General features: G+C 33.2%; 5 protein-coding genes and 1 long non-coding RNA gene across 8 annotated transcripts; 1 reads left to right on the forward strand and 5 right to left on the reverse strand.

The window, feature by feature from the left end:
- Positions 1-16938: 16938 nt before the first annotated feature.
- LOC135193624 (uncharacterized) lies at positions 16939-23321 on the reverse strand. The gene is made up of 3 exons (XR_010309339.1): positions 23136-23321; positions 20377-20481; positions 16939-20011 (listed from the first exon to the last, which is right to left on the reverse strand). It is a non-coding gene; the product is annotated as an uncharacterized LOC135193624 (long non-coding RNA).
- Positions 23322-28853: 5532 nt separating this feature from the next.
- LOC113402196 (cytochrome P450 6B5-like) lies at positions 28854-49376 on the reverse strand. The gene is made up of 9 exons (XM_026642382.2): positions 49013-49376; positions 46174-46372; positions 44511-44825; positions 43846-43964; positions 39868-39966; positions 37039-37254; positions 35123-35262; positions 34244-34364; positions 28854-29086 (listed from the first exon to the last, which is right to left on the reverse strand). Exons 1-9 carry the CDS (start codon positions 49302-49304, stop codon positions 28890-28892), a joined length of 1698 nt encoding a protein of 565 aa, XP_026498167.2. The 5' UTR covers positions 49305-49376; the 3' UTR covers positions 28854-28889.
- Positions 49377-55085: 5709 nt separating this feature from the next.
- On the reverse strand, positions 55086-63735 carry LOC113402197 (trypsin delta-like). The gene is made up of 8 exons (XM_064216902.1): positions 63626-63735; positions 61480-61501; positions 60985-61132; positions 60606-60763; positions 58796-58882; positions 58197-58291; positions 57494-57569; positions 55086-55221 (listed from the first exon to the last, which is right to left on the reverse strand). Exons 1-8 carry the CDS (start codon positions 63677-63679, stop codon positions 55163-55165), a joined length of 699 nt encoding a protein of 232 aa, XP_064072972.1. The 5' UTR covers positions 63680-63735; the 3' UTR covers positions 55086-55162.
- A 9103-nt stretch (positions 63736-72838) lies between these two features.
- Xe7 lies at positions 72839-81690 on the reverse strand. 2 transcript variants are annotated; one of them, XM_026642379.2, is made up of 9 exons: positions 81533-81690; positions 80415-81229; positions 80022-80229; positions 78934-79087; positions 78409-78561; positions 77480-77557; positions 75306-75426; positions 73803-74027; positions 72839-73097 (listed from the first exon to the last, which is right to left on the reverse strand). In XM_026642379.2, exons 2-9 carry the CDS (start codon positions 81179-81181, stop codon positions 72863-72865), a joined length of 1941 nt encoding a protein of 646 aa, XP_026498164.2. In that variant the 5' UTR covers positions 81182-81229; positions 81533-81690; the 3' UTR covers positions 72839-72862. The 2 variants fall into 2 exon arrangements, with proteins under 2 accessions (XP_026498164.2, XP_026498162.2); XM_026642377.2 differs by having other exon boundaries at positions 80415-81688.
- Positions 81691-83922: 2232 nt separating this feature from the next.
- Positions 83923-102565, reverse strand: LOC113402184 (uncharacterized protein). The gene is made up of 7 exons (XM_026642365.2): positions 100834-102565; positions 89050-89327; positions 88738-88845; positions 88069-88154; positions 86793-86913; positions 86254-86432; positions 83923-86104 (listed from the first exon to the last, which is right to left on the reverse strand). The coding sequence occupies exons 1-7, from the start codon at positions 101792-101794 to the stop codon at positions 85888-85890; spliced, it is 1950 nt and encodes a 649-aa protein (XP_026498150.1). The 5' UTR covers positions 101795-102565; the 3' UTR covers positions 83923-85887.
- Positions 102566-111883: 9318 nt separating this feature from the next.
- Positions 111884-121194, forward strand: LOC113402188 (zinc finger protein 184-like). 2 transcript variants are annotated; one of them, XM_064217023.1, is made up of 13 exons: positions 111884-112311; positions 112412-112543; positions 112901-113266; positions 115724-115921; positions 116586-116723; positions 116976-117103; positions 117499-117573; positions 117972-118104; positions 118488-118621; positions 119076-119220; positions 119560-119679; positions 120076-120273; positions 120439-121194. In XM_064217023.1, exons 1-13 carry the CDS (start codon positions 112204-112206, stop codon positions 120625-120627), a joined length of 2064 nt encoding a protein of 687 aa, XP_064073093.1. In that variant the 5' UTR covers positions 111884-112203; the 3' UTR covers positions 120628-121194. The 2 variants fall into 2 exon arrangements, with proteins under 2 accessions (XP_064073093.1, XP_064073094.1); XM_064217024.1 differs by having other exon boundaries at positions 117972-118101; positions 120439-121193.
- Positions 121195-121896: the final 702 nt, after the last annotated feature.

Below are 121896 nucleotides of genomic sequence, written 5' to 3' on the forward strand. Positions count from 1 at the left end.
TATCGTTGTAGAACGCGTGTACGCGTTATACGAGTATATGATCGCGGCCGCAACTGCTCAAAAGATACCGACACCCGCGGTATCGGGCGGGGTTGGTCGGCGGCGCGATTGATGAGTGCCGCGGTGTTCCCCGTCGGCGAGGACAGACGGCATCGCACCGTTGCGGGACGGAACCGACAGAAGGACCGCATCGGCTTGTCGGCATTTGGCTGTGAATAAAACGGTGTTTGAATTTCGCCGACACTAAGAAGTGCGGTGCTTTGAGGTACCACCACATATATAACCCTCGAAGCAAAGGAATATGTAGTCTACGCGCCACTCACACACAAGGTTATAGAGAGCGGCGGTAAAGAAGGGGCCTAACCGCATAAGAGATCGCCATGTCGTCTATCGCTACGGCATACGAGGCGATTTTATATCCAAGACACGCCAATATATATTTCATATTAAAAATATTAAAAATTAGTTTAAGGTAACAAATAAATCGTAAAATAAACCTGGACCCAAAGATATTTGCTCATGTATCAATTTTCGCTTATTCGGGCAAACCAGTTTGCACAGTTAAGTGCTTTGAAGTTTACTTTGAAATGGTGGCTCGTTTACTCAAGATAGTTCACGTAATGCAATCACTACAATGCTAACGAAGCAGTCCTATTTAAAATTTGCCCAATTATTTGAGTACAAGTTACCACCAGAGCTTCACCCACGCCTGAGTGCCAATTTTTTCTACCAGGAATCAATAACTTCGGTTTGAAGGGCAAAACGAGGAGAGTCACTAAAAAGTATAAAAGAAAAAACAAAAATTACAATACCATATAAAAAATATTCAAATTTATATATGTTTAAAGCTTGAAAATACATGTAGATGTTATTGACATCATAATAGTAAAATAAACTTTTGAAATCTAGTTGAACGAACTCAGGACGGTACACAAAACCTGAATTGAAAGTATTGAAATAAAATCTATAACGGACATTACTTTACTATTCATTTCAATAATGGAATATGCTCTTCTAAATAACATAGCAATTTCTGTCATAAGTCATTTTGGCTACGTATAAATAGAAAAATTGTTGAATCTAGACATCGCTTTATCGATCTTTCAACGACCATATTACTTCGAGCTACTTCTGAGTAATATTCCAATTATCTATATGCATATATATGTTACTGTAAACGCTCGAACTAAGGTACATCTTAAGATTTTCCAGTAAAACCTAAGATTTATCGTCATGAGTTGGTAAATGTAAGTATTTATTATAAAGGGACGACTTTTTCGGACTTTTACCATTCCAACCCAACCTAACTTAACATGTAAATCCTAAGATTTACCAAGTGAATGATGGTAAAAGTTCAAATCCCAAAGTTTTATGGACATTTACCATTCATAATCGGCAAATCTTTACTTTCTAGGTTAATCTTTCTAGGATTTACTGGAAATCTTAAGATTTACCGTAGTTCGAGCTTTTACAGTAACATATATATTGTTTTGATGTTTGAGTAAATTACTTTACTTACAAATTCATTTATATTTTTTTAACATACTTACAGAACCTGTTCCTGCACTTCCAAAGGTCAGTAGATAGGTTTAGATTATTAGAAAATGATTTTAACATTGAAGCTGCATACTAGTATATTTTTTATTTTGAAATAAATAGTTTATTAATTAATAATCTAAGGTTTTTTAAAGCGTATTTAATTCTAATGTTTCTCTATTTTGTCGACCTGAACTATCAAGTCCAATAACTTATATTAATTTTACTAGTTTAATTTTCAGTCTTCATCCTGTATAGAGTATAACTACACCTTTTCTTAATCTGTAAAGTTTCCCTTCCTAAGGTAGTACAAAGAGATACTGATCAACCACGCATCATTTAAAAACTCAATTTCCAAACATAAATCCATAACATTACACGACTACTTTCGAAACTTGCTGGTTTTTGATTAAAAGTCATATTTATTAAACTACTGAGCAACGCGAAAAGTTTGGCAATCTCTGGTCGAGATAATCAAAGGATTATCCCCCAAAATCTAGACTACCCACTTACCAAATAATTGTGTAATAGAACACTTTGCGTGTCCTCTACTTAAATATACATAATGTACGCAAATTCAGTGATGCGTATTGATCGTACAGCACTAAGTAGTGGCACGGTATCGGCTTTAATTAGCTGATTTCGACTAATGATCGCCAAGTGTGGAGCCATTCGTTGCGTCAGGCCATGCGTTAAGGAGCATACTTACAGTTGACAATAGCTTCGAGTTTAATTGTATAGCACAATGATTGACAAATCAAAATTAATTATAATATCTAATATTGTAAAATTAGTTTATTAACATAAGAATTAATAACATTAAGTGCTTAAATATATACAAATATGAATTAAAAATAGTTACTGTATAAATCTTGACCGCGTGGAATGGTGGCAAGAATGCTAGCAGCACTTCCCCGTTGAAACGCAATTCCGATCCTCTGGGCTCAAAACGAATTAGCCTTCCTGTCACATAAAATTATATGATAATTATATAATATATTATTGTTATATTGTAAAATTATATGATATTTTTTTCTTATTTTTTTTAAATGGTTTAAATACCAGACATAGCTTTAAACATGTTAATTTATAACCTAGAGATTGCGAGTATAAACGTGGGTACAATTGAAGTTTTATGTGCCTAATTTGTGTTTATACGAGTAGCTCATCTATGGTGGTGAAAAACATATGCAAATATGTGCCCTCCATACCACATTCTAGAAGCAAAGTTGGTTTGGCTCTAAAGCCTTCGACCTGTCCCCAAGTGATTGAAGACATAACGTAATTATTTTGGTTATTATAATAACTCAAAAAAAACTTGATTTGCAATTAGTATTATAATAAAACAACTCACATTACCTTAACTTTCATTATATTAAAACCACTCGATACATATATTACTTATAACTTTAAAAGCAAAGTCAGCAAATATCCGTCCTTCCTAGTTTGTCCTCCATCTTTTTTTTTCCCAGTCAAAAATCCCGCGCTTCTCCGTGCCAGGCAGTACCAGCTTGCCTTACCGCGCCACGAGACGGAATCTGAGCCGGGAGTGCCACAACACGTGGTCGATAACCGTATCAATAATCATGCTTCATACATGTTATTTCAATTTAAAAAAAACGTATTTGAAAGTCAAAGCAGTACTAAATATTATTATTTCAATTAAAATTATATAAGTATATTTAAAAAATCATGACAGTATAGTTTTAGTTATATTTCATAAATTGAATAATATACATAATATACTGTAACAAACACTATTTTTATACAAATATATACTTTCAATAAATATATAAAGTAACTATGTTTCTGTTTCTGCCTTTGAATGTATTACTATAAATAAAATAGTATTCAATGTTATTTCTATCCATGTAACTCAACTTAAGTAACGTAGTAGTTTATTTCTGTAGAGCTTTTCCGTATGAACAAACTCGAAAAATATCGGTGAATTCGAAATCGAAATATCAGAATTCGACTTATGTTCGTACACTTTATCGATGTTTGAAATCGTTGCTTTCATTTTGCCTTCGACCTTCGAATTTCGAAAATGTATTTTTTTAAGAATACTGTTTTCATATCGTAAGTTTTAAAAAAGTTATTAATGTATACATCCAAGGCATACCAAATAGGTTTTATAAATAATACGACCTATTTCTTAGATGCATAACAAGTTATAAAAGTTTTGGCAGCATCGATATATTTATGTATCAATGCTTGGCAACCATTAAATCAAAGAGAGAGATTCATCGGCCATTTCGAAGTTTTAGCGGGAAATTCGTATCTTCAAGCCTCCGGCGAATTGGAGATTGTCCAAATAGTTTTTAAAAGTTTACTAAGTAATACGGACCTTTTTTATTAGATACAGATATAAAATAATAAAATTTACGTATAATTTTTAAGACTTAATTTAAAAACTATGTATATATCAGAATTTATAGCACATACATATATATAACATCACTTACATCAGCTCTGATATTATAAAATATCTTTATTTTTATATAATAACTGGATTAGTTGTATAGCATATAAAACTTATATTACAAGTAAGAAAGCACACGTGAACAGTCCAATACAGTTTGCCTACATTGAACAGTGCATTTTTAAACAATAAGATTGTAATTATTAAAACGAGAAATTTTAAATTCATAAATGATAGAAACAGGAACGATCTTTCACGGAATCAGTTTTCTGATAGATTTTACGGAACCCTAAAACGCGAATAAAGTTATACATTAATCAAGCAAGACAATAAAAGGAAGGAATAAATACACAACGAAATTTAACTGCGTTTCTTGGCAGCGATTCAAATCTTTTTTTTGCATTCCGCTAAATTGGTTTGCGGTAAGAGGCGAGATGTTCCAGTGGTTACAGGTGAATATTATAATTAGCCTAAGATTGTAGGTTCAAATGTAGGCTCTGAATTTTCATGTACTTAATTTGTGTTTACAATTCATCTTGTGTTCGTAAACGAAGTCATTGGGAGGAAATGTGTGTGCGTCAGATAAAAATCTGACATTCTTGTGTTCGGTAATTCTTTATTGGAACATTCTAGAGAATTAGCTTTAATAAAACTAAAATATTTTAAAGTCCATTATTGTTGAAGCCTAAAATACGGAAATACCGTCTTGAAATCTATGCTTACAGATAACTAATTTCTCGCTTCAGGCAAATGATTAATATAGGGGTAAGCAAAACAGGTTAACAATAACAAACTTTTTATTAGGTTGGAAGTTTCTTGACATTATATCGATGAGAAATCCCATCGGGTTTTCTTCCGTTTTCTTTCGCTTGAATATTACATACAAGCGATACCAATGCGTGCCGTACTAAGTTTTCTATTAAAAAACCAATAAATTAAAATTGCATTTCCAAGGTATCGACCTTCGCCATTCGACAAGATAGAAATCGATCGATGTAAATGACTGTGTTGTAATTTATAAAATGTAACAAATTATTGGCATAATTTATGTTTATTCGTTTGCTAGTTAGGACAACGTTACCTCGAGTTTTGTCAGAAATATGTAATATATGTTTATCCTGATCACCTCATTCCAACTTTAAGTCTACAGATCCCGTACCCCTAAGTTCAATCTCAGTTGGAGCCAGTAAAAAATATTAGTTTTTACTAGGTGAGTTATTGGGTTGTCAAATTTCTGTCGGAGCACGAAAAGCCGTTGGTACAAAATCTAAACTCTATTAGGTCGTATCGTGTATCAGGCGTACATTAAGAGAATGAGTATTGGTGCACTATAATAGTACCTGCAAAGCCAGCTTTGCATCTTAGTTAATCTGTCAATACGTTAAGTATCAATTTTTGCATCATATAATATACTTAGACATTTCTTATTTTAATGTTTTACCAAATGTTAGATAGTTATCTAATTAATATTATAAATTTAAAAGTTAAGATGGATGGATGTTTGTTACTCAAGCATGCAAGAACGGTTGAACGGACCTGAATGGAATTTGACACAGAGATAGACTTTATCTGGAATAGTCTGGAATAGTACATAGGTTATTTTATTCCGGAAAATATACCTGACACCTACACAACCGATGCAACTGCTCCCTTGGAGCTGTCAAAAGGTCATTTATGTCGTATTCAAAACCTATACGATACTTTCCGTTGACCAAGAATCATGAAATTTGACAAAAACAATATGTGTCTGGTGGTATACAAGCCTCAGTGCGCAAGTCCAAATCGAACTTGATTTTAATGCTTAAAAACTACTTAAACATATAAAAATATACCAGGAGACACAGCGCGTATCGTAAAAGGTTTTAGTATATTCGTATAATATTAGACATTGTATTAATAGCTGTGCTTCGCAATTTCCCCGCTGTAAACTGGCACTACGGCCTTAAATGTAACTTGATACCCAATAAAATTTAACACAATTTAGTGCTACCAAATGTTTTTCATCGAAACATGATCGAAGTTAGGCTTCTCGATAGTAATTCTCGATAGTAAACTCGATATTTAATTAAATTAATCGTTGCGGTTACTGGCGAGTCTGATCGATTTTGGAAGTTTGTTTAGTTTCAAACTTCGACCTACTTCGATTATTTGATAGCGAAGTTGAATTCGATTATCACTGTTTCATTAGTTGATGGCCCCTTGAGCGTCAACAACGAAGTATATTAATGCAAGCTGTTCATGTGACTCTGGTCGTATTCAATATATTTATTAGAGAAAAAATCTTCCATGTATAGAGTACTTGGTTTAGGTAGTTGCCACTTACTTTACAAATATTTTACCGCCAATCAGCTGCACTCGGTATTCACGTGTACCGGTTTGAAGGACATATCATATCTTCATTCATCTTATTTCCCAACGTTGATGGCGCATTGGGAAATTAAGGAATGGTTAATATTTCTTACAGAACTATTATCAACGGGCTGTGGTGACCACTTACCATCGGGTACAAATTTGCTCATCCACCAATATTATAAAAGAGCCAAGTGTATTGTTGTATTTTTATTATCACGATATTTTTAAAGTGCTTATAAAATTATATGCTTCAAAACCAGTTTCAATACGTAGTAAACTTCATTTTTAAGTATACATTTTCGCATTATCCACATTGCAGATAAGTGGGTACTTCATTTTTATGTTAATTTTTGCCGTACGAGCCTGCAAAATTTTATTTAAAGCCAGTTAAGTCACTAAAGAGCCGAGATAGCTCAGTAGTTATAACAATCTATCAATAATGGCGGGTTCAAACCTAGACAAGCACCACTGGATTTTTATATGTTTAATTTGTGTTTATATTTAATCTCGAGCTCGGCGATGAAGTCATCGTGAGTAAACCTTGTTGTGTTCAATGATAATCTGTCCCATTTATATCCACCAATCTACATTGGTGCAGAGTGGTGGAAGAAACTCCTAATCTTTTCCTCAACAGCGCCTTAGGCCCTCGCCCAACAGTTAGAAGTTTACGTAATATTACTTAAAGTCACATAATCGACAGAGTTCAATATTAGAAATAATATCCAAGGAATAGTGACATTATAACTCTTTTATATTATAGTATTCCTGACTATCTGATGGTAAATGGTCACAACTGCCACTAGACATCGATACTGCAAACTATTAATCATTCCATATAACCAATTCGCCAACAAATTTTGGAACTAAGATAGTATTGTGCCTTGAGCCTGTGAGCCACTGGCTCAACTATTCTTGAGCTTAGTATTCTAAGCACTGCTGCTTGGTTGTACAATATAGCAGCATTTCCAAGTTGAATCGAAATTGCTATCACAAGTGAAAACAATAATATGAAGTGCTATAAACTATTACTACGAGATACAGATGTCTCAACTGCAACCAATTACATACACAGCATCACGAGTATTGTTTAAAGTACTTTGTCTAAATAACATCAAAACATTTTGATTAATTTTAATAATTACGAACGCGAAGCGTTCAATCGTAATTTGATCATCAACTTCTAATTTCCTCTTCAGAATACCATTTCTTAATCAGATTAATAATTTCACGAGATTACGTTGAAACTGAGACGAACAATCCTTAATAATGCAGGAAATGAGAAAATCTTAAATGGGGCTCAAATTTATTACCATTTTTTTTTGTAGTATCCGAATACAAGATAATATTTAATTGAATAATTAGAGTAATTGAATTGGAAATACGACCACTCAAGAGCTGATGGCAAAGTTGCACACTTGTACAGTTGAATTTATAAATAATCTGTTGAAGGAAAATATCTTGAGAAAACTCGAATCAAATTCTGTCACATGTATATCCATTAAACTCCTCGAATAAAGTAATGAAAAAACAAGAGGGACCTTGCCCAAAGTTGAATATTTTCCTTCCATTACTTTACTTTTCATTTGACCTACAAACGGGTTATAATAATAGAAATACAGCTTATTGGTACTTGACGTTTAAGTTAAGGACTTATATTTGATTATTTTTTTTAACATCAAATTCGTTCAAATTTGAACACGCACCACTCAGCTTAATAATAACGTAAGTGACGTTATATGTTTTCGTTTAATTGGTGTTTGATTTTTAAATATTTAGTCCCTAAATGTAATAGATAGCGTGGTTCACTTTGATACTTTTTTCTGAATCACGCTATTTCTTGTCAAAGGAAACGATATTAGATTTGTAATATACTAAATAAACTAATAAAATCTGTCCTAAAAAACCTTAATTTGTCCCTTTACGACTTATGCGATCCCTGTAATTGCTCACAGTAACTTAAGCCCAAATAAATCGATTACAGACGAAACAGAACCTTTGTCTGCGTATCGCCGTGATACGTTCGTAACGTCGCGTCGTCCTGCACAAAGCCTTTGACATCGATTCGATCGCCAACTACCTCAAACTACTCTCTAAGGATTTCTAAGTATTTTGACAGAGCCAAAATACATACTCATCCGTTAATAGGATAAGCATGCACCTACACCAACTTCAGAAGATTTTTTCCAGACAGACTCAGGCGTCCTACGTATGTTCTGAAGAACAAAGACGATAGTATTACTACTGCAAACGCTCCATTCGTAAGAAAAACAATACCCACCAGACAACTACATCGTTTTGCCGGCGGAAACGACATAGTGAATCTAGTCTTAGTAATTGAATTTCTTCTCAATACGTCTTCCCAAACAAAATATGTATTTATTCAATGAACTAAAAGCTCTTGGAAAAGATTAAAACAGAGTTTTTAAAATATATAAACACAGTCCGAACATAATATTACAAGATAATATATCCGACAAGCGCTTCGGTTGGTATGATTAAAATCAAATTAAATAAGTAAATGAAATTCAAATTAAAACATTTAAGTAATTTAATAATGAGATACATTCGTTATTAATTTAAAATAGTAGTTTGTATTTAAAATATCAGATTATACAACTCTTACGTAAATACGATATAATTGTTGAATATGATTGCAGCCATGCAATAAATAATATGTTATGTTATTAATGAAATCAATAATAAAAATGTAACATATATATAAAAATATCTATTTACTCATATAATATAAAAATGTCAGTGACTACAGGGAACGAGAGAGAGCTGAGATGACCTAGTGTAGTATATATATATAGACATGTGAACCTTAATCAAAGATTGCGGATTCAAACCCGGGCAAGTACCACTGAAATGTCAGGTGCTTAATTGGTATTTAAAAGAAAACAAATACTTGGATAGGTACCACCCACTCATAATATATTCTACCGGCAAGCACCTTACTAAGCTCCGATTGCAAGGGTGAGTAAGCTAGTATAACTACAGCCACAGGGGACATAATCTTAGCGCACAAGGTGTGCTTTGGCGATGTAAGGAATGGTTAATGTTTCTTGCAGTACTAATGTCTATGGGTGGTGGTGACCACTTACCATCATAAATCATAAAATCCATATCCACTGATCCGCATTTGGGAAATGTGTTGGGATAAGTTCCAATCATTCTACTTAAATAAATTGCTTTAGCCCAGCAATGAGATATCACAGGCTTACTGATATGTGCAAATTCTGTTGAGAAAGAAATGAATATAAATAAAAAAATACTTTTTCTAAAAGATTTAATTATTTAACAGATAGCAACCCTAAGGTTCGGGTTTCATTCACGAAGTGAATCATTAAAAGAAAATACTTCAGCAAAGTGACCTACATTGCAGGAATTGAGAGTATAGTTTGATCGAACATATTAATATTATAGTTGGCTTCGAAAGCGCTTTACGAATCGCTATTGGTAAAAGTAATGTGTTTGAGTGATGTGAATTAAATTGTATGTTTTTCAATTTATATTTCCCGCCATAAAAAATACATATTTTAATTACTAACTTACTATATTTTCAAACGCTTATTCTGAGCTCATTTTAGGAGCTCCAATTGCAGTATTTGGAGTAACCGAATTTCAAACATGATTGCCGATTTTGAAGGCAATCCATTTGCACAGGAACGATATCTATTCTTTATATATTTTACATACACACTGCTTACTTTTACCATACCGTTCAACATATTTTGATGCGGTTTTTACTAAGAGCTCGAAAGATTGGAGCCGAGGTTGGATTGGAGCAGTGGTTAGAACGCGTGTATAATATATATTAATAGCTAATTACTAAGCAAGCACCACTAATTTTTCATGAGCTTAATTTGTGTTTATAATTCATCTCGTGATTCGTGAGGAAACTCGTTGTGCTGAATGATAATAAAGTCTAATTTCAATGAAATCCTGCTACATGTGTATCCTCCAAACCGCATTGAAGCAGCGTTGTGAAATAAGTTCCCAAATCTTCTCGCAAAGGGAAAGACTTCATACCAGCAGTGGAATATTTACAGGCCGATACTTTACATTAGAAAGAGCGATAAACGAGGAAGATATGTCTATATATTTTTTTCATATTGTTCTTTATACAAAAAAAAACAATGTACTAAAAAAATTAGTTCCTAAAAATGTGTACAGAAAATTCCGCGATAAGGTTATGTCAATGTTCTAAGGTACTCACATAATAACAATGTTTTTCTTTTACGAATTAGTAAAAAAATTAAGGTTATTTACGATGTCATTATTTGCAACTGGTTATTTATTGATTTTATTTTATTTTCGGGAAACATACAGCATAGTACAAGCATTTGATACTAAAATAAGTTTTACATAAATCTTAAGATTTTCCAGCAAAACCTAAGATTTACCAACATGAGTTGGTAAATGTAAGTATTTATTATAAAGGAACGACTTCTTCGGACTTTTACCATCCTAACCTAACCTAACCTAACATGTAAATACTAAGAATTAAAAAGTTAAAAGTTCGAATCACAAAGTTTTATGGACATTTACCATTCATAATCGGTAAATCTTAGGTTTTACGATCTTAGGTTGTTCGAGCTTTTACAGTAACATGTACATTAAAAAATAAATATACCTTTAATTGCTAAACCTACTTTTCACTTTCTTTAATAATAAATTGCAAACCTGTGAAGACAGGGTGAGTCGCTAGTATAGTAATGCATGTGCACTCTATTCATTCACTCATAGTCCATGTGACTGTTGGATGCGAATGGAGGAGAGATGGTGCGAGAATAATGACTTCATGTGATTTTATTTTATGGTTTGTGATTTCGGTACATGAAAGGGTAACTCTGTTAGCATCCCAATTCTACTACTGAAACTTCTTAACCAAAAATATAAGAAATTTGATTAGTTTAACCTGTGATTTGAACCCAAGATTATGAGAAGCCGTCTAAGCAAGCCACCTGCCGAGACCACCAAACCAACCAACCACCAGCACCCCACTACCACCTAAGCTTCAAATCTGATTTTAAACTTCTTCTTAAATTTAAAATTCTTTGTAACTAACTGTATCTCTCAAAATCAAAATCCCAGAAACGTATTAATAAATAACTCGTTCCGTATTTCAGCGTCTTAAAATGTTAAAGTAACATCAATATGTAGCACGCCCACATCACCGGCAAGGCGAAATAAGGCAGGCTGAAAACTAAGCTAGAATTTAATATAAAATTTATGAGGAGACGAATTGCCAGGAATTCATATTCGTGATATTGCTTCAGGCTTCTGTGCGACATGCCTACAACGTCGCACGATGTTTTGAGCTTATTTCAAGTAATATTCGGACCAAACTAGTAACAGGGGCCTTTTGGCGTGTTTATACGGCTTTCCAGCACAAGAGGAATGTTAAACGCCAGGCGATAAGCGTTTTGGAAGCAAATAATTGTTTCGTTCCACATTAAAACGAAGTTGATTGACCATGGAGCGAGCTGAGTATTTATTAATCTCAACTGAAAAGCGCAAAATTTTCAATGACCTCAATTCGTGTGTTACAAATCATTATCTCTCTTCAACGAAGTAATACAGTGTAAGAAAGCATGCGTGTTTAGTGAAATTCTCCCACCTGTGTATATAAGACTCTGTGCCTTAGCCCAACAGTGGGACATTTACAGTACATCATTAATGCGTTAGAGCAGTTATAAAACTAATGACATAAAAAAATATCAAATACATTAAATTCAAATTATAACAAAACTATAAAAACGCCACAGCAAAATGTGAAAAATTACCAGACTTTTTGGTGTCGCTGAGAAATTAGAACAGTACTGGTCCAACAGCTTCATTTTGTATCGCTGTGTTCCGTTTGTAGGGCGAGTGAGCCAATGAGTTATTAGAGTTATAACCACTGAGGATACGAATATAATGACTTTCTCCTGATGTTAGAAATGTTAAGTGATGTTTTAAGAACCTTCTATATTCATTACTCCTCGTTGTACTTATTGCATTCTAGAAATAAGCATCTATATTAAAATTATTTCTATATCGTTTACCTACTACATAGAATCATAAAATACAATAACATTATTAAAAAAGCATTCATTCCTTTCAATCGATCATTACGTAAAATTAAAAATATTGTACACGACGCCATATTTATCGTAATTTGTCGTGACCTATTACTGACTGAGCCGAGATGGCCCAGTGATTAGAACGCGTGCATCTTAACCGATAATTTCGGGTTCAAACCCAGGCAGGTACCACTTAAGATTCGTGTGCTTAATTTGTGTTTATAATTCATCTCGTGCTCGGCGGTGAAAAAAAACATCGTGAAGAAACCTGCATGTGTCTAATTTCAACGAAATTCTGCCACATGTGTATTCCACCAACCCGCATTGGAGAAGCGTGGTAGAATATGCTGCAAAACCTTCTCCTCAAAGGGAGAGGAGGCCTTAGCCCAGCAGTATGAAATTTACAGGCTGCTAATGTATGAAAGTGTATTACTGAATGGCGTTGTTTGTTGATTGATCTGTTATTGATTTTTGTTACCTTTTAGCCAAAATTGTTGATAAATGTTTTGTTATTCTAATGTATTTATCTGCACGTGACGTTAAGCTTAGTGGAGTATTGATGTCTCATATAAAGTCATGATCAAATATTTTGGTACGAAGTTCTTTTACACGACTTAGGTACTTAGTGAAACGAACTAGCAGAAATCGTCACGTAAGAAAAAGACGTAATGCTCCCCCAAGATTCCTTTCCCTCTCTTTCGATTTTTCTGTCTCTTTCTCCTATATATGATTTAATATTATGTTATTTTAAATTATAATGGTCATTGTTTTAATTCACACGAAATTTATCATCTTATTTCATATTTTTCATTTTATTTTTTGTCATTAATTTATTGTCAGTCTTTGTTTACTTATAACAATGTATCAGTTATTTGATGCATAATATAACATAGCGACATATAATAATTATGTTCCGCCGGATTTTTCGTACTACAAATGTAGGGTTTCTTACGATATTTTTTATCTCTAACGAGAATGGAATTAGAAGTATAAAATAAACGAATTCCACACACGCGGAAACTCCTTGTACTAAGCAAGAACATAACAATTAGTAACCAAGCAATTATAAATTGCGTGATAGCTCACTAACAGTAACTGGTAGAGCGCAGTGCGACAATCTCAGAACTGCTGTTGCAATGGAATACATTATCTCGAACACACGTGAGTTTGCATATCTCTTTGGTATATAATCTCTAGAGACTAGACAAGCTTCAGTTCGTATCTTTGCTTAATATCTATGTCTTAGTATAAATTGAAGATCACTAAATACTCAGCCTTGAGCAAGTCTCTAAATAAGATTATAAGCTTGTAGAATTGAATACAGCCAATATTCGTGTGACACGATAATCTCAAAAAATAATATTGGCATTTAAATCACCAATAGAAAGACAGTTTCTAAAAGAAGGTTTTAATATATATTTTAAGAGTATTTATAATAAATTTGTTAATGTTGTGATTATAATAATGAATACTCTTCTCAATCGGAATTTGTACAGCTAAGAGCTTTGCTGCGCGATATAATTTTAACAGTTACACACAAATGTGTTGTGGAATTGTTCCTCCAGAAACTTCTAAAGATCCAAACCGCCATATGCATGTCTATATACTTAGTATCATCCCTGCGATAGCGGGACAGATAATTAGATCTATATGTATAAGGCATTGTTCTAACTTACACTTAGTTTAACAACATTTGAGTAATGAAGTAAAAACATATGGTAAAAGTAATGGACAACTATTCTAAACTGGAGACCGGAGATCAGAAAACGCAGTGTGCCCTACACTGTACTACAGCCAGTGAACCAGAAGCGTGTAACGGGACCCAATTGCATGCGGAAGGTGGACCGGCAGCTCTAACTACATTGGGCGATGATGAATAAAATTATACTTACGTCTTGTATTGTTAGATGAAATACACACTGCTATGAAAAGCAAAAATGTATTGACGGAATAGTCTCACAGTCATTTTGGCATAGCTTTCCAATAATCACGTACTATTACGAAAAACGTAATTCGCCAAAGAAAGCAACACAACATACATAATGGTACTACGTTACATTGCCATGCAGTGCTGCCCGTCGTGCGTGCCTGTGCTGCGTACGCGTTTGACGTCATTACACGTGTTCAGTATTTTAGTTGGTCTTTAGAACGCACGGAATCAGCCCGCTTAAATTAAGCATATATATTGCTTAATAGCTCTTTTAGTAACGTCATGCACATTCTAAAATATTTTGTATAATTTATTAATAGTTTAGTCATAAATTAATATGCAAATTTAATCCATGTAATAATCAGAAAAGTGTGTCAATAATATAATATATACAGAGATAGATAGACTGAAATATTAGAACAAGTATATAAGAATATATCTAATCTCTAGATTAAAATCTTTAATATGTTGTTGATTTGGACGAAGGAAGTAAACGATTTCGTTCGTCCGTTCGTTCATTATTAATGGTAATAATTAGTTTTGTAAAAGGCTTTCAAATATTTATCAGCTTGTATATAAATTGATTTAAAATATTAATACAGTATCAGAAAACCGCTTGTAACCGTAAAATAATTGATAGATCCATTTTTTTTTATTTCTACAAATTATGCAAAGACAAAGACAAGTACCGTTTAAAAAAAGTGCGTCAAATGGCAGTAAAAAGTGACAGATCAACTTTAAAATACTGCCAGTATATGTTTAGTACTACCTAATACCTTTGTTTAAATATATAATTCTTATTGAAAACAAAAAAGAAATGCCTGTCATTTTGACATGAAAATGAACGGTATAATTTTCGCACAAGAGTGGTCCCCTTGTATTGTACTGTACAATTCTCTTTACATAATCATTTACCTATTTGGTAACTGAACATAAAGTTTTACTAAATTAAAAGGCAAAGAATAAATATTTTATCGGCAAAATCAAATGTTACCCAATTTCTTACCCAATATTGTAACGCGTTTTTTATTATTATCTTGCATAGAAACTTCTAACGCCTTTTGCTAAGGGTACCGACGCCACCTCTCCAATCTTCTCCTACACGGCAGGTCAGCGGCGACACTCTCTTCGCCCTCCCACTCCACGTGCTCTTTCCTCGACCTTACTCTCGCAGAAGGAGACCATCTCCATCCAGAACCTCTTACTACCGAGATCAAAGCCGTACTCGGCACCTCTGTTTATTAATCTTTATAAATGATTTCCCATCTAATGGGGCATTTTTTATTTCGACCACCGTAATAGAAGTTCCGAAAAAGAAAAATTTGCTCTCCGTTGGAATTATTACTGATTAATCTTTTGTCAATCTTACTAACACATATAATCATATTTAATACCATATCGATTTGACCAAATTGCAAAAAAACCTTAAACTGTACTACTAGAAATATAAATATCGTAAATCGTCCGAACTTTTGTTTATTCGGGTCCGATTTTAAGCAAAATTCTTAGGTTACATCTGAATGCAACCTAAGAATTTAGGTACATACAGACAAATCGGGTATTTTTTCTTACACTGTCTATAATGATGACCACTTACCACCGGATCGGCCATTTACCAGAATACCTACCTATATTAACCTCTGACCTCAGGAACGATGATGACTTAGAACGAGAACGAAGGGCGCTGGCAGTAAGGGCTAATATGATAGCCCGCAAGTTAGCACGATGCTCAAAAAATTTTAAAAGTTACTAACAAAATGGACATATAGTCTGAAATAAATGATTTAATATTATTACTGTTATAATAAAATAAGCCTTTTTTGTGTACATTCTGAGATTGGCCCGTTCAAACTTACTCAAAACTACTCAGATTTAATAACTGTGTAAATCCTCTTCCCTTGTGTTTTATATATTTTTTTTGCACACAATTAGATACGACAATCGTACATAAAAGCCAGGCATTATATTTATGGCGCAGATACATGTTTATGCGTGGAAGCCATCTGCGATGTGGCCGGCATAAATCTTAACGTCGCTTGACGTCTGAGATAAATCTTCGGGATTATCAGGGCCCGATTTTCGTTTAAGAAATGACTCGCCTTTATCAATTTCATGAATAAAATATTTTTGTAATGTTACTCATAATAGTTCAGCTCTATAGACTAACGCGCGGAATTCAAATTGTACAGTACTTATTTCATTATTGTATTCGTATTATTTCTTTAAACTTGCTTTACAAACGTTATTTATATTTCAGACTGAAATACTATCTAACAGACACAACCTATATTAGTAACTGGATATAAAGTTCTCTATTGGTCTCGGTGGAGACGATGTTGGCGTAGTCTCTTTCCAGCTTGTAAATGACCACTGATAGGCTAAAACATCCTATTCTTTGAGGAGACCTTAGATCCTATTCTATCATGCTTAATAATCCATCTGTTTTTCTACCCTTAAAATAAAATAAAAAAACATTTTTGAATTAAACATTTTAATAATTTTAAGTGAACAATCAACAAAAATCGATCTACCATGCACTATCAAATATAGGCAATAGGTACTGTACATAAATCAACCGGCGACAAAGCTCTAATAACATAAAAAAATATATATAATATGTATATATATAAATATATAATATGTCATAATAGTTTCGAATATTGAGTTAACAACGCATGCGCTAAACTTTTTCATGTAAAATTACATAATATTAAGGCATACTTATAAATGACTGTCCTTATTGTGTCATAAATCTATTTGACGTTAACAGAAATAAACTTACAATTGCTTATAAAAATACAATAAATAATAACTAAATAAACAAAACAGTCAGTCCATAAACCATTATCGATCTTAAAGTCCTAAGACCTAATACTAAAACTGAACAAAATCGCTATTTAACTTTGAATAGTAACCGTTACTCTAAAAATTATAATTATTTGAAAACCGATTAAGCATTAAGTTCATATTAAGCGTTTTTTGGAACAAAATTACATAAGCGAAATATAATTTCCAGTTTTCGACGCCTAACAATAGAGAATCGTTTATATTGCTATATCTTTTTTTTTCTTTATTCTTACTGTGTTTATATACGGTTGAACGTTAAATATTTTGGGCACTATAACCCTAGAAAGCCATTATCAAATAGAAGTCGAAAAGAAAAAATGCAACACAAAACTTGATAATGTTACCTTCTTGCACTTTCGTCAGACATGCGTTTTTTGTAATCATCTAGGGTAATATTTCGTGATACTTTTTGTACATCGTTTATTTTTCTTTTGTGCGCAGTTTTCTCTAAAATATTAAAATTTTCTGATGATGGGATACCATTATCAGATAAATCAGGTTGAATGAATCCTCTATCATAATCATATAGTCTAATCTTGGCTAATATTTCAAACGTTTTTTGGTAAGATGGTATCGGCAATATTGGCGGCGAATAACCTTTATTCGACATTTTATCTAAATTTCTACTTGCTATATTATTTACACTTGTTTGCTTCTCCCTGTTCATCTTGGTAGGATTATTTATTAGGAAAGGTGGACGTTCCAAACACTGTTTTAAATGTGGATATTTCTGAACTTCCCTCTCAGTAGTATGCGTTGCATTTTCAACTGCACTATTAGCTTTTTGATTCACATCAGAATCTTTCGCAATTACCGTAGCTATTATTGCTTTTCTGTTGACGTTTAAATTTCTTTGACTACTCAGTATTTTTGTTTGTCTCTCAACATTTTCGGTACGTATAGTATTTTCATAATTATTAATATGATGATGTTGGAATTTTGTACTTGAAATTCGACTGTTGTCATTTTGATATTCAGGTAATAGATTAATTGGAGTTGAAGGAATCGTATAAAACGAAGCAGATAAAGGATTGTCTTCATAAACAGTTACAGTTTTCGTACCATTCGTTATATTATTTAAGGATTGTTCTAAATCGTATGAATCATTATGATGATTACTTCGATGGCAGAGATTTTGATAAGGATGATCATTTGCAAGTAATATATTACTTGTTTGAAAAATTAAATCATTAGTATAAGAATTACATCGATTGGATACAACTCTTTGAATTGGAAACTTTGGCGTAATATTATGTTGCACATGCTTCGATTGCCGATCTAACAAAATAGGAATACTGTTACTTACAGACTTTGGCCTATTTTTATTTCCTTGTGTTGCATCTAGCGATGAAATTGTATGACATCTCATATTGTCTAAGTTTCTTGAGTCTCCCTCATTAAGGTTGCATCCAGTTTGATTTGGACTTAAGCCCACTTGAGCATAACACTGCTTGTTGCATAAAGACATCACATGATTTAGTGAAGCCATATGGTCAGCTTTAGATGTCGTATGATTATTATGAGTAATATTATTCATTTTATTTAAATCAGTGTCAGCAAATTTGATGCGTTTATTTTGATTACATTCTTTTGATAGACCTCGTTTTTTATTATTTACTTCACAAGTTACACGGTCAATATTTTTTTGTAAAAATCCAGTTTTATTATTTGATTTTTTAGAAATTTTTGGTTGAGAATTAAATGGTTTACATATTTGTGTAGCATACATTGATTCATAATGATAATGAGGAATCACTCGCTTTGCGCTAAATAACTGATTCTTGCAAACATTTTTCTTAATTTTATGTTTGGTATTTGATGGAAATGGCGTATCTGATATTTTTATCCTATTCATTTGGTCATTCCTTTTTGTCTTTGATGGACAAGGTAGTAGAGGTGAACTTGAGTCATTACTATTTTCTATGATAGTTTCTAATATTTCCATTTCTTGAATAAAAACATTATTTTCTTTATATTTTTCTGAAGTCTGATTTTTATCGTTTGAAAACGTTTTAGATTTTAACAAATCGTATTTGTTATTGCAAATGATTCCATCTGCTTTATTTTGAACATCTTTATCCAAATGACTACAGTTTATTTTTGTGTAATCATCTAAGCGATTAGTCTTACTCTTATTGGATGTATTTTCAGTTTTAATTTCTTTATAAGGCTTTTCGATATCTCTTGTCAATTTTTTATACGCTTTATCAATAATGGATGCGAAAGTATTCATTTTATCAACATCGAGTTCTTTATAGTTATGTTGATTTTCGGAAATGAATTTTGTTTTGTTAGCGGATTTTGTCTCAATTTCAATATTTTCCTGTGGGTCTTCAAGATTAGTTATTCCTTTTCCTATTTTAAGGTCTTTAACTTTACTATTTTGATATCTATTGATTACATCTTTACTAAACATTCTTCTTGTTAGGTGCCTTTCTGAAATCGTGTCATTTTTACTTACAAAACTTACTTTGGATAATTTTTTATTATCATTAGTATTCAGACTGTCTTTTGAAGTAATCTGCTTATAAACTGTATCGTCATCGCCATTTGTGTCTGAAGCTAAAATTTCTATACAATCTGCTTCTTGTAAATCACTTTTATTCAAATTCAAATTAGAACAATCTACAACTTTCTTTTTCAAATTATGATACCAAGGAAACCTATTATAGTCAACGAGTTTTATACTAAGTGGACGACATCGGTTTAAAAGTTCCACATTGCTCTCTATGTCAAAGAATGTAACCGGTAATATAGAAGAATTATTTTTATACGAATTTACTGTTTCTTCATAATTTAAACGATACTCTTTAAGTCGTATATTGCCTTCATACGAAGCATCTTCGACATCGTGTGCTAAAAAAAATCAATAGTGAAATTATTAAAAACCCCATTTTTTGAATTGGCAAGCAGACTGGCAAATGGGCAACCCAATGTTTAGTCATCCTCAGCGCACAGAGACTTTGATGCAGTAAGAAATTCCATCGTCAATGGCCCCCAACCTTGGAAACTGAGATATTATGTTCCTTGCGCCTGTAGTTACACTAGCTCTCTCAACCTTCAACCCGGAACACAACATTACAAGGTAGTATTGTTTGGCAGTAAAATATTTGATGAGGGAGTGGATGACTCTGACAGAAGTACTGGGTCTTCGCCCTGCCCCCAAAGAAATATGCCATTTTTGACTATTTGAAATTTGTGTAATAAATATTTTACCTTACCTTTGCTTACTGGACAACAAAGTACTCGGATCTGTTCACAATCAAACAATCTTATCGGATCGTCTATATATTCTTCATCGATTTCTTCTTCAATCATTTTTGCGTCTAAAAAGAAGATAATGACTCCAGTACAGTCGGAAATACCTTTTTTTTAGTTTTAGTGACATATTAAATATCTATTAAATTATTATTTTGAGTTATTTGGTTACCAATCTAAACAATTATTTCCATACACAATTATATAATGTAAATAGCTAAGTAATTAATAAGTCATTTCAAATCTCAAATCAGAAACTACGTCATAAAATTAATATACAATTTCTATAAGGCGTGGAGGAAATTATTTTATACACCTCTGTCTATAAAATAAAGGAATATGTTGTAACCTCTAAAGTTACGCATCACTGCAATATAGCATGTCCATAATAAATTAAATTTAAAAATTACGTACATTTAAAAAGTAAAAAACACGTTTAACTTGTTTTATATTAATATTTAAAATAAAATTAAAATTCAAAAAATATCATATATATAACTCAGGTTATTTTGAGTAAAATAAACAAACTTTTCATTAAACAATAGTTAGTCGAAATATAAAACCTCTTTTATACGTACCAATATGTTGAAATCACTTTAATTCAATATTTTTACTAAGATAATTTTTTGAATTCCAATATTTTCTATAAAAAGATATGCACTTTTCATGTTTCAGACTGTTATTGACGTAAAATAATTATTTTATACAGTTTTTTGACACTGCTGACATTCGAATTTCAAAACACACTTTTTTAAAACGCTGAACGTTCGTAAATTCTATTACATTATCATTTTGTAAATTTATTCTTTTGACGTCTGTTAATTTATTCTCTATTGACATTTATTAGTGAATATGCATATAAAATACTAGGTTTTATTTCCAATTTACCCTCCGAATATATAAATAAAAACTGGTATCATGTAAATTCAACTATTAACACGACTGCCGTAAAAAGGCGGGTAATATTTTTATGGTTCGTGTATGTGACTTTCTTTACTCCAGCTTAACTTTTAAATGAACGAACAGGTTTGAATATGTGGTGTTGCTGGAATCCTTACATCAACCGGAGTTACACTAGCTAAATTAATTCATTCATTCATTCGGGGTAGTCTTGTTTTTTTATATATATAACAATAACATGGCTGTTAAAGAAATATACAAGTTTTCTTACCTTAATAATAAATAGTTAATTTTGTCTTTTTTATATAAACGTATCTACATATATGTATATACGTATATTATATCATATTGTATCGGGTATGAGACCGACCAATCATATGACGCAGTCCCCCTTTATCATATAACAACCTGCGAAGCGAGTGTTTAATAGTTAGTTACTAGATATAGACATATGTAGTATGTAAGGAAATATATTTTTTTTATGTATTATTGGTCGGTGGACGGGCAAAATAACCTGATAGTAAATGGTCACCACCGCAATTAGACATTGCCGCTGTTAGAAATATTACCCGTTCATACCGATTCACGATAATACTAAGTATTGCTCTTAGGTCTACCTGGTGGTAGTTTTCAGGTCAACACGCACAAAACCCTCCCATGCAGTAGATAGAAAACATTTCAATATTTTAAACGTTATTTATGTTATATCATGTAGGTAAAGTTTATATTTAATGGCAATATATTTTAAATGTGTCGCATTTTAGAAGTTAAATCACAACAATTGCTGATTATTTTGTTGATAACCATTCGAAATTTAATATATCATTTAAACATTACAAACAAATTACGATTTCATATAAATTAAAGTTTGACATATTTATGTAATTAAGTGTCTAAACTCATTTTGCATCTAAAATTATGTTCCCAAAATTTAAAGTTAAACATTGCTTTATTTAAATCAACGATAATATTAATGATATTACAATAGAATAATACCGGCATTGAAATTAATTTAATCTCTATTTATATTATAAATAGGTAAAATTTGTTTGTTTGTATGTAGGGAGTAACCTCCGCAACTATTGATCCAATACAAAAAAAAATTGCTGTTAGATTGCTCCATCAGTCCTGAGTGCCATATATATTATATGAGAGTATAAATAATATTTATATCATAATATTTCGTTATACATTGATTGCACCACGTAATTGAGCCGAGCCACTCAAACACACACAAATAAAATATCGAATCAGTGTGTGTATATATACAGGGTTATTGGTAATTCGACGTATTTTAACCCCCATATGCATGGTCTGAAAGTGAATCATTTATGAGTTATCACGTTATTTAGCTTTTTTTTAAAAAAAGTCAAAAATGCAACTTAACAAAATTATTTAAAAAACTATCAATTGAAATCTATTTTTTTCTTTTATCTTCCAAATATATGGGCGTGATATATATAAATGTCTTCGTTGTCATTCCCTTCAATTGTACTCCTCTCAATCGGTTGCACCAATTTCAAAATAAAGTGTGTATTTGAGTAGATCTCTAAATAGTTAAGGTGACGCTGTGATCGGGAAATAAATAATACTTATTAAACTTAAAGGAATTTGAGACGATCAGCTTGTTAAGTATATATAGCTGCGCTTAGCAGTTTCACTCGCTTTGAATTTAGACTAATATCATAACAGAAGTGAATTTTATGTTCTATTTTTTCATAATTTGTAAATCTCTAAACCATTTTTAATTGAGAATATAAAATGACTGTTGCTATCAAAAGCCTTCTAAGTAAAAAAAAAAGTATTACAAAGTAATAAATACCTGGGTGTAATCATTTGATCAGGTCAGTCGTATAAACACTGAAAATACATTTTATTTTTAAGTCACTGAAAGACTACGCATATTTTTTTAAATATAATATCGAACCTTTTCAATATTTTTTTTCAAAGTTCACTGTTTGCCGAACAGCTAGGTAAAATAAAAAAGTTACGTTAGGTTGTTGACAAAAGCCACGAACCTCGCCCACGTTAATGACGATTGTTTTAAATGAGAACACAGAAATATGTTTATAAAACGTATAAATAATACGACTGAAATTGAAATTTTGCAATCGCTTAACATAAATAAAACGCTTAGTTGACAAGAGGCGGAGTTTGTACTTATACACAAGTATCAGATTTCATTTAATTCCATTAAGCAAAAAACAATCAGTAATTCGATCGCTTCACATATAATATGATGCTTACTACTATCAACTTCTAAACTGGGCTTCTATTGATATTTCTTTGAATGAGGCTTTGAGACCAGGACCTCAAGAATTCCAGCGTAATAGCTAACCACAAGACCCACGAGGCAGTTTAATATTACGTATAAATTAATAACTATATTTACAATTCAGCTGTAAATTACTTTATGAATGAAAGGCTTTTGCTAATGTAAATTGGATTAAATTTCATTCATGCTTTTTAAAATTAAAGCCCTAAAGCGCACTACTGCAAAAATTAAGAACATCGTACATTAGCTAAAGAGTACAAGTTTCTAACTTCCTCTTTTCCTCAGTGTTGCAGTGAAACTACACGAACTAAAAACTACGCAAGCAAAATCTTTAGAAATGTAACGATTACACAAACCGCGCCTTTAATTTTATGCGAGCTTTACGAACCACGGGCACGCGCTTAACTGCGCAAACTGACTGTACGAGTTTGCACGAAATGGCTCTCTAACGGTAAACCGAGCTTTAACGTACAGACAAACGCGATCAGGATGCATCGAAGGGACGATTTAAAATATAAAAATTTCATCGACCTACATATGTATAAGGCTGTACACATACCTTACAAGACATTAAAGGATGGTCCACAATGGCTAAACGAGACACACTTTTATCGCGTCTTTCATGGCGTCAGATCGTAATTACGATAGGATACTGTTGGTAACTGACATGAAAGGAATGGGGAAACCTACTTTTGAAATGTCCCCATTCGGAATTACGACGGAGGCTTTTTAAACGGACTCAAAGAAACCTGCCTCTGACGTTTGTTTTTGAGCAGCGGAGCCACGCTACCACTCACTTAGGTACTTGCACTGAACAGATTTTTAACTTGAGTTCTATTAAGTTTTTTTTTCTAAAAGTAGGCTAAGTTCGTTGTAGTCTTGAGTTGGAAATGACGAATGTTCAACTGGAATGGATTTTGTAATTTGTAAGCGCTCTCCTTCAATGACCAATTGATACAAACTGTCACTTCTCTGCCTCTGACCTAAAATCACTAATTCTAGATGTCAAGAGTATTTCCGTTATACCTTAGAGGTTCACTCTTAAAATCAGCATACATAAGGGATAAATGGGAAAATATGTGCTATTTAAGGACAAAATAAAACGTTTTTATGTTTTGATTTAATGATTGGCGAGTGTTCATCGACTTCGTATTGAAGACTCTAATTAAGAGCAGAACTATACAGATTGGAGTGCATTTTATCATTAAAAAATATATTTCTCCTTTTTTAAATTGTATTCAGCAATATAAATTTACTATTAAAAATATTTTTTCTTCAATATAGTATAGAATATTAATTGATTGTTCAATAAAACAAATAATAATCTCAGAAAATATATTTATGGACAGTTTACTGATCTATTTTTATATTACCGATTTAAGCCAACTTTATCTTGGTGTGCGTGTACTTAGTGACCATTATCGATGGGTTCTCAGATTTGACAGTCTATCTAGACATATAAATATTCAAAAGTACTTACCATAGGGCAGAATTATTCAAATTGCCCATAAATAAAAAAACTGGAAAAACACCAGACGTTCGCGTAAATTGAAAATATTTACAAAAAGTATGAGAACTCTAATTAATCATAAAAATCACAAAAATCTGATATTGTAACAGTGAAGATGCGAACATGTGGCGTCGACTTAATTGTAGTGACGATCGCAGGAACGGACAGAATGGCCTCTCCGGAGCACGGAGGGTGTGAAATTGGGAGATTCCAGTAAAGCCGAAATCGGTTTATATTATGCAAAGATACGTAGGATAGTCTTATCCGGTGGAACGTGCGCCGGAAAATCTCTAGACGATACCGCGATTTGATTTAAAAAACTTCGTGCGCTTGCATTCCTGGCGCTAAAATATTACATAAAATTTATGCTAAATAAATATTTAAATAAGCTTCAGATATTATTATGTATTATAAAATATAAATGCGTTCTTATAACTTCTAGTATTAAATTATAAATTTTATGATTAAAAAACGGCTTCGCCATAAATTTTGCTCTTTTAAACAATATTTAATTTTTAATTTAAAAAAAAGAAAAAAAAACTATTCAAATTGCAATTTACATAAGTTTGCAATGTTTCCCTAGACTAATTGTGCTCCAAAGATACTGTTTGTACGTGACTAAAATAGCATTTATCGACATTTATAAATAATTTCTTAATCGGCAGTTAGTATGCGAATATGTTAAAAATTGTTATAAATATTTTTATAGTATCTATAAAGCATATTTAATTAGGTCTTTCGTCATATGTAATGAAAATGTTTTCTTAAAAAAATATTGAAATTATTTACTAAGAACAAATGACTTTGTCAAATCTCTTGTTGATGGCTCATTGCTGAGAATAACTTACTACTAATGCTGAGTCTGTGAAATGTTATAGTTCTTGATTATCATATTACAAATTTGCAAGTGTGCTCAGTGCTACTCTGAATTTATATATCAACTAGCTGTTGCCCGCGGCTTTGCTCGCGTGGAAGTTGAATATATTTACAGATTAATTTAAAATATTAAGTTAATTTGTGGCCTCTTTTTGTAACCTCTTTTTGTAGTATAAATTTGTGTGTATTTCACTCCTTATGGCAACGTCCAGAAACGCTTAAATACGTATCTACTGATTTTTAATGAGTATCCCAAAAATAAAGTATCATACGTCTAACTTAAAAAATTACGGATTTCCATGCAAACCCTCAACCCCTTTTTTTTTTTTTCTCGCTGGAAAACCGCGTTACGCGCTTCCCCCACGTGATGGAAGGTGGGGGGGGGACTCCCCGGAGCCCTGGACACTGAGTGCGCCCAGGTACGCCAGGTTTACCCACTAAAAAACCAGCGGTACCCTCTCCGTCTTTCGGTGGGCGCCACAGGATCGCTTGCGCATGCTACCGTGACGCCCTGACGAAACCCTCAACCCCTAATTGCACCCCTTAATGCTAAAATTTCTTCCTTAGTGGGTGTCTTCTCAATAAAACGACCCTAGTCACCAAATTTCATGACCCCAACTTTAATAGTCTACGCTCGGCGATGATGAATCAGTCCGTCAGTCAGAACATGTTATTTCATAAGTTTAGACTAAACATGAATTCAAAAGTTATAATTTATATGATTTTATTTTATATAAATTTTAAACCATAAGTTTCATATATACATAAAGTCGTCGGAGCGTGTTAGATAACGAACATCTAAACACACATACTTTCATAAGGTAATCTTAAATAATAATATTATATGCAAATATTTACACTCGAAACAAAAAAAGCAAAGAATTTTAACCAATATTTTTTAAAGCAGTTTGAACCTTGTAACTTTTATGTTTTAAAACCATTCAATCATCAGTAAAAAAGGTAACCGTGAGGTAGCTTGAACAAGTCGAAATGTATTCGTAAACTATATATCTGTCGTGACAGTAGAACACACCGTGACGGATTAAACTGCGGACACTTCTCCACAATAGGATACCTTTACCTTATATTAAGAATACTATTTCTTGAAAAAAATATATGATACAGCCACAGGGCGCCGGGAAGCTAACAAACATTGGAAATTGCTCAAAAGAATCTTACTAAACTCAAACTCAAATTCCTTTATTCAATATAGAAGCATTACACTTACTTATTGATGGTCAAATTAAACACTACCACCGGTTCGGAAAAGGAAACACCCTGAGAAGAACCGACGAAAGAAACTCAGCGGGTCTTTTTTTTGATATCCGGGAGGCGAACGTTTCATTCCCAAGGAGTGTTATCAATCATAAACTCACTAATTGTATATTTTTTTCGCGCACAAGCGTTCCTTAACATTTTTTTTTTGCCATATTTGGCAACAGAAGCATTTTGAAAGCTTTCTGGGATCCTGTTGTAGAACCGTATACATTGCCCCGCAAAAGAGTTACTGACTTATCCCGGAAAAATGTACCAAGCACCTGCATCACGCGGGCGGGAACTTGTTGTTAATCAAATATAAAATTTACTTAATAACATTTCAAAAATATTGACTGCCTGACATACAATGCACACCCTAAATCGTTGAGTGTATCATAATGAAATTTCGCCCACGAAAGTTAGTTCTTTATGAATCATCTTTGGACGTGAACCTGAGGTTAAAAGATCATCCAAGAGGATGAAATCGGGTATGAAGATTTGTATGGAAGTTCACCTTTTTCGATGTTATAAATATGTTCCGATGAGATATCCCATCAGGTACACTAACTATTCAACAAAAGAATATGAAGTAAAATAAATAAACACAAAGTTTCCTTAATAAATATAATATATCTTCTTATCTTACATATAATAATATTACATATATATATATATTATACACGGTACAAAAACAAATTTTTTTCAACTTTTGTCTGTCTGTTTGTTCCGGCTAATCTCTGGAACGGCTGGACCGATTTTGACGGGACTTTCACTGGCAGATAGCTGATGTAATAAGGAGTAACTTAGTCTACAACAACAACTTTTTGTTAAATTCAAACGCGCACGAAGTCGCGAGCACGGCTAGTTTTATTATAATAATATTGTATAGCAACGAAGTATCAGGTATAGTACTCCCACAAGGGAGTAAAATGCGGCGGAGATGAAGGCACCCTGTCGTTTGCCGTCACGGCAGCCGTCAGTCTCATCCCCACGCGCGCCAAAGGTTTCACAATAGAAATAATTAAACAATGAAAAGTTTTCAAGTCCTTTATTTCAAAATTACATGCATGGCTTATCTATAACAATCACAACCCCCACGATACGCAAATACATTGCATGCCTAAACTTGGCTTCCATTGAAGAATACATTACGTTATCATATAATACAAATGAGCTCCAAGAAATGGATATTTGCATCCTTATTAAAATTCTAGAATCGAAACTAATTCTGTTTTCAGATTAGAATTTTTTATCCCCGATCCAAGACTGCGGAGCTATTCTATAATAAGTATCTCGAACTACGGAAAAGTTGATTGCAAAATGCCATTGAGTGACATTGACGCGTATCAACGTAAATTTGTCATTAATATTTCACGAGTGAGATATGACGTGAGTTCTCACAGAATAGTGCTATGACGTCGGTAATTAAGGGGTTCCCACGAGAAAATTGGCATATTTTGGGTAAATTCCTGAAGTTAGACATATGTATGTCATTATATTAACCATTAACCATAGCCGTTAAATCCTTCAACAGGTTTCGATGTGACGCGTACTGTTAGAATCACTCAAAGTGACATTGGCTCAATTTTTTACAACAACATATATATTAATAAGGTACCGACTATCTTATTTTATGTACAAATTCTTAACATGTGACGTCATAACAAGCTAAGTGTTACTCTAGAATCAGCGGGATGTAACGTCATCGGCGTTCGGATGTCAACATCGAAAGGTTTCGTTCGCGGTTCGACGAACGTTCGACCGCGCTCGTCGACTTTGATCGCGGGCGTTATACGCACGTGTGTCAGCAGCTTTACGAGACAGCATTTCATTTGGTTCAGTGCGAATCTTTTACCTGAAAAAAAAAACAATACTCGTTGATTACGTACGTAGAATTGAAATGTATACACAACTAGCGACCCGCCGCGGCTCCGCACGGGTGCAATACTGATACTAAATATACTACAGAATGTCATACATACAAAGTTCATAGCTTTTAGTCATTAGACAATACAAACCGCAATGTCCCTGCATTTTAAATCTATAATATCTTCGAAAATATTAATTTAAATTACACGCTGTAAAGAGCCATATTGATCTATAATAAATGCACAGTGTATTTAAGGTACTTAATTGTATAAGGATTAATGCTGTAATGCTTAAAATCTCGTTAAAAGTAAAGGATAAAAAAATGTTATTGTGGGCTATCCCTGAGAGATAGACATACATCATTGCGAACTTTTTTGTAGACCTTTTTAAGTTGTACAATACTGTTGTATCTATCTCATTGGGTTCATCACAACATCACATCAGAAACCTCTAAAATTATCAGTGTTTCTCAACTATATTGTGCAAGTATTACACATATAAACCTTCCTCTTAAATTAATCTATCTATTAAAAAAAACCCATAAATATTCGTTGCGTAATTTTAAAGATCTAAGCATACACAGGGACAAAAGACAGCGGTAAGCGACTTTGTTTATATATTATGTAATGATTATATTTATATATAAATAAACTATTTACGTATAGTCAGTAGTATATACTAAATTAATCAAATACCGTCACGTTCAATGTTGTAATTGGGTTAATACTGACTTGAAAGTCAAATATACTTATTTTTTTATCTACATTCCGAACCGGTGGTAGCTTTACTTTAAATAGTTTGTTAAATGACGATTCAAAAGTACTTGAATAAAATATATTTTGATTCGATTTCAACCACGAGGCGTTTCAACATATAAACAATAAATGACCAAAAACTTCCGACTTGGTAAACCATCGCTTGAATGTGGGAATGTCTTAGTTGCGATATGCGTTAACAGGAACATAGACCGTAACGGCAATAACGCACGTTACCTGGCCCCAGCGCCGTGATACAGCTTAATTGTAGATTTAACATACAATAGAAATGTTAACGCAGGAATTTTTGAATTTAATAAAAAAGCGTGACTTTATTGTTATTTTACATATAATTCTAAAATAAAAGTGAAAGTCAGTGAAAGTCCCGTCAAAATCGGTCCAGCCGTTCCAGAGATTAGCCGGTACAAACAGACAGACAGACAGACAAAAATTGTAAAAAATGTTATTTAGGTATATGTCCCGTGTAGACATACATATGCATTTAGTAAAACGCGGTTATTTTAATATTACAAACAGACACTCCAATTTTATTATACGTATAGATAAATCACTTTTGTCTCAGATCTGCTTGTTAACACACGAATGAATATTTTTGTGAAATAAATAATTAATAAAATATTTTTTTAAAAAAGCATTTTTCTGATCGTCCGAACATAAGTCGCATCGAGACCATTTTTATAAACGAGACAGTGTAATTACTGGATATTATCGTAGATTCAAGGTTGTCACATTTATGGTATAAGATCATATGTATGACCGCTTACTATCAGATGGGACATTCGCTCTTCGTCTTAATTAAAAAAAAAACTAATTAATATTAAACTCAATAAACACGAGTTATTATTTCCAATATTCGAATAACTAGAGTAAGCAGTATAATCTCTCTTTCCTAGTATTACTAGTGATATTTCAATTCGCTTCAATTTACAAACGAAAAACGATCTTGTCTGTATCAGCAATAGGGGCTATATTCGCGCATAATAAAATTATAGGTTCATATTTCTGTTAAAGAACGCCTGAGACCGTATCAAAAGTGCTTACAAAGAATCCCTTGTAACGGAAACTTTACCACTAATAAGGAAAAATTGTACGAACGGGCGTTATAGTGAAAAGGCAGAATTCAACTGCAACTAGATTTGTATGGCGGAAAAATGTTATGCAAGCTCTTATAAGCATCGTATGGAATTTTTTTCAGAAGATTACGTACAGAGAGACAGTTCTATTAATTTATAACGGCTACGATACAGACCGAACAGCAACCGAAATAATTACGTTTCGATGCGAAACTAAAAACTAGTAGAATTAAGTTAAGAATGTAGATTCGCTGCTAATTGGTCATTATTGCGTCATTAGCCACTACTGATCCATGACCAATGAGATTAGCGAAAATTATTTAATATCAACAGACAACTACTGAGTTCATTCAATCGTGGAAATCTTTATGGAGACTTTCGATCAGCAGTGGATGTCTTCCGGCTGATGGTGACGATGATGACAAAATTTATAACTAAATGAACGTTATCCATACTATGCAGTTAAGATCGATTAAAGCCCAACATTCGCGTTCAGAAATAATACGAGAAAAAAGATAAAAGGCTTTGGAAACTATATAGGTAGGCGAACGTGCATACGACTCACCTGATGGTACGTCACTAGCACTACGGCCCGTAGCATTCGCGCTGGAAGAAATACTGACCATGCCTTACATCGCCCATACGCCAACAATCTCGGGAACTAATTGCATTGACGGTAAAATGTCTGAGGATTAAATGGCTGTGGGTGGTGGCCAAACGGGCATGCAACAAACAGCCGAAGAATCAGCCGCACTGATGCTAACTTATATTAAAAAAATAATAAAAGAGGCAATGATAACATTTTATAACGAACAAAGACGCGGGCTATTAAAAGTTATTACTAGGTTACTCGTTCAGCGTCCACGAAGCGTAGATAATAGTTAAATTATATAGCTAAGTTCAAAACCAGCGATAACCTTATTCTATTTTAGTGAAACTTAGGCAATTTGAATCAAATTACCGAACTCAAGTCAAGCGTTTGAGTTGTACGTGTGTCTGATATTAAATCCTGGCTAATATTATCGATGCGGAAGTTTGTTTGTCTGTTACGCTTTCGTGTTTTAAGTACTCAAGAGTTCATAATGCAAATTTTACACGCTGTATATACATAGTACCCAACACTTGACTGAAAACACACACACACACTCAACACTTTCTTTATGATAACTTACATATTTGGTATGAGCTTTCATCAGGTGGTCCATTTGCCAGGGTGGCAATTTTATAAAAAAAACTACATTAATTTAGCGGGCGAATTCACGGGCGGAAATTAGTTATATTAGGGAAAACTCTTCAGGACTAGATTTTGAAAATATTTTACTGTACAAATATATCGGTGTTCTGATATAATATGCCAGTGCAGTTCAAACAGGCCACACACGAACTGTTGTAAGAACTGATCTGACCCGTGAGGAGCCGCAACGCGTAATATTCGCACCAAACATACTATGCGGACAATCCAAATGTCAAAGTTCCATTCGAGATTAGAAAAAAAAAGGAAAATAATTTTATGATATTACTCCTTCATTAATTTTAAAATTCATCTCGTAATTTCCCGTAACGGAAAACATTGCGAGTTATAAATTCTAAGTCCAAGCCACAGTGGAGCGACGCTCGAATAAGTATCGAATGACTCGTTTGATAATTCCAGTGATGCTTTTAGTAGTTGCTTAGTATTTTTTTTTAATTAATTTAAAAGGTCAGTTACAAGTTGGCTGAATATATAGTCACCATTGCTTGGTATATTGAGTGACTGTATGAAACATTAACTATTAAAACGCTGCAAGTAGTTCTATTTATGGTGTTACAGAGGTATTCTGTAAGAAGAAACCCGAACCTCACCGCAGAATCCGAGTGTGGAATGTCAGAATGTGATATACGATATTGACTTCAATAGTTATAGGATTTATAGGATACACGTATCAATATGGAGTATCACCGTAAGTCTGTTGTGAAAATCGAAATAAAATTAGCACTTTTTAATCGTTATGTAACAGTGTTGAATTAAATTTAAAGATACCATCGGTTCCGTGGACACCATTTCACGAGTGAGATACGAAGGTAATTCCTACAGAATCGGACTGTCGGTACGCATGTGTGAATATAAATATTGAAGACAAATGATTAGTACACACTAATGTATAGATCTCGTCACTCACATCATTTAATCTTATTTGTATTTTTTTGCTGACTTTACTCTCAATCGTCTCACGCACACCAAGACATCTCGTGAGCACGAGAGTCCCTCACACTGACGCCCGGCGACAGCTCAGCGCGGCGGGCGCGTCGCCGTGAGTTCTTTATTTGAATATTTGTGTTCGATATCCGTCGCGTATACTAATATATTTATATGTATGTGTACAAATATTTTGTTCATATGTTTCACGTAAACACACAAACACGTTTAAAAATAGAACATTAATATTCCTATTTGAAGTTTAAATTTCTTTTTTGCAACTTGATTTCATATAAACCCAAAATATTTGATTGCTAAGCTGTCTTAAGTTTACAGGGTCGAGATTTTTTTGTTGAAAATTTAATACGATTGGATCCACAGAACGTGACTTTTTGATACACATTTATGAACCCACTCAATATTTGAGTAAGAAAAACAAGGAATCGAAAAGCAAAGCAAATTAATTTATGAATTAATTTAACCCTTCGCGTAGTTAGTAAGATAAATATTATTCGCTTACAGTTAGAGGGTAAATATAAATTAAACATTTACTGTCCCGTAAGTTATATATGGAAACGACTCATGATACTGACAATATAATTTTATCAATATAATCACGTGTAATCAGTTTAGTTTAAATTAATTTTGTTTTTTTTTTATTTTTTTAAATTAAGTACGAAGGTTCAAAAAATAAAAAATTACTTAAATTAATTTATTTAAAACTAATTAATTCAAAAATGTATGTGACTTTCAGTCGATGCAAGAACCGATAGTGACAATTTAAAGTACATTTTTTACTGAATTTAAATTGATACAGAATTACCAAAACTTCATCAATGTTATTGTCAATTTCACTGAACACGTTACATCACTTGAATCCCACCACTGCACATAACTCAGTCAGCAGAACCCACGACGCGTGGGAATGTAACAAGCTTGGCATATCATTTAACTTTGATATGTTTAGTATGTGTTTACTTATAAGTAATCACTACATTGAGCCATTTTAATGAACAAGGCTTTTCCTTTATGATTAGTTTTGAGTGCGTGTTAGGATACCGAATATATAAATACAATGAAATGGCAACACCAACTAGGACCGAGATCAGGGAACTCACCGACGCAGTAGCGCGGCCCGTCCCCGAAGGGCGCGTACACGCCCGCCCCCGCGCCCGCGCCCGCGTCCGCCCCCGCTGCCCGCCAGCGTGACGGACGGAACGATTCCGCATCGGGAAAGTACTGAAAAATAATATTGTATACGTTTATTAATATTTTATTACTGTTACTGTACTGTAACTATTGAAAATAATCAAACAGGTTGGTAATCAGTAGTAGAAACTTCAATTAAATCAAAATTACAAAATGTAACTACACCTAAAATATCCTTAATTGTATTCAAAATTATTCGTATAAAGTACTTCCTGCCTCTAACCTCTTAACGAAAGTTAAAATATTTGCAATTATTAGGATAACATTTTAGATTAATTTACTTATCAATGACCATGCATAAAAAATATTATTTGACATATATAATAATACTTATATATAAATAAAAAAATATGTTACTCGGCTAAATAGATATAAACATAAAATATATCTGCAAAAGTTGCTAAATGATCTAAGCTGTAAACAAACAGAAAACAATTCTTGTACACGACAAACACACGCACGCACGGTACACACACACAAACATACAGAAACACAAATATGAATGCATATATTATACACAATAATACATAAAATTCCTTACCACATTAGCTCGACATATTTTTGTAATTTTTTCTCTTAATATGTTTAATCAAATATAAAATTTAAACTTTGTAACAGGTCTAACAAAATATGTAATCACTGATTGGGAAGTCACTGGCCCCTGAAATGCGGGGTCTCCTAGTTTAGGGGGACAGGGCTTCCTTAATGTAAGTAAATGTATACTAATAAAAAAATCATTACAATACAATATAAGAAAACTAAGTTATGCTTGATAAAGATATAATTACCTGATCATCTCTATGTAGGCCCAGCGTGGGGAACACCACGATGGTGCCCTTCGCCAGCACCACGTCGGTGCCCGGGATGTGGTAGTCCTTCGTGCACATGCGCTGAATGGTGGGGAATGGTGGATACAAGCGCAATATCTCTGGAATATAAATTTCGTTAATAAATAATAAGTGCATATATATAACTGATCTCGTTAATACAAGTCAACTGTTAAAATTTGTTATAAACACGTTTGCTTATAATATTAGACATGACGTACTAAGTAATATAATTTGTTTTACAAAAAAACACCTTCGTATTATTTCATGAAATTTAAATGGGACCAAACGAAAAGGGCCGAGATGGCCCAGTGGTTAGAACGCGTGCATCTTACCGATGATTTCGGGTTCAAACCCAGGCAGGCACCACTGAATATTCACGTGCTTAATTTGTGTTTATAATTCATCTCTTGCTCGGCGGTGAAGGAAAACACCGTGAGGAAACCTGCATGTGTCTAATTTCTACGAAATTCTGCCACATGTGTATTCCACCAACCCGCATTGGAGCAGCGTGGTGGAATATGCTCCAAACCTTCTCCTCAAACGGAGTGGAGGCCTTAGCCCAGCAGTGAGAAATTTACAGGCTTTTCATGTAATGTAAAGGAAAATACCCTCACAACCAAAAAAAAATTCCAAATCCGTTCATAAATGACGGAATTTTGAGGTATGAAAAAAATACAACCAAATTGACAATCTCCCATTTTTTATAGTTAGTTAAAAATATAGTATATTCAAGCACCATACATACAAAATACGTTCACCACATATTATAAAACAAAGTCCCCCCACTGTGTCTGTGTGTCTGAACGCAATGTCTGATAAACTCAAAAAGTGCCGAACGGGTTTACATACAATTTCAACTAGTAGACGGAGTGATTCGCGAGGAAGTTGAAGATGGTATTCATTAATATTTTATGTAAATTGACTGAAATATGATGAAATTGCATCATGGCAAACACCGCGTAAACCAACAGAATTGTATTACGATATTTTTTACCCTTCCTGGAAGGAAGGAAGAATTGTAAGGAATCGAAGCTACTGCCATTGGAATAGGCTCTTTTCAGCCTATTCCAATGGCGGTAGAAATACTTTAATTTTACTTCCAAAATTTCGATAACAATTTCGTCGACGTTCAAAACGCAATTTTTTCGCAAATCCACAGTAAATATCATAGATTACCATATTAACCAATGATATCGCGTCAATTTGCTGTCAAATGTTGTTTATTTGACTCTTTTCCTGTTATGGTTGGAACGGAGTATAATTATATAAAAATATTTTAAATAACTCGCCGTACTTTGTCTTCTCTTTGCTGTGTCGCGGTATATCTCATATTTAAATATAAAATTTCCATATCGCTCGGCGTTCCGATACTTTAAGATGGAGATACTTTAAAATGAAAATATAAGGGGATTTTACGTTTATGTGTAACATTGGACTGTGTGACGAACGATAATTTGTATTGAGATAAAATATTATAACATTTAATTGTCTGTTACACGCGTTACTAAAGGTTATTGTATACATAACACCAAAATACATAATACACTTGACACTGTATTGATGGTAGGGCTTTGTGCGAGCCTATCTGGATAGGTACCGCCCCCTCATCACATGTTCTACCGCCAACCAGCAATACTTCGTATTATTGTGATCCGGTTTGATAGAAAAGTGAGCCAGTGTAACAGACGCAACGGACGTAACATCGTAATTCCCAAGAATGTTGGCGCGTCGATGTCTCTTAGATCGTCACCGCCCACGTGGCTAATATTCCTTGCAATACCAATATTTATGGGCGGTGATGACCACTTACCATATGTAGTTAACTGCCAATATAATTTAAACATAAAAAAAACATGATATTAAGAAATACATACCCTGTATAACCATATCCATGTAGGTTAAGTCCTGCAACATTTCAGAACTCATTTTACCGCCGTGTTTCTTGTACGCTTCCCTTATCTCGTCTCTCACCGTCTCTTGGATTTCTTGATGAGCCGCCAGTTCCAGGAACATGAAGGCCAGCGTTGAGGAAGTTGTTTCGTAACCGCCGAGAAAGATTATGAAGGCATTTGCTGCTATCACCATGTCCGCTGTAATCATTATTCAAACGTTCAACACTCGACTTGAACTCACTTTGACTGACCATTGCAAACCAGTCGTGTAATAAATAAAGCTATATCTAAAACAGTTGAATGCTAGAATTAATAAAGGAACCATAAGTAAACTCTTGACTCATTCCCCAATATTAATCTCATAGGCCGACTGGAAGCAGCCCTTAGCTTTCGTGCTATCAGAATCATGGAGGTAAGTGGCCAACTTCTTAACTCCTAGATGTTGTATGTTGAACAAAGTTTTTTTGTGTTTCAATATGAGCTCAAATACTTTTGTTTGATCTTATTTGGGCATAGTATCCGAGACCTTGGGTCTGCAGCCCAAAACGTAATTTTTTTTCTCTTTTGTAACTAGCTTTTAATCGCTTGTTCGACCGCAATAAGAGCGCACAGTTAATGAAGAATACATTTATCACTATTAGGAACTGATTTAAAGAAGATCTTATCTTATATTCTAGTGCTCTTTTAGATTTCAAGCTAGACCATTATCTGCATATTTTTTTATATTAAAATCATTTCAACAGTTTGTAGCTGATTAAGTATTACGTACGGCCCAACTGTGATGGGGGATGGTGTGAGGCAAGAGGGGTCTGAATGGTGATTACGTTAGCAATATTTATTAGTTTACATATCTTTTACAAAATAACTAAAATTCAGCCTCCGTAATATTTGAACAGCCACTTTATTAAAACGTTATGGAGTTACTTTATATAATATTAGCATCGATAAAATCAATTTCGTTATAATCTGTTTCAATTATTTTCAATCGTGAGATTACACGGAAAATACTATAAGAACTAAATGAAAACTGAAATAAACACTTTCCTCTATCTAAATAGAACTGTCGGAATCGTTTCCGCTGTGAAAATTCTAGAGTATGGAGCCATTAAGCAAATAATTGAATTGAATGAGAGTGTAGGATATTGAAACAGTATTAGTCCAGAGTTTATTGATCTGGATAGATAGAAAGATAGAGAGATAGATATAGAATTACGACTTCAATTTATTTTAAGTTCTTGATGGAATCTGTATCAGTAAATAGGGTGAGATATTAGAACGCGTTAATCTGCCCTTAAACCACAGAAAGCACGCTTAATTCAATAAACATTGTAATTCTTCAATTTCGATTGTGATGTTGCATGCTATGAAAAACACGTGAAAAAAATGTTGTCTTAGAAATTTAAAAAAGATTTTTTTTTTTATTTTGTCTACGATCACGTGACAAAAAACTCCATACTTATAACGGATTTACCGTTATAAGTATGGAGATTTCTATGTATCGATTGGTACGTGTTTAATATAAACTTAAATTTAGAATTGAAGCTATAAAAATTATATCGGCCGATAAACTACAGACGTTGTATACACGTGCGTTACTCTGATAATAGACAATTGTAATTTATATTAACAAATCAATTAATTCAAATGTAAACACCTCGACAGATAAACAAACATGGCGCCTATCAGATTTGAATACTGGTGACGTCAGTTTGACTATCAAATTGAATACTAGTAATTGAATTAATCAATATGAATAATACCAATGTATATAGGTTTCTTGGGTGCTTGTTACGTTCAATCATATTGTTAATTATATAAGTTGGCCGAAGAATAAATGGGCCACCTGATGGTAAGTGGTCACCAGTGCCCTAGGACAATAGCGCTGTAAGAAATATTAACCATTCCTTATATTGCCAACGCGTCACCAAACTAAAGAACAAATATGGCTCACTCACCCTTCAAATCGGAACACAACAATACTGAGTACAGCTGTTTGGCGGTAGAATATCTCATCAGGTACCGTACCCAGGTGGGCTTGCACAAAGTAAATTGGATTTTTTTTTATTTAGTGGTAGGACTTTTGCAGGGTCCTCTGTACAATCACAATATATTCCATATTATTTATACTCTACTGCAAACATAATATTGTTATTTCCGATTTAAATGGTGAATAAATCAAAGTTGGTGGCACAATTACGCTGCAAGATATGGTTAATATTTCCACATCTTGCATTCCTATTTACACAGTACCAATGCCTTCGTTAGTCATTAACGATCAGGTGACAAATCACCCATGTGGCTACAGATTTCAAATTGTCATATAAAAGCACAATTGTCATATACAACAAAAACGATCTTAATCAAAACGGTGCGTAGTTTTGATCGTACATAATTTGATTTTACCGTACCCCATACGTCTAATATAACTGAATTTCTCGAAATTATCCTTTCTAAAACGTATAAATCTAACTCAACCAATCTTAATCTTCAACGCCCCAATGTGTTACATATCTACAATGTCGAAGTGACTGTCATTACGTGCCACGTTGGTCTCGTAACTAAGTTAAGGACTTCAGATATCGACGATCCAAATTGCAATTCAAATGGAATTGTTATATTTTCATGCTTTAAAAAACACTTAAATCGATTTGGTTTTAACATCTCAAATTGCATAAAAGATTAAATATGTAAAAAATTTAGGCACTTTTGTTTTGAGATTGATATTGATTGTAGAAAGAATTATTGAGTTACTTATTCTTCTGTGATAATTTCCGAAACAGAAAGAAACAGAAGAACTAGATTTATACTCACTGATCTTAACTTCGTTTTCCTTCTCTGCAGGATCAGTTCTGTCTTCATTCCTCAAAGTCATCATCATGTCAATGAAGTCACCACGTTTTTCTTGTACTCCTGAAATATTAATCAAATTTAAATTTGTTTGTGTTCAACTAGTACATATTTTTTACTATAGTCAAGCATTATAGTAAAATGGACCACCTTGTGTAATCACTATAGATATTTATGGCAGTGTGATATGCCCTGCCTGGTGGGCTACTTTTAAACGTGTAAGCTAACTTTCAGGTTTCAGGTTGGTAAAAGATTAGAAAATGCACAAAGAATAAAACAGATTATAAAAAACAAAAACGAAAGCAAAGACTAAAAAGTGAAGAATAAATCGATGACTTTTTTCAGAAAAAGAATAAATATAGAATAATTATACATGTACTACAAAAGTAACTGATTTTGGTTTATTTTCTTTAAAATATATGTTCATGTGAAAAGTCATTAAACAAATAACGCCCATCAATTACAAATATGCTCTAAGAAAACAACATTTCATTATCAGCCAAGGGAAGAGGTCGCTAATTCTTTTTACAAATTTTTGAGTCTCTTTTTTCTTAATTTTTGCGTGCAATGTCTTATATATTTATAGCGTAAGCCGATTTTAATCCCAATGATTTTGGGACGATAGCTGCACATAAAATCGGTTATGGTCTCATTTTGAAGAACTCCAACCGTAGGTGTGCAGAAAATTAAAGAAGAATCTTGATTGCAATTTACTAAATTGTTACAATTTAACAAAAAAATTATTTTAGAGAGTGGATAAAAGTTCCTGGCCAGTTAGAGAGCGTTACTAGAGCTGTATAAGAAAAAAAAATGAAAAACGTAAACAAGTAAAGTTTTCGTTAAAGTAAATTATTATTTACAAGCTCTAATAGAACGAATATATGCTATTTGAAACAACAAAAAAAAAAAAACATTTAAAAAAGGTTTCATAATTTGGGCGCTAAATGTAGATGAGTGACATGCAGTTAAAAATTAAATGAAATCAAAACAAAACCTGTCATAGGTTTCGAAATTCCTAAAAAATATTTTGTATAAACACGAAGTTTCGCGGGAGACACACTAGTGTTTTAAACTATAACTAATAATAATAATATAGTAATAATAATAAGACTTTTTAAACCATAATATAGGTAATGAATCATCTGCTAAGAAGTAAGAAATAAATGCATATCATTACGACTACAAACTTTAAGCGATATCAATTCAAGAATGAAGATGAATTAGTAGATTATAAGTCGTGCTGTTGGATCTTAATTGAAGTTTAACAGTTTTAGAGAAATTAATTTGTATTCACAAGTCTCTTTACTTGGAAGTCAAACTTCGTAAAATCTACCGGCAATAAGTGGAGTAGCCAGTCGTCGAAGTAGTAAATATTCGAAGCACTTGAGGTTTTTATCACCTGAAAATAATCAAGGTCCAGGTCTTTTTTTTAATCGTTTTCAAAGCAACTTACTTACAACAGAAATTGTCATTAACCATTTGTTTCTCGTGTTCTTTTTTACAGCAGTTCTTGTGGGGCAGCGTCTTTGGAACAAGTTCCAAACCTTCTTTACAAGAAGAGAGGACACTTTTGCCCGGCAATGGGACTTTCATAGGTTAAAGTTACTTTTTAATTTTAGATATTTTTTTTATTACACTCGTGCCCGATGACTTTCGGCTTTGTAATTTTTTTTTTCCACAAAATACACGAATGACTTTACGACGTAAAAAAGGGAACGGAAATAAGCCTATACTAAGTAAACCCACAGTATTACCAGAAAAACCAAAGTATGCCACAGCATTTTTAACGATTAGGCAAACGTTGCCACTTTAGTATACGTACGTCATATATCTTACAACATCAGTCGTAGTAACTCTTACTAATAATAATACAATTATAGCATATAAAATAGTACCACTTTCCAATTAACAAAAATATTCCCAATTTTTGAATTATTGTACCAAAGACATTATATTCTAGATAGCTGCTTAAACAGACATTTCCGTTAACGACAACTCGACTGTATAAAAAGGTTAGTATTGATCATTCCAAACGTCAGACACAGCATCGACCTCAATCAGTATCCCCAATGCTGGTCTATTTGTATTGGTAATATATATCTTTATATGTTGTTCGAATCGCGTGTAAAATTATTGACAAAGATTTATTTGACCCACGTACAATACACACAGCCTTAAAAGATCCTTTAGACTAGTTCTAAGAAATATGTTGTTATAGAATACGTTCTTTTGGGTTTACGATACCGGAAATGTACTACGGTAATATTTTGATGTTGTTTTTTTTATGACATGGGTAGGACGAAGAGCAAATGAGCCACCTGATGGTGAATCCATCCCTAACATCGCCAATGCACCACCAATCTTGGGAAATAAGATGTTATGTCCTTTGTAAAACTGGCTCTTTGCAGTTGCACTCTTAAAACCAGAACACAACAATAGTAAACTACCTATCCATAGGTACCTATCCAAACGGACTTGTACAAAGCCGAGGTAGGTACCGTCCGAGATGATTCTATGAACATATGAATTTTAACCGAAGATAACTGATTCTAATATAAGCACCGATCCCATTTCGTGTGTTTAAGTTGTGTTTATAATACACACACGGAGATTTCACCGACCCTCATAAAAACAGCGTAGTGAAATGAGCTTCAAATTTTCTTCTCAAAAGGAGAGTCAGCCTTAGGCTATGATATTAGGATATGATAGCTATGGTACATTTGCATACTATTATTTTCTGAGTTAGATTTTCAAATATATAACAGGAAGATTAACGCAATTATCCCTTTCGTATATATTATACGGGTGGTTGGACTGGGCGTAGACTCGCCTGGATGAGTTTCAGCCGGTATTCTACTACGATCTGAATGAGTGATCCAGTGTAATTTCACGCTCAAGAGAAATAACACCCAAAATCCCGTGGTTTGCGATTCAATGGGATTGTAGAGAATGGTTTATATTACTTTGCCAGTATATGATAGCAAATTTGATCGTTAGTTGTACTATAAGTAACTAATCCAATTTTGTCCCGGCATTCAAAATAGTGTACACGTTCATTAAATAAAAACTTGAATACTATTGTGCTGTAATATAGATTGGAAACTGAATAAAAAGTGAATTGTTTCAGAGACAACGGCGGCACTAACTTAATGGCACAATTCAATATACTTCGCAATCAAGAGACCGCTTTGTTACATTTATCCCTTATATGTTTCCTAGTAAATATTCGTTTTTAAACAAACCAGTTGAGATTATAAAATGACAGGACATCTAGATCTAGAATATTTTAGTCAAAAAATATTTTTTACTATGATTTTTTTTTTATTTATTTAAGAGGGCTGATAATTGGACCACATCATGGTAAGTGGTAATACACATCTACGTATAATATATTTATCATTTCTTTTAACGCCAATACGACAACTTTGGGAAATACGAAGATGAAAAGCCGCATTGTTCAGTAATTATAAAATTTAAAAATGATTAATAGAAGTTTTAAGTATAACTTTCACGCCCAATTTACTCAATAATACTTCGAACACAGCACCGTTAAAATTTTTGAGAATAACTCGAAAATAATTGACAAAGTTTTAATGATGGCGGAAAAAATCTCCGCTATTTTTATTTGTCATGTTAAAACATGAGAAAAACTAAAAACAAGCCGAAATAACTTTATCGTATCAAACAATTCGTACGTTACTTTATCATGATATTCTTCTCCTTTTCCTTTTAGCAACATAAAATTTAATTGCCAGACAGTTTTGCGACGGACAGTTATGACTTTTTAAATAACCTAACCTAACCTAACTCTTCTAAGTCACCTATGCCGCCACCTTAAGTACATTACTCACCGGACTATTATCATTTCCGACTATCTTCTATACCTATGCTTTATAAAAACAATACAGAAGCAAAACATCGTAAAACTTTTCACATTCCTACCATTTTTCCTATCTTTGATGACGTTGGTTACGATGTTGTAGAAGAAATCATGTGTTTTCTTTGGTATGGTTTTCATTTTGAAAAACAACACGAAAGCCGGCCACAGATGTCGCATCATTCTGCAATGTGTAAACATTTCAGTTACAGTAGAACATTATCACTTTAATAAAATAAATAAACTAAAACAAAACATATACACCATTCCATATAAGTGTTGTTAAGCGACTTCTCACATTCTGATAACACATTCGACTAAATGAGACAATAATATTTGACTAATCACTCATAATCCTGACAAACTCATCAAGTAAGAGAACGTGCAGCAATTATGCTGCAAAATACTTTGTCATAACAAAAATCAAGTCATTTTATTTTCTAGAAGACTAGATAATCGAAAAGGTCCATAGACAGCAAGCTGGTTGTCTATACTTATTCTAACTTTTAAGATATTTTGGTGCACAGTTAAACTAGTAATCTACTGATGTCTAACGGAAAAACAATACAATTATAAGGCGCTTAATGAAGTCTGAGTTAGATTGTACAAAAGTATGATAAGCATACACGTTGTCAAAACAAGATATAGAGACCTTAATATCGCTCACATACAGGCGAAACCTCGGACGGAAACTTGTATTCAATAAATTAGTTATAAAAAATGCATATACTTCTCAAAGATGTTGAAGAATGATAATTCATAAAATGCTCCAAGTGCCACCGCAAATGGATCGTTAGCGTTGTCCATCACGTGACTTTTGACACCAAAAGCACACGGTACTATCGCGTCAGCTGTGTAGCCGCCCACTAGTTCATCCGAATTCACCACTGCAGACTTATTGTCGTTATTATTGCACTCTTTTTCAATCGCATTAGATTCTTTTGATTTTTCGTTGTTTGCTTCAGTTAGAAGTTTTTGTATTCGTAGAACAAACTCGTTTGCTGTATTCTCTATTATTGGTAGCATTCCTTTTAGTTTTATTGGTCTGAAAAAAATTCGAATAACTATAAAATTAAAAAATATTATTAATACAAATTAAAATTTATATAGTTTGACAATAAATGGCACTTAATTGTGATGCGATCTATTAAAAAGCCCTAATAATTGTCATGTTTAATAATAATGATTTATTTTTATTTCTGTCAAAAGTCATAAATTAGGGTTATATTAAATATGAACAACATTGCAAAATGTGTCAAATTTAAGTCAACAATGTGGGATACTTCCGCCTGTACGTATGATAAGTTTAATGATAACATGGTGTCCTGCTGACATAACACAAATAAATCAATGTCGAAAGATAGATTGTTAATTTTTTCAATACTATTATGACATATAACTTAATAAGTTCTATAAAATTTTTTTTGAACTGAAGCTTTTAATCTTTATATGCTTCCTTGATTAATTTCCATCATAAATTTCTTATATTTTGATAATTTTTAATATCGTGTTTTCTGTCGTTCAGATATTTTAAGCTATTTTACTTCTTCGAAGAATCTCATATTATATAAATTCTAATTTTTCCAAAGTATTTGGATAAATCTTTGGAGATGATTTGACGAGGCAGGCAAAATATAAAAAGGTTAAAAGTTATTTACACAGAATCTGTCAAAGCCTGATGAGAAGTCTCGATCGAGATGGATAAATAATTAACTATATGAGAGTTTAGAGAAGGTGTTTATATTTTTTTATTATTAAACTCGAAATCCAATAAACTACGACACATTTTTCAGTAAGCCCAAAAACCGTATCTGCAGTTTCGAACTCATTAGGTTCATATATTTTCTTCGAGAATTGTCAAGACAGGAGAACATCATCTTAAGGATACGTATCTTAAAATATATTCCTTGTACAATACACATACACTTTACGCGAAAACACTAAAATATAATTGCAAATCAGATATAATTTATTCCAATAGGAAATATATTCATGAAATAGTAATATTATATTTCGATTATCCTTCAATCGTTATGTGAATGCAGAAATAGTATTTTTACTTCCTTGAAACATCAGCTCATTTATGGAGTACAGATTGCAGAGAAAGTACATAACATGTTAGATTATTTAATTGGACCAAAAAACTATGAAAGGACGACTCTCAACAGAAAAGATAGATATTTAACTTAAATATTAATCTTCTACTACTACCTGCTACTTCTTCCAACTTACCATTGTAATATGTGTAGGAATTTGTTAAGAAGTTCTAAATTCATGTGAAGCTACATTAACACTGCCTTCCTTAAAGCTATTTCGTTTCATGTTTTTTTTTTTTATTTGTGGTAAAATTGTACATAACGGGGTACGTGAAATATTGAAATCGAAATACTCACGAGAATATCGGAGATATCTTGGCCCGTAACTTCTTCCACTCATTTCCTCGCAAGTACAAAACGGACCCAGCAAGAGGATCCAACTCCTTATCGAAGAAGAATCCTCTATCCGTGAAGTACATGAAGTCGTTGACACATACTCGCTTGATGAGCTCAGGGTCGCAGATGACGAGAGTTCGCCGAAAAAATTGGTGAATGCCTGAAATTTTTGGAATAAATAAATCAATAACGGCTTTCTTTCTAATTAAAGTCGATCGACTGAAAACCGAAGACCACTTGAGGTAATGAAAGCGAAGCCTTCAATGCCAATGTTCGTCGTTCCAATTACAGGCGTTTTATACAGGGTTATTGGTAATTCGGCGTATTCCCGTTAGGAGGTGATAGGGGTGACTATTTGCGATAATTTTAACCCCCATATGCATGATGCAAAAGTGAACCATTTTTGAGTTATCACGTTTTTTAGATTTTTTCAAAATAAGTCAAAATTGCAACTTCAAAAAATTATTAAAAAAAAGTTTCGGTTATTTGTCGGTATTTTTTTCCCTCAAATATGCCTGAAAAACAAAAAAAATAATTATGAAACTTGTTCTGCAGATTATTTAAAAAAAATAATCGTTTAATTAGCTTTCCGAAAATGTATAAAATCTAATAATTTATTTTAAAGCAACCGAAATAAAATGATCAAAAAGGACGCTGGTGGAAATTCGTATTCGAAAATGACCGAATTCGTACTAAAGGTCGCTCTTTAAAATTCCCACAAAATTGATTTAAAATAATAACCAATGTAAAAAACCTTACTTATTTACTTAACTTACTTAATTAATATAAATTTAAAATAAAATTTAGATACAAATAATAAAAATATATAAAATAAACAGTTCAGTAGCTAAGTTAATTGTATTAAGATATTTTGTAATTTAGCCTAGTTCTTGCTCGAAGTGACTTCCCCTATTGCGAACGCAAAGTCGCATTCAAGTCGCATATGATAGATTGAATGATTAATTTTATTTTGTTAACATTTAATTTATCATTAATAAAAAAACAGTCAGTTTTTATATCCATTTACGTATTAGGTAATACCACTTACTGGTTAGTTTCGCATTTATAATATTAGTATAGAATTTAATTTATATAATTGATTAGTTTTATTAAAGCAAATTTTATAAAGGTTAAGACATAACATTTTGATATTAACAATTTGAGTTAGAATGCTTATTTATTAAAAACAGTTAAAAACTGAGAATTTTTAGAGCTTAATTTGTGTATTAACATATTGTGTTCAGCGGTGAAGTAAAACACCGTGATGAAACATGCACGTAAATAAATTAAATAAATAAATATTGGACAACATTACATACATTACTCTGATCCCAATGTAAGTAGCTAAAGCACTTGTGTTATGGAAAATCAGAAGTAACGACGGTACCACATACACCCAGACCCAAGACAACATAGAAAACTAATGAATTTTTTCTACATCGACTCGGCCGGGAATCATCGAATTTTTCAAAAGTGTAACCACCAACCCGAGCGTGATGGAATTAGCTCCAAAGTCTCTCCTCAAAGGGAAAGCAGGTCCTAAATCATCAGTGGAACCTTAATAGACTATTACTTTACGTTTATTTAACTATTTCTAGAAAATACTACATTAATATTTCATTCAAATGCTTTTAGTGAAGTCATCAAACTGTAAGGTGAGTATTAAAAGAAGATATAATTAAATATTCTCTATATAAGTTTATTCTTAGAAGCTTTTAAATTGTCATAAATGAGTGAAATTAATGCTATGTGCAATGTTCGTAGTATTAAGTTCTTATTAGAAGTAATAATCTTAAACATAAATTAATAAATACACGAAGGGTTCCGTACTATTATCTATAAAAACGGGGAAAAAAGCATGTATTTTGTATAGGATTGAATTATTTATTTTTAAAGTGAATAAATAAATATTCTGCGAATATTTCAAGCCAAGTCTACTTGTTGCCGTTATCAAAATTGAGCAAAAACAAGCATAAAAAATCACGTTTGTTGTATGGAAACCCCCTTAAATATTGATTTTATTCTGTTTTTCAGTACTTGCTGTTATAGCGGCAACAAAAATACACATATGTGAAAATTTCAACTGTCCAACTGTCATAGTTCATGAGATACAGCCTGGTGACAGACGGACAGACAGTCGTACGAACGAACGCACAGCAGAGTCTTAATGAATAGAGTCCGTATTACTCTTTGGGTATGGAACCCTAAAAAGTTACATGTTTTCTGTTTTTCAACCTAAGAAGCTTATTAAGTAGTTCCTCTTTTAAATGCAAATAAAATCTATAGTCAGTTGTAAAGCTCGTTTAAAATTCACTTAATATCGCACTCATGAACACACACTTATAACTTCCAGATTCTGCGCTGTATGAAAACATAATCAGCCTGTAAATTTCCCACTGCTGGGCTAAGGCCTCCTCTCCCGTTGAGGAGAAGGTATGGAGCATATTCCACCACGCTGCTCCAATGCGGGTTGGTGCAATACACATGTGGCAGAATTTCGTTTTCGACAGAAAAACCCTATAGTATTTATCAACCCGGTCTGAAGTTTGAACCCAGAACTTCTGGATTTGTCGCCTTATATAAAGCCACAAGTCGGTTCCTTAATTAATATTATAAATATTAAAGTAAGTTTGTTTATTTGTTTGCTTGTTACGTTTTTAAGCCTTAAGTATTCAACCGATTATCGGGAAATTGCGCACACATTGTCAATACAGGACATATAGTTCCTAACATCACACACACATGCGTAAACTAGCCACCTGTATATATGGTATTATAACAATGTATCCCTTAAACATACCTAAAATCTTTTTGTCCTTATATCTGTCATAGATTTTCTTAAAGCAAATTCCTCCTTGTTCTTTCCCCGCGACCACAGGCCCGATATGTCCCACCACAGGCAAAGCCGGGGGAGAAAACACACCCCGGTTTACCCAATAATCGTAATCGTACATAAGCACACATAATACCAGGTTAGCGTATATTAAATATGTGCATATATGCCACAAGATTTCACTTCCAAATGTATAATTTTGTGAAATCCACACTAAGAAAATCACTGATTGAAACAAAATATTTTTAAACCCGAACATGTTCACGATTTGTGATCACATTATCGTTCTAAATTTAAAATTTTTATTTTTATTTTAAACACTATTCACGTATCGATAACCGGCACCAAAATTTTCATTTTTTTAAGATTACACTTTTAAAATTAAATATTAAACACAATTAAAATGATTTTAAAATGGAGAATCAACAATTATTACAAACAAGATCGATTCTAAGTCGAAACTGCTAAAAATATTAAACTTCAAATTAAAATTTGGCGCGCAACAACACAACAGCTCGCGCATGCGCAGTAGCCGAATGTGTTAACAAAACATGCGCAACTCGATGCTGTAACAGTGAAAGTTCGTTTAAAGATTGTCAGACGGCAGAGCGATACGATTTTTGGTGAACTAGTTTTTAAACTCGTTTCACGTCACTGACTCGACCATTCATCCGTTTGTATTTAAATAAGCCACATAAATTAAACTTTCCTATTTCTCGCCCATTTAAAAAAAAAACACCTGTCATCAATTAAATTGAATTAAAGGCATAACAAATATAATCAGAAGATTTTAAATAAATTTAAATATTTTCCATTATAAGAATAATTGAAAAGGATTGCGTTAAGAGAATTAATTATTATAAAAAATACTTTTTTTTTTGTTACTAGTAAATTGATTTGATGAGTTTCTATAATGATGTTCACGGTGTAATATTATTATATTCCTATTATATATTTTTTTAATCTGTATTCTTTATTTAAAATATTAAGCCGTTACGTCCACATAACATAATATAAACGCTGGGTCAACTAGCATTGTTGGCATACTAATATAATATATTTTAGAAAACAGTTTTCTTATTATACAACCATATTTCCTTACGAAACTTGTTTTACAATCAGATGTTGTGTGATATTATTTTATCGAACATCATATTTTATGTTTTACTTTTAGGAATCTAATTCGATACTTTAAAAATTGTTTGTGTTTAAAATAACCAAAATTTAATTTTAAAAATAAAAAATAAAACTGATTTTTAAAGTGTAGATGCTTATACATAAAAATCCACTTAATTCGGAATCCTTTTTCTTTATTGAAATAAAGGCAAGACATAAGGAAAGTGACAAAGAATATCCAATTGCAAGGCGTTCTCGGCCTTTTCCTCTTGATTACGAGGATTCGATTCCAAACCTATTTCACCTTACTTCCACGCAACATATCTCTTATTTGGACAAGTCCATCTTAACAAACATTTTTTTCTGTTTTGAGTTTACTTGTGGTATGATCGTTTCATCAAAAAAACAAAATAATGCGACTTCAAGCTTGTTAAGATTTACTTGGTTTCTCCACAAGGCCTTATGAGTATGAGCTTCCAAATCTAGTAATAGGATTAAGGCATTTGTGTTACAAGCACAAAAGGACATTACAACTTAGATTACTTGTTAGATTAATGTAATCATTAGCTCGACCTCCGTGGTCGAGTAGTGTGTACACCGGTTTTCATGGGTTCGATTCCCGGCCGAGTCGATGTAGAAAAAGTTCATTGGTTTTCTATGTTGCCTCGGGTCTGGGTGTTTGTGGTACCGTCGTTACTTCTGATTTTCCATAACACGAGTGCTTTAGCTACTTACATTGGGATCAGAGTAATGTATGTGATGTTGTCCAATATTTATTTATTATTTATCATCCAGGGATTCCGAGATACATAGTCAGAAATATAACTAAATATTAAATATTAATCATTTCACGTTAACAGCCTCTAAAATTCCCACTGCTATGATATAACAATATACATGAACTTAAAAAAGAAATAGAAATATTAGCTTATGCGTAAGAGTCGAGGTGGCCCAATGGCTATAACGTATTCGAGTGGATTGTGGATTCAAAACCGATAAAGCATCACTAAGATTTCATTTGCTTAATTTGTATAAATAATTGAATTCTGCCGAATTTGTGTCTAACCTATATTGGAGCAGCGTTATGAAATTAGAAACCTTCTCAAAAGTAGATATCTTTGACCAGTAGTGAGAAATTACAAAGTAACACTTTTTTTTAATGCTTCTTACATATAGAAATGTGTGCAATGTTGTATGTACATGTCGGAGATATTGACGGGTCTCCTGGCACAGATTCCATCACAGTGAAACATAATCAATTTAGAGGAGCTTTATTTATTATATTAACAGTTTATTGTTTTAAAAAAGTGTCAATGCGTTACGTTACTTTATACATTTTTTAAAGTTTTTTAGACATTTATCTAATAAAATATAATTATATAAACGATGACTTAAAACATAAACATAATCATTTGACAACCATTACCGCCATATATACTACTGAAAAAACATAATTTAATGTTAGACAAAAAAAATATTTGAATCCCTTTTTTTAACCTTGCAATACTTATTGAAACACAAGTTTATCTATTATGCTCATATTGTGCAGTTATTTTTTGCCTTTGTGTGCTATTACAACATCCACATAAGCAAGGATGAAGTATTTGTAAAACCGTCAAAACTACGTATATTGCAATGCCGATGAACTCTCAAATAGCGAGGCCATATCTAGAATTATTAAGTGTACGTAAACATTCATACATTTTGCAAGAGTGAAGCAAAATGCGTCGAGTCTCGTTAATCGTGTAAGCTTAAATGTTAACATCCTAGTACACTTGGACGTCTTACAACATCATCCGTAGAATAAAACGTTGCCGCGTCCTTTACGTTGGAACATAATTTAAAAAAAAAACAGAAATGAAATTATCGACAGTTAGTAAATAATTCAAAATTTCATTCAATTGAATATATGATGTTTGGAACGTTAATTGCTATTAAAATTTTATCAATTGCAGAACTGATGATACTACAATAGTTACTATATTTTAAAATTAAAATTATTCATAATTAAAAATAGTCCCTCTTATAAATATAGATAAATTTCAGCGTCTTTACTGAAACAAAAATGAAACACGTCCGCGCATTCGTGGAATGACTAGTAAAAGTACAGCAATCAGCAGCAATTCTTCAGAAACATCGGTCAATGGTGCTAAATATTAACCTTATACATGAGAAAGATTAAATTAATATTCAAAGAATTTTTTTTTTTTAATTTTTCGAGTAAAATTTAAAATTAGCACCTCATCTGAGGTTTTCGAAATGACAATGACCTCAATCGATAAGTCTCCATTAGGTCTGTAAAGGTATCTTGTTCTTTTTCAAATACTTTTTTTATTATTATTATTGATAGGTTAGTATTGGTCCATAATTTTTTTCATGATAGAATTTTTTAGATAGCTGACAACGTAATTAATAATATTACAAAACCTTGTCCATAAAATAATAAATAGATGTGTCAACCTTAATGATGATAGGTCACGGTGTTGAAATTTATTAATTTCAGTCAGATATACAAACCTATATAATAAAATTATAAAGGGATAGCCAATGCGTGTCGGTAGTTCACATATAGATAAAGTATATTCTATAAAGTCTTTGGTCTAAAAAGTGCTATTTTCATTCTTGAATTTATAACTACTTTAGTTCCTATTACTACGGTCAGCGTATCATTGACGCTGACCGCGTGACAGTCACGTGACAGTCGTCAGTAGGTCACCACTTTCAAGTTTATATTTATATTTTAATTACCCACCAATAGAACAGATACACCTACTGTGTTTTTTCTCTTCGAATTATCGTATATCGTATATAAGAGTTGTGTCCGAACCTTTAGGGTAACAGCCTGATAATGTCCCATTGTTGGCAAGGGCTCTCTATTAAGCTTACTTCACCACGATGACCCAATGAGGGTTGGTAGATACACTAGTCTGCCTAGTTTTTTTAAATATTAAATTTAATAAATTAACTTTCACATTTAAATTTATTAATTAAGTGTTCGTAGCCTTCTCTCACTGTCCCACATGCATAGAGTATGTAGTCGAGTTCTTGCGAACGACAGAACTGTTTAACATAAATTAGTGATTAGAAATGGAAGTTATGCTCAACTGAGAAATGTCTAACGCTTAAGCAATAACTTTATCCGCACCAAGTATTTGCGAAGTAAACCGATGACCGATTGGCCCACAAAAGTGTTAGGGCTGTCACATCGTAGAATTGAATATCATGTCATATTAAATATAATATATTAGACTGTAAAATATCGTAATCGTATTTAGATTATCTATTACTTAACGTAAAGCTAAAAGAAAATAGTTGTTTTTTAATTCGTCATGTGTTTTTGGTAATTTTAAAAATATATCTCTGGCAACCCTACACGACCAACAAATGTTTATTCTGCCCCACGTTAAGAAATACTTACAAAATCATTATACAAACGAATTAACATAAATTACATTACACTGCAGATAGTTCGTAAATGAAATAACAAAAGTTCAAGAATCAAATAGATATAAAGAATAAGAATAAAAAAATATATTTGTGTCCATTATTACTACATAAATATTTTTTTATTTATTTATACTATTTAGATAGACTGACAAATAATGGTAAGTGATCACCACCGACCATAGACATTGGCTCTGTAAGAAATATTATTCATCCCTTACGTCATCAATAAGCCATGAACCTTGAGTACTAAGATGTTATATCTTGTTGCCTACGTTGGTCCACTCACCTGTCAAACCGCGACACAAGAAATATAAACATTCGAGGGTTGGGCAAGGGAAATTTATTCTATTGAGGTAGGGCCAAACCTAGGTAATAACCTAAATTTTATACACACACCAGGCTAGCCACTCGCTTACTTAATAATACTCATATGCCTTAATATAGCCAAGATTCCCTGAAGAACATTTTTGGCTCCTATTTCTTTGCGGGTTAGTGAAAACACGTATCGCAAAATTTCATACGACCCATGTACATACCCTAATCGCCGAGTACGAAATAAATTATTATAAACAGAAATTAAGCTAGTGAAAATTCAGTGGTGCTTAGCGGGTTTGAACTCGCAATCTTCAGTGAGATTCACTTGACCCTGTCGGCTCTCATGGATACATCATTATAATATCGTCAAGTATAGTTAAAATGATGACGAAAATGTTATTTTTCCTTGCATTCATATTTCTTGCTATAATTTTTCAATGTCATGAACGCTAGCTTTTCTTTGAATCATCATGACTAGATTGTCTACGCGCTACATGACGTCAATAAAGAATACAAATATAGCTGGTATACACACCACATACTCTGGAAGATTATATATATATTGTTGCCACCTAATGCAGTAACACCTTAGAGCGTAATACATTAAAAAAGTGCGTTATCACGTGTCACAAACTTGGGTTAAGTTTGGGTTAACTATTGGCGCGAAATTTGGGTGCTTCGACCGTATTTCTGAGTCACAGAAATTGTTCGTTTGTGTCGGTTTTTGTTATTGATTATTATTTATTTAAAGTAATTAATGTTATTATTGATTATCATTTGTAAAAAGATTTAAAAAGTTATTAGTTAATTAATTAGTCTCTTATGTCTATAGTTCAAATAAAAATAGAAGATTATAATTCGTAAATATCATTAAATATTATAATATATACTTCTGTAAAGCCACGGTGGTTACAAGATGAGATTCTTAACAACGATAATTCTGAGTTCGAACCCGAGGCAAGCACCACTGAATTCATGTGCATTGCGTTGAAGAATAATCTCGTGCAGAAACATGACATCGGTGAATCAGAATCTGCCACGCATTGGAGCAACCTTCGCTTATTTCTTCTCTAATGAAACTGCAATCCCTCAACGCTTAAACTGTATAATTATTCAACTAATTATATAAATAATAGATAAGAAATAGATACAACAATATCCTTTATATTTCATTTATTCCTTAATATTACATTACACGCACTTCTGTTATTAACGCGTGTATTTAATAGCTGAAGTATGTTATTGCGGGACGGTAACTTCAGAGATCCAGTCGTTGTATTTAGCGACGTTCAGGAATACTGAAATGAATACACAAAAAAATGATTAAATCAGCAAGCTTGGCTTAATACCTAATGTTTATACTGTAATGTAATCACTGAAAATCTATACATATAATAAAATTGGAGTGCCTTTTTGTAATATTTAAATAGCCGCTTTTTAATAAATGTATATGTATGTGTACACGGTACATATAAAAAAATAAAATTTTTGACAATTTTTGTATGTCTGTCTGTTTGTTCGGGCTAATCTCTGGAATGGCTGGACCAATTTTGATGGGACTTTCACTGGAAGATAGTTTATGTAATAAGGAGTAACTTAGGCTACAACAATAACTTTTTGTTAAATTCACACGCGCATGAACTCGCGGGCACAGCCAGTTACAAAATAAAGTCACGGTGACTGTCTGTTTGTCTAAACGCCATAAACTACAGAACGGATTTTCATACGCCAATGAACGGAGTTATACATGATGAAGGTTTCGGTGTGTAAATATATTTTTATTTATTTGCAAATTGGCTGATATTTGACGATGATAGATGATGATCTTTATATATAAATATTCTGTATGTAACAGAACCCTACCTAAACGGTTGTGGTGATTTCGATGATTTTTTTTTGTATGTTTCCGATTGCGCTGCGATCGGAAATCAAATAAAAATCTTAATCATTTTTATTTCGAAGTCGAGGCGGGCAATTAATTATATAAAGAATCTTAGGATGGTTTATAATTATTCAATAATCCATACTACCGATACCTCTATGAAAAAAAATTTATTACACTTTGTTTTTTTTTTAATTGTTAAAATTATTAGACCATTGAATAGTTTTTGATGTCATTGTTTTTTTTTTCTTTTTGTGTGGTGTGCGACGTTTTCGATATTCAAACTAAATATTATTTTCAACAAGAATATGTTAATAAATTTTAATAATAATATATAATAATAAATAAAATAATATATAATTTCAAAAATGTAAACCTTTAAGTATTGCTGTTAATACATATTGATATAAATATATTTTTATTTATTAACATGCAAATGTATAAAGTATGACTGCCGAAACACCTTACCTTTACGACTTACACTACAGTTTGCGTCTGAGAAAATACAAAACTGGTGACGTCACATGCCGTCATTCGAGACTATTCTAAAGGTTTTTTTATTAAATTCTGCTTAGTACCTTATAGATACTTATAGATACTTATAGATACTTTACTGGAGCACATAAATATTCCAATATTGTTATAAAATGTTTTAATATAATCTTAACTACTAGCTATTCGATATGCAATAAGTACCCTATAATCTTAAGAATATTTCCATTAATAAATCTAAACCTTTGCTATGAAATAAGTAAACGAATATTGACTTTTTTTATTGTTAAATATACCAGTTATAATGATGTCTACGTTTAAACATGCTTTAAATATACACAATACATTCGCAATATTTCTCGCCTGATAATTATTGTGGTTCACAAAATGCTGTTACATTATCTAACCGATCGACTATTGGCGAGGTGAGTCAGCAATTTATCATAATAAATGTGATAAAGGGGCCCGTAATTGACTAATTTTGACCCTCATTCATTGCTTTTCCCTGTTACTTTTCATTGTATGAGATATATTATCTGTGTCGAATACAGAATAAATAAGATCAGGTACTTGTTAATTATAGACTTAACGCAGATATAGACTATATTATGAGCATTAACCATGACGTCGATACCTCTATAAAAAAAAATTATTACGCTTTGTTTTTTTTATAATTGTTAAAGTTATTAGAGCATTGAATAGTTTTTGATGTCATTGCTTTTTTTTCTTTTTGTGTGGTGTGCGACGTATTCGACATTCAAACTAAATATTATTTTAAACAAGAGATTGTTAATAAATTTAAAATTTAGAATCATTAAATGTTTCATGGTGTAACACAGATTAACATGATTTTAATGTTCGCTTTCAAAAATTAAAATGAGATTTCCATTTTATAAAAACGTAAAAAAATTAGTATTATATTGAGTATCCACTTTTTATAGTTTATAGTATAGTTTTCGCCCGTAAGGTGCGCTGGTAGGTTTTAAGTATAAAAAGTAGCCTATGGGGTTCAAACTAGCTTAATCAAATTCAGTTCAGTGGTTTAACCGTAAAAGCTTAACAGACGGACGGACAGAGTAACTTTCGCATTATTATATTCGTAGACATTATATTTTGTAACTCTGTCAATGCATTTATATAATATATAAAATGGAAATAATCAGAGGAAGATAATCTTGTAATAAAAGTGTCCTCACCTGCGCTGCCCTCCGCGACGCTGGTGAGCACGCCGACTTGCTTGTCGTCACTCACAAGAGGAGCTCCCAAGTCGAACTGTAAAGAAAAATATTATCTGTGGCATTTCGTTTCTAACAAACAAGATCTCTTAACTATAGTATATGTTAAACTTATCTTGTTTTTAATCGTTTGAAATCATTGAATTAAATTAATTTTATAGATTTATATTTTTAGTGAAACGAGATTTTTTTTTTAAATAATGCTCTTTTAGTTTATCTGTGAACCATAACAGTTTGTTTTCTTTTAATCTTAAAAGAATACAGCAGAACTGCATTGCCTTGTGACATTTCTGCTTAACATTGATTTTCCATAAGCGCATACATAACAGAGTCAGCTATACGCTCTTTGAATTGTAAACGACAAAGTTTAACGCACGCTGTTAGCCACAGAAGTGGAGCAAGAACAATACGCCGATGTCTTTGAAAACAATCTTGATATTTGTAATAAAATGCTTTTTTACATTTTCTCATTATTATCTAACTCTGCTATCTTATTTACGCAATACGTTTATTTTATCTAACAAGATCCATAGTTAAGGTAATTCATCTCGTACTCGGCGAACACATCACATGATATTCTGCCACGTGAATCAGCGTGGAATAAGTTCCAAAACTTGTCCCTTGGTCCACCAATGGCACATAAACGAACTGTTATTATGATTACCTCGGTGGCTTCACCGTCTTCACTGCTGCCAATAAAGCTGCCATCTTCATTAGCTTCCAAGGCAACGTTGAAGCAGTTCAGCTTTTCTCCGGGAACTGAATAACACGTAACAATACACATTGTCTTTAAATACCTTAGTATAATAATAATCTCTCACTCATAAACGGTATTCGTTTTATTAAATTTAATAATTTAAATAAAATGTTACCTGTGTGGTTTGAAAGTTAAGATTTATCAATAATAATGCAGATTAATTATTACTTCGAATCCGAACATCAAAACATGTCACATAGACTGTTATTGGTCAATACCAATTTCCAAATTATTCAATAATAATAATAATTAAAATCGCAATTTCGACCACAGTTGCCATACTCCACACTCCCTCTCCACAAGAGTTCCTAAGCACGGTAGAGGAAAACTGACATAGTGTAACAATGCCAGTTTACAAATTCTACACATTTCATAATAAAAATCTGCATAAATTGTTATCGATACAAATTTCAATTTTAGGGACTACGTAGCAATGACTCTTGATCGTCGTCAGCCTTGATATTTGCAATTATATTATGTAATTACTTATAGGAAATGAAACTCACCGCCTTCAACAGCGCCGTAGCCGCAAAGTTTGCCAGAGGTAGATACTCCAGTGCTACTATCGGCCAGATCAATGGAACTGATGTTTTCTACGAAACAATATAAAATCTATTAAACGATAAACCACAGATAAAATATTTTTATTGTTTAATAAATAGTTTTTCAAATTATAACAAACATTAGGACACCGGTAAGTGTATATCATGTATGTCCCATGTATAAACTTTAGTAAGAAAATAAAAAGTGATTTCAAAATGTTGCACAAATGCATTTAACCATAGAAATATAAAGTTAATAATTATAATTGCAGTACAGCCATGCTTCAGTTGTGTGTGATATGGAGTAGCTGGTTTTAATAGTACATTTTTTTTTATGATTTCGATAGGCGGACGAGCAAATGGGCCACCTGATGGCAAGTGGCCACCACCGCCATAGACAATGGCGTTGTAAGAAATATTAACCATTCCTTACATCACCAATGCGCCACCAACCTTGGGAATATTAAAATGTTACGTCCCTTGTGCTTGTAGTTACACTGGCTCACTCACCTTTCAAACCAGAACACAACAATACTAAGTACTGGTGTTTGGCGGTAGAATATCTGATGAGTGGGTGGTACCTACCCAGACGGGCTTGCACAAAGCCCTACCACCAAGTATATGTAATTGTAACTAAACACCCGATTAGCAACATTAATAAACGAAGGCACTACTTATTCAGGTATTTTTTTTAAACTTATTTAAGTCAACACAAACAGGATAATTAAAAAAAAATGAGTGTAATCAACGCGCCGAAAGGCCCAAATGCTTTCGAGACAATCCTATTAGTTAAATAAGAAACATCAGAAGCGTCCAAACGAAATTAAACGAAATTGGTTATCCGAAACTCTAAGAAGTTTGCACCAACTTCCAACAACCGTTTAATTAATAGATCGTTCGTTAGCGTCGTATTTTAATTGTGTCGACCTGCCTTGTGCTGGGGAGTCAATTATTTTCTTATTTTTTTTATATTTAAGAGTTTTATTCTCTAAACATCTTAAGCAATAAAGTTTCTTATATAACACATTTATTAATGTACTTGTATTTAAAAGTTTTAAACAATGATACTATGTCCGCTACTAGAACTACATACTTGAAATTCTTTAGTCTAGCCTTAATAATTTTATCGATATACTTCATGTTAACATAAATGTCACAGTTTTATAATATGTTACTTTTAACGTAGAATATTCACTTCGTTTAATTAGCCCTTTTTACAAAAACTTTTGGCAGTTTTTAGGTTATCTTAGACACTACAAAATTAATTTAAACTTTAAACACGGTGACACGGATTCTGATTGGTTTAAAAGACGATCCTATCTTAGGATACCATTATTATATTTTAATGCAAAGCCAGACAGACGCGTAACCCAAATATAAGAAATGTTGTGTTGAAGAAGATTATTATTTCATTCTAAATGATTCAGTTCTGAATTTTAGACAACGGTTGCCATTCTCAAGAGGATTAGTCTATTGCACAAGACATGTTATAGTGTTATAGGCGTTTGTGCAAATACAAGTGCACTCACTTTGTCCTCATTCTCATTGTCCAATAGGATGGCAGACCCAACACGATCGAAAACAATTAAGGCACGGTATCAGCCTCTTGACGTGCTTTTTGAGGCACGTGAGTGTCAACTTCCAGACTTTCTCGACAGACAAACCTATTAACACTGTAATGGACTTTGTGAATTTATAACTAGCCACTACGCCGACGAGGCACTTTTTTAAAGTTATAAACCATCAAGCCATATTAACCTTAGTGCTAACTTACCAGTATATAGCAAAACTCGGTTGAGGTTAATAAGAGCTACATCGTTAACACCGGTTTCTTCGTCGTAGTCGGGGTTGATGCGGACTGTGGTGCTCTCTGTCACCAATTCAGGACGGATCACATCAGTAGCGCCATAACGAACCCAGATGAAGCGGGCGCTAGTTATAACACAAAGATAGAGGTTATAATATGAATATATCATTTTCAAAATATTAGTAACAAAATTTATAGTAAAGGACCGCGCAAATACAGACCAAGCGGTAGCTAGGATAACGTCATTCCATTTGCCTTCACGGAATAGGAATCTGTCTCACCCCCAGGTGCGCCAAAATTTTTTTCATATCAAAAATAAGTTAATATACTATAATGGTACACTTACTTCCTAAGACAGCTAGCCGAGGTGAGGACCCAGGATACATCGACGATTGAGCCAACGCATGTTCTGAGGAGACCTTGACCGTCGCTGGTGGCGACACGCAAGTGTACTACCCACGGGTTGTCACTAATTTGCGCGGAAGTAGACAGAGCTGTCGATAGAATTAATGTTCATTATTTATTTAACAATTATGAGACTATCTGACCTAGTAACGACAAATTACCTTTTCACAAATTAAGAACTTGTTTTTTTTTTAAATTGAAATTGAACTGATTTATTTTAATGAACAAAAATAAGAATAAAATGGATAAATTATATAAATAGAGCTAATATTATCAGGTATTTAATGCTAAACAAAGTTGCTACCCAGTTTCGTATCAGTCCTCTCGGTAGAATCTACATTCGAAATGGGTAGCTTTATTAATTTGTACTTTCAAAAATATTTGTATAAAGTAATTTGATTTTGATTAAATTACAAATAAAAAAAAATAAACTTACAGCCTGCACCAGTGCTGCGACCCTGAAAAAATAAAAATATATGTCATATAAGAATCCCGATTTACAAATAGTAAAAAATAAAAAAGTGCCCTAATTATATGAATAACAATAATTTTGACTAAAAAGTTTTTATCATACACAAGTTAAACTTTACCTATTAGTAATACCATTATCAAAAAAAAAAGATTAATATAGATAATACTAAAGATTTTGATTTCCAATCATACATACGTATAAATTTACTTATCTTTATAAGTACCTGATTTAATTACAGATTGAATAAAATAATAGGCCTTGAGTTGTATTTTTACATAAATATTCGATTATTTTAAATTATTAATTTTGAGTATCTTGAAGATTTTAATAACGAGTATAATTTCACAGCTATGAATGGATCTACTTTTTTTTTTAGTTTGAGATTAATTTGAGTGGATTAGGTCGTAAGTCAAGTACCTTTTTTTAAAATCTTTTTTAATATATACAAGCAGCCATGCATATGCTATTTACTATAGATGGAATTCTACGGTTTTTCTATACACATGTCTTAAGAAAATATTTTAAACGTTGGATATTTAATGGTATATAAACAAGGGTCATTGAACTCGTACTTGCGTGTTACACCCACTATGCGTGTGTTACTTAAAAACTTGGGAACTAGGTAAGCGCTTACGAAAGCTATGCCGATTATTTGTGAAAAAACTTAATGGTTTTACGCAGAATCGCTGGGAATATATTTCTAAGACATTTATATTTCTTTGGAATTTCGAAGACCTATTACTATTTATAAACTCTACCTAAGTAAATAATGGATAACATTCGTTCTTTTTTTGTAACAGTTTTCTAAAACTTGTTATTCTGCCTAAAAAGTTTTTATATATTATAAATTCCGTATTCAGATTCTTAGATGCTATAACACTTTCTAATTTATGATAATCGATAATAGTTAAAATTATAATTAAATTTAAAATACAGTGTTATATAATTAGAGCAATAACTAAAAACAATCTATACCTTGGAAAAAAATAGGAAATAGATAAAATGTCGAAAAAACCAAAGCAAGGTTCAAATAATATGCTGTTGATTGAATTGGAATATGTTTTTACCTAGGTTCGTATGATTTCACGTTTTTCCTTTTGACTTTTGCATTTTTGCATTTATAAATAATCAAAATATTTTTGCCTTTTTGAATACTATTATTATAGATTATTAAGAAACGTGATACTTGGTGTACAGACATGAAAAAAAAAAACCTTTTTTTTATAATTTTGTCCGACGTCATAAACATTTATAATCGCGGTTAAAACCCAACTATATTTTACATGAATAACATACATCGGAAAAATTCAAGCGGCCTATGCCAATTTTAAGTTCGTATGGCAGAGTGTGTTAAAAAGTCTAGTCCTGCGAGCGAGCCTTTAAGCGTTCAGCAAAGGCATAAAACTGTAATACATTTGCGTGTTAATATTCTTGAATCACCATATTATATTGAAATGGTGTTCTATACAGACAAAAAAAAATCTCCCAGTCATTGACACAAGTAATCCATGCAAATTGTATAAGGAATACCGCAATAATTGGATTTCTACATATTTCATTTAATTAAATTCCAAAACGGATGAGTTTATTTTCTTTTTTTCTTGTTCATGGCTTTAAGTACTGCGCTTTCAGCCTACAAAAATTTGTTTGTTTGATTCTAACCTTACTTCTAAAAAAGGCTCAAAATGGCGGAACATTAAGCCCCAAAGGTCGATGACAAATACAACAAATTATTTGAAGGAAATTTTAAGCAACTTATTATAATATATTTTACACGTTTTTTCATATAAATATTTTTTAATTAATTAAGGCCAAAATTAATAAATCTAAAATTTAATATAAATATAATTGAAAGATTAATTCAAACCTTCGTAGAATTTTATAATTTTGTTTATGTAAATTTGTTATTTTATATCGAAGCGCCTATCATTGAGAGATTTTTCAGAAACGACTGATTAAAATTTGTAAGCTAATATTTGTATCGAATATATTTATATATATTATCGAATATATGAACATGAATAAGTATTTTTTCTAAATGAAACAAAACTTATATTGGGCAAAACTTATATAGAAGCAATAAAAATAACTATGAAATAATCTGTGTTACCTGCACTGCGGCGAACACACACAATAAAGCGAATCCAAAAGCCTTCATCTTCATCAGCGTACAATGAACCACTAAAAATTTTCTGCTAATTGTTTTATACTAATTACATATTTATCGAAGATTACCGCCCACGTCAGCGATTACTATTATTAACAATTACTTTTTATCGAGCTTAAAATGTATAATCCAATGATAACGTAATAAAAATATATTTAATAATTTTAATGAATCGTAAAATATAAAGACATCAGTAAGTCCGGAAATTATTATTATTATGCTTTTTAGATTTTAATTGATATTTTTTCCTACGGAACTATATTTTCTTATTGTAGGTCAAGGGACCTAGGTCCTAGGTTAGCGGTTATACCCTACTTAACACGAGATGAATTATAAACACAAATTAAGCACATAAAAATTTAGTGATACCTGTCGGGATCTTAACCCCCAATCTACAGTTCAGGTTTACATCTCGGCTAGATTTTTTTGTAAGTAAATGACTTATTTATAGATAAAGAAAATGAAAGGTGTTCCGTATCAATTAATTACAAATTAGCGTATAAATATACGACACTTCATAACTAATTAAGTATAAAATATAAGTATCGCAATAAAACATAGTAACCCGAGGTATCGATCTATGAGTAAGTAAGTGTAATGTTACCCCTGTTACTCGACTGCAGAGTCAGTAACTCTTTTGTGGGGCAATGTATACGCTTCTACAACAGGATCCCAGAAAGCGTTCAAAATGCTTCTGTAGCCAAATTTAAAAAAATTGTTAAGGAACGCTTGTGTGCTAAAGGTTACTATACAATTAGTGAGTTTATGTTTGATAGCACACCTTGGGAATGAAACGATCGCCTCCTGGCTGTTTCTATTAATATACAATTATGTATGTAATTAATTTAACAAAAAAAAAAAAAGAACCGCTGAGTTTCTTTCGCCGGTTTTTCTCAGGTCAGGGTGTTCCTTTTTCCGAACCGGTGATAGTGTTTAATTTGACCATCAATAAGAAAGTGTAATGCTTCTATGTTGAATAAAGGAATTTGAGTTTGAGTTTGAATGCTTCTATATTGAATAAAGGAATTTGAGTTTGAGTTTGAATGCTTCTATATTGAATAAAGGAATTTCAGTTTGAGTTTGGGTTTAAGTTACACTCGCTTAACACACCAATACATCACATTAACGTTTTTTCTTTTTCTAGCGATTAATTTTATTAATATATATATGTCGGTGATCCGCCGCAAAGATCGAACCGGAAGCGTTGTAGTGTTAAATTAGGGCAAATTAGGTCGAACTTTACTGTTTCGAGCCATTCATTTACAAATTATTACTCGCTAGAGGGCGCTGTATGGGATTCGTAAGTAGGCGCTAAGCTGTCAGTTTCGTACCGACCACCCGACGGGAAAGACGTCTGGGGGACGTCCTGAGGCAGGAGTCCGCGCGAGACAGACACAGACTTAATAACCGCAGGTGAATTGGATCATTTGTAATGCATGCCGCATATTAAAATATTTTAATACTTTGCTAAAAACGCAGCTTATAGATACTTCGCATGCATGATAACACTTTTCAGCTACTATATCGCTGGTCTCTTTTATTATCCACTGGAAGATTAAGCTATTTAAATAAACACTTACTTATGTAAGTAGCCTGAGTAGGATTTTAAAAGTGGATGTGGCGAGCAAGAATCGCTTAAAGGATTTGTATATTTACTGTAAGAAAGTAGGACTTGATTGGGGAATTAAATTTAAGCGTTATGGAACATATACCTAATATACTAACGACCCGCTCCGGCTTCGCACGGCTGCAATGCTAATACTAAATATAATACAGAATGTCTTACAACGTTCACAGTTTTTCAGTCGTTAGACAATACAAACCGCTATCTGTCTGCCTTTTAAATCTGTAATATCTTTAAAAATATTCATTTAAATTACATGTAAATGTAATGTAAAGTGCCATATTGATCTATATTAAATGCACAATGTATTTGAGGATGCTGTATTGCTTAAAATCGCTTAGAAAATTTATCGTATAAAGTAACGGATTACAAATGGTTGTTGTGAGTTATCCCTAAGAGATTGACATATACCATCGCGGACTTTTTTGAAGAAGGTCTTAAGGTGTACGATACTTTATTACATTAATTTGATCTATCTCGTAGGGTTCAGCCAGCGTTTTCAATGTAAGCACAAAAAAAAGTGTATTTATCTAAAATTATCAGTGTTTCTCTACTTTATTTTGCATGTAAACCTTCCTCTTGAATCAATCTATTTATAAAAAAAACCGCATCAAAATCCGTTGTGTAATTTTAAAGATCTAAGCATACATAGGGACAGACAGCGGTAAGCGACTTTGTTTTATACTATGTGATGATAATGAAGAAGCAATAAGTATACGTAGAGCACGTCAATACGTACGGAAGTATACGGTATTACGTTAGTATCAACAAAGTTGGTCAATGATTGGTTAATTTGGCTTTAATCTAAAAGCTCATTGGTCGTCTATCACGTCATCGGGTGCCACCGACCAATGACCATTTTAATAATTCTATTAGCCTTATATTAACGAGTATTCATCGTCGTTTCATTTAATGTAATGACGTCGTCTCCACTCATAATGTAATTAAATGTCAAAATATGTAAGAGCGAATTTATAGGGTACTGGTTGTCGCCCGCGGCTTCGCTCGTGTTTTAGGGGTTAGTATCCTTCCTTGGAGTTCAAGTTTGCTTCATATCAACTTTCATCAAATTCGATTCATTAGTTTGGTAGTGAAAGAGCGACAGACAGACAGACAGAGTTACTTTCACATTGATAATATTATTGTAGATTAGTCTATGCGTAGAATTTTTTTAAATGTCATTTAACTTAAATAATGTTAAGGTAACGAAAATAAATTATTTATTTTTATTAATTAATAAATATACACTAATTTGTCGAAATCCAATAATAATTCATATTGGTCTTCGATAATAATAATAATCAGATAATTCGTTTATTTTTATTAAATTTATGAAATTTAAGTCACTATTGCACGAAGTTTATTACATTACCAAATCCATTAGCCCGTTCAATTACATTTTGATATGTCGAGCAAAAGCAATATTCCATTTCCGAGAAATTGTCTTATTTACATTATTTAATATTTAAAAATAAACATTGATACTCAATTTGCATTACTTATATTCTGAACTTCCTCATTAGTGTCACTAATAATGATTATAGTAATTTTACTACTTGACAATTTATTTTCAAGTGTTTAGTAGAAATTTTACCGTAACTTTTACTTAATTACATTTTATAATGACTCACTGGTGTACAACGGACAGAGTAAATAACAGTAACTAACTCGTAATTGAACGTTAGTTACTTTTGTTCGTTTACTTGATGGTAGGGCTTTGTGCAAGCCCGTCAGGGTAGGTACCACCCACTCATCAGATATTCTGCCGCCAAACAGCAATGCTTGGTATTGTTGTGTTCCGGTTTAGCCAGTGTAACTACAGGTACAAGGGACGTAACATCTTAGTTCCCAAGGTTGTTGGCGCGTTGGTGAAGTAAGGGGTGGTTAATATTTCTAACAGCGCCAATGTCTATGGGCGGTGGTGACCATTTAACAAAAGGTGACCCATTTGCCGGTCCGCTTATTACATAAAAAAAAGAAAAATAAAATTAAGTTATAATTAATTAGGATTTTTCGAAAATAGTATTTGTTTCTGTTAATAAATCAATGAATGTTACAGTTTTAGGATGAGGTGTGTATAGATAATCATAATTTTTTAAAGTTGATTAAAACTCATCACGTGAGAGGGTAAAAGTTGGGGATGAAAATTTGTATAGAACTTCACCATAATTCAACATATTTTAAATATGTGCCATCGGTTTTTTGGCTTCGATTCATGAGTTTAGGACACACTGTATATTATTTTTGAAAATTCATCCTTTATAAGGCTGTAATTGAGGTTGAAATTTATTTTCTTTATTTATGAAGTTAAAATATAGAAATCGGTATTAAATAAAATAATAAAATAAAATAGCCTGCAGCTTCTTCTTACAATTAATTGATACATGCATAATTGTTAAAAACTAAATATATATTCTAATTCTAATTTGTATTAAAGTGATCGGCAACTGGTTGCTTTAGTTGAACAGCTTGTCTGTCGACAAAGGCCTCCTCTAAAGATTTCCACGTATTCCTGTCTCTTGCTAATCGGCTCCAAATTGGGCCAGATATTTTCCGCAAGTCAACTTCCCATCTTTTGTTTTGTCTGTCTCTACTTCTTTTTCCATCCCTTGGATACCATTCTGTTACTAACCTACTCCATTTTTCTATATTTTCTCTCGACATATGCCCCGTCCAACGCCATTTGAGCTGTCTGTAGGCTGTGTGTGCATTTTTAAATTTGGTCTTTTTCTTAATTATTTGTAGTTTTACTCTATCCCTCCTTTTTATACCCAAGATGCTTCTTTCCATCGAATTTTGGCAGACTTTTAATTTATTTTCTTGTAAATCTGTTAACGCCCATGTCTGGCACCCGTATAGTAAGCATGGCATAATACATATTTCGTAAACTTTCTTCTTTGGTGTCATTGACATATCTTTATCCTTAAATATTTCCTTAAGAGACCAAATTTTTCCAAGTATTAGTTATTCTTCGTTCTATTTATTTATTCATGCTGCCATCAATAGATATAAGTTGACCGAAGTATATATATTCATTTACATATTCTATTTTTTCGCTATTTACTAAAATCAGTTCGTTGGGTACTGCCTGTTGGGAATTCGTCATAATTTTGGTTTTCGTTAGGTTCATTGTCAGGCCGCCCTTGCGTTTTCGTCGGATAATTGCCGTAACATTATTACCAGAGTTCTTGCGTCCTCTGAAAATAAAATCAAATCGTCTGCGAAGCGCAGGTGGCTGAGAAAATATTAGTCATCGCAGCCATTTATTTTGAGGCCATTTTTAGTCCAGTTCAGATTTCTGAAAATCATTTCCAGCACCGCTGACAATATTTTAGGTGATATCGGATCTCCTTGGCGTACACCTCTTTTAATAGGAAATTCACTACCCGCAGATTCAAGTTTAACTTTTGCTGTACTCGCTGTGTATACATTTTTAATTATCCGTATGTATTTTTCTTGAACCCCTTGCCTGTTCAGAGCGTCCCATATATAGTTGTGTTCCAATGTATCGAACGCTTTGTTGAAGTCTACAAACCATATGTAATATGTTTTATTGTATTCAGTATATTTTTGTAGAATTTGTCTGAGAGTGTGTATGTGATCTATAGTAGACAATTTACTTCGGAAACCAGCTTGTTGCTTAGGTTGGTTTTCATCCAATGTATTGGTGATTCTGTTTAGTATGATTTTTGAAAATATTTTATAAATATTGGACTTAACGTCCACGACTTAACGTCAAATATTGGACTGATCGGCCTATAGTTTCCTATATCACCCTTGTCTCCCTTCTTATGCAGCAGTATGATTGTTGATTTGGTCCAACCTTCCGGGATGGTTTCCGTTTCGAGAATTTCATTGAAGAAATCTGTAAGTCTAGGGGCCATCACTGGTAAAGTAATTTTTAGTAGTTCGTTTGTGATTAAATCTGATCCAGGTGCCTTATCTAGTTTTTGGGATTCGATAGATTTTATTGTTTCTTTCTTTAGAATTGGCTCAATTTCCTCTTTATTTGTTGAATTATATTCCTCTATAACTTGTTCACCTTTACGACTTTGGTATAGTATTTTGTATTAGTCGGTTGCAATTCCTAATATTTCTGTTCTTTTACTGGTCTTTCACCTGTCTTTATTTTTCATATTTGGAATCCAGTCCTTTTTGTAGTTTAATTATTTTATTGCCTTCTTTATTCCTCCTGTTTTTTCTATATATTTTCTTAATGTTGTTTAAACTTAATGTTGAAATCGGTATTAGACTTTTATAAATAAAAATTACCAGCCAGAAAATTAAAAAGGGAGAATATGGGATGTTTGTATGATATTGATATTGTGCACGAGTGTGTACTCAAACGAAGGAGTCCTCTATATTCCTCACTATAATTATCCAACGACAATCCGACACGACCAGAGAGATCAGGAACAGAAACAAAAGCTTCACGTTATTTCTGTTATACAGAATTATGACACTTCCAACTTCCTAGGTCCAGATTACTTCCGAGAATATGTTTGACAGAAAATGCCAGAAATTGTGGAAATGCGGAAAATTAAACTGACCTTGGTATTTTTTTTTCATTGTATATTGTAAAGTTGTAACTTTGATAATTAACAATATATCTAAGTAAAAATATGTTTTCGCTAATTGTTACCAATATCTAGTGATTTTATTATCGATGATGATAAAATTGCTTTTTATTCTACCTCCGAGTGACATAAATACATTAAAATAATATTATTGTCTTGTTACGAAACTCGTAGCTTTTATTTTACCCGTAATTTCTTAAACTAAGCAATTTTATTTTTTAGGATTTTATGGAAATGTAATTTTGAACATAGTGAAGACCCAGCTTCAAGTAAATAGGAACGTCAAATAATTAACAATATTTAATATAGTTTACAATATTTATTTTTCTAGTTTTTGTTACAATCATCCATTATCTTCCGCTTTTCAAACCAGATTAACGATTCCCATGTCAAATTCAAAAATATTCTTCCTCTACTTTTATTATAAAAATGTCAAACCAAAAAGTATTCATCACATTTATATAATTCTGTGATTGAATATAACTTAATAGCTAAAAGCTATACAACCTTAAATGATTATTTATAAATATTTTATATAAAATAATTTATAGCCTTACAATAGGTAAGTAATTCTTATCCAATAAGAACTGAATTTTACGAGACATAGATGTATGCATGACCATAGTCATCAATAACCGTAAAATATCAATTGTAATTCTGCCTTGAAAATAGAACAATATAGAACAGGATAACGTAAACGTCAATGTCACTATGATATTATTGACCAAAATTTTTTTTTTTTATTAAGGTGTAGATACAAGTGTACACTTAATGTATATTTAATTATATAACAGAGATCTATAAACACGATAACATAGAAAGTTAATAGGGCGTTAAAATCGAAAAAGTATAAACCGATATATTTCTAAATCAGAATAAATTTAAATTAGCCATTAAATCCGGATGTAGATTAGTAATCACCGAGCGTCCAGCGATAAGTTATCTTGTTATAAGAAACAGATTAATGGAAAGATATGATCTTTCTGCTTTTACGGTTAATCTAAATGATACCATCATTTTTAAATACTTGTTTTTATTAAGATTTATGTCATGTTTTCGTGTTCAAATATTGATTATAATGTAACTGCGAATTCATCGCTTTTAGTATTGAATACATCGAGGGAAGCGATCGCGATTCGTGACCATACTTCTGCTTACGGGTGAGGTGTCTTTTTACCGTCTATTCGACCCCTAGGCGAACGACGATGGATGCCTACGTCATTCCTCCGTCATTCCTCCGTCCCGACGACGACAGAGGCACCCTTAGGACGCGCGTACTCTGAGCCCTTAAGTGGATTCTCAACATCCAGGCTTGAGTATTTTAACTCATCCCCCCGCCCGGTGACGCAGAAGAGGCCAATATGACCAACAGCAAATGCATTTCGAAAAAAAATATCTTAAATAGAGACAACATGGACCTTACAGCTTGTGTCTGTCTCAGAAAGTAGATGTGGTCGATTCTTATAGAGATAAGTTAAAGTGCACGCAGTGTGGTACTAGTGAAAGCTCTTTAATTAATTAACGAATTAAAACCGCCTTTATTATATCAACGCTGCGTTGATATAACTTCCAGTGAGCAGAATGACTGGCCAACCCGCCAACCTGGTCAGGTAATTGACCTGGGGAGAAAAATACCACTTTGCCTTGTGAAACCGGTCCTCGGTATTCTGACAAAAAAACGAACGGCACCCTCTGTGTCTCTAGGCTAAAATATAATTATCATTGTATATAATAATGGTTAAAAAATATATATATATATATATATCCCGCTGAGTTTCTTTCGCCGGTTCTTCTCAGGTCCGAGGTGCTAAATTCCGAACCGGTGGTAGATTTTTGACAATCAATAAGCAAGTTTAGACACTTCTATATTGAATAAAGATTTTTGATTTGATTTGATTTGATTTGATTTAGGACACCACAGGATTGCTTGCACATACAACCGTGACAGAGTAAACATTACTCTTTCTGGTATTCTTCGCTCGTGACGAATCAGCGTACGCTCACGAGTCATTTGTCCTATATATTTTGCATCCTATATTATTGTTTCCTAGCGACCGAAACGGGCCTATATTATCAACATGACAACTTCTACTGTTTTATCTATAATTTAATATGTTTAAAATGATATACAATCAATTATAACACGTCACCGGATGTTTTTCACAACATTTTTTATAATGAGTAAAAAGCAGCCAATTCTGTGTACAATCGAAATTATTAATTTTTATGTGTTTTGTCTGGCATAGAAGAAAATGTCTTACGGTTTAGAGTAATTCGAATTCATCAGCAAAGTAAAGCTAAGTATCAAAGAACACAATGGTATAATATTGAATATACCACATCATTTGAACTAAATTCACGAATGATAAATTAATTCAATGAAATTATGTAAATTTTAATAATCATTACTTTCATTTGTACACATTTTTTATTATTTATTTATTTATATACAAGTTTCCTAATGTTACCTTTATTATATACAAACTGTGGTTTCCTATAATTGTAAGAACTCAAATTGTAATCATACTTTCGCGCCATTTTTGCTACATGCTGTGTACTTTTGTTGGAAATACAAATAAATAAATATACCGAGAGCGGTTATACCGGACTGAAACTGACTGTTTCACCTCTTACTTAAACGCTATCGAACCTATTTTTCAAATTTGTACCTTTCATGACGTCCCTCGAAATATATATATTTTTATACTATAAGTGGCAAACGAGCAGGAAGCTCACCCGATGGAAAGTGATGCTCTTTTCTTGAAGGTTCCCAAGTTGTATCGGTTCGGAAAAGTGCCAGCGAATATTTTCATGAGAATATATAATAAGATGTAATTAATTAATAATAATTATTATTACTCTGTAATAAATCTTGCGGTAGTGTACGTCGACCGAGTTAACTTGCATTTTTTAAGAAAATATAGAATCTTCTATCAATATATAAAAACGACAGAATTCATTAAATAAATTATTTATTATCTATTTCTTAGGACTCTTCGACCACGACTTGCTCCCCTCTGCCTGCTTGGGCAGCGACCAGCTCCTCGACCTGTGTCTCCGCTCGGGGGGCCCGCGACTGTCCGCACGAGGCTGTGTGTCCGTCTGTTTGGGGCTTGGCGTTCGACATCTCGACTTAGAGCGGGATTTTGTCTTGGAACGACGGCTTCGGGATTTCGACCGCCGTCGTGATCTTGAATTTGAACGGCTGTGAGATCTGAAAAATTTTTTTTCGCATTAGTATGCCCCAAAGTCTAGAAGTGATTTTTTTTGTAAACAAAAATCACTCAAACCACATTACAACCATTTCCTTTATAGCATTATAAACAAAATATAGTACACTTAATAAAGTCTCCAAAGAGACTTGAAGAAATCTACAACAAACAAGTACTCATAGTCATTGTTACATGTTACTATTTCTTACAGTAGGCGCAATCTACAACAAAAATTATAAATATGGCGGCTAGCTGGTAAACCTTAGTAACTTTTTTTTGTGTCTCCGTGAGTTGGAGACACAAATAAAAACATTTGTGCACAACATGGACTACCTTTTTTATGACATAGGTGGGCGGACGTGCAAGTAGGCCACCTGATTTTAAGTGGTTACCGTCGCCCATAGACAATAGCGCTATAAGAAATATTAACCATTCCTTACTACGAACTAATGTTATATCCCTTGTGCCTGTTGTTACACAGACTCACATACCCTTCAAACCGAACACAACAATACTGTGTACTGCTTTTTAGCGGTAGAATATCTGATGAGTAGGTAGTATCTACCCAGATGGGCTAGCACAAAGCCCTACCATCAAGTAAATCAACCAACCTGATCATATAGTACAGTGGTAGTGTTTTAGTTTCACGTGAATTTCACATTCAATCATACAATAAACTTTGATGTAATTTAATAACAAATGTCTACCTTGACCTCCGGCTCCTCGACCTCGAACGTCGCGTCCTACTCCTGGATCTTCTACTTCTGGATCTTCTGCTTCTCGAGCGCGAGCGCGAGTATGAGCGGCGGCGGGAGCGGGAGCGTGAACGGGAGTATGACCGGCGCCGCGAGTGCGAGCGGGAACGGGATCGCGAGCGAGAGCGATTATCGTGCTCATTGCGGTGCCCCGCTTCGGTTAACTTCTTGAAATATCTGAAAAACAATATCAATAACGTATGTTGTAATGAAAATAATAATTTAAAAGCAATTAAGCTCTTGCCAAAGGCTGTGCATGTTTTCTTTCACCAGATAAAAGAGACCTTAACCTTAATTCCATATAATTTGTCTTTAATGCTAAAGGAAATCATTCCACAGGTAAATAATTTTTATATGAAGTAGACTTGCACATGCAATGATCATACGCACTGTATTGTTAAACTTGTTCGCAAACGGGTTTGGAGCCCTAGAATTCATATTTAGTTTTTCCAATCAATGCACAAGATCATTCTTTTCAAGGAAAATCCAAACGAATAACACCTACCCGGATCATTCTGTAGGTAGGTAACGGTAGGTTTTATTCGTTTTAATGTACTTTCCCAAAGCAACAAATTTTAGAAATATACGAGGCTGAATCAAACCGTTCTTGGAATCCATATAAAAATATGAAAAAAAATCTATCATGTTATTATTCTACACGATCTCTTCTTAATTCATTAATTTGGTGTGACGTACTTCTGACCTTCTTATTCATTTCTGAAACCTATCTATGGCACAAAAGGACAATTGTGACACTTGCAAAATTCAGTTACAAGAGTACGTTTTTCTAAGCGCTGATGATTACGTGGAGCGAAAGACTGAGAGTAGAAAAAACACACCTAAATACTTTGGATGTAAATCTACATAATGTTCAGTAATCGTCTGTTTTTTGAAGTTATCAAAGAAAAATCGCGAAAATAGTGAAGGAATCTCTACCATCCCACAACTCAATATAACTTTGCCAGCTGTAAGGGCAACTGCAATTCACGAAAAGAATCCGTCGTATCGAGACAGTCTCTTTTTCTCAGAATATATCAGATTCACACTGGAACATCAAAACGCTTTGAAAAATAAGCAAACGTCGCATATCGATTTCGTCGATAAATATTTGCGATCTCAGCTAAACGATTATTTTTATGTTCCTTCAATTTCCAAATCCAATTTCTCAACTTTTCACACCGGCGGTCGAGGGCCGCTCGAATCGCTCTCATCTTTACCGCTCGATCTATCTCCTATTTAAATCCGGCAACCCAGAAAACGACCGTAGAATACGGCAAAACGGTATCCCGCTGAACGCTCCAAAAGTCCTCGTTCCACGATTCGGCACGACACAATCGATCGCCTGCGAAGTATACGACGATGATATAAATCTTCCGAAAACTTTTTGATTCGACCCCGCTACTTTTTAAAGCTACAACATTTGGGCCTCCGAGCATAAGAGCGGGAGGGGCGTACTGGTAGTACTGGTGCGTGGCGTCGGGCCCGTCGAAGTGCGGCAGGCGGCCGCGCCCGCGCGCGCGCCCGCGGCCCCGCGCGCGCCGCGCCTCCGCGAAGTACGCGCCGCGCGGGAAGTACGCTGCACACACGCACACCGTCACCTCTCTACTCGACTCGTGGCCTACTGCACGGGCCGCGTGCGGTCTTAAATCTATTCACTCTTTTATATACAACTTACTATACAAGTACTTACAGAATAAATATTTTACTAAATGTACAGAATATCTCTAGCAGATATTCTCTTAAGCTGCTGACCTGCGCCATCTTTAAATAGAATAACAATCGCGGGAACGTCTCAGCATAACGTTTTCCAGTAGTAATGTAAGAATTCGCTCAATGCGTGCAAGTATTATCTGTATTATATGTCTGTGTGTGTGTGTGTGTGTGTGTGTGTATTTATCTAGTAAATTATACATGTATTATACTTTTAAACCTTCCTCTTGAATCATTCTATCTAATATAGAAAACCGTATCAAAATCCATTTCGTAGTTTTAAACACATAAGCATACACAGGGACAGACAGCGGGAAGCGACTATCTTTTATAGTATGTAGTGAAAAGTGTTTAATTTTACAGAAAAAGTAAATTAAGTATTTCTAATACCCAAGAGGACAATATAATCAAATATAATATATACATATATATTGCTACTGTAAAATTTATACGATACAATACCATATATAATCTCTGCGAAACGAAGCTCTTTTTTGTTAATGCGTCAAAAGTGCTGTCACTTTAATAGGGTATTCTACTATGTTTGAAAAAGTACTTCAAAATGATGATTTTCCTAATAAAAAGCCACAAAAAATATATTACAATAAAATAAACACGCTTTTTGTTATGACAATTAAATGAAATTTTAAACCTTTTTTATTCCCGCAAAAACGCTGTCAGTAATTTTGATGACGTCATATTGTTAAAAACAACAGTCGTGTATGTACGACCGGTAGTCATTCAAAGTTAACAGCTATAAATATTTGGTATTATTTAGAAAAATTATGAATTACAATCGCTATCGTTGGAGTGTAATGTGCCAATACTAGCATTAAAACTCCAGAAATTATCAAAGTGCCAGATGATACTGAAATTACAGTTTTTGCCTATGTGACGCCACACTACGGAGGCTCGTGTTTTAGGTCACGTGATATACAGACTAAAAATGACGACTTTTAATTTTATTTTAATATAATAAATTAATAATGCGCTTTTATGATTCAATATCAAAATATTTAAGTATATTTCTACATATATTTAAATTTTTATCAAATTTCATGATTTATTTTTCACTACCGAAAATACCCTATTGCTAATTATTGACGTACTAACACCGGGCCGATAAAAAATATTAGGTTTTTCCATCGAAAAATTCAAAGTAACAGTCTGGAAGTCTGGGAAGAGTTCCAGGACCTGAACTCATCCTGATCGTGTCGGATTTGCAGTCCCATCGGAACTTGAGAGAATAGAACGGGTGCCTGTGTTTGCTCACACACTTGTGCACTATGATATGTCCTGGGCAGTTGGCTGATATCCCTTAAGGTTGGCCGCCGTGACCGATAAGGTCAAAACATCATTATTATATCATTGTTTTACAAATAATTACACCCAAACCAGAGAGCCGAGAGAGAGTTGTTAGAACGCGTGCATCTTAACCGATGATTACGGGTTCAAGCCCAAAGAAGCACCACTAAATTTTCATGTGCTTAATTTGCGTTTATAATTCATCTCGTGTTCGGCGGTGAAGGAAAACATCTTGAGGAAACCTGCATGTGTCTAATTTCAACGAAATTCTGCCACGTGTGTATCTACCAACCCGAATTGGAGCAACTTGATGGAATATTCTAGAAACCTTCTCCTCAAAGGGAGAGGAGGCCTTAACCCAACAGTTGAAAATGTACAGGCTGTAATGTTGTTTAAAAATAAAGTATACATATGCACATATGAACGTTCGTTTGATTCAAATGTGCTTTCGTGTTAATCTCACTTGCGTGAAGAATTCTACCATGGTACCATCAACATGCAAAAGTTAGCGCGCGAGTCGTGTCAGAGATTTGGTACCCAAATAATAAATTTACCGAACAAAAGTAAACAGAAAAATAATCAGTTACTCATAAAAAATAGATCAATACTCATACTTTGCGGGTAAGCATACTGCGGTGGAACGGCTGGGAAGGGGTAGCCGAAGCCGTATGGCCCTGGATACCCGTACATTCCTGGAACAACACGATTTATCTTTAAAATAAAATCTACCGCCATGCGTGTGGCCAATATAACGATCATACGATATGGACGATATAAAAAATATTAAAACTCCATAAATTTGGTTGTTATTTTTTACAACTATCATTTGCCCAATTTGAAGCAAATTAACAATTATGGCTTTACTATTTCAGACTGTCTAAGAGACTCATTAATGGACTCGAAATTTCTAGAATGAATATGTTTGCACATCAAAAACACACCATACCTATTCAAAACACCCGGTCGAACAAAGTTTGAATGTTGACATGTTTATACGCGTGCGGTAAAGGTGTGGCAGGGCTTTGTGCGAGCCCGTCTAGGTATTCCAATTGCAATTTATTGTGCAATACTAAAAGTTTACGATTAATATAACTTTATTTATAATACAACACCATTGAACTTAACTACTTATTTCCACTTTAATTTTACTTCCAAAATTCCGATAACAGTTTCGTCGATGTTCAAAACGCCATTTTTTCGCAAAACCACAGTGAATATCATAAATTAATCGAGCTCTGCACCAATGGTATCGCTTCAATTTGCTGTAAAATGTTGTTTATTTGGCTTAGTTCCCAAGGTCAATATTGGTGGCGCATTGGCAATGTAAGGAATGGGTAATATTTCTTACGACTCCAATATGTATGGGCGGTGGTGACCCCTTAACACCAAGTGGCCCATTTGCCAGTCCGCCTACCTATACCACACCAGTCTTGGATTGAATAACAAGTCAATGAGTGTGATGGATTCAAATCATTATCATAATGTCATCACGCTCGTTGCTAATAATAGTATCATGCAGTCTGTATTTTAGTAATTGTCCCACCAGCAGTCTTGTTGTAGATGACCTCTCTCTCGGGAGTGGTCAGCTTCTCGGTCTTGACGCGCTTACGATCGCGTTCGTCTTCCGATATTGAGCTGATCGAAGACTCCCGCTTGGGTTTCTTTGTCTCCAGGGCTGACCGGATTATTATACGTCCTGGAAATTAAAGAAAACAATTTATTTGTCACATGAACCACACACCTATTGAAATGTGTTCTACGTAGACCGTCTGCTAAATTACAATGTAAACAATAGTTGTATAAGTTTCGTTCTGGCAACCCGGGGACTAACGACCCGAGTTGGACATGCCACTGGCGCCCTTTTATATTCGACGAGTCGGTGGACTGGTTCCAGAGCAGTCTTTGACAGTAGAAATCATGGACCAATTGAGATGCAGGAGAGCGAGGAGACTCCAGACCTTGGCGCCCTAATGTCGGCACCGACGGCGACAGTTAAAAGTCCCGCTGAACGTTCATAGACTGTTACTAATCTTACTTTGAAATATACTCTAAAAATATTCCTTCATACCATCTAGTGCATGTCTGAGCCGTTCCCTCTGTTCTTCAAGAGCTTTTTCTTGTTGTTGTTTATAATTGTCGACTATTCTTTGCCGAGCAAAACAATCACTTGCATTATAATAGCGTGCTGTTCTTTTGCTACTCTGGTGGAGCTCTGGACGAAGCTGTAAATTAATTTACAATACATTACAATTGTTCATTGACTGTTTCCAAATCATACTAGTCTCCTCCTAATCAATTTTGGTTGAAAAGTAATTAAAGTGGAATCATATACACTCCATATATGGAAAGGACATTAGATTTAAATATTCCTTGTAATGTATTTGCTATATTATTGCACTACAAGAATTCTTGAATTTTTACATATTTTTTTTTACATTAACAGCCTGTAACCACTACTGGGCTAAGGCCTCCTGTCCGTTTGAGGAGAAGATTTGGAGCATATTCCACCACGCTGCTCCAATGCGAGTTGGTGGAATACACATGTGGCAGAATTTCGTTGAAATTAGACACATGCAGGTTTCCTCATGTTGTTTTCCTTCACCGCCGAGCACGAGATGAATTATAAACACAAATTAAGCACATGAAAATTCAGTGGTGCTTGCCTGGGTTTGAACCTGAAATCATCTGTTAAGATGCACATGATCTAATCACTGGGCCATCTCGGCTCTTCTCGATTCTTGAATAATATATATTAATCAATGCTACCATTTAACTACAACATTTATGCTATTTAATTTTACGTTCAGTTATAATAACATAATGGGTCTTTAATGAATACCATTGAATAATAAACATCCAGACCAGGATATGGCATCAATTAAATATCAAAGTTATTTAATTATCTTTACTCCTCCTGTAGTTCCAGAATGTATATTAGACAAGTACACACAATCACATGTACACTCTTGATTCTGTCCTTTTCATAATCATAGCGACAATACAAGACTCAGATCAGAATTGTATATCCCAACCAATAATATCAAGACAGTTCAACGTTGAATTGTCTATATGTCTTAAATTTAAGTGCTGTTGAAACAGCGATGCTAAATTGAACAATATGTTGAAAATTTAACAATTATTTCTACTAAAACATACCTCGATTCTCTTAAACAGCTCATCAATCAATCTTAAAGCTTGTAATCTTTTCTGAGTTTTCAGTAACTTCTTCTGCTCCTCTGCCACTCTTTTATTGAGATCCACATTATCCTTCGCCATCAATTTAGCAAGCTGTTTCTTTTTTCTCCTTTCTTCTCTCTCTCTCATCTTTTCGAGTTTTTCTTTTTCATGGTGATCAATTTTTTGCCTAAAACATAAATAAGTATATGAAAGTTTCTTTTTTTTTTTTTTAAACTTACACATTGCCAATAATCAATTGATTGGAGGAGACATACTCAACATAATTGTCTGTATTTATATTTATAGGATAATAAAAGTGTATGTACAATTTTTTTGCTTAAAATTATTTAATTTAAATAAGGGATAAGCTACCTTTCCTTGGCTTCTCGCTTTGCCATTTTCTCTTTTTCCCGTTTTTCTTCTTCCTCCTTCGCCCTCTGCCTGGCTGACAGCCTCTCTCGAACTATAGACCTCCTTTTAACAGCAGCATCTGTCATATGTTTTGTCTTATCGAAGTCCACTTGTATGCTGCACCATTCGGCAATGTCTTTATTTTTCCGCAACAACTTACAACCCCTTAAAGAATCCATGCACCTTACAAAACCAGCATATTCACTGAACTGCACATATCCTTCAAAATATAATGAGGCATCTTGAGCAGGTATTGTAATACCTCTCATAGGAGCTTTCATTTGCATACGAAAAGGATCAGCAGCTGGTATATCCACCTGTCTCACTATGCCATATCTTTCGAATACTTTCTTGAATATACTCTCAGAAGGAGGGGCATCATCATCTACGTCGCGGTCATGAACAAACCATCTGATAGGTAAATTCTTTATGTGAATTGTGTCAGGTCTCTCGCCGGGCTTCATTTCGTCCATGTCTGTCGCATCTCGAAAGAACGAATCCCAGGCGTGGCGACTCGGGAAATCAGACTTCACTTCCGCAACTTTAACTTTCAAGGGTTCTGGGTAATCTGTTAACTGTATTATTCTGTCTTCGAGGCGTGCCAGGACACGATCTAGTTTCTGGCGATTTTCCAGTTCAGCGTCGAACCTAATCACTTCAGAACTGTGCTTTGACACTTTCAAAATAGAGAAGTTATCAGGTTGGATCATTTTCCGTAACTTCTCCATCAATTCCCAATTGGACAATGACTTGCCGTGTACCTTTTGCGCGGGGAGCTGGACAGAAATGTTTAGCTTTGCAAACGATTTAAGATACAAACGCTGTGGCAAATACAACACCACAACGTCTGATGAATCTCTACAAACTTGAATACTCATCTTGACTTATTTATTTTATATATTATTCGATTGAAAGTAATGCTTATTTTTATAATTTTAATATTACAATAATTACATCCTAAGTTATATCCTAAAAATGCTAAGTAAATTAAATACTTAAAATAATTAATATAAAAATGCTAGTTTTATGTCTATGTAATATTTATATAAAATAATAAAGAGAAGGTTCAATGAAATGACCAAAGAGTAATCCTAATTTAGCTCCCATCGTTTGCGCCACTTTAACAATTACTGAATATTTTAAGTAAAACTTGTAATAGTTCAATCACGATAAAGATATTCTAAGTTTTTATTTAATTTATTATAATGTTAGTCAGTTGTCACAGAATACAGATATACAAAGATTAAAAATCATTTTTTGACAGATCTTGATAATCTTTTTTAAAGATGTTATACATAAAGCCAAAGCACTCCACCATACAACCTATGACAACATTTTATTATTAATTTGTAGGTATTTTTAGGTTTCACAAAACTGCTTATATGATTAATGTGGAACTTTCCCATTATTTTAGTTTATAATTTTAAATTGAGTATAGACTATAATGTATTTAGGTAGACGACACATGAAACTTTTCAGTACTCCATGGATTCACCGTGCGGGTAACCGTGTGGTAGAGAGGGAAATTTCGAGCAGTTCCCGGGTATTGCGACCCAGGAGTAGGTTTTAGGTAGTCCCCTAAGCAATGCGCATCAACTCTTACCTTCAATGTCGCCATCCCTGTTTAGTCAAATTTGGTAGTAACATGCTAGCGCAGCTTTGGTTATTCGTTATATCAAAGAACTAACTGGTTATCTCCACAGGACAAGGTCTTTTAGAAAATAGATTTTGCTGATATACCTCTCGCTCCCACATCCACCGCATATAAATTATCCACATAGCCATTTATGGTGAACTCTAGGTTTATTACTTAGTTCGTATTATTTATTAATTTTTATCGCTTATTACCGCACAATGGAAAATATGAAATATCGGTATATTTACGAGTACGAGTTCTACCGTGGCACCAGTGCTGCAGAAACAGCTCGAAGGATTAATGATGTGTACGGCGCTGGTGTCGCAAAAGAAAACACGGTACGTTTTTGGATCCAACGTTTTCGTTCTGGGAATTTCGAAAATGAAGAATTAAAGGCTATTGTGGAAGCGGATCCATCACAAAGCACTTCATACATAGCTGCAAGCTTTGGGGTACCTCATGAATTGAGTGAATCGAACTTGCAAACACGCGTCGATTGCTGTACTTTGGTCAACCGACACAATAATGAAGGGATTTTAAATTGAATCTCTACTTGTTATGAAAAGTGGATACTGTACGATAATCGGAAGCGCTTGTCGCAATGGCTGAACCCTGGAGACCCAGCCAAATCCTACCCTAAACGAAAATTGACTCAGAAAAAGTTACTTGTGAATGTTTGGTGGACTAGCGCCGGTGTCGTTCACTACAGCTTTCTAAAATTTGGCCAAACTATTACGGCAAATATCTATTGACAGCAACTGCAAACCATTTTCATGGTTTGCAACTGATAGATAGCAATAGCAAAGAAGAACTAGCTGCTAAGAGATTGGTCAATCACTTTAGGCGACTGCTGCTTCACGACAACGCAAAACCACGCAGTGCACAACAAATAGCCACAAAGTTAGATGAGCTACAATTGGAATCTCTGCGACATCCACCATACTCTCATGACGCTGCTCCAACAGATTACCAATTTTTCCGGAATTTGGACAACTTCTTACAAGGAAAAAAATTCAACTCCGATGCGGCAGTACAAACCACCTTCAAAGAGTTTATTGATTTTCGCCCCCATGGTTTTTTTAGTAAACACCTATGAGATGATGCAAAAGTGCATAGATATCAACGGTGCATACTTTGATTAATTAAATAAATTTTACAACAAAAAAATGTACTTTATATTCCTGCCGTACAAAACGCCAATTTCATATGTAAGGACCAAATATATTTCATAGATAAAAAAGCACGCATTTGCAAACATTTAATAAGAGGAAAAAAATGACAGCAGCTGTAGTTCAGTTTCATTGTTACCTCATCAGAAACAGGACACCAAATTAATATTTTAACGTTTTATCTCGATAAATATCGTCTTTAACGTGCACTTGGACTATAATAGTCGAAAAACTAGTCCGATTTTCGAATGTTTAATATGTGATAATTAGTTAATAATATTCAGTCTTAGACTTTATAATCTTCAATGATATTTATTGATTAGTCAGCACGTCTTAGATCATTCAAGGAAGAAAATAGCCGAACGCAAATTGCAATCTTGTTTTTGTTTCTCGTTCGAGATAAGTAATAAATATAAGAAAAAAAAACAACTATAATTTATATGACTATTAAAAATATTTGAGTTATGGTGTTAGATGATGCTTCATCATCATCATCATCATCATCTCAGCCGTAGGACGTCCACTGCTGGACATAGGCCTTCCCCAAAGATCGCCACAACGACCAGTCTTGTGCCAGCCTATCAGGTTAATCATTTTCCGCTTATAACACATGCATTTTACTAAATGTAATTTTGGGTTTTCAATTTCTATAAATAAAAAATAATTATTTAATAAAGAATCCTTTTATTTTGTAATACAGAGTCAAAGACTCTACAAACGACAATGCAATCTGGAGAGCTATTGCGTTTTAAATGTGATAACATATCAAATACTGTTACTTAAATCTACACCATAAATAATTTAGCAATTTACACAGCTCTGCATTAGCATAAGGTAATTTATATCAAGTTTGAAGGCTCCATAACATGAAGCAATCTTATAAGTCTAGACTAACTTACACCAAAATAAATAAAAATTGTGAAGTTACCGAACCTATTTCAGACATTGCCTGAACTTACCGACAAGTCAAAGCTTCATTATATCTGTAATTTTCATTTTATAATATTCAGTAATTGGTCAATGTTGGCATTATTTTTTATCTTTTCCTAGATATAGTTCATTTAATTCCAATTTCAAATTTCAACATTAAAATCTCAAATTCACTTAAAAAATGTTTTCTTTTACATTTACACACATCATTTTAAAAAGTGGGTTTATACAACCATCATTTAAATGTTTGGTATTATAATGAAGTCCTGACATAGCCAATATTTGTTAACTATAGGAACCTGTTCTAAATTTACCTAAAAATGTGAGCTTACATTAATATAACTATTAAATACTTTGTCACTGGTGCGATCAGGAATTTTAAGACATTAGTAACCCTAACAGCAAACAATCATTACATTATTATAATGTAATATATTAAAATGCACTTTTCATTGCGTTTCATTCATATTAGTAATATACAGAAAAATTGTTTGCTCTTTTATTCCTGATCCAATACAAAAATATTAACTAAGATTTTTAAAAGCATTGCATGTGCATCGTTAGTGGTTAACAACGCGACAATTAATTACGGCCACGAAAATAAAATACTTATTAATGTAAATATTATGATAATTCATATAACAATAAAATTTTAAAATAAGACAGGGTTTTTATTCTCAGGTTAAACATAGACATTTAGTACCAATCACTGTCTCTACTTTCAATCTCATTGAACATGTGACATTTTTTTGTGAATTTATTTTCAATTGTGATGATAATTTAAAGCGTAATTACTATAATTAAATTCAATAACCATACAATTGTATAAACATGTCTATTTAGTGTTGGAACACTAAATATGACAAATCTTCATTATTTACTACAAGTAACGCTAAAGTGCTTCAAAACATAGTAAATATTTACACAATATATGGTACATAAAACATTAACTTGCTCGTAACATAAAACCAACTAAAACTCTATACTTTTACAACATCAATAGCTTTCGATCTATGAAATAATTATAAAATAAAATTCTCAGTCTTCTATTAAATAGTTATTATAGATCATTATTTAATTAGATCTTGGGAGTAACATTGTATCATACATTTTGTACAACATAGAAATTGACCTGACCTAGATTAGTATCTAAGTAATATTATTTATATATATTTTACTGTTTTATAGTAAATGTTTGTGATATAAGCAATTTCAAACTTGACTCCTTACTTTTGTCATATAATACACAGCAGTTATAATGTCTCAACACCGATGGAAGCCCCATCAACACCGTACACTGGTAAGCCATATCGTACCGTTATTTTGCGCGTTTTCACCTTTATATTACACAACGGCAGTTTTATTAGCCATTAACACGAATGTTTCTTTCTTTTATTCTTCGAGTTCTGGTTGAATCACTAACGTTATTCGGAGGCATTTCCCACACAGTTTTTACATCGAATATAATATGCTTAATATGAGTCACAATATCTCAGCATATAAACCGTTCTGTAAGTAGTGAGAAATTTCAAGGCCTTCAGTGGTTATGCACAAATTTCACTTGCGAAAAATTATTCGAAAAAACTTATCCACTGTTATTTTTGCAAAATCAGTGTTGCTCTGTATAATGTGATGCATTCGACTATTTTAGTTCTAAGCTTTCTCATCTAAAGTGAACGTCGACTTTTCGTTCGAGCGTTCAGTTGGCGCGGGCGCGCTTGGCGTGCGAGGAGGGCGGCGCGTGCGCGGGGCGCGGCGGCTGGTGCGGCGGCTCGTCGGCCAGGCCCGACCTCATCATGTACTTGAACTGCAACATGTGCTGCATCACATCACGAATTTGAACCAATGCCATGCCATTCTCGCCCGCCGCTGCGGATTTACACTTGCCCGAGTTGCGTAGTACTTGAAGTTGAGTTCTGTAAAGAGAAATTCGTTCTTTAGTATTTTTTTATATTCAGAAACACGGGGCACTTCGTTTTTTTAATCATTATATGCTAGGCCGATAGCTTGGTGAGTTTGGTAGTTTATTGAGTGTTTTCAGTGTTTCTCGATATGGGCGACTCACGTGTTAGGCCTGAAGAGAGTGAGGCCGAGCGCGTCGAGCATGGCGCGGCACGTGGTGAGCGACACGCGCGGGAAGAAGTGGCTGGCGAGGTCGGGCAGCGTCATCAGCAGCTCGGAGTACTGGTACGGCTTGGCGTTGATGCAGGGGACCATCGTGTTTTCTACGACTGCTTTTTGTACCTGCGATAATTGTTTATTGTTAAGAAACATGATCATGATTTCCTCCGGACCGATTTCGGCCATGAAGGCTATTCTCAAGAGACTAGAAAACGGTGCAGATTTTATGAAGCTCAAGTTTGTACGCAACCACAGGTGCACTCTCTATTCCCTCCTTATAATCCGATGGACGGCAAATCCAATCCTATACGATCGTAAAGAGTAAGGCACGGGATCAACCGCTATTTCGATAGGAAGCCCAATAACTTTTACTTGTTCGAACTCCGGGGGTCTACGGTCGTATAAGTAAATGAGTAGTTAGGGACAAAAAGAACATTTATATTTTCAGAACTAGAGTGGTCTGTTTACATGAGAATGTTTTACCTTATACGGCGTATGGTTGCCACTTATACTGATGTCTGGTATCGGCGTAAGCCTTTTGCGAGTGTCGATGGAGTGAGAGGTTGAGTGGCCATTCATTGTCCCAGTTACTTGTGGTGGAACACTGTTAACGACAAACAATATTAACATTTATGATAATTAAAATTAATTATGAAACGAATGTATCAACAAATCTAATGATTTATCTTTTAAAATGGAATTTTTAAATAAAATTTAATTTTTCGAAACAAAAAAGAAATGAAATAAAATATGAAAATCAGTGACAAGACAATGGCGAATGGAAATTAGTTAAAGCAGATTAAGAACATCCTGTATACGCGCTCAGTGAAGGGACGACGAAAAATACCCTAGGGTATACCATAAATAGCTTTACGACTATTAGGGTGTCAAATATTGTTACAAAAATACATGTACGCTTGAAAGGCTATAGCAGTCCCTCCCTCGTACCTCTTAAAACGATTAAAATTTATATTAGGATATAAATGCATTTTTATTTCATAATTTAGTAATCGTTTTAACAAATAAAAAAATAACATTATTTTTTACTGTTTAGCGAGTTATTTGATTTTATTTAGGAGCTATCGTCGACTCACTATTTATTTAAATAATCTAACATTAACCATGTAGATAAGATAAGGGATTATGCTTATTACGATAAACATCTGAGATATTTAAATTTAAGCTATTAATTCTGCGTGTACAATAAATCTTTGATATTAATATATGGTATATTTTTATTACCCTATAGTTAGGGGCTCCTTAACGATAAGAATTCGTTTTTAGAGGATGCACGCTATGACACGGCATTTTTTGAATTAAATATGTTTTACTTCTTGCTAATTTAATTTTTATTTAATAAACTTAAATTTAATTTTCCGTACTAATCGTCTTCATGAAATTAAATTTTTACTAAACGTAATATGACTCCTATACATCTCTAAGTTATTTATAGAATGTTTTGAGAGCATTAACGATCTGTCTGTACATATGGTAACTAAAATACTTTTAGTGAAAATTTTCACATCCAGAGTTATTAATATTGTTATATAACAAGATTAAAATATACTACTTCTGATAAATGTACCTAAATACTTCCAAGAAATTAACTAACAAGCTAAATTTGTTCACGTCTAGAACATTCGACGATTCATTTATTCAAGATCTCGTTGTAAGTGTCACTACGAATTATGTTCTTGCTATGTTGCTTATATACAGGATGTTCTGAACGTTGAATCTGTAGTATGGTTAAGATGCTCACTTCATGGTGGTGGTGTTGGCCGTACTCCTCACCAGAGGTGGGGGCGGCTGCTGGCCCATCGCCATTGTTATTGCACTGTTCGGAAACTGGAATAAACGATAACAGAATATTGTTCACCTTCCATTCGCAAGTAAGTTTCATAACGCAAAATTATTATAATTTTAAATAATACACGGAGAAATTATTCATAATATGTATGCATAGAATAAATTACTATTCTGAAATTAAAAATACTTTGTCTGTCGACTCGTGCCACAGACGGCACATTATCGATCTTCACGACTAAACTTGTTATGGTGATAGCTTGCACATTCTTAAAGTTATAACAAATTACTTCAATTCGAGACTCTACTAGAAACAAATCGAACAGCTGGAACGATTATTATAATATAACAACGAAACAAACAAGGAAAATATTCGATACACGGATTTCCCGGAACAATACTATTGGAAGCCAGACGGATAAATTTTAAGGAATATACTATATTTTCTGCGAAGAATTCAGCTTTACGTGAATAACAAATATAACGAAAAAAATAATATAGAAAAAATGCTTTACTCAACATTTAAGTACAAAACATGTTTTTAATTAAAAATTAATGGAACAGAAAATATTAGAGTTTGTTTTAGAGATTCATGTGTGCGTCGTGTCGCGTGTGCGATGCGTACCTGCACGTTGCGGTTGTGCTGCGAGCGGTGCTGCGGCATGGCCACGGCGGCGGCCGCGATCGCCGCGCTGTTGTAGCGCGCCGCAGCCTGCGCTTGCGCCACTTGAGCCTGCGTCGCGAGCATACTTATTAACATTTTAAACTATTGAGGATAATTGAAAATATTATCAAAAATAGAGCCCGCAATCAGTGTTACAGTCGTTTGAAATCACGTATTTTCTCAGTTCATTTTAAAATAAATAAAAAGGTAGTAAATAAATATTTAATTTACTAGTTTTCTTGAAACTTTTCTAAATCTTGCAACAAAACTAACCTGTGCGAGCCTGATGACTTGTTGCGTCTGAGCTTGCGTCAGAGCGCCGGGCAGGTTCCAGCCGTTCGCGAGGGCCTGCACGGCGGCGGCGGATATGCCAGCGTGCGGCATCTGCATGGCCGACGAAGCGGCCGAGTGTCGCTGCGTAGGCCGCCTGCCCCGAGACGCGCTCACGTTGCTCACACCGAGGGACACGCCGCTACCTACCACTCCGCTCACAGCGCCCGGAGGCGGGGCTGGGGGGGCTCTCGTCCACTGACCACCGCCTGATACTGAACCTGTAATAATTTCAATTTTAGTAACCAGTATAAGTTTAGTTTACTTTACTTTACCTATATAATTCTATGAAGAAAGATTTCAACTACATTTTAAAGATTTTACTATAGGAATCGTATACTTATAAATCGTTTGTCCTGACTATCAGCTAAAACTACCGTGTCTAGAAAGTTTTGAACGTCATGCTCAATTTTATATTATTTTGTATTATTATATCTGCACAGACCTGCTGTCCGTGCTTTTAACGCATCTTATCTTTAATTTATTTGTTACTTTAGTATATCTGCATGTTTTTATTACCAGACAGCATCGCAATTTATATTTTTATGATTTTGTTTTCTTTTTGCAGTATATTATAGGCGACAATGTTTTTTTGGACTCAGAATTTGTCTTAGAGTCGGCGTTATTAGCTGCATTTTAAGGGATTTGTGCCCTCTTAACCAATGTGTATAAAATACGAAGATTTTCGTGTAGCTTTCCCGTTTGACCGCCTCTTAATCTAACCCCTACGCCTCGTGTACTGTGAGTGTTGGATCCTTCTCCATTACCGTACCCTTGTATCTATAGGAATTATTTTTCTGCTTGTCCGTATGTCACGTACAGAGTCTTAGGTTGGGTTTTGTATCGCTAGGTCGCTATATTTTGATTTTATTTATTTATTGAAATAGCACTACCATCTTATCACTGAACACTTAAAAATTATTTTTTTAAAGTATTTGAAAGTGTAAACAACATTATAATATATATGGGCTGACTCAGGGTCTTTATCACTTTGCTTGATGGATATATGCCTGTCGACCTTACTAAGCCAGGTTGCTACATCCATTGGGCATGTGCAAAAACTTAACATTAACCCTATAAGTACATATAACGTTAATAATATACTTAGCAAGTTGAGTAAAATACTATTGTCATTTGGCTGACGCAAATACGTTACAAATTGGACAAGGCGTCCTCTATTTGTGACCCCAAAAGACTAAGTCTCACTAACTCAGTTTTCATTGCAAAAATAAATGACCATGCCTAGGGTGGTTTTAACAAGTATATTTATTACTACGAAATACTAATAAATTAATGCAATTTTTAAGAAATACCTTTTCTTTTAATTAAATTCTTATTTGAAAATATATACGTTTACATGTTACTTAGATGAAGGAATGACATTTTCCAAATACGTATGTTATTTTCGTGTATAATCTCGTGTTTCGTAAATCTGTAAAGAAATTGAGATTTATGTCATATATTTGGCTATTAACATAATAACATATTTTTTCATATAAACTTAGGCAATATATTAATATCGACAATCGCATACCGTGGTTACCTTGTTAAGTGTTTAAACACGAGGTAGGTATGCCATCTACTGGTTCATTAAGTCAATACAAAGACAACAGTCAACAATATTTTATGTATTTGATTTAGTATAATAATAAACATTTTAAGTCACTTAATTTAATTATAATATACATTATTTATACAAAATATTTGTTTTAATTTAAAGAAGATGTAAAAAAAAATAACATCACGATTTGAACCCATGAACTTTTAACAATACACAAATTCAGCACGACTAACAAGGCTAATAGCGAATAAGACTTAAAATAAATTAAAAAGGAAACATCTACGCGGCCGATGCAAATTATTTTTATCATGTCAAGGATTTGTTGAAGGTCTAACCTCAATACCAAACCACTTTTTAACTCAAGCGAAGTATCTATCTAGCACAAAGAATATATTATTATTATATAGATGTTTAATTGTACACCAACAAAAAACTTATAAATTAAGCGATTAGACAGATTTCTATAAAGTTTTTTTTAATATTAGGCGCTGATTTTAATTAAAGAACGTTCGAAAATTTCTCGGTACCTTAATACCTACTATAAAACGTATAAAACAAAGTCACCGTTTTCCTCTGTCTGTCTCACGCTTATTTCAAACTACTCAACACATTTTGATACGGTTTTCATAAATAGGAAGAGATAAACGGTAGGTTCGTAGATATAATTTGCTCTAATTATATAATTTTTAAGTCTAAACTATGTCTACTATAAAAGGTGATTTACCCAAAAAAAAAATGTTTTCGTATACTTAGATGTGGTATCACATTAGTGTGGCCTGAGCTCTGAACTGTGTTTCATGAACTCGATGTCAAATTTCAGTAGGAAAAAAAGAAATAGTATTTTATTTACAATGATCTCTCCTAAATCAAAGCGTTAGACCACGCTTTGTTTAATTTAAAAACTTGACTAAAACATGAGTGGTCTTGACCTGCAGTTTAAGGAAAATTGGCAACTGTGTCAGTCTAGCCACGTGAATTTGTTCGACAGTGTAAAAAACAAATACATTTTAGGAAACTTGTATCAAAGTCAAAAATCTTTATTCAATATAGAAGTGTTTACACTTGCTTATTGAATGTCAAAAATCTACCACCGGTTCGGAATTTAGCACCTCGGACCTGAGAAGAACCGGCGAAAGAAACTCAGCGGGATATATTTTTTTTTTGTATAGTTAGAACAACTGCCACCAATCAACACAGAAGCAGCTCGGTGGTAAAATATGCTTCCAGGCTTCTTAACAGAGGCACCAGTTACACTGTTACTATTCAAATATATAAAGCATGAAACTGAACAGAGGAGTATGATTCGAAATAGGTTCACAGGAAACAGAAAAAAAGGTCAATCCTAAACATTTCTTGCTTGCTAACAATTTGAACTATTTGGAACACAATAAGATAGCAAGTTTAGATAACGAAATCACTATAACGCCAATGCGAATAGAAAATCACATAAAATGTATTATTATTACTAAAAAGTTCCATGTAACTAGACTATCCTTCTATCCTTATATAATAAATGCCAATGTAACTCTATCTATCTTTCTGTTGCTCTTTCACGGCCAAACCACTGAACCGAATTGGATGAAATTTGTTGAAAAGCAAGCTTGAACTCCAGGGAAGGACATAGGCCACTTTATTTTTACCTAACACTTGACGACTTAGCCCTTAATGGCGACGAGTATTATATAAAAGTAACATTAATAATTAAAAACAATTTCCCGTTTTTAATTAATTTTCTTGCTTCGTTATTCAAAACTCATAACTTATTCAGTAAATAGTAACTAACACGTGGTAAATATCGTACTTATAAACGAATGTATGTATTATCGATGTTTGTTATTCACAAACACATTGAAAACGGCAATTTTATGTATAGAAATAAGAATCTAGAGCGAGCTAGGATGGTCTAGTATTTATAAGACTAACCTCAATCAGAATTATTAGTATTAGTAATTATTAGTACTAGTATAAAGCGCTCTTATTTATGCTAACAGACAAACAGTCTTCGATGAAAAGTATTCAACTTGTATTCAATCAAAGGTTTTTACAAAAAAAAAACCTCTGATTGAGAAAGTTTTGCTTCATTGATTTTGTCGTTATAAAAGAAAACAATCCAGTCGATCAAGATTTTTTAAAAACATACAACAAGACAAAAATAGTCGATCTATTTTTAAACTTTTTACAGTCAAGACTCCTTTTTGTCACAATATTATTGTTACTACATTAAATTATAAATTAATTTTAATGTATTCTACAAGATATATATAATAATAATAAAATTATGATGGTTAAAAGTACATTGGAATTGCCTGTGACACAAATACAAAATTTTAATGAAGCATCTCTTAATGCAACAGCGGTGAAGTATAAAGATTTAATATAAGTGAATTTAAAAATAGCTATGGTCAGCAAAGTGCTTGTATTCGTATAAAGTTCCGTTTAACCCATACCTCCAATTGATCTGAATTTCGGAGAAAATTATCAAAACTCGAGACTGGTTTCGCAATTTTAAATTATTGTATAGACGATTCATCGTAATCTCGATAGTACAATGTAGGAACGGGTCAAGTAACAAGTGAAATTGTCAAAGCTGAGCAATGCTTAGAGAAGACAGAAAACAACGCCTAAAATGGTCAAGAGCAGTTGTTTGTACAGTTAGGTCTTAACGACAAAATGAATGTATAAGAACTTCGAAATTCGAATCGTGACGTCTCCGGCGCTGCGGAGGGAACAGCCCTTGCGTATCAAAGCGTAGGCGCCTAAGCCCGCCTCCGCAACTTTGGCTTGCTCCCGCTGATGCGGGGATACAAGACTGTGTTGAGTCGGGTTAGCCAATTTGGTTCCATGACAGTTTTTGTGTGACAAAGCACAATTTTCTGAGAAACGATTAGCTCTACAGGAAAATTGTATTGCATGTGTCTTCTCAATGCCTATAAGTTTTGTAGGAAACATTTTCCTCTAAATTATTATTTATTAAAATTATTGTGTACTACCACAAAAACTTTTTTCAAGACTAGACCTTGAAAATTTTCTAGGACTACCTAGAAATAATAACAAAATACAGATTATCAATCGAAAGTATTCTTTAAACGGAAGTCCTTGACAAATCTAATTTAATGTTAACATTTGTTAAAATTTCAACTTATTAAATAAATATTTAAACAGTTCAAATGGCGAAGACGTCAGATGACATGAACTTTAAAACTAATCAAAACAAAACTGATTAAAAATTGTACTTTGACCTGAGTAAATTTAAAACAAAGCATAAAAAGTTGATTAGAGAAAATATGCTGATTATGTTATTATAATCTATAAAAAAATAGGTCTATATAGAACGTATACACAGCCTGCTTTTAGTTAATTCTAAATGATAGAAGACAATTTTGTGTTCTCTGTGATTAACGTGGACGAAATTCTGCTCTGGTATACGAGTCCAAAAATAAGTGGAATGAAAAATTAAATGATTTTTTTAATAAGATTATCTTCATCCTCAATACTAGTGTTTTTTTTTTTCAATTTCTCAAAATGATCAGAAATAGGCTCCTATTTTCTATTCTTATTAAGTAATATAATATCTTTATTCTCGAAAATGTTATATCTAGATATAGATTACTTGCTTGCCACTCCATATTTGTGTAAAGCAGCCATCGCAACCAAATTATAGCAATGAACCAATGCGTTTCAATAATTTTCCTCATTTGTTTCCTTGCTAGCACAATTATATGGGGAAGCGTAATACACTCTGCTTGGAACCATTCTTACATAATCAATAAAAGGAAAATCAATCAGTACCAAAAATCTGTAGCCATAATGTTTCAGGGTAATGCTCGAAATCTTCGGCGTTAATGTATAATTAAGCGCCATGCCATGGTATGTTGCATTGGCTCAAGCTTGGACTTCTGTGCCTCATCCTGTGCTCACTAACAATCAGTACTCAGACGCGTCACGTCGCATTTATTTTGATGCGGAATAAGCATTTTCGGCACCAATCTTACACTAAGTCGTTTTCGTGTGAAGGATCCTTTAAATTATTAAATATTTTATTTTCCAGCAGTCATTTTTTACTATAAAGATCATGCCACTTGTAAATCATTGACAAGACGCTAAGAACATAAACAGCTTTCATCGTCATTATTGCATGTGAGTTTTACTTGCTTGGTCAAGAACTTTACTCTGATAAAATTGCAATGTTCAATTTTCTCCAGTACTGTAGTTTTCTTCTAGATTAAAACTATGATGATATTTGATTGATTACTCGTAAACGAATGTCGTGCTATAATTACAAGGTGGTATATAAACTTTTGTTGAGTTTTCGCGTTATAAGTTGAACCAAATACAATCGGTAAGTCAGTGTTTGTGACACTGACTGACTGATTTTGAACTCTAACCAAAATATCTCTCTGAATTTCATCTGCAAATGTGAACCGATGAATTTAATGTATTGGATATTGATTGTATAAAACAAAGTCGCTTCCCGCCGTCTTTACACTTAAATATATTAAACTTCGCAACGGATTTTAAAGCAGTTTTCATCAATAGCGATTCGAGAGGATGGTTTGATACATAGTACATGCAAATCATACTAGAGAAAAGCCGAGAAAACCAAATTACCTATACGGAAATAACAATAATTTTTCTTTTTACGTTGTTTCTTTAATCCAAATTTTGTATACAGACCCTTATTGTACTCGTGTGAAGCCGGGGCGGCAAAGCAATAAATAAATATGGAGTAAAACGAATAAATACACAAGAGTTTCGTGAATAAGTAAGTATAATAATATATACGACGCTCTATTCCTGTAGAGAGGAGGGGGACATAATTTTATGACGGTACAAGAGAACTTCAAGCCGTTTGCCGTCACGGCAGACGAGCCAATCAGTCGAGGAGCTCCAAAATATGTTACATATTTTGGAGCGCCTCGACTGATATATATGCAGGGTTATTGGTAATTCGACGTATTCCCGTTAGAAGGTGATAGGGGTGACTATTTGCAATAATTTTACCTCCCATATGCATGCAAAAGTGAACCATTTTTGAGTTATCGCGTTTTTTAGATTTTTTCAAATTAAGTCAAAAATGCAACTTCAAAAATTTATTTAAAAAAAAAAGTATCAATTAAAACCTTTTTTTTCTGATTTATAATAATGATTAAATACTGGAAATTTTTCAATATTTAAACAATAATTATCGGTCCAAATTTAAAAATGCGAGACGGAAAACAATATTATTTCCATATATTTTTTATTTTTTCCCTCAAATATGTCTGAAAAATAAAAAAAAAACATTATGAAACTTGTTTTGCAGATTATTTTAAAAACATAATCGATTACTTAGCTTTCCGAAAATGTATAAAAACTAGGAATTTATTTCAAAGCAACCGAAATAAAATGATCAGAAAGAACGCTGGTGGAAATTCGTATTCGAACATGACCGAATTCGTACTAAAGGTCGCTCTTTAAAATTCTCACAAAATTGATTTAAAATAATAACCAATGTAAAAAAACTTACTTATTTACTTAACTTACTTACTTAATACAAATTTAGATACATAAACAGTTAGTTTAGTTAATTTAGCCTAGTTCTTGCTCTAAGTGACTTCCCCTATTGCGAACGCAAAGTCGCCTTCTTTTTCTAAGTTGTGACTTAACTATCGAACTAGTCAAATTATTCCGCATTGTATTTGAAGCGTTCATAATTCTTATTTTGATTTCTTCTGACACAGACGAGACGCCATAAACTAGGGATTTCATGTGGCCCCAAATATAGAAATTAAACTTCCAAAATTTCGCTCCCGTTTTACCCCCTTAGGGTGGAGTTTTGTAAATCCAGATTTGAATTTAATTTTAAATTCTTTTATATATATAGATTGTAAATACTATTACAAGTTAATAATTATTACAGAAGATAACCTGAGACATGTCTGCCAAGTTATCTATTTGTAAAGGATTTCTAATGTATATCTCAATCGCGAAATACACACTCATGGCATTACATTGAGCTATATCAAGTGTTTTCTAAACTCTTCGTAACACCATAATTTGTAATCGTTTTCGGAGAGTAGATTGAATTTTTTTATAATAGGTTTATTTTTCCTTTTTATCTTTAAATCATATAACAAATTCAGAAGATCTTTAAGAAAATAATATCGTTACCTAAATTGAATATAATAATATTTCATACACTTTACATTATTTTAAATATTGTGTATTTATCGGATATGACCCAGGCAGAAAAAACGAATTTCACTAATTATAAAAACGCATTTATATTATAAGAAAGTTTTGGCGATGCTATGTAACATATATGTATAAAATCAATAAACCTAATGCAACGTTTTATCCTATTACGTCACGATTTAAAAGTGTTTATCGGAACCTACTTAACTTGACTAAAATATGTTTTGATTTGATTGTTATTAAAAAATTGACCTTTAATAAATACAATTTTTCTGTTTTGAAAGTAACTGTATCGATTTCAATAAAACTCTGCATTATAATTATTTAAATCCTTCCTTAAGAGATAGAAAACACTATTCATTTATGATATGAATATGTTTCGTATTCCTATAATTTACCAGGAACAAAGTTGCCCATCTTTTATGTATTGTGTATAGGCAGTTTGAATTACATGGCTTAGTATACCTTGTAGATACGTGGCGCGACTCGCAACTAGACTAAACTGTACTACATATTAATATCCCCACTTCCAACATATCTTCTGCATATTACGAATATCAATCATTAATAATCATATTTTTGTTAAGAGGACAGTCCTTGCGGAACGCCTAAATAGCGCTTACTGTTTTCGAAATATCTTAAAACTGGAGCATTGATTATGGTTGAAAAAAAACATTCAGTATCTTAATAGATAGATCTCAAGTTTCACCGCATGATATTTATAAAATTTGTATAAATAACTCAGTAAATTCATCGTCAATATCACTCCAAACACTGAAATCGACCTTTTCTATTAACGTTTTTTAAGCTATTTAGCTGCTAGTTTATACATGTATTTTTGGTTAATTGGGGACACAAAAGTGTAAATAATAAGTTCACCGTGTTAAATTTCTATTATATCACATAATATTATAGTAATTTTTATTTAAATATTGCTTACTTTTTGGCATTCGTCGTCCATACTTTTTAGTATGGAGAAAATCATTTGACGGTTTTGACTTATTATTCGACATCGCTGTCAATAAATTTTCAGTCCCTCCCCAGATCTCAAGGTGGGAGCACGTCAGTTTTTATTTCGAGCCGAGTCTTATAATTTCGCGAATCGTCTACGCACACATAGACAAGTTAACATAAGGGTGGGGCGCGAGTGTCGTGGGATGCAATTGTTAATTTTTACTTTTCAAGATTTATCGACTATTAGTCAAGTCACATATTATTAAGTTAATTCTTTGATAAATAAATATTTTTGTAATAATTAATAAAAATTGAACGATTTTAATTCGCTTTTTAATTACCCTGTATGAATCTACCCCATGGCGTACGAATTTACCGCATTTACTGTACGAACGTACCCCTACCATACCAATACGTGGGGTACATTCGTACAATTATTTTCTGTAGAAAAAAGCCTATAACCCTTTAACCTTTTGTCATAAGAATTTTGGACTTTTTTGTAACAAACTATAATATATTTGTTACACTTAAGCACATAAACTAGGTAAATACGACAATTAATCACATCGTAAAAAAATAAAATCTGAAAAGTGTACGAAGGGTAACTATTTTCCCCTATTGTCGAATTAAAAGTACAAAATTATAAGGATGAACATAGTGAATACCCGAATGAACCTGAATGTAATGTAATTTTTGCACTATCCTGCTTATTTTTTTCTCTTAATACGAAATTTAAAACAAACGCCAACTCATACCCAAACTCATGTCGTTTAGTTCGTCTGCTTAATTCCTAATTATTTAAATGCTTAATTAACATAGTGCATAGTGCTAAGCAAAAACGGTTGATATACATTCCATTTTGTACTGATGCTATACTTAGTTAGTACCTTTCATGACCAGATACCGACAGCGGGCCGCCCCCCTGATTTTTGTGTAATATAAAATAATTTTAATTGACTTGTTTAACCAAGAAGATTTGTCTTTAGTTAATTAAAAAAAAACTGATTAATATTTACCTCCATTATTTTTATTTATAAAATTTAAGTAAGTGATTATTTAATGTGTCTTAACGCCCTAATTCGTTATACCTACCAACCTTAAAATATCCAGAAAATAATTATTTAGTTAGAGGAGAGCAGTAGAATCAATAAAAATCATAATGTATATGAGGCATCTTAATGCACTCTGACCGCACCCTATGCTAACAAATAATTTATAATTGTGTTTGCGAGTGACAACCTTATAGCTAATACATTACTCATAAATAAATGTATTTTTATAAATTCTACGTTATGAACGCGCAATGAAAATTTAATTTATTCGTTGCAACGAAAACAAGCAACTAATTGTCTAGGGGGTGCGTACGATACACTGCACAATGCAAGTGTATTATTGGAAAGTACCTATGTGTGTGTTCTAAAATAAATTCCCACGCTGACAAACTATGCTCTTAAGTTTATTGTTTATGGTGTAAATAAATAGTAGTGCTTCTACTATTTGCGCAGACAATTTCGAAATGTAATAAATAACTATAACTCCATGGTTACTGAACAAAACAATAAAAAACCATGTTTGAAGATGTAAAAGAGCATGAGAAACTGCAAAATGGGCCATGAAAAGCTAGCTATTAAAAATATAATTATTAACTCGCCAAGATTAAGATGTATATAGTTTGACTATAGTTTTTTTTTACAGCTGTGTTATATATATACTGTAGTATAGTATACATACATGTCTCATACAGTTTGGCATATGGTTTATGGCTCCTAAACCACTCCTTACATATGAAGCATAAAGTTATATAGTATTTTGCCATCATCAATAAACAAAGTATCTTATACAAAAGTATTATTCATATTGGTAATCCTGAGAAAAGCACAGCCTTTATAAAAATACCCTATTTTGTCAGTCAGTGTCAGGTTAAAGACAACTTTTTCAAACCCATATAAGAATTAAAGAAATTCAATTTTTTCAAAAGGATATTATAATAATAGAAAGTAGAAACAATAAAGAGTTATTAACTATAAGCAAATGACTTCTTCATAATTTAGTTAAGTTTATTGTTTATGGTTAAGTTGGATAGGTTTGGTCTAAATTAGTATGCCATAGAATCTATGGAATAGTTCGATACTTCACTGCTTTAAATGAGCCTATTTCTCATGAAATTCAATAATTTAATCAATAAACAACTTCATTAAAGCTGGTCTTTTCTAGTTTCAAAATGACCAGGAATACAAAAAAAATTTAGTTTTAATTAATAAAATTAGGAATAATCATTAATATGTTATTTTATGATACTCAAATTAAATTTACCTACTTTTTTTTACAAAGTATGTAAGAACAAAAAAAAAACCATCGAAGCACATAAGGCAATTATGTGTCAAAGATTGGTTCATAGTAAGCCGGTGAAGACAGGTAGCCAGTCTACTTCCCCGCAGATATGTTGAGGTAAAATTTTTTTTTTTATAAGACCCATACCTAACTGAAGCCAAATAAGTCTAGCGAAAAATCAAACAATCATAGCTAGTAAATGCCAAATTGCTTTAAAAAATATTTTTGAAAAAATAATGCTCAAGAGAATTATAGTTAATAAATTAAAAAAAATACATGAATCATTGTTGTTTATTAAATTCCATAATGCTAGTTAATTTATGATAATGCAAAACTGGAAATATTTATTATATCATGTACAAAACCATAAGGTCAAATCATAACATGCTTCCTATATGAACATTATACATAGTTGTAAACTTCAAAAACAAGCTGTCATTTTTTTTCACTAGGTCTTTTCAGATCACAGTATATTCTTTCCGGAACCAGTGGTAGTTTTATACCATGTAATGCTTCTACATTTAATAAAATAATTTGAATAACATACCCTGGTGTACTTTTGGAAAAATTAACAAAATAGATACTATTTAGATTATAATTTATATAATATTGATGTCTGAGCTGTGGAAAATCGTAGTGCAGTATAATGAGTGGGTACTAATACAACGAATATCTCTGAAATTAGTAATATTGTAATAAATTCTTACCCTTTGCAGAGATGAGCAGCTGAGAATCAACAACTTTGTTAGGCCAGTATTCTTCAAACTCGGTGCCCGGGGGAAAGTAACTTTTAATGTCCGTTAAACTAATCACTGAACATGTCTCACTTGCAAATAGTTCATTCCGTATCCCCTGTACCTTACAACAGAACTTCAAATAGGACAAATCCCAACCTTTTAACTGATCGGCCTTCAATTTTAAATTGTCTGTTTCACCTTCAAAGTAAAATAATGGTACAAACTTCTGTCCATCCCGCACTGTGTACGGCACCACAGATTCCTTGTTTATCCTAATAAAGCCACACTTGTCCTTGTTATTTGTTGTACCACGTAACAGTTTATTGTAACACACATCTAAGAAATTATAGAACTCATAAGCGTCTGATAACCTCACTACCAAGTCCTTTTGCGTGAAGGGTTCCCGGCCGAACTGTCCATCACAATGCCTGTTGTTGATCTCGTTGAGTAGCCGGGCCTCGATCTCAGTGATGTAGTAACTTCTTATACACGTACAGGAGTAGATATCAGCGTGGAGATAGTTCAGGTACTTGTTGAGGAGTTTGATCTCCACCATTCGTACCGCCACGTATTTCTCCCCTGATCGATAGATGTACGGAATGTGACATTTACCAAGCATATCCCAACCAAAGTGACCTTTCCAGCTAGCTTCATCAGGTGCTGGGGTTTTCTTGTCATCTGACGTCGGTCTTTGTTCTGTCGTTGTTTGTTGGGTGCCTGGTTTTCTGGTGAGAAAGTTGAGTATGCCCATTTGCCCACCGACAGCCGTAGTCGGAGCTCCCAAGAGGGCTCCGGGTTGAGGCCGCGCGGCGGCTACTGAAGCAGCCAGTGCTTTCGCTTTGTTAGCTTCTACCATTTTTGCAGCAAGTTCCCTGATTTCAGCTTCATCAGGTCGCTCCGTTTTTATCTTAACATTATTGGGTTCTGTCATTATGGTGCAGAAAATTGCACTTAATGTAATGTTTAGCACTACAGTTTTACAGTATCACGTCACTTTGACTCCCGCCTACATCGTGTCACTGTGCACCTTCAATCACACATCGTAAACATTGGAACTGATGTACACAACATCAAATTATCACCTCACTATTTGACAGATTAGCGATTCACAGCACACACTACAGGTTATTTAATTGTTATCAGTGTTATTTATAATCACATTTAAGTCACCAATTCGATTACGCGTCTGCCCGAGGTTCTCGGCAACTAGGACTGCGATGTAAACTTCCGTCTTGACGTTTCCAACTTTTAAATTAACAATTTACCCGGCATATAAAAATTCAATAAAAGTCATAATTATGCCAAAATAACTTTGATATCCGCGGAAAAAAATATTTTCGTTTCCACGCTGCGGTTGAGGGAACATGAAACCCAAATTTTGTGTTCACGAGGGAAATGCCCAATACCGTTGTATAGTCTCGTGGGGAGTGCGCATTAATTCATGTACATTTTTCACCTTTTGGTGACTCAGCATCGAACAAAATGGCCGCCGACAAGGCTTTGTTGGCCAATCGGGCCATTGCTAGTGATATACATACCTACAAAAATCCCGTCTGTGACGTAGGCGCACTCCCCACGAGACTAGTTCTCAAGGACTTTTCATTTTTAGTTTTCAAACTATCAGTTTATTTTTGGACACCTCTAAATTTTTGTACGCATTATACATTGCTATGGAATACTCTAAAATATATTAACAATTATTAAACTCATTACTTATATTAGATTTAGAATAAAACAAAAACTTCATAATAAATGAGATTTATGAATGTACTCTTACAAAGTAGGTAGCCACTATGGATAGTCTCGTGACACGGTTTCTTTGTAAAGAAGGAGTTCATATTACAAAATCTATCCTAAAATCAACCTTATCTCTTATAGCTTAAGGACTGAATTTATTATTAAGTAAAAATAATTTTTGCCTTAACGACATGTGTACCGAGACTAGCCGACGCGCGCATTCCACGAACAATAATCCCCTGCACGAGTGAGCAAGATGGCGATAAGTAAAAAGTAGATGTCAAATGTTTAGGTATTTAACTATGAACGTAAAGAGAACGTAGGTAGGTATATAATGCAATTACAAGCTTACGTAAGCAACTCTAACCTACTTCGAATTGAAGTAGGTATACTTAGCGGTATTTTGACAAAAAAAATTTATACAATTTTAATTTATTATAACTTTCATTAACAACTAAAATAACAATCCATTAACATATTACATAAATACGTCCGCTTCAGCTTATCAACTGGTGTAAGAATATTTATTTTATTTTATATTTATATTTAACATTAGTTAATAATACGTATATATGTATTCGACAGCTTATATTAACTGTAAAGAAGTACAAATATTATAATAAGTGCTTTTTATACACAAAATTTAAGCGGATCTCTCGATTGATATAACACTTTTAAACAGCTGTATAGCTCATTTCATTAAAATCAATTCAGTTAAACCGATACAAACTGATCCCTCCGTAACAGTTGTTTTCATGTAAGTAGAAGGTCATACTTAAATAGTATACGCTAGACTACACGTTATGGGAAAATACATTATCGGAGCATCTTTTTATCAAACTAATAAGTATAATCTGATAAAAAGAAGCATGCTATACCTAACCACAGGGTGAGATGGCAGTTGTAGCTTATTCGTTTTTTATTAATTAGTCATACCTAATACATTTAATTATATTAGAAGGGTTTATGAAATTAATTGATTATTTTATATATAAAACATTTCGTAGGCTTGTTGATATCTAACAATAGACATTTTTTTTAAAATAGTATATAATATAATCATAAATAAATTCTATTATAATAATACTACGCAAACTTAGAACTTTAAAATAATATATAAATACATACACAGTCCTATTTACAAACCCATCTGGAGATGTGTTCCTATTGAAACAAAGCTGTAGTCTATAAAATAAGAATACTTCATGTAGTTACATATTTACTTACTTAGTACGCAATATGAGATGATATTGAAAAATAGACCAATTCACAAAAGTAAAATAAATAAAATTAACTTTCATAGTAATCAAAATGTCTTGTCTATGCCGCTGACTGTTGAGGGGTTTGTAGATTTACAATAAAACATTAAAATGCATTGTTATCGCAACAGAGCACGTTATGTGAATTTTAAACTCAGTGGGGTAAAAGTAAGTGTTACTAATCCAGCTTGCAAAGATTTGACCCTAACAAAGAACCGCGGCAAGTTAAATAAAAGCTTATTAAATATAAAGCCGAATTGATTACCTCTTTCTGTTTGAAGTCGGCTGTAAAATAACATTGTTTTTCGACAAAGCGATGCACCAATTTTAGTGTTTCCAAAGAATTGGATTAATTTATACTCCATATTAATATTATATAGAGGTAATTTGTTTGTTTGTATGTTTGAGGTAACTATGAAACCAATCATCCATATATTAGCTAAATTATTCCTGTGTGCTATAGGATATAAATTTTTATTATGTAATTTTCTAAATTGAAAGGTTTATGAAACGGAACGGACGGATTAATCCTAAATTTAATTTAAGCTAGCCTAGTTTAAATTAAATTTAGGATTAATTTATAAACTACAATTTTATTAATTAGATTAATTTATAAAACTTCACTGTCCTCGCGCTCAAAAATTCAAGCAAATTATAATTTACCATTTTTTTACAATTTGTTCTTTTTACTATTGATAACTCTTTGAACTTCTGTGGATTCTCCATGGTCATGAATACTGATAAAATGCATTGTATTTTTAACAGCTTGAAAGTATTGCTAAAAATAGTATGTTCTAAAAGCCTCAACATTTTTCAATATAACGTTAAGATGATTTTATCTTTTTTCAAGAATCATTATACCTACAAAATAAAAGTATGGAATTATAAAAACTGTTCAACTTAAGCGCGGCCTGAGTATTGAGGCAATTATTCTCTTTGACGGGTTCAGGAGACGTATTCTGAGAACTCGAAGCTCATCGCAGGACACAAACATGAAATGGCAGAATGTGTTAAGCCTCATTGACTATAGTAATTATTAAGATAGACGTATCAAAATGACTTATCAACGTAATTATGTTAACAACCGACTTACGGTGATGTAAATCGGTTGTTAAAATTTCATGAGAGAGATACCAAGTGAATTCTTACAGAATCACATTGTAGGTTGAAGTTCTGCTGCATCGTAATTATTGTATATTTTTAAAATAACAATTTCAGATGTATCCATTACATTTAATGCCAGATTGCCAATTTTTGTATTTGTACATATTCGAAGGGTGGATCTTATCCGAAACTAGAACTGAGAAATCTCTAAAACCAAAAGTAACACAAAAATAAACACTATATAAGTAGCTATCTATTACAACACTTGGTCCATGCTTCATTTCATGGACGAGATTTTTATGAAATCAGTAGGTTCAGGATAAATGAGCAAGATGATGGTAAAAAGTCATCGCCAGCCATCGACATTGTCGCTGTAAGTAATATTTACCTAAGATGTTTCGTCTGTTGTGCCTTTAGTTGCACTGGCTCACTCATCCGTGAAACCGAAACAATACCAAGTATTGCTATTTAGTGATAGAAAATCTGATGAGTTGGTGGTCCCTAACCAGACGAGCTTGCACAAAACCCTGCCAGATTTGCATCATCGCCTGATCCATATTAAAACTTAGGGTAGGTAAGCTATTAACCAATGTTCCAACCGTTGTTTGTAGTTTTTTAAGCGAACATTAAAAATAAATTCAAGGACCTCTGCGTGGCCTTAGGTGGACCCTGTCTTACAGAGATTTTTTTTAGGTCAGACTTATTCAGTAGCAAAGTATTTGTACCCAGAAATTCTTAATTTCTTAGGTATTTTTTAATCTTTATCCGTTTATAAAATATACAGAAAAAAAATATTGACGTTTTTTAATTAATCGGGTATACCTAATTGGTATAATACTTTTATCATATTCGTTTTGCATACCTATAACACACAATTCCATATTTGTTCATTAAAGACTAAAAAGTTGCAAGATGCGGTGATCAATAGTTGTTTTAAAATATCGGCACCGAAATGACGATCAGCATTGTAAACGAATCCGTAAACGGATATTAAATTTTCTTACCACCTAGGAAATAAGACAGTGCAGACCCGTCGTCTTGTGAATTCTCAGTCATAAATTTACCACATAATGGCTGAATGAGCTAGTGTCGATTTTAGAATAGTTACCAGCGCACTGGTAAACATCATATAATGTTAACGTGGAATCGAATGAAATTGAATAAGTGAAAGCACTTACTTTATAACAAATCGAAGATTAGCATTTGTCAAGTTATTCGCATTTGTATCATGCATGTATAATTGAAGTCTAATTGTTACTTTCCTAATACTTTGTTGTTGATGATAAATGCACTTACCATTTAAACGTCTCGATATTGATAATGTTGAAAATATGAATATAATTTAGATTTTTTTTTCAATTTATTAAGAAATATAAGTTATTTTGGTATCCCATTTAAAATATATAGATTTTTTTTTTAAGTTCCTACTGTAGCTTTTGTATAATATAGTAAGAACATTATTTTTAACGTTACAGCATAGATGGATTTAATTTAAATTAGCAAATGACGTAATGCAGATATGAATGTTGTTTGTTTTGTGTTAATCTACATCCGCAACAGTAGGTAGGTTATAAGAAATTTAAATTTGAACTTTTCTCATACTTCTATCTCGACAAAAAGTTTGTTAAGTAAGACAAAATTGATCAATAAATCTTATTATTCATTAAAATATGTTTATTATTTTTTAGAAAAAAAAAACGCCTGGGTTTAAGCTCGAGTTCCTTCACAGGACTGAGTGATCACTAATTGTGAATAACAGCATTGTAAATCTGTTTATTTGAAAAGAACAACTATGCGAATTTCTTGCCGTTTCTTCTCGCTGGACGCTGCTTTCTTTTGGCGGTATTGTTTAAATATTGACGACTCAAAAACGCTTCATTGTGAAATTTACTTGAATAAAATATATTTGATATGATTTGATCTTAACGTTATATTTAATATTCTAATTTTAAATCTCTACTAATATTATAAAGTAGTTCTGTTTGTTGCTCTATCACGGCCTAGCCACTGAATCTAATTTGATGATATTTGGTATGAAGCATGCTTGAACCCCATGAAAGGATTTTATGACCACAACCCCTAAAAACGGAACAAAGCCACGGGAGAAAATTAGTACATAGTATAAGTATCTATATTATTAATAACGATATTTTCATCGTATAGGAAACATAAACTGTTACAAAGTAATTCATTGTAAGATTATTAAGAATTCTCATATTTACTGGAAAAAAATGGCAGAAAAGGGCGAATTATTCATGGAATTCCTGCATTGTTCTCATTTAATTAAGGAACGGTTGATATTTCTTACAGCGTTAATAGCGGTGTCCATTAACCTGTGCCCATTTTTCAGTCCGCCTACCATACTATAAAAAAAAAAAACAGTTCCAAAAATATAATCATTCAACGCATCGTTCCCCTGTAGCATGCCGAGGATCGACATTACTTTTTATTTGGCTAAGACTGAGTTAAACTAAGTTTTTGCGGATCTGCTGGTATACCAGCAACTTATAAGTTAGCTGTTGATGAAATAAAGTTCAAACTTTGTTTATAGATAAACTTCAGGTGTTAAAAGTTTGGTAGATTTTTGTCTTTGACTTTAACTGTTTCGAGTGCGCCAAAACATGTTATAAAAATTTATATTAAAATGATTTAAAAATTATATATACTATAAAATTACATAATTTTGCTTAAGGCTTAAGAGTTAAAGCTTTCTTACCAACTATGTTTCTACAGCGTCTATAATAAATCTCATTATAATAAGTTTACCAATTACAAATGATATAATTGGTACACACTGTGGAATGCAATAAGTCATTGAATATAGAATATATACTTTGTTATTGATAGGTTAAATACTGCAATCATTGCCTTGCAAATCCACTTCCTCCTTAGTATTATCCCACGATGTTGATTATGAGTGTAGGACTGACCTTCATCTGAAATATTTTTTAAAATTAACAAAGAAGGGCATTTATATTTAAAACTACAACAATTTCTCGTGGTCAATGCAATTCTTAAGTAAGTACCAGTGACCTTTTACCGTCGTTCAACCCAGTTTTAGACCCTGTCGACCTTTTTTTCGTCGCATTACTAAATGAATTCTTAAGATTTTATTCATAAGATATTTTAATTATAATCATTACCTGAGGTATAAAAGAGACTTTTAATCTTTTCTCACTTGACCCTTTTTCATAAGCTTATACAATATCAATAATTCTGCTATAGATGTTATGCACTACAGAGAATTATATTCAGATTTAGATCAGCTTAATACTATATGTAGTTTTTATTTATAATACAACACTATTTTACTTAACTTCTTATATCCACTTGATTTTTACTTCAAAATTCTGATAACAACTTCACCGTGAATCAAAACGTCATTTTTTCACAAATTTAAATTAAAGTTGCATTATATATATTTGAGGTCTTGACCTGAATGATAGCATGCATTGGCATGAATGATTGGCATGAATTATAACATGCCAATTCAATCTCAAAGTTGTTTAACTGTTGTTACTCGTCCTGCCTTTGGGGTTGGCAACATTATGTATACGATAATTCGTACATTGGTCATAATAATGTATATTTTGTTTCTGTCGTTTGAGTTTCTAAACCATTTCTCAAATTGAGTTGTTAGTTTGTATAGTTTAGACTGAACTTCTAAAGTTAGTATACTTTGACTTAGTTTAGTATACATTGGCGAAGCAAAACTTTACTACCGAGAGCGGCTACTAAAATTAACTAATTGTGTCTTCTTTTAAAATGTCATAAATAGAATTTTTCAGATCTGCTAACTGTGCACTTCATATATATAAAATATTTTTTATGACTTTATTATGTATATATATTACATGAGCTGAAGAGTCCCGGGCCTAACACATATATAGCGCTAGTTTTATTTCATCCACCCCTTTTGCAGTTAGTACTAATCTTATAAAGACAACTGTTAAAATTTCATGATATTCTATTCATTAGTTTGTGAGTTATTGTACTAAAGGTGACGCTACTTCTGCTATTTTCAAAACAATGGATCAAAAACTGCTTTAATTTTACACTGCTTCTTGATAAGAAAAAATAACTTTCAGGCGAAGCAATGGCTTGAAAAGTTTTAAGACAATAAACCGTTGGTATGCTGACTTCAAACGTGGTCGTAGAGACACCGATGACGCAGAACGTACTGGACGTCCAAATGAGGCGGTAACAACAGAAAACATAAAAAAATACACAAAATCGTTTTGAATGATCGAAAAGTGAAGTTGAGTGAGTTAGCTGACATCGTAAAGATATCAAAAGAACGTGTTAGCTTTATATTGCATGAGCATTTGACTATGAGAAAGCTCAGCTCAAAATGATTGCCGCGTTTGCTCACTGTTGACCAAAAACAAGAACATGTTGATGTTTTTGAGCAGTGTTTGGCCATGTTTAAACGTAACAAACCGGAATTTTTGCGTCGATATGAGACAATGCATGATACATGGATCTACTTCACGCCGGAATCAAAATGATCATCATCTGAGTGGACAGCAACTGGTGAACCTCATCCAACATGCCCGAAAGCACAACAATCGGCTGGAAAGGTTATGGCCTCGATATTTTGGGATGTGCATGGTGTAAATATTAATCGACTATCTTGAGAAGGGAAATAACATCAAAAGTGAATATTATATAGCGTTACTGGAGCGTCTGAAGGCTGAAATTGCAAAGAAACGCCCGCATATGGCAAAGAAAAACATTTTGTTTCATCAATACACCGCACCGTGTTACAAATCAATCAAAACAATGGTAAAACTACATGAATTGAACCTCTAATTACTCCCATATCCACCTTATTCTGTCCGGAGACCTAAAAAAAATGCTCGCTGGTAAGAAATTTCGCTCGAATGAAGAGGTTATCGCTAAAACTAAGGCCTATTTTGAGGCAAATATAAATCGATTTACAAAGGTGGTATCAACTGTTGGATTGATAAATGTTGCAGTCGATAAATCAGTATTATGCTACTGCATTGGTCCATAATACTGATTTATATTTTTTTGATTTGATTTGATATCAATCCGCAACAAATATTTGATAGCAACAGTTGCTATACTCTAACCGTAATAGCTCCACTGTTTAAGCACCACCACTGATATATTATATATGATATATCAGTGGTGGTCATATATATTGCACAGTAAAAAAAGCACGGGCAACTGTGAGCCCGTGGAATTTGTAAACAAAATGAAAAAAGCCCTAATCCCCAAGTATGTGCGCAAACACAGATGCACTTTCTACTAAAGCATAATATACCTATAACATAAACTAATCAAAGAAAATGAGATTTAGACATTGACAATTTTACTACTTTTTAATAATTGATATATTCCTAATATACTGTCCGACCAAACAGCAATACTGATTATTATTGTGACACCGTTTGAAAGGGTCCCGTTTTAAGTTTTAAACGGGATCCTGTTTTATTATATTACACACAAAGAACGGATGGGAAACGGAAAAGTTGAAGCGAGCCGAATGCATCGAAATTCTAGCTTGCACTGAACTTCTCTAGCTCTGGCGTAAGTAAATAATACTCTGCATTGTAAGGTTATTATAATTCTCCATTGTTACAGCTATATATTAAAGTAAAAGCACTATTATTATTTATTTGTTTTTACTATAGACAATATAGATCAATATTTATTTTGTAGATACTATGTATGCATGTATATATAATCTGGTCATATCTGGACATCTTTTCATGGTTTTCTGTTTGACCTAAAGGTTGACTGACAGAGAATGCCTTCAGGCATTAAGTCCGCCTTTTGTCCCATTTACTTAGTGGTGGTCAATAAAGTATTTAAACAAAAAAATAAAAACTTTATTTTTTTCAGCTACTTTGCAATTTATTTTATGTTTGGAGAATGAGGTGGTTAAGAGGATCTCAATTACCTCATTTTATAAAGATATCCCAACCCCTGCTCTTTTCAAATAAAGTAACAAATGAAATCATAAAAAATAAAATTTTGACTGAACAATGAAGATCAGATAACGAACAATTGAAATCAACAAACAATTTCATATTAAATCAAAGTCACAATGAAAAACAAATCAGAAAGTATAGTAAGGTAAATTATTTTTAATTTTTCTAAAAATTCTAAACACGAACATTTTTTATCGAACATATATCAGATACATATCAAACAGTTGAAATACCAAATTGTAAAAGAAAGTTATTTGTTAATTAACTGCTGCTAGTTATTTGTACGGTGTATTTATATAAGTTGTATGTATCACTCTCGAAATTAATTAATAACGTTTATCTTTATTGGTTAAGTTAAGCAATTAAAGTAAAACAATACAGTAATGTAAGATAATGTTATAACAATGTTCCCGGTTCCATTCCAGCGTATCCAGAAGAGACTTAAATTTCCCGCCAATGTTTTCTGTTTTTTTTTAATGTTGTCGCTTCAAAAATCGTAGCGACAACTAAATAAAACATAAAAATTTTGATCTTCCCCGCCAATTTAGAAACACTCCATAGTTTTTAGATTTAATCAATAACCACGGGGCGCACGGGACTGTGTTTGACTACGACCCACAGAGTATGTAACTGCTACGACCTACGATCAACTTTTATTTGACATTTACGATAATGTAAAAAAAACATATTTTGTTAACACGCTTTTTTTTTATTTAATATAATGTATTCGTAGCTTAACTTAGCTACAATAACTTTTACCTTCCCACGTCCTCCCAATATAAACTTAACTCTATCAAATCTCAGACTCTTCCGTACGCATAGAATGTTTATATAAAAGTCATTTTATCTTCATATACTTATATAAAGACGAATAATTAGAATTTTTATATAAGCGAAACCTTATATTGTTTAATCGAAAGAAATGTTGCTATCGCTATTTACTAATGTCATTAGTTGTCAACAGTAAAATGGCAGCTTGATGGCGTCTTGTGTAGAACTAGACATTCTTGTTGCATTTATTACTAAAATAAAAATGAAAGATAGTTAATCTTAAGTTTTGGACATTCAATGTACATTTAATTATTTACATTATCGTTTTAAATTCATAAAATACCTAACGATGTGTGATATATATGTAATGTTTTAAAGAATGATATTACCGTAGAAGTTCTAATGTTTTCTAACTCTATCAACCAGTGTTCGTGTTTGATACCGCGAATTTGTAACTTATTTGAATTTAATTTATAAGTAATTACATAATTTATAATCAAAAAGTAATTATGAAGGATATAAAAGTGTGCAGAATATGCCTTATAATGGATGTGAAAATGTATAATTTACATTCGTACTCACTGGAAACTTATTACGAAGTTTTAGTAGGAAATCATGTAAGTATTTAATTCAGATTTTAATGTAAAAAAAATAATAACATTATATTTAAGTATTATTATTTATGATTATGATATTTTATCGTAAGTTTAATTTCAGACTGAAGTGGAAAACCTGCCAAAATATATTTGCTATGAATGTACTGCCCACTTACAAAAGTTTTATATCTTTAGGGAGAGATGTTTGCGAGGGCAAGCGACATTAATAGGCTTATTGCACTCATGTAAAAAGGTAATTATTAAGTTCTTCAAGTATTATCGGTGGCAGTAATTGTATGTTTACTTTGTACTGTTCCCATTTATAAGATGAATCAGTATATGCACAATACGTTGTGCATTGTGAATGTATGAAGTTATTTATACTTTTCATATTGTTAGTGTCTACTGGCCAAGAAGGTAATTACCATTTGGTGACCAACATACTTTTTAAAATTGATTATTGTATCACAACAGACATTGTTCTAGCCATTGTTGTATTTTCTCTATAACTAGATTTAAATTATTTAACTATTTAGTATCAAAATCGAAACTTTGATTTAGTCCCTAGTCTGTGCTAATGTATTAATCAGAATCTTCTCCTTAATTACAGATTACTAGTGATGTTATAAAGAAAATAGATAGAGATGTTTTCCGTTTGTCTTCCAATATAGCACTTAGCCAAGTAAAGTGCATGAATGTAACAGCTGATGTAGATTTAGACATTAATAATGACATTAAAACGGAACCATTTGAAGTTATCGATGATAGAGAATATTTTGATGATAAAGATAACATCAAAAGGGAAAACAGTTGTGATGATCTATCTTTACTCTCAAGTGTTGATAAAATATTATCAAGTGATGATGATGAACCACTGTCTTTACATAAAGAGAAGAAAAAAGAAATGAAAATGAAGAGAAGAAAAAAAATCAGCATTGATAAAGCAGTTAAAATTGATAGGGAAGATGATTTAGAAGTAAGTGGTGCTCCTGATAATCAGTGAAGAGTCCTTCTTGTTCACTTTTGCTTGTGATAAAAGAGTAGTTGAATTCAGTCACACATTAAGGCATCCCTATGATGTTATTCCATATGTCCATTAGGACATCATTGAGTTGCCTTAGTTAGAGACGACTTAAAAAGTCATCATTGATTGTCTCGATACTAATCATAGTGTTACAATTTTTTATACAATATAATTTAAATATATATTTTATTATTAGATATAAGCACATTCATATCATTTTACAAGACATTTGCAATACTGTGACTGTTTATCAGTACATAGTATATCTGAGAAGAAACATATTAAAATCAAGAGGTACTTTATTTAAGTAGGCTTTTACAAACACATTTGAATAGTCATATGACAAAACAATATTAAGTGAAGCTACCACCGGTACGAAACTCGGTAGTTACTGTTTTCCAACATTTTAAATACAAACTTATGCTAGTTTCCATCCATTTAATATTATTTAGTAGAGGTTAAGGAACCCAGTAAAAGCTGTGTTTTTAATTCTAGTACATATTTGCTGAAACATATCAAATTCAATATTCAAATAGCGCGCGAAAACGCTACTTTGACAATATGGCGCTGCAATGGGGTCGGTGACGTCACTTGCCTGTATTGTAATCTGTGGCACATATAATCAACATACAGTAGGCAAACGAGGTTAACAAGCATCATAAACCCGACCAATCAGGAGTGTTTATTGTCATGTGAGAAACATTTAAAAAAATGCATTTTTATTTATGGATTTTTGAATAAATTAATTATTACTTTCAACTCTCGTTAATAAATAACCATTTTTAAACTCATATACTGATTACAATAATTGACACTTTATTTTTCGCATTGTCAAATAGCCTATTGTATTTGTATGTAGTATAGCCTGCCTAAATGTCAACAAGTATAAGCTCCACCCTTTTTTAACATCTATATAATCTTGTGTTGAATACATATACATGCTTTTATTATTAAATTATTTTTAAGAAATGATTTGAATTAATGAATTGGCAAAGTTCAAATAATTTCTGCGGAATTTTATTATAGAAACTGATACTTTGCCCCGAGAAAGATTTATTGACTTTGCGGAGTAGGAAACTTAGCGTTATAAGCTTATTATAACCTTACACACAGGTATTGTTGTAAATATATTATGTCGAAACAGTGTGTATTTTTTCTTTGTTAAAGCATCTCGAACGAAGTCTTGAGCTCCAGGATTATAAATAGACCAGACTGCTCTCTTTTTAAAATAAAAACAGATTCAATATCTAGCGTTACCGCAAATTAATGTCATATGACATAATACTATGAAAATAACTAAAATATACTAGACGAGAGGTATCAATATCCATTATCTTTTCTAACCGCGTATGTTGCGGAGCTGCGTCTTTCTGTTAGGGACGATAAATGAGGACTCTACTGAAGTTTATAGTCCAATTCTATTACTATAAACACCGTAGCATCGGCTAAATCAAGACGCCACCATTTCATGATACATTATAATTTTACTTTCTAACATTTGGTAGGGTCATGGTTAGGCTTTCTAACATTATTTATTTTGAACCAATCGTATCTGTGAAAATGCACTGTTTACATCGCCATAGTTACTTTCTTTCCTGACAACCTTAAAAATCTGTAAAGTATCGTCAGCAAACAACAACACAATATCACAAATATTTTTAATATAGAAAGGAAGATCATTTATATATATGTACTAGAAATAGAACCTAAAGTTGATCCCTGTGGAACACCCATTTTTAGCAATAGATCCAGAAGACTATTTCATTAATGAAAAGTAGTTGGACTCTTTGACTTAAGTATGAAGCAATGAGATCATGGCCTTTACCAATAATACCATAGTATTTGAGCTAACATGCAAGTGTTTCTTGTTCTACATAATCAAATGCTTTATATAAATCACAGAATACTTCAATAGAATTCTGCATTTTTTTTTGTAACGAAATGGACGAGATTTTGATTTAAATTATTTTTTTCAAATATTTTACTTACAGAAATGACAATAAATAATAAATAATTAAATATTTGACATCACATACATTATTCTGATCCCAATGTAAGTAGCTAAAGCACTTGTGTTATGGCAAAACAGAAGTAACGACGGTACCACATACACGCAGAACCAAGACAACATAGAAAATTAATGGACTTTTTCTACATCGACTCGGCCGGGAATCGAATCCGGGACCTCGGAGTGGCGTACCCGTGAAAACCGGTGTACACACTACTCGACCACGGAGGTCAATAATAAGGATACATCATACTAACACGATGATAATATTGTATTTCTTTTTATCGGTGATCACAACATCAAATATTACGCAATTATAGTTATACTATATAAAAAAATATTTTTGTAGCCTTAATCACATAATATATCATAATAAATATACAAAAAATAACTAATTACAGGGAACAGACGACACAAATAGAGTTCCCCGCGAAAGCATAATGATAGAGGTCAAACCAAAGCGTGGAAGGCCCAGGAAGAATGAACAAAAATCTAAAAAACCGACAGCTGTCCCCAAACAACGTCGCACCAACAACACTGGAGGTGTTATTGAAGAGGACTTTGATCTGGAGAACTATTGTGACATTATTACATTAACGGTAACCATTTCGATTAACTAATTCGTTAGCATTTTATAATATTAACGTGCCGACACGAAGGCTGGTCATCTATATGTTAAGTGATTACCCCCATTCAAACACTTGCAAATAGTTTGCAGGCGATAACGAATCACGAAGATTGGGCTAATAAAGATTATTAGGTTTTTCTTCGAAGTAAGTCTCAATGACAGTCTGAAATGCAATTGTCAGCGTCACATTCTTGTCTCTTGTGACGAACAAAGTCGATCCTATAATTATTCCATAAGAACAAACTTAAAATGCACTGCATCTCTTTTAAGAATTGTCAGTTTTTTATGGTATTGTTTGGTGGACGAGCATATGGGCCACCTGATGGTATATGGTCACCACCGCCCATAGACAATGGCGCTGCAAGAAACATTAACCATTCCTTACATCGCCAATGTACCACCAGTCCACCACCCTTGGGAACTAAGATGTTATGTCTCTTGTTCCTGTAGTTACACTGGCTCACCCTTTAAACCGGAACACAACAATACTGAGTACTGTTATTTGGCGGTAGAATATCTGATGAGTGGGTGGTACCTACCCAGAAGGGCTTGCACAAAGCCCTACCACCAAGTAAAGTTGCCAGCATAGTTAAGATCGGTTAAATGGACCTCACAGTACTCCCTTTAATCTTCAGGAAGAACAACAAAAGGCGGAGATCTTACAACGGCAGAGTTCTTCGAACTATGTCAACGCAATATTCCAGTGCAAGTTGTGTTTCAAAGGGTTCATCGACGCGCAGGCGTGGAAGCATCACGTCAGCAAACACGAACCGGTAACTAGCCAACGTTATTTATCAGACTAGAATCAGGTTTATACCTGAGTGTTTGTTCGTCTACTACCGGTTGTACAAAAATTTGCCATATGTCCATAACTAGATTCCACATATTATTTTAAACTATAAAAATAATATTATATTAAACTCTACTTCTATTCATTATGCTAAATATTTATTGTAGGTTTTCTTTTGTTATTATTTTTTCATTTCCATTTTTTTTTTTTATTAAATTTATGAGGCTGTTTCCAGAGTGCAGGGGACTTGGAGTGCCAAATCTGTAAGTTCAGATTCAAAACGAAGCGAATACTGCAGAAACACAGTTCAAACCACGAGAAGAAATATGCGTGCAAGTCTTGTCCGTATGTCTCTAAATCTGGGTGGGTATTTTTTTTTATTATCTACATATGGTTAGTAATATGTTAAATGATTGATATAGTGATTGTCTATGGGATTATCTTAGTATTTATGGTAAGACAGTATTTACCATGTACCACCATATATAGTGCCCATAAAAATGAATAATAATATTTCCTTCGATAGATTACACAATATCCCATTAAAAAAACCCATATTTATACAGTAGAACCTCGGTTAGTCGAATTTTTTACCTCTAAACCACAGACACAAAATTAGGTAGGATAGACTCAAAATTAGGTAGATGAAACTTTGAAAGTCGGACCTTTGCCTACAAAAAACTTCAAACAAAGCAATGGTGGACATTGCTTTGTTTTGTTTGAATTAACGTGAGTGAGATTTTTATTGTTATTTGCAGGACTCAAGCAAGACAACATCAGATGTGGCATAAAGGTGTGACGTACAAATGCCAATACTGCGACGATGTATTGACGTAAGTATCCGATTTATCTTTGAAACGAAGTTCTTTAACGCGGCTTACAGTAGAGTGAACTGCTGGAAGTCGTCACGTAAGGAAAAAACACTGTGTCATCCTCAGGTGACCTATCCCTCTTTCTCTTTGTCTCTTTCCATTATTTAATATAAAAAAAAATTTGTTTGATATATATACATATATATACAGCGTAAATAATTTCTCGATTTTTTTTATTATATATAATATCCATGTAACGAGTAATGAGTAGCTAATTGGGAATCGAAATACTTTGCAGATTAAATTATAATAGAACGTGTACTATGTTAAGCCTAACTTCTTAATTTTTTAAACTCAAATTATCTAAATACCAAGTTCGAAATTTAAAGATTTTTTGTTTGATTGATCGTTGCCTGCAGGAAATGGACGTCCTACTTGTCGCACGTACGCATGAAGCATCCGTCGGAGTTCATCTGCGGGGTGTGCGGGTACTCCTTCGTCAGCAAGCTGGGCCTCGCTATGCACAAGACCATGATGCACAAAACCTCTGTCGTAAGTGTACACTCTGAGATGCTCCTGACAATTTTTATTTAAAAAATATATACAATGTGGCTGTGACGTTAAATGATACCCCTAATAATATATGGCGTTCTATGACCAAACTCCAAAAACAATCAAACACTTTAATTGTCTTAGACAAAGACAAGCCAAGCACAAAATGATTAACCTGAGTAATGAAGTCAAAGGGGGCTGCGGGGAGCGGGTGAGCGGGGAGGACAGCGCTCGCTTGCACTTTTTTTATTTTGATAAATTTATCAGCCTTATATAAACAAATATTATAATTTAATGGGGTACTGTCCTCGCTGCTCTGTATACATTAAGATTATTAATCATTAAAAAAAATCTCAGTGTTGAAGTAATAAAAAAATTAACAGGATAAAGAAAAAACAAAGACAGAAAAGGACGACATGCCGTATTGCCCGCAGTGCGACGTGAAGTTCGTATCGATGGAGGCGTACAAGCGACACATGGTGACGTCGGTCAAGCACACACAGAGCACTGACTTCAGGTAATATAGTAAAAAGCGATTACATCGTTCAAAATCGGAAGTAAATCTACTAAAGATTCCTATGTTTTGGAGAGGTATAATCTGTGGAATCCACACCGAGTACCTATTAGAAAGAAACGCGTTGAAGTTTCATAGTCGTTATATATTCGGAGCGCTAAAGATATGGGAATAGTGTAGTGAGCCCGTAAATGTTCCGTCGTCCTCCTTCTCTCGAGGACACGATTTGAAGCTTATTTCAACGGGTTGCTTCAAAGCAAATCGGGAGATTTCCGTCTTGTACAATTTCATCCGGCACAAGCCCCGAGATGCTTCGTTTCATCATTACAGTAAACTAGACATATTATTTCATAAAAAGAGAACGACACGATACAAAGGCCTGGAATTAGTGGGCGTGGATTTTGTTGTGGAAAGATTACATAATCATGTAAATGTAACCGAGTAAATGTAACCGCAGCACGGGCTGCCGCGTGTGCGGCGACTCGTTCCCCGACGCGGAGGCGCTGCGCGTGCACCACCGCCGGCTGCACGCGCGCGCGCGCCCGCGCAACTACGGGAAGGCCAAGCCCGCGCACGCGCACTGGCCCGCGCGCTGCGACCACGTGCGTACCCACTACTCAGTCCCGTGTGTCACTATAGGAACGTGTAGACGAGGTCCTATTTGCAATGATTCCGTTTTAAAAACTTAATGCAATGTCGTGCACCACGACACACCAATGTCGTGTATATATTTTAAGAAAAGTAATAATAGTACGCTCTCCGTCCTGGAGGTGTATCTTCGGTAGGATATAAAATCTCGTCCATCGCACTGACCTCCTAAAAAATCGTCAGTATGGAAAATGATCCCGCATGGAAAGGGTTAAAATAGACACGTTTACCAAAGTCGGTCAGGGGTACATCACTTGTTTCTAGTTTGATAGTTGAACTATTTATTTTCCCAGTGCTCGGAGGAGATCCCGAATGCGCGCGAGTACTGGAACCACTTCCGACGCGTCCATCCCGACAAGAACTATCCCGTTCAAAAGGATTACATTTGTGACATCTGCGGAAAAGGCTTTCGGGTATTTTTTAAATATTTTATACGAAAGCTCTGATTCTCACACACACAAAAACAGATCCAAGTCATTATATTTTATAGAAAAAAAATATTCCAATATTGAAATGGTCACAAAATATATTGGTTACTAATTAGGAAATAATTTATGATAAAGTTGTTGAAAAACTTTTTCCCGCGAAAGAACTTTGCTATTTCATATTATTATAAATATTTTGAATTGGATACAAATATTAAATACTTAATAATTTTCAGAATAGCAAAGGGGTACCGCATAGGAATCTATATAATAGAAATCTAAGCCCCTCTTTACTACAGAGCTTGTTGTTATATTTATTTTTTGAGTTATATCAGAGTAAGTACAATGTTATTGTTAAAACTTATTTTTGGTTTTTCGGTACAGGGTAATGCATTCCTTGTCTACCACAAGAGAACCCACTTCGAGGAGAGAGCGTTTAAGTGCCCCCAGTGCCCAAAGGCATTCTTTAACCGGACAAACTTACAAATGCATGAAAAGACGCATTCGGAACATCGTCCGCACCCGTGCTCCATGTGTTCCAAGGCTTTCAAGATGAAAGGTGCATTAGACAGGCATTTCAGGGTAAGTCATAACATCCGACCAAGTACCAAACGAACTTATTTTTAATTGAATAGGAGGACTGACACTAGACTAGTGAAACTTCTGGACTACTATGATGTATACAATGGTGTCTGAAGTAAAATGAAGAGCCAATAATATATTTTTAATATGGCAACTCTATTACAGAGCCACACGGGGGTGAAGCCTTACGCGTGCGAAGTGTGCGGGAAAGCTTTCGCGCAGTCCAACAGCCGCAAGCTGCATGTGCGCACCGTGCACCTCAAGCAGCCGTCGCCCTACGTCAGCCGCTCGCGCCTCGAGCGCCGCAACAAGGCGCCCCGCAACCAGCCGCCCGCCGCGCAGTTCCTCTACTAGAGCACACTCCACATGACATAGACTACTTGAAGAAAACTTTTTGAAGTTTTGCGAACTGGACGAATTTGAGTGAACAAAAACGAGTGAATAGAACAATAAATACTAAATTTAAAATAAGCAATCCAAGCAGTGTATGTGACAAAGTATTTCATAGATCAAAATATTAGTCTTTAAGAAAAAAAGACTAATACGAGTACATTTCAAAATACCTTCCAAAACCTACAGTTAACGGGTTTGTTATAGATCACTAGTGTCAGTGTTTAAGATCACCATTAAATTCCAGATAATATAAATTAGAGAACATTTAAATTTACATTATGTTACACTAGTCAATATGTTATGTTCAAATTGTAATGAATTGTTACAAATCACAAACTATTTTATGAAAAATATTAAAGAATCATGCACAAAGTTGAAATAAATTAACAAATTATACATCATGATTTTATATATCGAATGACATTTTAATTAAAATCATTCGTTTAATGTTTTTTTATTTAAGTAATACTTTGTGATTGTATTCTTTTGCCTTTAAAATCAGTATTATATTTTAAGTCCATTTATATAAACTCACAACATTATAAGGTATAATAACTAGTTGAATATTTAAATGTATTCGTGTGCATATGTAAGTTATAAATAAATTATTTCATATCTTTTTGACTTGTTGCTTTTTATTTTCAATTTTCTAATCGGTGCTTCCTAAATTTCTAGGGATACCCTAACCACTATTTCGTAGTCCTCCAAAACTAATCTAGACTTATATATTATACTCTATTCCAACCATAACAGGAAAAAATCCAAATAAACAACATTTGACAGCAAATTGACGCGATATGATTGGTCGCTCCATTTATCTATGTTATTCACTATATATATGCAAAAAAATGGCGTTTTTTAAAGTCGAAGAAACTGTTATCGGAATTTTGGAAGTAAAATTTAAAGTGGAAATAAGTAGTTAAGTGCACTAGTGTTGTATTAGAAATAAAGATCAAAACTTATCAACACTTAGTAGTGTACAATATCGCTGTGTTATTAGCAAAACACATGAAATAAATGTAAGGTTTGTTTATCTTTTTTCTCACTTCCATTGGAAAACCTGAAATAATACCTGAAACGCATTTTTATTTAATTATATTCGCTTCAAATATTTTTAGACATATTACATTAGCAGAAGTATTAAGACGTTTAAGAACATTAATATTGAAAATATTATTTTGTAATATATTGTAATTATTACAATGTATTAACTCTAATTGAAATTCATTA

This window comes from Vanessa tameamea, chromosome 14 (genome assembly GCF_037043105.1).
Source record: "Vanessa tameamea isolate UH-Manoa-2023 chromosome 14, ilVanTame1 primary haplotype, whole genome shotgun sequence".
Lineage (NCBI taxonomy): Eukaryota > Metazoa > Arthropoda > Insecta > Lepidoptera > Nymphalidae > Vanessa > Vanessa tameamea.

Excerpts from the sequence above, each read along its gene's own strand:
- LOC113402184 (XM_026642365.2), bottom strand. The coding sequence starts at position 101,794 with ATGACAGAACCCAATAATGTTAAGATAAAAACGGAGCGACCTGATGAA. Across the intron at positions 86,433-86,792 it reads GCAACCATACGCCGTATAAG|GTACAAAAAGCAGTCGTAGA; the intron begins GTAAAACATTCT and ends CAATTATCGCAG. Across the intron at positions 86,105-86,253 it reads ACTCTCTTCAGGCCTAACAC|AACTCAACTTCAAGTACTAC; the intron begins GTGAGTCGCCCA and ends TTCTCTTTACAG.
- LOC113402196 (XM_026642382.2), bottom strand. The coding sequence starts at position 49,304 with ATGTTCGGGTTTAAAAATATTTTGTTTCAATCAGTGATTTTCTTAGTG. Across the intron at positions 44,826-46,173 it reads AAGATATCTCCGATATTCTC|ACCAATAAAACTAAAAGGAA; the intron begins GTGAGTATTTCG and ends AATTTTTTTCAG. Across the intron at positions 34,365-35,122 it reads GCCTACATAGAGATGATCAG|TACTTTCCCGATGCGGAATC; the intron begins GTAATTATATCT and ends ATTATTTTTCAG.
- Xe7 (XM_026642377.2), bottom strand. The coding sequence starts at position 81,331 with ATGAGTATTCAAGTTTGTAGAGATTCATCAGACGTTGTGGTGTTGTAT. Across the intron at positions 78,562-78,933 it reads GCTCAGACATGCACTAGATG|GACGTATAATAATCCGGTCA; the intron begins GTATGAAGGAAT and ends TTTAATTTCCAG. Across the intron at positions 75,427-77,479 it reads GCAGTATGCTTACCCGCAAA|CGTACTTCCCGCGCGGCGCG; the intron begins GTATGAGTATTG and ends GCGTGTGTGCAG.
- LOC113402188 (XM_064217023.1), top strand. The coding sequence starts at position 112,204 with ATGAAGGATATAAAAGTGTGCAGAATATGCCTTATAATGGATGTGAAA. Across the intron at positions 112,312-112,411 it reads AAGTTTTAGTAGGAAATCAT|ACTGAAGTGGAAAACCTGCC; the intron begins GTAAGTATTTAA and ends GTTTAATTTCAG. Across the intron at positions 119,221-119,559 it reads GGCCCGCGCGCTGCGACCAC|TGCTCGGAGGAGATCCCGAA; the intron begins GTGCGTACCCAC and ends TTATTTTCCCAG.
- LOC113402197 (XM_064216902.1), bottom strand. The coding sequence starts at position 63,679 with ATGAAGATGAAGGCTTTTGGATTCGCTTTATTGTGTGTGTTCGCCGCA. Across the intron at positions 61,133-61,479 it reads TCGCAGCACTGGTGCAGGCT|CTCTGTCTACTTCCGCGCAA; the intron begins GTAAGTTTATTT and ends TTCTATCGACAG. Across the intron at positions 55,222-57,493 it reads CGTCGCGGAGGGCAGCGCAG|TATTCCTGAACGTCGCTAAA; the intron begins GTGAGGACACTT and ends TATTCATTTCAG.